Source organism: Dasypus novemcinctus, chromosome 11 (genome assembly GCF_030445035.2).
Source record: "Dasypus novemcinctus isolate mDasNov1 chromosome 11, mDasNov1.1.hap2, whole genome shotgun sequence".
NCBI lineage: Eukaryota > Metazoa > Chordata > Mammalia > Cingulata > Dasypodidae > Dasypus > Dasypus novemcinctus.
The window spans coordinates 68,806,858-68,951,036 of record NC_080683.1 but is presented as its reverse complement, the minus strand read 5'-3'; the positions used below and the strand labels follow the sequence as shown (position 1 = coordinate 68,951,036).

The 144,179-nt window shown below is 35.2% G+C and overlaps 1 pseudogene; it reads right to left on the bottom strand.

The window, feature by feature from the left end:
* Positions 1-43,253: 43,253 nt before the first annotated feature.
* On the bottom strand, positions 43,254-44,206 carry LOC101447505 (transmembrane protein 185B-like; annotated as a pseudogene).
* Positions 44,207-144,179: the final 99,973 nt, after the last annotated feature.

Sequence of the window (144,179 nt, the reverse complement as noted above, 5' to 3'; positions counted from 1 at the left end):
CATCACTTGTTATGTCTAGAGGGAGAAACAGCTAATGGTTTTACATACCTCTTGCTGTGCTCAGAATCATATGTCTCCTCAATCAAATGATACAGATAATTAGTAATTCTAATAAGGAATCAAGCTTGACAAATTTTACAGAATTGATTTTAATTTGTTTCTAGCATGTTTAAAATCCCCAAAGTTTTGAGACAAACTTTATCAATACATACTCATACTCCAATGGAGAAAAAGATTAAGCCTTGGCGTTGTATATAGACCTTAAAAAAATTGATTCAGGGGCAGATTTCTTACTCTCTCAACTTTATTATCGTATTTTAGAGATATAATGGAGCTTATCCTCCTATATTCTATTTTTCTCACCTATGAAATAGAAGTACTGTATTTACAGTTTAAAGGTTAGTGACTGTAGCAGTTTGATATAGTTATGGATTTCAAAAACAGATATTTGATTATGTTTGTAATCAGGTCTGTATCTAAGCATGATTAAATTATGATTAGTGCTTTGATTATGATTAGTGCCATGTCAATAGGGTGTTGAGTGTCCACCCCTTCATTGGTGGGGACTCACATATAAAAGACATCGCAAAAGAAGAGAGCTGGACTTTTGATGTTGGAGTTTTGATGCTGTACTCCTGAACTGGAACCCCAGGAAGTAAGCACACAGAGAAGTTTGGCTGTGAGGAAAGGGAAGCAATCACTGGGAAGACAGGAACCCAAGAAGCCTGAACCCTGGCAAATGTCGGCAGCCATATTGCTCTAACGTGTGGCAAAAGACTTTGGTGAAGGAAGTAATTTATGCTTTAAGGTCTGCTAACTGTAAGCTTCTACCCCAAATAAATACCCTTTATAAAAACCAACTAATTTCTGGTATTTTGCATCAGCACCCCTTTGGGTGATTAAATTATTATCAATGTTTATTAATATAAATATTTGTAAAATGAGTAAGGATACAACATTATCTAAGTTAATTCTTAAATAACTAAGAATATTTGGTACATATTTAAGAAGTAGTGTTCAAATAAAAATTTGTTTGGCTAGTTTTCTTACATTCCATGGACAATAAAATATTTTTTTCAATGAGTGGTGAGATGGTTTCTGATTAAGTAAATTTCAGAAATACAGCATTGTTTGTGATAATTCAATGACAATTTATTAAATTAAAGCATCTAAGAATTTCTTCAGTAAATATGAAAGTTAATTTTTTTAGTTTTAAAATTTTTTCCCAAAACATATTTCATCGTGACATATATTCAGAGAACATCTGTTAACATCTTATGCATCATCCCTTCAGCAGGACATACTATGGCATACAGTAGTAAAACTATGATTGCTTATTTGACTTATTTTAGATATAATACTATGACGTTTACCACAGAAATCTTTTACCATTCTTTCATTGTGATGAGAGAAAATTGAAGTGTAATTTTTAAAGCAAGTAAAGTTTATTTAACCCATGTAAATTTCAATACATATTCTGTAATCTTTCATATATTTGTAGAGTTGTTTCATTCTTATCAGTGATTTACCATAGTTTGAAACATGATGAAAATTAGAAGCTCAGTATAAACCCACTATCTCACCCTCCACCACTAAGTATGCACTAATAATTTGAGGCAGCTCTTAGTAATCAGCATCCTATATGTGAGAGTAAATTGATTGTATTCGTAGGCTAATTTTGGATGGCTTGGGATTTATAAAAACTAATCATATATAGGATGAACAGAGTGGGTGAACATCATACAACATGCACAATTTAAACCAACCTATGTGTTTAAAATATTTTTTTCTGGATCGTTCCTCTGGTAATTCTATATTTCTTATCATTTTGCAATTGCCAATTAATTATTGAATCCTAATTTGAATTCTCAAATTGTGTTCTTTTTATTGATTGTTCTTTTCTTTAGTACATTGTTTGTTAACACAATAAAAAGGAGCTGTCTAAATTAATATTAAGGAAAAGTGACTAATCATAAAAGAGACAATGCATTTATCTTTTCCTTCAAGAAGGTGGAGGCAAGATATTTTTAAAGGCATACTAAATTTGTTATGGTAGGTGTTTGAGGATCTGTTCTAAGATCATTGGCTCTTTCTGGCCATGAAGTCGTATTATGTGATAAAAGTTGTGAGTTTAGGGCTTTTGTCTACAGGAAGCTAGTGAAATTGTGGACAAAAATCAAATGAAGAAGTGGCTGGAAGTAGAAGGTATTGCAATATTGGCTCCTAGATCCAAGACTGTCTATTTGGAGTGAGGTCCCTTAGATGGTCCTTTAACAGTTCTGTGGCTTGGAGAAGGCCAGTTTACCATCAGAAATATCTCAATGTGTGGCAGCCTATAAAGTGCATGTTGACATGTATGAGTGCAATACTTCCTGTCTAACTCTAAGAACGGCCATAACAGGGACCATTGCCCAGCTTATATATTCCCTTGCTCAGACCTCCAGACTATTTCAGCATATTAGAATCATTGAACACCAAACAGAATGGGAAAGGAACGTACCTCTCTAATTTTTGATGCTATACCAAGATATTTGTGCATGTGGACTGGAAAGGTAAAGGTGTTGATATTACCATCACTTGATATTTTCAAGTATTGAAGCTCAGCTTCACCCATTTTAAAATTGACATATTTTATTGATGTATGACAAGAAATTTAAATTCATGTATGCTATTTTCTTTTTGATATTTTACTTTTTTTACAACTTCGTTTAGATGATTTGATTATGACCTTTTCTGAATGGCATGGTCAAAAGGACAAAGACTATTTTGTGTTCTAAAGAGTAGTAGATAGCACAAGTATAAGTATTTCAGACTGCTGACTTCCCTGTAATTTAGTCTTGAATTTAAAGTTCAAAATAATTCAAAGTTGTCAGTATTAGCTGGTTATGTTAGTTCATATAGAATCTTATGGGAGGACCCGCAGCATACACATCTCTTGATTTCTAACAAAATGTAGGGTATTTGGATACTTTTCTGGATTTCTCAGTTAAATAAAGGTGATCTTGAGAGGACTGTAGGCAAGATGGTGGCTGAGTGAGTTAACCTGATTGTCTCTCCTACAAAGAAGCAGCTGGGCAGTGTTGGAGGTTCTTCAGGACCAGGCTGTTTTGGGATTTTTGTAGGGCAGGAGGTGTCTGGACATCGATTTGGTGGGAAGGTAACGGAGAGGATTCATCTGTAAGATACAATTGAGACTCTATTGCACGGAGGTGAGAGCTGCTCACGGGATGCTCCCTCCTGGGGTGGGTAGAGCCGTGGAACCGGCCCTGTGGTGGCGATTTTTGGAGGCTCTGCGGTACTGGGGAATTCGTGAGCCCTGAGTGGGCTGTTGGGGGGTTGACAGGACGGGAGGCCTTTGCAGACCAATTTGGGGAGACAAACGGAGCTTTTGTTGCAAGGCGGGGAATTTTTGATTATGGACACAATTAATAGTGCTTCCGCCTGGAGCCCCGCACCCCCAAGCCTGGCTGCCCATCTGCAGCGGACTTAGACTGCTGGCAATAAAGGGACATAATCAGGAGGCTGTTACAGGGTCTGGCGGGGTGGGAGACATCTGGAAGACGATTGGGAGAATATTTTGCAAAGCGTGGGAATTTCGGTTTTTCACTCTGTTGTCAGCGTTTGGGGCTGGAGCCCCACCCCCAGGCCTGGCTTCTATCTGTGTCATTAAATTGGCTGCAGTGTAGAGGCGCCCCCAGGTGGCCATTCTGGGGGCTTACAGGGTGGGAGGTGTCCTGAAGTCGAATTGATGATACATCCACAGAATAGACCCCAGTGAGTGAGTGAATTGCGGGGTTCACACACATAAGATAGAGTTTGCGGATCTGACCTCACCCATAGGGCTGGCACTCAGCTGCAGGGATCCCTGAAGGCTGTGTTACACTGCAGTGCTCCCAGGCTCCCTGTTAACCAGATGTGAGGTTGCCAGGTCTGAGTTCCTTAAACCCTGGTGGCCCACACCACAGAGATTCACACCTCTTGAGTCTTTAATATCTCAGACTTTCCATCCCTGAATCCATCATGCCGTGAGGTCCATCTGAGGTCCTTGAATGTCCTAGCCCTCAACGTTTGTGTTTTTTCTTTTTTGCTTTGTTTTTATTTTTTATTTTATTTTATTTTTTATTCTTTTTAATGTCCTGATTGCTAACATTGCAGTATCTCCTAGTCTTTTCTCCCAGCGTATCCACCAAAGTCTTTTTTTGTTTTTTTCTTTTTCAGTTATTTAGGGTTTTTTGTTGTTGTTGTTGTTGTTGTTGTTGCTGTTGTGGTTGTTCTATATCTTTTTTTTCTTTTCGCTGCTTGTTCCCCTCCCTTTATCCACCCCCTTTTTCTTTCTTCCTTTCTTCTCTTTTTCTTTTTTTTTTTCTTCTCTCTCTTGTCCCTCATTTTCTTCTTATTTTATTTTATCTTAATTATACAATAGGTGCTGCAGGGAACACCTCACGTTTGCTGGGTTTCCTCACCCTCTGCTGCCTCATTTCTGTGTGAATTGATTTTGGCTACCTACACTATCCCCTTTCACCTACATTTTGATATCCCCCATCATCTACTGTCACTCCTATATCCCACCTCCCTTTCTTTGATCCCCAAGTGTCTAACTCTTAATTTCTAAAACCTTTGTTTTGTTTTCTGTCTTTTATCCAGTCTTGAAACTATTGCCTTTCTTTTCTCTTTCCCTCTCTCATGAAAACAATTGCTTTTTAATTCATACCATATTCCTCCCATATTCAGTTGACTACCTCATTATAGGTACTCTACCTACTGCTATAACTCTACACAACTTACATGAATCTAACATCTACCCTCCCAGATCTCATATTGTTCCTCTGTTAACATATATCACCAATACTACTTTACACTTTTTCCTTATTACACAATTGCCTTTCCCTGGCCCTAATACTTTCCTTTAAAGTGAACTCAACCAGCAATAAGAAATTAGAATAAGAAGAAGAAAGTGACAAAGAGAAGATATAACAGTTACACAAAAACAACAGCTAATTAATCCCCAAGATTAGACAAAGAAGCTAAGGAACTGATTAAACCCATCAAGATAAAATGATGACCAGACAGCAACAAAAATCTACAAACCAAACCAGTAATCAGGAATGCATGGTGGAATCCAATGAACAAACTAAAAATCAGGAAGGGGAGCAGAACTTCGCACAAGTAATGAAAGATTACAGAACATTTATCGCCAACAAATTTAATGAAGTAAAGGAAGAGGTTAACAACATGAAGACAACACTTGGAGGAGAAATTGCAGACATACGTAAAAAGATAACAGATATGATGGGAATGAACACCACAGTTCAAGAAATCAAAAATACACTTGCAGCAAATATCAGCAGACTAGAAGAGGCAGAGCAGAGAATTAGTGATGTGGAAGACAGTACATTGGAAATCAAACAGATAGCAGAATTGGTCAATAAAAAGATAGAAAAAAATCCAGCTAGGACTTAGGAACCTGAATGACAATGCAAAATGCTCAAACATACATATTATAAGCATCCCAGAAGGAGAAGAGAAGGGAAAGGGGTCAGAAGGAGTGTTGCAGGAAATAATGGCTGAAAACCTCCCAAATCTACTGAAAGAGACAGATGTACATATCCAAGAAGCACAGCGCACCCCAATCATCATAAACCCCAACAGGCCCACCCCAATACATATACTTGTCAAATTATCCAACACTCAAGACAAAGAGAAAAATCTAAAAGCAGCAAGAGAAAAGAAAACCATCACATACAAGGGAAGCTCCATAAGATTAAGTGCTGATTTCTCATCTGAAACCATGGAGGAAAGAAGGCAGTGGTATGATATAGTCAAGGTATTAAAAGAAAAAAATTTCCAACCAAGAATACTCTATCCAGCTAAACTAGCATTCAAAAGTGATGGAGAGTTCAAAATATTCACAGATAAACAGAAACTGAAAGAGTATGCCAACAAGAAACCTCTCCTTCAAGAAATTCTAAAGGGAGTTTTGCAGGAAGAAAGGAAAAAACAGGACAGGCAGAATTGGAGGAGAGTGTAAGAGCAACAAAAAAAGGCAAAAAGAGATGTGAAAAAAAATATGACAATCACAAGCCCAATCAAAATATGGCTAACACAAATAATTCCTTGAAAGTAATAACACTGAATGTCAATGGATTAAACTCACCTATCAAAAGATTCAGACTGGGACATTGGATAAGGAAATATGACCCATCTATATGCTGTCTATAAGAGGCACATCTTAGACCCAGAGACTCATGGAGGCTGAAAATGAATGGTTGGCAAACAATCATACAAGCAAACAATAACCAAAAAAAGGCAGGAGTAGCTATATTAATATCAGACAAAATAGACTTTAAATGTGAAACAATTGTGAGAGACGAAGAAGGATACTACATATTAGTGAAAGGGACGATACATCAAGAATATTGAAGAAACATAAATATTTATGCTCCTGACAAGGGCGCCTCTAAATATGCGAGGCAAACATTGGAAATACTAAGTGAAAGAATAGATGCATCTACAATTATACTGGGGGATTTTAATACACCACTATCAACTCTGGACAGAACATCTCAAAAGAGAATCACTAAAGAAACAAAACATTTGAACAGTATATTAGAGGAGCTGGATCTAATAGACATATATAGATCATTACACCCAAACACAGCAGGATATACATTTTTCTCAAGTGCACATGGATCATTCTCCAAGATAGACCATATGCTAGGCCACAAAGAAAGGCTTAATGAATTCAGAAGGATCGAAATGATACAAAATAATATCTCTGACCACAGTGGAGTGAAGCTGGAAATTTGCAAAGGCCAGAGGCCCAGATTTCACACCATGATTTGGAAATTAAACAGCACACTCTTAGAAAAACAGTGGGTCAAAGAGGAAATCTCAAAAGAAATCAATGACTACCTTGACTACAATGACTACAATGACTACAATGACTATCTTGAAACAAATGATAATGATAACACAACATACCAAAATTTATGGGATGCAGCAAAAGCAGTACTGAGAAGGAAAGTTATAGCCATGAATTGATATATCAAAAAAGAAGAAAGAGCAAAAATTGAAGAAATAACTGCACATTTGGAGGAATTAGAAAAAAAACAAAAAAGTAATCCAACAGGAAGAAGAAGGAAGGAAATAACAAAGATAAGAGCAGAACTAAATGAAATAGAAAATAAGAAAGCACTTGAAAAGATAAACAAGACCAAGAGCTGGTTTTTTGAGAAGATCAACAAAATTGACAAACCTTTAGCGAGACTAACAAAGAAAAAAAAGAGAGAAGATGCAAATACACAAAATAAGAAATGAGAAAGGCGATATCACCACTGACCCCACAGAAATAAAGACTATCATAAGAGGATACTTTGAAAAACTATATTCCAACAAAAATGACAATTCAGAGGAAATGGACAAATTCCTAGAAATACATGAGCAGCCCACATTGACGAAAGAAGAAATTGATGAACTCAACAAACCAATCACAAGTAAAGAGATAGAATCAGTCATTAAAAATCTCCCAACTAAGAAGAGCCCAGGGCCAGATGGCTTCACAGGTGAATTCTACAAAACATTCCGGAAAGAACTGACACCAATCCTGCTGAAACTCTTCCAAAGAATCAAAACAGAAGGAACATTGCCTAACTCCTTCTATGATGCCAACATTACCCTAGTACCAAAACCAAACAAAGACACCACAAGAAAGGAAAATTACAGACCAATTTCTCTAATGAACCTAGACACAAAAATACTTAACAAAATACTTGCTAATCGTATTCAACAACACATTAAACAAATTATACACCATGACCAAGTGGGATTCATTCCAGGTATGCAAGCATGGTTCAACATAAGAAAATCAATCAATGTAATACACCATATAAACAGATTGAAGGAAAAAAATCACATGATTATACCTATAGATGCAGAAAAAGCATTTGACAAAATACAGCACACTTTCTTGATAAAAGAACTCCAAAAGATTGGAATACAAGGAAATTTTTTGAACATGATAAAGAGTATATATGAAAAACCTACAGCCAACATTGTTTACAATGGAGAAATCCTAAAATCCTTCCCTCTAAATTCAGGAACAAGACAATGATGCCCACTGTCTCCCCTTCTATTTAACATTGTCTTAGAAGTACTTGCACAAGCACTGAGGCAAGAACCAGATACAAAAGGCATTCAAATTGAAAAGGAAGAAGTCAAAATTTCATTATTTGCAGATGACATGATTCTATACATAGAAAACCCTGAGAGATCTACAACAAAGCTTCTAGAACTCATAAATGAGTTTAGTAAAGTCACAGGTTATAAGATCAATGCACAAAAATCAGTCGCATTTCTGTACACCAATAATCAGCAAGATCAGGAGGAAATCAAGAAACAAATACCATTTACAATAGTAAATAAAAAATCAAATATTTAGGAATAAATTTAACTAAAGATGTAAAAAACTTATACACTGAGAACTAAACAAGACTGTTCGAGGAAATAAAAAAAGACCTAAATAAATGGAAAAATATTCCCTGTTCATGGATAGGAAGACTAAATATTATTAAGATATCTATCCTACCAAAACTGATCTACACATTCAATGCAATCCCAATAAAAATCAACACAGCCTTCTTTAAGGAACTAGAAAAACTAACTATGAAATTTATTTGGAAAGGAAAGAGGCCCCAATTAGGCAAAGACATATTGAAAAAGAAAAATGAATAGGAGGAATCATACTATCTGACTTCAAAACATACTACAAAGCTACAGTAGTGAAAACAGCATGGTATTGGCATGAGGAGAGACACACAGACCAATGGAATCGAATTGAAAGTTCTGATATAGAACCTCATATATATAGCCATATAATATTCGATAAAGCCACCAAGCCCTCTCAACTGGGAGAGAATGGCCTGTTCAACAAATGGCGCCTGGAGAACTGGATATCCATATGTAGAAGAATGAAAGAGGATTACCATCTCACACCTTATACAAAAATCAACTCAAGATGGATCAAAGACCTAAACATAAGAGCCAAGACCATAAAGACCTTGGAAAGCAGTGTAGGCAAACATCTACAGGACCTTGAAATAGGAAATGGCTTCATGAATATCACACCAAAAGCACGAGCAGCAAAAGAACAAATAGATAAATGGGACTTCCTCAAAATTAAAACCTTTTGCACCTCAAAGGAGTTTGTCAAGAAAGTAAAAAGGGAATCCACACAATGGGAGAAAATATTTGGCAACCATATATCTGATAAGAGACATAACTTGCATATATAAAGAACTCATATATCTTGAAAATAAAAAGATTAACAACCCATTTAAAAAATGAGAAAAAGATTTAAACAGACACTTCTCCAAAGAAGAAATACAAATGGCTAAAAACACATGAAAAAATGCTCCAAATCTCTAGCTATCAGGGAAATGTAAATCAAAACTACAATGAGATACTATCTTACTCCTATAAGATTGGCAGCTATGAAAAAAACAGAAGAATACAAATGCTGGAGAGGATGTGAAGAAAAGGGAACATTCATCCACTGCTGGTGGGAATGCAGAATGATCCAACCATTCTGGAGGACAGTTTTGTGATTTCTCAAAAAACTAACCATTTGCCATATGACCCAGCAATACCTCTGCTGGGTATATACCCAGCAGAACTGAAAACAAGGACACAAACCGATATATGTACAACAATGTTCATAGCAGCACTGTTCACTATCGCCAAAAGTTGGAATCAACCCAAATGTCCATCAACACATGAGTGGATCAATAAAATGTGGTATATACATACAATGGAATACTACTCAACTTTAAGAACAAATACACTACAAACACATATGATAACATGGATGAATTTTGAGAACCTTATTTTGAGTGAAGCAACCTAGGCATTGAAGGACAAATACTACATGACCTCAATGATATGAAATAAGCAAGCTGCCTCAGAGAGCTAGAGATTGGAAGATAGGCTTAAAGGAAATTGGGGGGTGGAGGAAGGATGTGAGCTGACGTCTGCAGGGGTGGAATCTATGATGACCTGGTGGTAAGTATGGGCACAAAGAAGAGATAAAATGGGGGCAAGGGGTTGCCTTTGGGTGGGGTTTTGCGGGTTTGACGGGGGCTCGGAATGGGCGGAGGGGTAATATTCCCCAAAAAATTGGGAGGAGGGAGGGGCAACGTACAAACATAGGAGAGTGTCAGGTGTTAGTTGAGAGTAAAATGCTGAGAAAACTGTATCAAAATATGATTAGGAAGGTTACCTGTTTAGGATGCTCAGAGGGGATGGTCTGACGTGGGATGCACTCCTGGGGCATGTCTGAATGCTCATTTTGCCAGGGTGGGTTGTACCATTGCGTAGAGACTCAAGTAGTGAGAGTGGGGGTGGACCCACATCCTGGGGAGGACTAATGCCATCAAATAGAGGGAACTGTATCTCTCGAGAGAAAGGGTGGCTCCCAGGTTATTAGGGCAGTTGAGCAAGTCAGGCCCTGAACACTGTTGCAAGTATCTCTGGACGTGGCTCCTCGAGAAATGGAGATTGGCTGTCACTGTGGGCTCCAAGGGGAGGGGAAAATGGATGTTGAATGGATGGAACCAAGGTAAATGTGGGGGCAAGAGAGGAGTTTTGCGAGAGTACACAAGGATGAATATAAAACATGTAATATTACACCAAAAACATATAGGGGACGACAGACCAATAATGTAAACCATAATGTAAAACATAGGATAACTAAAAAATTTAGAAAACTGTATAGCCTAAAGTATGGACCACATTGTAAGCACAGATGTCACCTTGTTTGAAAGCTATTGTTTCGGAGTCTGTACATCAGTTTCAGGAAATATGATATGAATAAGTTAAAAGATTATCGCCGTGGAAGAGAAAAGGTTTTATGTGGATGTGTGGGAGTACTGTATATTTTATATATGAATTACTGTGATCTAGGGCTCCTGTGAAGAGAAGCTCAATAATTAGGAAAAAAGAAAAGAAAAAGATAGTATGAAGAATTTTTCCAAATCAATATGTATTCTATATCTAACCTTTAAACTCATCGCTATATTCCATTTTACTAGTAAGGGAACCTGACATTATATTGGGCTTCACTTTTCAGGAAGTTTTGGATCACAGAGTGGTTCAACAATGGCAGCAGAGGAATACTGGTATGGGATGTTATTGACAGGTGATATATGGTTGACAGGGAGTTATACAGGACATATGTCCAGGGGGCATGGAAATGTTTGGATATACTCATAGTGGAAACAATTAAAAACAACAGCTGCGGGGGTACTGGGTTACTGGCAGGGGGGGTGGTCTCTGTCGTGGTCCCTACGGGAGCAGCGGCAGTCATCCAGGTGCAACGGTAAGGATCAGGAAGGAATGAGGGTCCAACAGTGAGCCCCTGATACTAATGACTATGCTTGTGAGCCTATACACCTGAAATAAGAACAAGGCTTAGAGCAGCACTGTGCCTAAGAGTCAGTAGACACCCTCCGTGTTACTCAAATATGGCCAGTCTTGAAGCCAAACTCAGCATGTAAATGCAATGCCTTCCCCCCAGCGTGGGACATAACACCCGGGGATGAGCCTCCCTGGCACCGAGGGATCACTACCAAGTACCAGCTGATGATGCAACTAGAAAATGACCTTAAATTAAAGGTTCAATGTGGACCAGCAGAATATTCCTGTCTACATATAAAAACAGGAATTAAAAATGCTGTTTGACCTAAAGTAAGGGGGAAATGGAAAGGACAAATGAGTTTATATGGCTATGAGTCTCTAAAAGAGTCTGGAGGTTGTCAGAAGGATTGCCCTTATGCACACCTGAGCAGAGTCTCAGAGACAGATAAAGTAGATACAACCCCAGGTATTGGTTCTTTTGAGGGCTAAAAAGACCCACAGGTTCTATGGTCATGGCAGATGGGGTTCACTGCCATGTCAGTTGGCCCTTCTTTGGAGTTGGTGTTTATGCGTGATGGAGCTGGACTCAGATGGGATCTCTTTTCACAAGCCTTTCATGCTACTTTACTGGAATTGTAGTTGGTGCTGGGGCTTAAGATATATCTAGGGGATTTGAATCTCTGGACTGACAATATGATAGCCAGGCCCTGACCTCAACAGACTACAGCTCCTACACTCTGATTTATTGGACTTACTCCACTCAGCTAATATGGAGTGGAAGAATGACAACCACCACACCATGGAGCCTAGAGTGCCTTCAACTGAAAGCAGGAGGATTGCATCCAATATCCACGTGGAATCTAAACCCCATCCTGACATAGATGTGGAATGGACACAACCAAGCCAAGGTCCACAGGAAGAAGGAATACAGTAAGGATCACAGTGGACTTAATGATATTCTATTCATGAACTATTGTGGCTAATAATCGAGAAAATGTGGCATTGATGTGGAAAAAGTGGCCTTGGTGGCTGCTGGGTGCAAGGAAGGGGAGGAAGAGAAGAGATGTCGAGGCATTCTCGGGACTTGGAGTTGTCCTGGGTGATTCCCCAGGGACAATTGCCAGATGTTGTATGTCCTCCCATGGCCCACTGGATGGAACGTGGGAAAGTGTGGGCTATGGTGTGGAACACGGGACATGGGGTACAGTGATTCCCGGAGATGTATTCACCAGATGCAATGGATGTGACATGATGATGGGGGAGAGTGTTATTGGGGGTGGGGGGTGGGGGCGGTGGGGGCGAATGGGAACCTCATATTTTTTTAATGTAATATCTTTTTTAAAAAATGAATAAATTGAGTAGAATTTGAAAAAAAAGGTGATCTTGAATTAAAGTGAGAGGAAATTTGAGAAATAAATTTAAAATAAAGGCAAAATCAAGTAATGTCTTAAAAAGAAAGGACAAAAGATGTGAGGATATGGAACAACTTTAAACACAACTATACTTGAATGGTAAACAGAGACTGATAGGAAAGGCTGAAAAACAGTGTACTGTATTGAAAAAACAAACAAGGAAGAGTAGTGGATGGAGGTTTGAAATCACACACATGAAACTGGCAAGTAAATTAACATATTGAGATATGATGAAAAGGAGAAAATGGCATGAAAGACAGTAGGAAATGAAGAAAAGAAAATAAATTATTCTTTAACTTAAAAATTTTGATCATTTAAAAACTTTCATATGCCCCTGCTTTTCCCAGAATCAGTCACAACCTCATATAATACATTTGTCTTCAAAGTGGAAGTGGTTTTGAAGGGGATGCAAAATGGCAGCAGAGTAAGGAGCTCTAAAAGTCAACTCATCCTACAAGATAGCTAATAATCACCCAGAGCTATCTAAAGCACATGACTTTTGGTCCAAGGAGACCAGAAAAGCATCCTGCAACTTTCCTGAAATAATGGAAGGAGGAAACTGCCCATCTGTAGGGAGATTCATGAGTAGAACACTCCACACTATGGAAGCCAGTGCATAACTTCCAAGCTAGCAGTGTAAGCTTGCCTGGAGTTGGAAGCTCCATTTCCCAAAAACAGAGGAGGAAGAGAAGGTTGGCCACCAAATTCAGCTACATGTTAGTAAATTGAACTAGTGAAAGCATTATTCTAAGAACAGCCAAAGTTTGAACCTGGTCAGAAAGAGGCCAGTAGCCACTATTTTACCTCTGTCCCTGGCATGAGGGGAAGCAGGATTGCTTGAAAATCACAATGTTGGCAGGGACCGGCTTCTTTCCATCCAGATTGGACTGCAACTGTAGCCTAGGCTCCAGTCCTGTCTCCTGCAGGGAGGAGGCTGACAGGACCTGCATGAGCCACTCCTGGCAACTGCGGACACTTTCAGCCAGCACAGACTGGACACTCAGATACCTGCAGCTCCATACCCAGCAAGATAGGAGGGGAGCTGTGTTTCCTTGGCCTTCCTGGGAAAACTGCAGGTGCAGTTGAGTGCCTTCAATACAACACTAACACGCACACACCCATAGGATAGGAAGGGACTGGTGTTTCTTCAGGCTCTCAGGGCAACTGCAGGTGCTTTCAGTCAACATGGGTTAGATCATTGGGCACTCCAATTGGCCCATCCCTACCCCTGGCAGGGGAGGAGGAGTGGGTGGTGCTATGTCAATCTACTTGGGTAACTCTGGTCAGGTGTGACCTGTAAGGTTTATTTTGCTGCCCACACCTGCAGGTTTGTCCCCACCCCAGGTAGGGGAGGAAGACTTCATAAGTCTCTCTAGGCACCTCTAGATGTTCCTGGACTGATGGATTAGATTATTACACATAGCTGCAAATCCATACCCCTGGTAGAAGAGAAAGGCAGAAGAAGCTTCATTGGTTCCTGAGTCAATGTGGGCAGTATCAGCCTCCAGAACTTACAGTACCAACTGCATCTGACTACACAACCAGCAAGAAGAACAGGCAAGAAAACACTAAACTAAAGAGAGAAACTGTTCCCACAATAAATAGTAAGCCAGATGCCAAGACACCAACAAAAATTTTCAATCCATACTAAGAAAGAGGAAGATAAGGCCTAGTCAAACAACACGATAAGCCCCCAGATGACATAAAGGAGTTGATACAACTAAGATTTGATGTTCAGAGAAATTTCCTTAATAAATTCAGAGAGATGGCTACAGAGATTAAGGATATAAAGAGTACACTGGGTGAGCATGAGGAAGAATTTGAAAGCATTCACAGAAAAATAGTAGATCCTATGGGAATGAAAAGCACAATAAATTAAATTAAAACACATATAACAGCAGATTTGAGAAGGCAGAAAAAGGATCAGTATGCTTGAAAATATAGCTTCCAAAATCAAATATATAAAAGAGTGAATAAAGAAAAGAATGGAAAAAGTTAAAGGGTCTCAGGGAACTAATGACACCAAGACATGTGCAAATATATGTGCCATAGTTGTCCAAGAAGGAGAAGAGAAGAGAAAGGGGACATAAAGAATATTTGAAGAAATAATGGTAGAAAATTACTAAACCATATTGAAGGACATAGATATCTGTGTCCAAGAAGGACAACATACTCCATCCAAATAAATCTGGATAAACCTACTCTAAGACACTTACTAATCAGAATGTCAAATGGCAAAGACAACAAGAGAATTCTGAGAGTAACAAGTGGAAAGTGATTCATCACATACAAGGGGTATCCAAAGTAATTAGTGCTGATCTCATTACAAACCATGAGGCAAGAGGGGGGTGGTGTGATATATTTAGAATATTGCAAGAGAAAAACTACCTGCCAATGATTTTATATCTGGCAAGATTTTCTTTCAAAATGAGGGTGGGTTTAGAATATTCACATATAACCAGTAAAAGAGAGTTTGTAACTAAGAGATCAGCTTTGCAGAAATTTTAAAGGGAATGCTACAGCCTGTAAAGAAAAGACAGAAGAAAGAGGCTTAGAAGACAGGTTAGAAATGAAGACTATATCAGCAGAAGTAATTAAAAGTGTAAAAAGAGTGGTGAAAATAAAATCTGACAGATAAAACTCAAAGATCAAAATGAGTGAAATAAGAACTGCCTTTACAGTAATAACATTGAAGTTAATGGATTAAATTCCCCAAACAAAAGACACAGAATTGCAGAATGGATAAGAAAATATGAGCCATCTATATGTTGTCTACAGAAAACTCACCTTAAACCCAAGGATACCAATGGATTGAAAATGAAAGACTGGAAAAAGATATGCCATGCATGCAGTAACCAAAGCAAAACAAAACAAAACAAAACTGGAGTATGTAGACTTATATCAATGAAATAGACTTTAAATCAAAACTGTTATTAGAGACAAGGAAAGAAATTATGTATTAATAAAATGGCAATTCACCAGGAAGAAATAACAACCATAAATATATATGCACTAACCAGGATGCCCCAATTTACATAAGGCAAACACTAGTAAAACTGAAAAGAGAAATAGATGTCTCTACAAAAGCTTTTGGGGACTTCAATACACCACTCCTAGCATTGGATAAAACATCTTGGCAGAGTATCAATAAAGAAACGAGAGGATGAATAATATGATAAATGAACAAAACTTAATAGATGTAAGCCAAATAGCACTCCAAAACAGCAGGATATGCATTCTTCTCAAGTACTCATGAGTCTTTCACCAGAATAAGCCATATGTTTGATCACAAAACAGATCTCAATAAATTCAGCAAGATTGAAATTATACAAAAAACTGTCTCTGAACATAATGGAATAAAGCTGCAAATCAACAAGAGATGGAAAAAGGGAAAATTCACAAATATATGGAGATTAAACAACACACTCTTAAAAACCAAGAATCAGTGGGACTAAGAAGAAATTTTAAAAGAAATCAATAAATATATCAAGATGAATGAAAACTAGAATGTGACATATCAAAACTTATGGAATGGGGAAGCAGATTTGACTCAATGGATAGAGCGTCTGCCTACATATGGGAGGTCCAAGGTTCAAGGTCAGGGCCTCCTGATCAATGTGATGAGCTGGCCCATGCACAGTGCTGATGTGTGCAAGGAGTGCATGCCATGCAGGGGTGTCCCTTCCATAGGGGAGCCCCATGCACAAGGAGTGCACCCCATAAAGAGAGCCACTCAGCCTGAAAAAAGTGCACCCTGCCCAGGGTGGCACTGCACACACAGAACTGACGCAGCAAGATGACCCAACTAGAAGAAATACAGATTGCCACTGCCACTGACAAGAATACAAGTGGACACAGAAGAAGACACAGAGAGTAGACAACTGGGGGGAGGCAGGGAAAGGGAGAGAAATAAATAAAAAATAAATCTTAAAAAAAAAAAAAAACTTATGGGATGCAGTGAAGGGGTGCTGAGAGGGAAATTTATAGCCCTTGAGGCTTAAATTTAAAAAGATGAAAGAACAAAAATCAATGACCTAACTATACAGCTGGAGGAACTAGGAAAAGAACAGCAAAACTAACCCTAAAACAAACAGAAGGAAAGAAAGAACAGAGACAAAGTAGAAATAAAAGACATTGACAACAACAACAATAACAAATAGAATTACAAAAAGAAAAAGTTGGTTCTTTGAGAAGATTAACAAAATTGACAAATACTTAGCTAAATTGACAAAGGAAAAAAGGGAGAAGATGCAAATGAAGTAAAAGTAAAAATGGGGATATTACTGATTGACCCCACAGAAATAAAAGAGATCATAAGGTATACTATAATCAACAATATGACAACAAACTAGTCAATGTAGATGAAAAGGAAAAATTCCTAGGAACATACCAACAACCTACACTGACCGTAGAAGAAATAGAAAACCTCAACAAACCAATCACAAATAAAGAAATTGACACAGTCATCAAACAACTCCACAAAATGAAATGCTCAGGGCCAGATGGTTTCCCAGGTGAGTTCTATCAAGCACTCAAAGAAAACTGAATACCAATCTTACTCAAACTCCTCCAAAAAATTGAACAAGAAATAATGCTGCAAAATTTATTCTATGAAGCTAGTATTATCCTAATACCAAAAAGGAAGTTAAAGATCCATTTCCCTAATAAATACTGATGCAAAAATCCTCAAGAAAATACTTGCTAATCAAATCCAACCACACATAAAATAATTATTTATCATGATTAAGTATGTTTTATAACAGGCTTGCAAGGATGGTTCAACACAAGAAAATCTATAGTGTAATACACATTAATAAATCAAAGAAGAAAATCACATGGTCCTCTTGAGATGCAGAAAAGGCATTCGACAAAATACAACATCATTTCTTGATAAAAATACTACATAAGATAGGAATTGAAGGAAACTTTCTCAACAAGATAAAGACAATATATGAAAAAATCATGTGCAACATACTCAATTGTGAAAGACTGAAAGCTTTCCTGTTGAGACTGGGGACAAAACAAGGATGTTGCCTTAGTCCCTGTTGCTGAATACAGTGCTAGATGCTCCGGCAAGAACAATAAGGCAAGGAAAATAAATAAAAGTCACCCAAAGCAAAAAAGAAATAAAAACATATGCTTTTCACAGAAGATATGAACCTATGCCTAAAATGTCCCTCAAAATCTATAGCAAAGCTGCTAGATCTAATAAACAATTTCAGCAGAGTAGCAGTATTCAAGATTAATATGCAAAAATCAGTAGTGTTACAATACACTAATAATGTGCAATCTGAGGAGGAAGTCAGCAAATAAAAAATCCATTTACAACAGTGACTAAAAGAATCAAATATTTAGGAATAAACTTAAGCAAGGACCTAAAGCCCTTGTTTTCATAAAACTACAATGCATTGCTAGAAGAAATAAAAAGTAAGCTAAATAATTGGAAGAAAAGTCCTTGCTCATAGATTGAAAGACTAAATATCAGTAAGATGTCAATCCTACTGAAATTGATATACTGATTCAATGCCATCCTTATAAAATTCCATGAGCATTTTTTTGAAGAAATGGAAAACTCAATTATCAAATTATTTGAAAGAATGAGAGTCCCTGAATGGCCAGAAACATTTTATAAAGGAAGAGTGAGGTTGAAGGACTCTTACTTCCATACTTTAAATCATATTTCATAGCTACAATGGTAAAAAACATCATGTTACTGGTTTAAAGATAGACACCAACCAAAGCAAGCAACTTGATGGCTCAGAAACAGACCCTAGCATGTATAATCAAGTGATTTTTTACAAAGCTATCAAACCCACCTAGCTGGGGAAGAATAGTCTATTCAACAAATGGTGCTGGAAGAACTAGATATCTATAGCAAAAGAAGAAAAGAGGACCCCTATCTCACACCTTATACAAAAATTAACTCAAAATGGATCAAAGACCTAAATATAAAATCTACAACCATAAAGCTTTTAGAAAAAAATGCAGAGAAACATCTTAAAGACCTGGTGGTAGGTGGTGGATTCCTACCTTCCACCTAAAACACAAGCAGTGAAGGAAAATATGGATAAATGTGACCTCCTCAAACTTAAACAGTTTTGTGATTCAAAAGACCTTGCAAAGAGGGTATAAAGGCAGTCCACTCAATTGGAAAAATATTTGGAAACCACCTATCTAATAAGGGTTTGATTTCCATTCTATATACAGAGATCATACAACTCAACAATAAAGAGCAAGCAATCCAATTCAAAAATGGGGCAAATACTTAGATATTTCTCCAAAGGGGAAATATAAATGGCCAAAAAGCACATGAAAAAATATTGAATACCACTCGCTGTTTGGGAACCACAAATGAAAATGACAGTGAGATATCATCTCATTACCACTATGGACTATTGTTAACAGCAAAGCTTTGATATTCTTGCATCAATGCCAAAGATGTACTATTCTAATAATAGGGAGATGTAGCAGTTTGATATAGTTATGAATTCCAAAAATAGATATTGGATTTGTTTGTAATCTGGTCTGTACCTGGGCATGATTAAGTTATGATTAGTGCTTTGATTGGGCCACATCATTAGGGGATTCACAGAGAGAAAGCATGGCAAATGACAGAGTTGAGAGTTTTTGATGTTGGAGTTTGATGCTGATGCCTTAAGCTGGAGCCCTGGGAAGTAAGCACACAGAGGAAAGAGAAGCAAGCCCCAGGAACAGAGGAACCCTGATCCCAGAAAGAAGCAAGACTCTGGAAGAGAGGAACCTAGGAAGCCTGAACCCTTGCATATGTCAGCAACTCCAACATGTGAAAATAGACTTTGGTGAGGGAAGTAACTTATGTTTATGGCCTGGGATTTGTAAGCTCCTACCCCAAATAAATACCCTTTATAAAAACCAACCAACTTCTGGTACTTTGCTTCAGCACCCCTTTGGCTGACAAATACAGGGGATATGGAAAAAATATACCAAATGTACACTATCGATCATAATGTGGTAATAGTCTGATGATATTACATCATAATCTGTAACAAATCTTCCACAACAATATAGTGTTTTGGTGGAGGGCCATTGTATGGAAATACCACATGTATTCATGATTGTTTTGTCAGGTCACAACATATCTAATAAAAATATTTTTTAAAAAATGGATATAGCTTTATAATTGTTTTATTTAAAAAGTACAACTTTCTAATTGTTAAAAAAATCCTTCAAAATAAATAAAGAGGAAAATAAAAATCTCTCTTATTTCCAACATCCAGAAAAAAACTGCTGTTAGCACTTAAAGTGTGTTAAAATTTTTTTGTTATTTTAATCTACATAGGTATATATTTTTAAATATAAGTCAATCTTAAGTCCATACATAAAAAGTGGAAAAATCTGTATTGTATAATATTTTGCATGTGAAATTTGCCTTGTCTATTTTTACATGTCAAATCAAATTAATCTTTTGAATTTTTTCATTTAATGGATTTCAATATATTTAATCCATTTAGGTTGTCAAAAAATTTTGTCTGTAAACAGTGTTACAATTAATATAATTGTATGAGCATGTCTCTATAGGTATTAAGTTATTCCCTTAGGATAAATTCCCAGATGTAGAACTGGTGGGTCAATGGTTAAACACTTTATGTACCTTTATGCATATTTACCAAGTGACTTCCTGAAATTTTATAGCAAGTTCTTTTCTGCAACCTGTTAGATTATGTTTCTTCATAATCTCAACAATGCAAGTATATGTATGTTTGTGAGTGTGTTATTATATGTTATAAGATACTTATCCCTTCTTATTGTTTTCCAAATTTTTAATAAGGTGTCCCAAGAAATATTACTCAATAATCATTATTTTCCACTAAATATCATGGTTACTTTATACTTAATATAATTAGTTTAAGTATGATAAAGTTTATGAAATTTTTATTTTCCCCTATTGCCTACAGTTCTGAGCTAGAACGACATGTTTTTAATTTTTGAAAGGACTTTCCATTCTCAAACTTTTACAGAAACATTTTAGAGCCCAAACTTCTCCACATCCATCAATACTGAATCTTGATAGAATTATATTTTTTTGGTTAGATTTATACATTATTTTGAGAAATTGGTTTCTTTGTGAAATTGATTGCTTATATAAGTATGTCCATGATACTTGTCTTTCTTTACAATTTAAAAATAATTCCTTTGTTGCTTTTAATGAGCATCATGATTTTCTTCACATGGTACTTTTCATTTTGATGTTACTATCCCAGGGCATTTCACAATTTTAAAAGTTATTATAAATGCAAAACTACTTTGACTACCATTTTAAGTGGATTTAACTTTAATATAGAATAATCCTTTTTTTCTTCTCTTTACAGTATTAATTGAAGTTTGTGTATTATATTTTAACAGTTTTATTGAAATATAATACACTTGCCATTACTTCAACCATTTAAATTGTATAATTCTATGATTGTTAGCATACTTACGGAGCTATACAAACATCATCACTATCTACTTTTATGTGAGCAGCACCTTCACTTCACATAATGTTTTCAAGTTCCATCCATGTTGTACCATGTATCATTACCTCATTCCTTTTTATTGCCACATAATATTCCGTAGCATAGAGAGACCACATTTTGTTTATCCATTCCTCAGCTGATGTACATTTGGGTTGTTTAAAGTTTTTGGCTATTGAACAATACTGTTATAAACAGTGTACAAGCTTTTGTGCAGGCATGTGTTTTCATTTTTCATCAATAAATACTATTAGTGGAATTAATAGCCATATGCTAACTATGTGATCTTTTGAAGAACTGCCAAACTTTTCAAAAGGGGTTGAGCATTTGAATTCCTATCAGCAATATAGGAGGGTTTTAATTCCTCCACATCCTCATCAACATTTTTAAACTGTCTTTCATGTTAATTATATTCAATCTACTCAGTGTAAAGTAATATCACCTTGTGTTCTTGATTTGCATTTCCTGATTGACTAATGATGTGTTCTTTTTCATGTTATACGTATTGGCCATCTGTACATCTTTAGAAAAATGTATGCTTAAATCCTTTGTCCATGTTTTTTTTGAATTTTATTATTGAAAATATTTTCTCTCATTTTATGTGAAGCCTTTCACTTAATTGTTATATCATTGTAACAGAAGGGTTTTCAATTTTGATGATATACAATTAATCTATTTTTTCTTTCATATGTGGTTATATTATATCTAAGAAACCATTGGCAAACTCAAGGTCACAAAGATTTACTCTTATGTTTTGTTCAAAGAGTTTTATCATTTTAGCTCTTATACCTAGGTCTATCATCCATTTCAAGTTAATTTTTACATGTGGTATTTGGTAGGATTTCATTTATATTATTTGACCCATAGACAGTCAATTGTCCCAAAATATTTGTTCCAAGACAATTCTTTTCTGATTGAATTGTTTTGATTCACTTGCAAAAACCATTTGACTATAAATGAAAAGGTTTATTTTTGAACTCTCAATTCTATTCCAGATTACTCTAGCTTTGTGAAAAAGTTTTGAAGTTTGGAAGCTGTTCTTCTCTTTCGTGATTGCATTGGGCATTTTGGTTTCCTTGAATTTCCATATGAACGGTACCATCAACTTGTCAGTTTCTGGAGAGAAAAAAAAGCTGTTTGTGATTTTGATAGTGATTATGTTAGTTGACTCTTTAGATCAACTGGAGATTATTATTATTTTAACAATATTAAACCTTCTAATGTGTGAATATTGTGATGGTTTGAAGCTGTTAAGTACTCTAGAAAAACATATCCTTATATCTAATCCATTCCTGTGGCTATGAATCCATTTTAAGTGGAAACTTTTGAAGAGGTTACTTCAGTTAAGGTATGGCCCACCTCAGTCAGAATGGGTCTTAATCCTACTACTGGAGTCCATTATAAGGTGAATAAAATTCAGAGAGAGAGAAAAAGAAAGCCAGAACCTGAAGGTCAATGGAACCCAGAAGAGAAGGAAAAGATGAGCAAATGCCACCATGTTCATTGCCATGTGGAAAGCTAAATACCAAGTGTTACCAACAGTTTTTAAAGAGAAAGCATCTGCTTGACTTCAGACTTTACATGACCCCAAAACCATGAGCAAATAAATTCCCCTTGTTTAATCCACCTGTTTCATATTGGCTTGAACAGCCCAGGAAACTAGAACAAATATAAAATGTCCTTCATTTCTTTAGTTCTTTTTAATTCCTTTCAACAATGTTTTGTACAAGTCTTAAACTTCTTTTGTTAAATTTATTCTGAAGTATTCTATTCTTTTTCATGTTTTTGTAAATGCAATATTTATTAACTTTATTTTCAGGTTTGTTATATAGATATACAATTAGTTTTTATTTAGATCTCATATTCTTCAACACTGTGATCTCAATTCTTAATTCTAATAATTATTTAGTGACTTTCTTAGGATTTCCCATATATAGAAACTATAAATCTATAAATAAATCTATAAAGATAGTGTTATTTATTCATTTCCAATCTGGATTTCTTTCACTTCTTTTTCTTGCCTAATATCCTGTCCAGAATCTTTAGTAAAATGTTAAATAAGAGTCATGAGAGTGGGCAGCCTTGTCTTATTTCTGATCTTGTGGAGAAAGAAATCAATCTTTTATGGACAGGTATATTAGCCATGACTTTTTGTAAATGTCCTTTGACAGACTGGGGAAATTCCCTTCTATTCCTACTATAATGATGAGTGTTTAACATTGTAAAATGCATTTTCTCTATGTATAGAGTTGACTACATGGATTTTGACTTTTATTTTTTAATATGATGCATTACATTGATTATTTTTTAAATATTTAACAAACTTTACATTCCTGGAATGGATATTACTGAGTCATGGTGTATGTGGCAATTTAGATTATTTTATGAATCCCTGAAAGAGAAAGATTATGTTTATAAACTAATCTATTCCTTTGCCTCTGTCACCCTTTGATTGCATTAGATTCAGTTGAATTTCCTTTGATTAGATTACTTGATAAGATTGTTTTGAGACTTCTGATTGGACGGTGAGGTGTAACTGAGGTTGAGTCTCTGCCCCCTTGCTGGGTCTAATATAAACCCAGAGACACAGGAAGACACAGGCAGACAGAGGAAAAGGAGGCTGGCATGTTTGATTCTGCAATTTGAGAGCAAGAACTGCAGGAAAACAGAAGCCTCTGAGAGGCTGAAAGAGGCTGGACCCACAGGGTAGCTGAAGAGGTGATAAGCCTTATTAAATGCATGATTGCCTTCACCTAAGCTCAAACCTCAGGAAGACATGAGAACAGCTGACACTGACATCGGAGGGCCAAAAAGAGACAAGCTCTGTGCCTGGTTGACCTCAGCTGAGTTCAAACCTCAGCGATTGATGGCCATCTTGGTTTGCCATGTGCTCAGACAACAGAATCAATAGTAGCTGACGTTGGTGTAAAAGCACCTCTTATGGTGCCTAGGTTTGGACTTTTCAGGCCTGGGAACTGTAAGTCTTTACATCAATAAATCCCCTTTATATAAGCCAACCCATTTTTGGTACTTCACATTGGTAGCCGTTTGGCAAACTAGAATAGTGTATAATCCTTAAATGAATTCAATTGGCTAGTACTTTTCTTTGGGGACTTTCATGTTTATAATCATTAGGAATATTGTTCTGCAGTTTTCTATTCTTATGATACCTATGACTATTTCTGGTATCAGGGTACTACTGGCCTTACAGAATGATTTGGAAAGTGGTCCCTCCCCTCTAATTTTTAGAAGATTTTGTGAAGAATTGGTGTTAATTCTTTTTTTAATTGTTTGGTACAATTTACTAGTGAAGCCATATGGATCTGGGATTTCCTTTATGGAATATGTTTTGATAGTTAATTGAATCTATATACTTAGTCTATTCAGAAATACTATTCTTCTTAAGTTAGTTTTCATATTTTGTGTCATTTTAGGAATGTGTCCATTTCACCGATATTATCTAATTTGTTGGCATGCAACTGTTCACAGTATTCCCTTATAAATGGCATAAAACCTGATGTTCTTAGCAGGCTCAGCAGGTTTGCTTGAATCAATGCTCCTCAGATTGTTGCAAGCCTTTTGTTAATTTTCATCTCTAAAAATGCTGATTTTGACAATGTTTACCAGTGCTTTGTTTGCTTTTTTGTAGAATTGGATTTATGAAATAATTCACTCTTCTGTTCCAGAAAACACTGTGGTTTATATTTAATTATTTAAATCCCTGTTCTTTATGTCATACTATTGTTTTTCAAGTTCTTATTTTTTCTTTTTTTATAGTTGTTAATTTTACAATATATTACTAAGAACATTTTCAAAGCAATTGAAATATATTTGGGGACAGTAATGAACACCAGCTTATTTACTTCCAGGGGTTCGAAGACCACGGAGGTTCCACGTTTCACTAGGAGCATCCACAGGATTTAGCATACAGTCATACTAAGGACTAACATTTATTATAAGAAAGGGACATAGAACATAATCAGTAAAGGGAAAAGATACATTGAATGTTGTCTGGGGGGAAACAGGTGCAAGTTTTCTTTTCTCAGTGGAATCACACAGATCATACTTAAATTTCCCAGCAATGAGGTATGACAACATGTGTGAAACATTGTCTACAAGGGAAACTTATTAGAAATTCGGTACCCAGAGTTTTTATTGAGGGTTAGTTACGTAAGCATCCTCTGTCTGGCATGTACCAAACTCAGTGAAAAATGCAGTGTTCTGCATAAACGTCATTGTTTGTATAAACAGTTAAGGCATTATCCCAGGAATGGCAGTGCCAATACCAAAATGAAAAAGATGTTGGAATTAGACTGGCCCCTAGTAAAAACAATGGGACCTGAAAAAATTTTTTTCAACTATTTTCACTCTTTTACTGTGTTTTTCAAGTGAATAATTTCTTTGTCTCCTTATTTTTTCCTCTATCATACCACTCTTTCTTTTGCTTTCTCCATTCTGATGTTATTCTTAGTTAGTGAACATATTATTTCAGATACTTTTATTCTAGAATTTTCATTTTCTTTTTTGTAGGTTTTTCTATTTGTCACATTCTGTGACTGGCCTGTTCCCAAATTCCAGATTTCAATAAAAAAAACAGGTGTTCTGCATGAATTGTTGTACATTGTAGGTACAAGGAGCCAGTCTTAGTTGATAGGGGGCAGTGTTTGTTGAGATGTCTTGTCTTATCACTCATGAGAATATTTTCCTTTATAGATTTAAGCATAAATAAGTAGGTGTTGGCTCTGACATTGTCTTTTCTTTTGAGAATGGAACATGTTTTCCTGTATTTTTGTATGTTATATAAGTTTGGATTGTATCCTGAATATTACTAATGATGTAGGAAATTTACTTTCTGATATATTTAACTTTGTAGGATTCAAGTGACAAACTCTGTCCAGGTTATGATAGGCAGAAACTCAAATATCAGCTGTTCCTTTAGTCTTAGCTGGACTGCTTGACATCTACTTATCACATACACATGCATAGTTCAGGGAGCAGTCAGAGATTTAGACATCATATATATTAAAAATACAGGACTCTCTCTCCCCTTCCCTTCCCTTCCCTTCACATACCATCTAATATTTCTGGATTTAATTGGAAATGGTCCAGTGTATTAGAATTTCAAAAGTCACTTGATACCTCTGATATTTCATTTAGGATGTTTCATTTATATTCTTATTTGAATTATTAATCCATATTTTTTCTTCTGTGATAATTTTATATAAGGTTGTATTTTTACAGTTTGTTATGTTAAAAAGTAAATTAGGAGGCTTCCCACATAGTTCTGTGCTATGTAACAGTTTGGTTTTGTATGTTACTAAAGGGGTTGATTTTTATGAAAAATATAGCAGTACCCTTGTATGGAAGATGTATATGAATAAAACCAGAATAGGTAAATAAAAATGTATGAATATAAAATATTATTTACAAGTTACTCTCAATGATATTATAGTTGAATTCTATCAATCCTTTGAAGAATATAAAATTCATATGAAATAAACTGTCTTAAAGTATTTAATCTCTTATTTTGATAAACGTTTCTCTACAGAATGTAAATATTTTTTATTCAAATTTTACATAAATAATCAACCACACTTCATACACATTGTGTGACAATTTGAAGCTTGGTGAATCCTAGAAAATCATGTCATTAGAACTGACCCATTTCTATGCATATAAACCTATTATAGATGTGACCTTTTGATTAGATTCAGTTTTAGGGATTTTCCTTTTGATTAGATGCTTCAGTAGGGCATGACCCAGGATGGGTCTTAATCCTTTTACTGGAATGCTTTATAAATGGGTGAATAAAAGCCACAGACACAGAAAGAAGCCCACAGAGATGGATAGAAGGAAACCAGGAACTCAGAGAGGAAGCCACAGATGGAGTAGCCAGAATCTGAATTGATACTTATAAGAAAAGCAAATGCCTCCATGTGTCTTGCCATGTGGGAGAGGACTCTAGGATCAGAGCTGGTCTCCTGATGATGCCTTGATTTGGACACTTTCTCCACCTCAGAACTGTAAGCTGTAAACCTAATAAACACCCATGATAAAAGCCAACCCATTTCTGATAGATTGCATTGGCAGCCTTTAGCAAACTAAAACACAAATGGACATATTATTTAAGTAAACAAATATTTTACTTAGTGTGCGGAGAGTAATGTAATCTTAAAAAAATAAAGACAAAAAAGAGTATGATTAAGTTTTCCAGTAAAAAAAAAAACTGGTGTATTGCCTGATGCATAGTAAACACTGTGAAATATAATAATTATTATATTCAATTTAGAATATTTATGTATGTAGAAAATTCAATATCTTTACCTTTTATAACTATATATAGTTTATAACTGGGGATTCTGTCTCTGAGTGTTTACTCTAGGCTTTTTCATTATAGTATATATATCATGCTGGTTTTTTTTTTAGTTTAGTGCTTACTAGTAACAGAAATTCAATAACAGAAATTTATTAGCTATGTAACTGTGAAGGTTAGTTCTAGAATTATCTTCAGACAAGCAATATGCAAAGGGTCAAAAATGCCATCAGAGTTCTTGTTCTCATTCTCCATCTCATTTTTGTTTATCCTTGCTTTTTGTACACTGGTTTCTTTGTGTGTGTGTGTGTCTTTATTTTTTTTAATGTTATATTCAAACATATACCCCCCACCCCCCTCACCCCACTCCCCTACCCATAACAACAACCTCCTCCATTATCATGAGACATTCATTGCACTTGGTGACATCTCTGAGTACCGCTGCACCTCATGGTCAATGGTCCACACCACAGCCCACACTCTCCCACAGTTCACCCAGTGGGCCATGGGAGGACATACAATGTCTGGTGACTATCCCTGCAGCACCACCCAGGACAATTCCAACCCCCCAAAGTGCCCCCACATCACATCTCTTCCTCCCACTCCCTACCCCCAGCAGTCACCATGGCCTCTTTCTCCACACCAATGCCACATTTTCTTCGATTACTAATCACAATAGTTCATGAATAGAATATCAGTAAGTCCACTCTAATCCATACTCTATTCCTCCATCCTGTGGACCTTAGAATGGTTGTGTCCCCTCCACATCTACATCCAGAGAATGCTTAGATTCCACATGGATGCTGGATGCAATTCTCCTGCTTTCTGTTGTAGGCACTCTTGGCTCTCTAGTGTGGTGGTTGACCTTCTTCACCTCCACGTTAGCTGAGTGGGTTAAGTCCAATAAACCACAGTGTAGAAGTTGCAAGTCTGTTGAGGCTCAGGTCCTGGCTATCACATGGTCAGTCCAGAGATTCAGGTCCCCTGGATATACGCTAAACCCCAGCACCAACTACTCATCTGGTAAAAGTAATAGGAGAGGCTTGTGGACAAAGATCACATCTGAGTCCAGCTCCATGACACAGAAACACAAACTCCAAAGCAGGGCCAACTGACATGGCACTGAACTCCATCTGCCATGACCATAGAACCTGTGGGTCTCTGTAGCCCTCAGAAGAACCAAAACCTGGGGTTGTGTCTACTTTATCTGTCTCTGGGACTCTGCTAAGGTGTGCATAAGGGCAACCCCTCTTATAACCTCTCATAGTCATATAACCTCATTTATCCTTTCCATTTCCCCCTTTGATTCAGGTCAAAAAGCATTTTTAACTCCTGGTATTATATGTAGACTGAGATATTCTGCTGGTCTGAGTTGACCCTTTTATTTAAGGTCATTTTCTAGTTACATCATCAGCTGGTACTTGGTAGTAATCCCTCGGCACCAGGGAGGTTCATATCCAGGAGTCATGCCCCACGCTGGGGGTTGGTAACACATTTACATGCTGAGTTTGGCTTCGAGACTGGCCACATTTGAGCAACACAGAGGCTCTCAGGAGGTAACTCTTTGGCACCCTGCAGCTCTAGGCCTTGTTCTTATTTCAGGTGCACAGGCTCACAAGCATAGTCATTAGTATCAAGGGCTCATTGTTGGACCTTCCTTCTTTTTTGGTCTTTGACGTTGCACTTGGAGGATTGTTGCTGTTCCTTTAGGGACTGTGATAGAGCTCCCTGGCTAGGAACTCAGTTGTTTTTAATTGTAACCTCTATGAAAATATCCAAACATTTTTATGTACCCTGGATATATGCCCTGGAAAACTCCCTGCCAACCATGTGTCCCCTGTCATTAGCATCCCATACCAGTATTCCTCCCCTGCCATTGTTGACCCTCTCTGTGATCCAAAACTTCTTCAAAAATGAAGCCCAATATATTGCCAGGTTCCATTAACAGTAAAATGGAACATAGTGATGAGTTTAAAGGTTAGTATAAATACATATTAATTTAGAAAAATTAAGGTGAAAATAAATTGGGGTATCAAAAATTTAAAAATGCAAAAGCTTTGTTTTTGATGTTTTGCCTTCCATCACTGCAATAAGTGTTGCCCTGTATGCAAATTGGCAAGGCTACTTCTTCCATCTTTTCCTACGTCCTTTCTTTTTTTTTTTCCCCTAATTTTTAAGCTTATCTTTACAAAAGTTTTAGATCACAGTAATTCATATATATAATATACAGTACTCCCACATATCCAACATAAAACCCTTTTCCCTTCCACAGCAATAATCTTTTTACATATTCATACTATATTTACTGAAACTGATGTACAGATATTGAGACAAAATAGCTTTCAAACAAGGTAACATTTGGGTTTACATTGTGATTTATATTTTAGACTATACAATTTTCTAAATTTTTAGTTACTTTACACTAAAAGCACGAGCAGCAAAAGAACAAATAGATAAATGGAACTTCCTCAAAATTAAAGCTTTCTGCACCTCAAAGGAGTTTGTCAAGAAAGTGAAAAGACAGCCTACACAATGGGAGAAAATGTTTGGTAAACATATATCTGACAGGAGACTTATAACCTGCATATATAAAGAACTCCTCTATCTTGAAAATAAAAAGACAAACAACCCATTTAAAAAATGGGAAAAAAATTTTAAATAGACACTTCTCCAAAGAAGAAATACAAATGGCTAAAAAGCACATGAAAAAATGCTACAGTGGTTTCTTATTCTTTTGCAGCCAACTTCTTTCAAAGTGGTGTGAGACATGGCTTATCATAGTCCCACATAATGTTACCCAACCATAATAAACCAGGAGAATAGAAAGTGTCTGTTTTTTCAAACCAGGGGAAATTTTTAGATCACTTTTCCTTCTCCTCTTCTTCAAACAAATCACCTTCACCAAGAAATAGTGTGTTTTGGTTGATCAAGTTCATTCACGTGGCCATCCCTATACCCGGGCAAGGAGCATACTATGATTGTCTGTCTTCTCAGAGCAATGAGAAAGAGTAGGGATGGCTCACAAATGAAAACATACTGCGTGAAACAATGTTTATGCTCTGAAAAGAATATAAAAATTTATGAAATCATTTTCACTAGACTGCCTTCAATATGTCATTGTTTCATTGCTTTTTTTGTGTGTGTGGTTAGACTTGCTACCTGAGAAGATAATGTAACAATTCCAACTATATTACCTCTGGAAATAAATACAGTAAAACAAGTAAGGCGTAAAGAAAACAAAAAGAAATGAACATTTTATAATCATTTTTACAACCGAAGACTGACATTATGAAAGGTAGTCAATACCATCAAAAATATAAATATTGTCTTTATACATGCTACTATTACTTATTCAATCTTTTTATGTATACATTAGAAGTAGTGACAATTTAAATTTAAAAATGACAGTTGAGTATTTCTAGTATTAGTAATCAATAATAGTATTAAATATTTAAAAATTAATGCACTGCTTTTGATTTTCTAGGTTTATGGTGTCAGATTTCAAATATTCTTATACAAAATAATAAAATTATATAAAATCAATGGGAAATATGTTATCCAGTTTTAGATAAAAAGGATGCATAAAATATTATAAAATTTGTCTTTCTCCATCGTAGACACTAATTACAAACTATTTATTGAGTACTTTTTGTCTTAGTCTCTGGGGTTTGCAGAGCTAGGAAGAAAAAAAAGAGACAAGTTCCAAACCCTAGTCACAAATCTTCACATACTAGCCATTTTATTATTATAAAAAAAAAAAATTCAACAAATATTTTAAAATTTGCATGTTTAAAAATTTTAAAATATTTGCCTTGGCAGAATTTTTTAGGTTATATTAGCTAATATTTCCCTTAACCCTAATTTTAAATGAAGTAATCAAGCTAGAGAGAGTTTCAGTCCCTTGTTTCTGGTCAAATTATGTTAAAAACATTGTGAGGAAGTAGGCCTTAAAATGTTTCTGCAAGACAAGCGGATGATAAAATTTTAGGACTTAGCAGAGCAAATAAATAACTAAAAGATTCTCTTTTTCTATCTAAGATAATTCCATAAATAATGAAATTGGTATTTCTGGTTCCCTGATTCTCAGAAGGTTATAGAAATGGGCCCTAGTGAGTGAGATTGTTTTAATCTTTGACCATGCTCAATTAGACCACACACATTTGGATATTTCCAATGATAGAAGTTATTGACATTCTCATGATTAGTGTGTTGCCTACCCATTAATGTGATAGCTACAATAGGCTATTCTAAAACACCCACTGAACTTTCATTTAGTCTGATTGAAGCTGATATTATAGTTAAGATCCCTGGGTTTCTTCTGAATATAACATTTTATCTCAGTATTATCTTTAAAAAATTAAAGAAAATTTTAGTTTAATATAATTAAAATACGAATATTTGGTAAGAATAAAGAACTTAATATTTCTATAGCACTAAGAATAAAAAAGTAAGCAATCTATAATTAGACAATGATTTAATCTTAAAAATCATACTTGCTCAGTGACAAGGACATTATGAATCATAGTTTATCAAACTGAATAGCATTTGAATAAACTAAAATATGAACAGATACCATGTTTGAAACAGGCATAAGGAGAATTTCAGGTACCATACAAATTGCACATAGAATAAGTTAAAATAAGAAAATCTCAGGCAAGTCTCTAAGTAAAGCCAAGAGAGAGAAATAATGGCAATGGAAACGTTGTGAAGATGGTGTAAAACACATAAAAATCTACTAGGGCTCATGCCATTTGACATATTTTGGTGTAGAAAGATAAATATGCAATAATATATTTTCCAGAGTTTTATAAATAAAATTCATTAATCACCTGGAAAATTGTAAACATTAAATATATAGGCAAGAAAGGAAATTATACTGCTCAAAATGAAGAGGAATTGAATCCATGCTGCTGTATCTCAAAGCTGCTACAAAAACAGAGATGCTGTTTTCCCCACTTTCTTTTGCTGGTACTAGCAACAGTAGCCAGAAGTGGTAGTAAGTGAGATTAAGAAAAATCTAGCCTATCAACTCAAATTTACCTGTGTACTCTGATGCTAAAAGGGTGAAATAGTGCTAGTGTAGGCATTCTGCAATCTATTCATCTCTTAATGGCCCCTGCTCCTTAATTTTGCAATATAAGCTACATTTCCCAGAACATAAATAAAATTGACCCCTTCCTTCAGTGCTTTGTAATGCCTCTTGAGTTGAGAAGTAACTCATTGTCTCCAAATCTATATGTGAAGTGGCCCATGTGAATAGACAAATATTTATATACTAGGAAGGAAAGATTGGTAATGAATGTAAACATAGCTGACATCCTTTTTTATTACTTCAGTAAACCTTTTTTTAGACAATATGTTTTGGGAACTGTGTAAATTTATAAAAATAGAAAAATATGCCTTCTATGATCCTTCACTTCTGGTATAAAAATAGATGTACAAGAAATAAACAAATGCAGTAAAATTGACTAGCACATAATTGAGAAAGACCAATATAGAGGAAAGGAATTGTGCTTTGATTTCAAGCAAATATTTGCTTCAATTTTGACTAACTTTGGGAAGATAAATTTACTCAGGACCTCTCTGCCTTTACTAGTGGAATGAGCATAAGAATATCTGACTCACAGATTCTCAGATTTTTCAGCTCAACATTTAAAATATATTTTGGCCATTATTATTTTGTACTTTGAATTTCTCTAGAAAATCTATCAGAGCATACTCAGGGGAAATTATAGAGATATTAATATTGAAGTTGATTTCAGTGATTAGCTAGTTCCCATTCAAATAATGATTTGATGGTATTTATTGTAGACCAAGCGATAGTGATAATATTTAAGTCATAGGTAAAGGTGAAATTATATGCTTTCAGTAGTGAAAGTGCTTATTGTGCTCAGAGGATGGTTTGGTTTAACCATAGTATATATAGAGCGAGGTATTATCTGCATATGGGTTTCAGGACAAGGATAACATCTTATTTAAGGTCCCTTAAGGTATTATACTTAAATAACTGCAGTCTTCACAACATACTGTAATTAAGTATCTACCCAGCATTTCGCCATTCCTTGAGGGCAGGGAGCACCCTCTTTATTTCAGTGACCCTACATTAACAAATAAATGATTTTTTACCACAGGAGTTGGCAAACTATACAGCCCTTAAGGAAAGTCCAGTCTCCAATCTGTTTTTGTAAATAAAGTTTAATTGGAACACCTTCATACCCAGTCATTTACTTGTCTATAGTAGCTTAGCTTTCATGCAAATAACCAGAGATTTGAGTAGGTGAGACAAAGCCTTACTACTAACAAAGTTGAAAATATTTACAAACTGCCCCTTTACATAAAAATAATTTAAAAAACCCCAAACTTGCCAACCTCTGTTCTACAACTTTTGGGAGGATGGAATGGAAGGAAAGGGGGGAAAGTGTAGATAGTGAGTCACTGTTTCAGTCTGAGCAAAGGGGGAGAATGATTGTACTAGAGGTATAATCATGAAATAGTAAGGTAGAAAATCCAATAAGCAGACATACCTGAGCCCAGTACTTTGATGTTAAATTACAAACAATAGTGCAAATGGAATGAATCCTGCCTCCCAAAAAAAGATATATTCAAGCCCTAACATCCAGTGCAGCAAATTCTTTATCCTATATGAAGACAGGGTCTTTGAAGATGTCATTATTTGAGATGGGCCAAACTGGATTACGGTGGGCCGTAATGGAATATGATGGTGTTCTTATAAGAAGGGAATAACTGGACACACATAGACAGAGGGGAGAACCCTGTACAACAACTTAGACAGAGAAGGCCAGGGATTGTCTGCAAGCTACCGCCAGAAGCCAGAAGAGAAGCATTGGACAGATACTCCTCTACATGTTTAGAAGGAAGCATAGCCCTTATGATACCTTGATTTCAGAATTCTATCCTCCAGAACTCCCACTGTTTTAAACCACCCAGTCTCTGGTATTTCATTATGGTAGCCCCAGGAAGCTAAAACATAGTGGTACTAACATTACTCCCAGAAAAATGCTGGCAATAAAGAATTTTTAGTTGCTCTAATTTTCTTTGTTTTATGCCAATGAAAAAAGTTAACCAATTGTTGCAAAATTTTGTGAAATGATTAGACTAAAATCATACACCCCGTGGAACAGTGGCCCTACTATTAAGTGTTAGTTTTTGTTGCTGTATTATTATTATGATTACTACTATTATTAAGATTATATTCCCAAGCAAAGACCAGTACACTTTTTTATACTATATATAGTGTACTGAGCCTTTGGGAAAAATTTCCCTCATTTCTCCCTTCCTTTCCTCTATGAATGTGAGGTTTTAATGAGAAATTTAAGAGTAATGGTGCAATATTTTAGGAACAGCATTAGCTGAAAATGCATTAAATCATATTATTGGTATCTTGTTTTGCAAACTCCTAATTCCTTCCATTAGCATTATTAGAAGAGCTTTATATAATATATTGGGAAGTTCTTGGTTTTTTTAGATGCTTTTCTAGGTAAGGAAGCAACTTGGTACATTGCTCCAGGAGACTTCTTCTTGCCACACAAATATAGAAAATAAATATAAAAAAAGAAAATTACAAACCCATTTCTTTAATGAATACTGAGCAAAAATCCTCAGCAAAATGCTTGTTAACCGAATCCAACAACACATCAATAGAATTATTAATCATGATCAAGTAGGTTTTATACCAGGCATGCAAGGGTGATTCAACAAAAGAAAATTAATCACCATAATATACCATATTAATAAATCAAAGAAGAAAAATCATATGATCTTACCAATTGATGCACAAAAGGCATTTGACAAAATACAGCAACCTTTCTTAACAAAAACACTGCAAATGACAGGACTTGAAGGTAAATTTCTTAACATTATAAAGGCCATGTATGAAAAATCCATAGCTAACTTTGTACTCAATGGGGAAAGACTGAAAGCTCTCCTGTTAAGATCAGGGACAAGACAAGGTTACCCACTGTCACCACTGTTGTTCAATATGGGGCTAGAGATTCTAGCAAGGAAAGAAATAAAGGGCAAGAAAAGAAATAAAGGCATCCAAATCAGAAAGAAAGCAAAACTTTTGCTATTCCCAGCTGATATGATCCTATATCTAGAAAGTCCTGAAAAATCTACACCAAAGTTTCTAGAGCTAATAAATGATTGAAATAGAGTGTCAGGATACAAGATCAATATGCAAAAATCAGTAGTGTTTCTAAATAGTAGTAATGAATAATCTGAAGAGGGAGTTAGGAAGAAAATTCCATTTACACTAGTGACTAAAAGAATCAAATATTTGGGAATGAACTTAACCGTATTAGTCAACTAAAGGGGTGCTAATGCAAAGTACCAAAAATTTGTTGGCTTTGATAAAGGGTATTTATTTGGGGTAGAAGCTTACAGTCACAAGGCCATAAAGGGCAAGTTACTTCCCTCACCAAAGTTTGTTTCCATGTATTGGAGTAAGATGACTGCCAGTCTCTGTGAGGATTCAGGCTTTCTCTTCCTCTTAAGGCTCCATGGTCCCAACTTCTTCTGATCTTAGCTGTTGGCTGGCATAAGGCTCTTCTCTCTTCCTGGGTCTTATCTCTTTCTGGGCTCAGTTGCTCTGCTCTCTTCACAAGGCCAGCTATAAATTACCAGATGAATGGCTCAATTCTCTCCCCAGGGCTCTGGCTTTAAAACTCACCTCTCTGTGTTCTCCTTCTCCCTGTGTTTACTTCCTCTCTTGGACTGAGTATCCATTTATATAGTCCACAGCTGTAAGCTAGCTATAGGTGGGGAATCAAACTGAGTCACCCTAATGATGTGGTCAAATAAAAGCCTTAATCTTGATTTAATAAAGTAAAAGTGAAACCTCTAAATCTAATACAATCTAATATGTCTAGAGGAATAGACCAGTTTGCAAACACAATCCAATATATAGTTTTGGAAATCATAAACTATACCAAACTGCCACATTAAACAAGGTTGTAAAACATTTGTATTTATGGGAAACGGACTTGGCCCAGTGGTTAGGGCGTCCGTCTACCACATGGGAGGTCTGCAGTTCAAACCCCGGGCCTCCTTGACCCGTGTGGAGCTGGCCCATGCACAGTGCTGATGCGCACAAGGAGTGCACCCCATAAGGAGAGCCGCCCAGGGCGAAACAAAGTGCAGCCTGCCCAGGAATGGCACCGCACACACGGAGAGCTGACGCAACAAAAAGAGACACAGATTCCCGTTCCGCTGACAACAGAAGCCGGCAAAGAAACAAGACACAGCAAATAGACACAGAGAACAGCCGGGACGGGGAGTGGGGGGAGGCGGGGAGAGAAATAAATAAATAAATCTTTAAAAAAAAAACATTTGTATTTAAAAAGCTACAGTGCTAATAGAAATCTTAAAAAAACCTGAATAATTGAAAAAACATCCCATGCTCATTAATTGGAAGAGTGAATTTCATTGTCAATTCTACCAAAATTGAAATATATATATATATTTATTCAATGCAATCTGATAAAAATTCTATCATTTTAAACAAATAGAAAACACAATAATCAAATTTATTTGGAAAGGTAAAGCTCCCCAAATAGCCAGAAACATCTTAAATTTGGAGGACTTTCACTTCTGGACTTTAAATCATATTACCTAGCTATAGTGGTAAAAACAGCATGGTATTCGCATAGAGTTAGACACATAAACCAATGCAACCAAACTCATGGTTCAGAACAGACCCTCACATGTATGGCCAAGTGATTTTTGACAAACCTGTTAAACATACCTGGCTGGGTAAAAACAGTCTATTCAACAAATGGTGCTGGGAGAACTGGATATCCATAACAAAAAGAATAAAAAGAGGACCCCTATTCCATATCTTATACAAAAATTAACTCAAAATGATCAAATATCTAAATATAAAAGCTAGAACTGTAAAGCTCCTTGAAGAAAATATTGGAAAACATCTTAAAATCTGGTGGTAGGTAGTGTATTCTTAAACATTACAACAAAGGCATGATCGACAAACGAAAACATGGATAAATGTGACCTTCTCAAACTTAAACACTTTTGTGATTCAAAAGGCTTTGTCAAGAAGGTGAAAAGGCAGCCCAGTATATGGGCAAAATGTTTGGTAACTATATATCCAATAATGGTTTAATTTCTATTCTATATAAAGAGATCATACAGCTCATCTTCTTCTTTTCCCTTATTTAAAAATATATTTTTATTAAGAAACCACAAACCCACAAAACAATCACACACATGTGCAGAACACAGACACAACAACCCCCCCCACAAACATACCACATAGCTGCAGAACACCTGCCACAGATAAGAGACAACATCATCAGACCAGCAACAGCTATGGTCCATGGCACACACCTGGCACACTATTTACCTATCCTCCCCGTTACCAACACAGCACATCTTAGGCAATGGTACAAGAATACCACCATACAGCTGCAAACTACAGTCCATAAACCACGTTAGCTGCATTCCTTCCATGCTTCTCCACATTCCCACCACTCTACAGTAGTGATGAGCTAATGGCTTCAAATTTGTAACTTAAACACCACATAAATGATGTGGATATTAAGGGATAGGATAATGGTAGAAGTTAGATCAGACTGAATTTATTGATATGGGTCTACTAAGCAGAGCTTCTGTATTCACTGCTATAGCTTGTGGGGTTAGAAAGAATTTGCTCAGGTGGCTTGCTGAGGGTAAGAGGAACATGGAGCAGATAATGGAAAAAGGTAGTGATAAATATGAACTTCGACCACATGACCAGTTATGGAAATGGGGACTGTAGTGGCCATGAATATTTTTCCCTTGTTTTGTTGTGAGTACATACAACAAATATCTTCATTTTCTAAGTCTTTTCCTTTATCATGTGACATAAGTTGTATTAGTTCCATGTTGTAGTATTTAAGGATGTCAAGATTAAGAGTGAATATTACCCAAGGACTTGCACCCCATTCTGAAGAGAATTAGTGCATTTCTGGTTTTACAAGCACTGGGCTAATAAACACTGGGCTAATTGTAATACAAGGGTATTTCATGGACTTCAATCACCAGTGAGCTGATTGCATAGATCTACAATCAACTAAGGAGAATGCTGTCAGCAATAAGTATGTCTCATCCAATCAGGTGAAGACCTTAAAAGAGGAAGTGATTTCAGCATTCAGAGAAAGAATTCCCACCTTTACTTTAGACAACAAGCTTCTCTTGGGAACTCATCATGTATCTTCATCAGAGACCCTAGTTTTCAGTCTGCCCTGAGTTATTTGGACTTGTGCATCCCAGAGATTCTGTGAGATAATTTTATGAAATCTCATACTATTTGCAGATATCTCTCATTGGTTCCATTTCCAGAGAGAACTATTGCTAATATACTAGATAAAACCCTTCATCTAAATAAAAAGCTCCAGGTTGCTTTAAGTCAGAGTGGTTTCTCTTTTTTTGCTAAAATCCTGGGTACTTATTTAATGAGTTATTTTTAAAATAATGTTTTATTTTTAAATGTTTTTAACAAAATTTGTCAGTTAACTTTACATTTAGAAACATGTTAAAAATCATTTCTTACAAGCAGTTGACATCTACTCTGTTTTCTACAAAAGCTGTGATCTTGTAAAACAATCATGCAAAATGTGCAAAATTCCTGTACATCACCTTTCCGTCAATTCTTTACTGTGTTGTGGAATATTTGCTACAGATTATGAAAGAACATCATTAGACTATTATCACTAACTGTGGTCCAAAGGTTATATCTGGAATATTTTTCCATATACCTGCTCTTATTAACACCATGTATTTGTATTGGGCATTTGCTATAGTTCATAAGAAAACACTCTCATATTTGTACTGTTAACCAAAATCCATCTTCCATGCCATGGTTCACTGTGTTATACAGTCACATACCGTATATGTTCTATCCAAAATGTCCACTTTAGGGGCCCACATTCTCATCAAAGAGTTGTGCAGTCATTACCTCAGTAAATTTTGGAACGTTTTCCTTAATGCAAAAGAAAAAAGTCCCATATGCCCCCTTTTTTTGACCCTTAGGATTGATATAGTATCTTCTTTGACATTGATGAAAGGATATTATGGTATTGCCATTAACTATAGTCCACAATTACATTAATTGTATTTTTCCCATGCAGCATTACCATATTCTTACCACCTTGTAATAGTGATGTAAATTTGCTGTAGTTCATAGAACATTCTTGTGTTTGTATTATTACCCCAAATCCTCATCCAACTCCAGTTCCATTGTGTTATTGAGTCCCTAAATTATTCTCTAGCTTTTTTTCAATTGAAATTTGCATCCCAAAACTTCCCCTTGCATCCACAATACCATTTATAAACCAGTCATGTTCATTTTATTCACTACACTGTGTTGCTATTAATTCTATTCATTTATACACTTTTAAAAAATCTAATTTACACACTCCAGATTTATTTTATTATTATGCCTTGGGATATATTTTCCATCTTTTTATTCTTAAAATATCTGTACCTTTATATTTAAAGTGGGTGCAGTTGGTTATTGTATTCTCTTTTGAAAATTTAATGAGCAAATCTCTTTTTTAATTCATTGGGTTAGGCTAACTTCAATGAAATTATTCATATATTTGGTTAATATCATCCTGTTTGTTGTTTTGCCATCTGTTGTACATACTTTTTGTTTCTTTTTTGTTTCTCTTAGTCTGCTTTTTTTGGATTGGATATTTATGATGATTCTATTTTATGTCCTCTATTATCTTATTCTTTTAACCATATTTATATATAAATTTTATTATATATATATATATTGTTTTTAAAGAAGCTTTAGATTACATAAATGTTACATAAAAAATATAGGGGATTCCTACATACCCTACCCTATCCCCCTCCCACACTTACCCCCATTAACAACATCTGTTTTTAGTATGGTACATTTGTTACAACTGATGAACAAATGTAGAAACATTGCTACTAACCATGGTCTAAAGTTTACATTATAGTTTACACTTTGCACCCATAATTTTGTAGGTTTTGGTAAAATAGATAAAGACTGTATCTGTCATTGCAATGTCAGGCAGGACAATTCCAAGGTCCCCAAAATGCAGGTGTATGGAAAAATATTCCAAATGTAACCTATGGACCACAGTTAGTGGTAATAGTCTAATGATGTTCTTTCATAATCTGTAGCAAATATTCAACAACAATGTAAGGTATTAGGGGAAAGGTGATGTATGGGAATTCTGCACATTTTGCATGATTGTTTTACAAGATCACAACTTCTCTAACAAAAAGATAAACTTAAAAATGTATAGAAAGCAGACTAGACGTCAAGTGCTTGCAAGAAATGATTTTTAAAATGTTTTTAAATGTAAAATTAACTGACAAATTTTGTTAAAACATTTAAAAATAAAACATTATTTTAAAAAATAACTCATTAAACAAGGACTTATTATTGAGTTGTATGTTCTCTTTATATATCATGTATATTAAACACGTAACAGATACGATTGCCAAATAGTTTCTCTGAATGGGCTGCCTTTTTAGCCCTTTACAAAGTCCTTTGAGGTTCAAAAGTGTTTAATTATGACGGGGTTCCATTTTTCTATTTTTTTCTTTTGTTTCTTGTGCTTTGAGTGTAAGGGTTAAGAAACTATTACCTACCACAAGATCTTAAAACTATTTTCCTATATTTTCTTCTAGGAGTTTCATGGTTGTTGGTTTTATGTTTAAGTCCTTGATGCATTTTGAGTTAATTTTTGTATAAGGTGTGAGATAAGGGTGTTTTTATCTCTGGGATATGGCTTTCTCGCTCTCCTGGCACCAGCTGTTCAATAGACTGTTCTGGCCCAGCTGGGTGGACTTAACGGCCTTGTCAAAAATCATTTGACAGAAGACGTGAAAGTCTATTTCTGAGTTCTTGATTTGGACCCATTGCTCAATTTTCTGTCTTTACGACAGTATCATGCTGTTTTTGCCACTGAAGGTAAGTAATGACCCAGGCTCAATGTTGAACCTCCCTGAAATGTGAGCCAAGGTGGCTGAGATGTTCCTTGGGGGTGGAGGGCAGACAGGAGGCTCCTGAGAACAAAGATAGGTGTGGACTTCCAGGTGAGGGTCATGAGGCCAGCTGAATCCCTCCATGCCTTTAGCAATGGCCTGCTCTTGGTAGGGTCCATCCTACAGGTAGGCAGCTGCCTTTGAGTGCAGTCTTCTGGCTGTCGGAAAGAAGCATGGCTCCCACCTTTAACCATAAGCTCAGGTGGGTAGGGGCCATGTGGGGCTCCTTCTCCACAGCACACCCCGGCCCAGCATCACTTCAGCTCACAGGAAGGGCTCAGCAGCCAGTTGCATGAGCGAATGAACGAATTCTTCCTGATAAAATGTTACATCCACTGGCCCACTCAAGTGATTTCAAGTTTATCTTTTCCTTTCTGTTCAACTGATCAGGTTTGTCCCATGCAGGGCAAAGGGTGTACTTACTTATTTCACACAGATTCATCTCAATTTCAAGAATTTCTGAAAAGTTGCTTATAACCCAAATTGTCTGCCCTCCAGTCTTCTCCCAATACTACCAATTGTCCTTTTGATGTCAACCTGTTAGAGTCTATTTGGTCTCAGTCAGAACATTTCTCTTGAAGTCTGTCTTCTCCCTTCTGAGTCTACCACCAGTCTAAAAACACTGTGCTTCCTTTAAAAACAACCTGAACCATTCTGTTTTCCTGTTGCTGACAGATTGACTGGTACCACTTTTATTGTGGCCACCTGCTACTGTAAGGTTCTTAGAAACAGACAATCCACTTGCTACTCATTTTGATTGTTCCTGAAGGGAGGCTACCACCTGTGTGGAAAAAGCCAATGTGCTAAATAAGTGTCACCTAGTGCCCAGGGATGGTACGCACCTGTTCCCAAAGGGCAGCGGTCCCTCTCTCCACTGATGGCACTCTGCATCTATGAGCCACCCTACCCTTTCTGCTGAGGTCCACAGGGTTTCCCTAAATTCATACTGGCTACCTTGAAAAGACCCCACACTGGGTACCTAGGGCGGTTTTAAACAATCTTTAAGGACATCTGCAAGAGACATATACCTTCACATATAAATTAAAAAAAATAACTGCATTTTACTTTATAGAACTAGAGCTCAACTACTATATTACATTGCTAAAATATTCATATAAATACTCTATATGCATGGATTCGCTCCATTAGAAAGATATACCTATTTGTATATTAAAGACCAGTGTCAGTAAAGCCTAAGGAAAAAAACCACTTTAATAGTCAGTGCACTAACAGGAACCACTATGAGGTCTATAAACAAGTGGTGGCAAACAGAGTTCTTTACATTTGCTATGGGTTGAGTCAAAATAGGAGCAATCTAAAATACAATTTTAAGACTAGTAGTGTATTAAAATACTCTTTTAAGCAATACTTTTGATAGATACATTAGCAATTTTAAAAAATAAAACAAAAAATAAAAATAAAAATAAAATAAAGCAGCTGTGTAGTTATTCCTTTGCAGACCTACTAAAACAATTCAAGTTAATGCTCCCAGTTAGCTCTTGAAGCATAGGCCTGGAGAGCTGAGTTCTCTCATGCACGTGTACACACCACACACACCTCAGCCGTATATTCAAACAATCTACATCATCTATGGTGCTCTGGAACCGCTGTGTCATCAGTATCTTCACTAGCTTCCTGATGCAGATTGTATGAAATGTTTCCATGTTCTCACACAATAACTGGCAGAAGTCTCTGCGAATGTCAAACCACCAATGATTGTCGCCCTTCTACCTGAACATCGTGGCTATCAAAGTTGCCAGGGACAGCCAGAGCGGAACGAAGACAGACGTTAGGAGAACACTCTGTGGCAGTCCAGTCTGTGCACCAGCAGGACCTCGTAGATGAGGAGCAGGAGCGGCACCCAAGATAGAGACCCAGCTCAGGGCCATAGTCACATACGCCCTGCATTGCTTGCTCCCCTTGTCCAAGGAGCGCAGGCACAGCAGGGACCAGACAACGTAGTAAAGGACCACCAGGCAGAGGATCGACGAGAATCAGATCCACAGGGGCACGCACATCACCAGCCAGGACCAGTGCACGATCCTGTCCAGCCTAAGGGCAATGAAGGTGATCTGCAGGATGTTGATGGAGCACAGCAGCTCCAGCTCCAGCGACCGGTAGCGCTGGGAGCCGCAGATGGAGGCGGCCACCGCCAGGGGCGACAAGTAGAGCGGCAGGAAGACCAGCAGCCAGAAGTGGGAACCCCGTTCCACCTGGTCGCAGACTAGCACCTCCAACAAGAGCAGCAGCAGGTGGATACCCTGGGCGATCAGCATGACCTTGACCTCCACTGCAGGCCTCACTCTCCGTGTGGTAGCGTGGGTTGCGGACCTAGACGCCGGCGCCCCTCGAGGCGCAGGTGCCACCCACCCACCCCCCGCCCCCATGAGCTTCTACAGCCACGAGGGCGGCGAAGACGGCCCAGCAGCTCCATTGGATGACAAGCACAGGAGCAGCAGCAGGGAGAAGAGCAGCAGGCAGGCGTAGGTGAGGAACTTACTGGGGTTGAAGTCCTGGAATAGGCCCCCGGAGTTCATGGCGGAGGCCTCCGACGCACCCCAAATATTGTGATTATAGGTTTTTCCATTTCAGAAAAAGAAAAAAGCCTGTTTGGATTTTTATGGAATCGCATTGAATTTGTAAATCAATTTGGATAGAGTTGGCATTTTAACGATGTTTGTCTTCCAATCCATCAACACGGAATATCTTTCCATTTATTTAATTCTTCTTCAGTTTCTTTTAGCAATGTTAAGTAGTTTTCTGAATACAGGTCATTTACATCCTTCGTTAAATTTATTCCTAAATATTTCATTGTTTTAGTTGTTATAATAAACGAAAAAATTTTTTTTCTGATTTCTTCCTCATATTGCATATCAATAGTGGAAAGAAACGCTATTGATTTTTGTGTATTAATTTTGTATTCTGACACTTTGCTGAACTCATCTGTTAATTCTAGCAACTTTGTTGTTGGTTTTTCAGGATTTTCTAGATATAGGATCATATCATCAGTGATTAGTGAAAGTTTTACTTTTTATTTTGGTGCCTTTTATTTCTTTATCTAACCTAGTTGCTCTAGCTAGAACTTCTAGCAAAATATTGAATAACAGTGGTGACTTTCGGTATCCTTGTCTTGTTCCTGATCTCAGCGGGAAAGCTTTCAGTCTTTCACCAATGAGTACAATGCACTTTATCATATTGAGAAAGCGTCCATCTATTCTTATCTTTTGGAATATTTTTATCAAGAAAGTGTGCTTTACTTTGTCAAATGCCTTTTCTGCATCAATTGAGAAGACCATGTGATTTTTCTTCTTCAATTTATCCATGTTGTTTATTACACTGATTTTCTTGTGTTGGACCACCTTTGCATACCTGGTATAAAAACCTACTTAATCATGGTGAATAATTTTTTTAATGTGCTTTTTGGGTTCGGTTTGCAAGGGTTTTGACAAAGATTTTGCATCTTTGTTCATTATAAGTATTGGTCTGTAATTTTCTTTTTTCATAGTATCCTTATCTGGTTTTGGTATTGGGGAGATGTTGCCCTCGCAGAATGTTTTTTCCTGTTCAATTTTTTTTGAAGATGTTGACCAAGATTGTTATTCATCTTTGAATGATTGGTAGAATTCATTTGTGAAGAAATCTGGTCTTGGGGTGTTTCATCTTTGGAAGATTTTTGATAACTGTTTCAATCTCTTCACTTGTGATTGGTTTATTGTGGTCTTTTTTTCCCCCTATGGTCAGTGTAGGCAGTTTGTGCATTTCTAGGAATTTGTCCATCTCATCTACATTGATTAGATATTTGGCATACAATTATTCACAGTATCCTGTTATGACCTCTCTTATTTCTGTGGTGCCATGTCTAATTTCATTTATTTGCATCTTTACTATTTTTTAATTTTTATTATAGCTAAGGATTTGTCAGTTTTGTTGACCAAAGATTAAACTTTTGGTTTTATTAATTCTCACTATAGAATTTTTTTTGTTCTTAATGCTGTTTATTTCTGCTCAAATCTTTACTATTTCTTTCCTTTGACTCAGTTTATGTTTATTTGCTCTTCTTTTCCTCGTTCCTCCAGGTGGGTAGTTAAATTTTCAATTTTAACTCTTTCTTCTTTTTAATGTAAGCAATGAGGGCTATGTATTTCCCTCTCAGCCCTGTCTTTGCAGTGTGCCATAGGTTTTGATATGCTGTATTCTCATTTTTATTCATCTCAAGATATTTGCTGAATTCTCTTTCACTTTCTTCTTTGACACATTGATTATTTCAAAGCATGTTGTTTTTATCAATATATTCATGGATTTTCCCTTTTCCCATCCATTATCGACTCCCAGTATCATTCCATTATGATCAGAGATACTGTTTTGTATAATTTCAATATTTTAAAATTTATTGAGAATTGTGTTTTGACTCAGATATGGTCTATCTTGGAGAAGGATCCACGGGCACTTGAAGAGAATGGATATCCTGCTGTTTTGGAGTGCTATGCTCTATAGATGTCTGGTAGTTCTTGTTTCATATTGTTCAAGATCTCTGTTTCTTTATTTATCCTCTGTCCAGATGTTCAGTCCAATACTGAGAGTGCTATATTGAAGTCTGTAACTATTATTGTAGAGATATCTATTTCTCCCTTCAGCTTTGCCAGTGTGTACCTCATTGGACATTCTGGTCAGGGGCATAAATATTTAGTTAGTAACTTCTTGGTAAATTGCCCCTTTTATTAATATATAATGACCTTCTTCATCCCTTATGACATTTTTGCATTTAAAATCTATTTTGTCCAATATTAATACAGCTACTGCATGGAATATTTTTCTCCAGCCTTCCACTTTTAACCTGGCTGTGTCCTCATGTCTGAGGTGAGTCTCTTATAGAAAGCATATAATCTGTTGAGATTCAGGGCCCAACTGGTGCAAGGAAAGCCCAAGATTTAAGTATCTTGGACATAAACCTATCAACTCTAGTACTAACTAAAGTTCAAATATAAGGGGCAGAAGAGTCATGTGTAGGAATACCACAACTGAGTCCAAATCAGTCACACTGGGGAGCATAAATTCCAAATTATGGCCCACTGGCAGGGCACCAGACTCCTGAGCTGTCAACCTTGTCTGTGATGCTTTGCTTTTTTCCTTGTTGCTTCTCCTTCTGTGAAACTGAAAATGCCTTTTTTTTTTTTTTTTTTGCATTTCACATCATCATTCAATCCCTGAGACCCTGTTCCACTTCTTCCATTCCCTTCTCTTTCTGTTCTCCTGTGTTTTCAAGTTCAGGTGTTCTGTCTTCAAAATCACTAATTCTGTCCTTAAACAATTCATTTGCTCTTATGTGTTTCTATGTATTTTTAATCTCATCCATTGCATCTTTCATTCCCATAAGCTCTGTTACTTTTCATTGCAGGCTTTAAAATTGTTCTTCATGTTCACCCATTGTATTCTTAATATCCTTTCTTTAGCTCTTTAATCATATTTTCTTTCAATTCATAGATTCGATTTAGGAAAGTTGCATGATTATGATTGATTAATTATCTTAAATCCTGTATCTCTTCAGGATATTTGGTTTGTTCCTTTGGTTGTGCCATTTCTTTCTGTTTCCTAACATGGCTTGTAATTTTTTGCTGACGTTTAGGCATCTGAATATGTTGGTGAATTTACTCTGATAGCAAATTTCTCTCCTTTGCTTATTTTTTTTCACAGCTCTTCTTTGATATTTGGTTCAATTTATTCTAAGTCTTTAAAGTTGTCAAGCTTAAGTATTCAAAATTGGGTCAGAGATTTACTGATGAGGCACAGATTTTCTCTCAGGAATTGGGGTGGAGAGGGTACCAAAAGCAGTTTTTGTCCATGCAACTTCTAGACTGGCCCACAGGTGGCACTTGTCATTGCACCTTTCCATCAAGAGGAAATCTCTGCTTTCCTGTGTTTTGGTCAAGCCAGATCCAGGATTCAAAGTAGGCTCTGCTGGCTGAGTTCACTGAGGAAAAGCCCCACTCTCCCCCTCTCCTTTATCTTCTAGCTGACAGGGAAGAAGATGTTCCCTTCTCAGTGAGTTGCAGTGAGCCAGGGGTTTGGTCCAGCTTAATATCTTGGGAATGGGGCTGTAGAGCCCTTCCTGGCCATTGTGGAGACTTGGTTACTCACATTTGTTGTTTCAGGTTCATTATCTCTCTGTCCTTCACCCTCCTGGGAGCTGTATAGCACTTTACTGGTCTGCTGACCTCCAAAGCAAAGGACACTTCAGACAGCTTTTGGTTCTTTCTCCATTATATTTGTGGGAGAGTTGAGCCCTGCCTCCCTAGACTGATGCCACCTTCCCACAATTCCTTCCATTGTGTTTTTAATTTCATTTACTGTGCTTTCAATTCTCAAAAAATCTGCTATTTTCTCTGCATTTCCTTTCAAAATCTTCTTGTCCCTCATCCACTGCCTTCTTAACAAACTAAATCTCTTTGAATTTATTAAGGATATTTGTTTGAACATCTATGTTTATTTGCCTCAATTCACATATGTCTCAGGTAGTGGGGTAGCAAATAAAGCCAGGCAGAGCCAAAATGACCACAGTTGCCCACATAAATTGATGCAGCATTGTCTCCCTTCTTCCTATGTCAGGGGCAGAGCTTCAGCCCAGGTGTGTTCAATGATCTTGTCCATGCAGGCCAAAGTGCCTGAAGTTGCCAGGAGAGGCTGAGGGAGCACTGTGCCTCCTGCTGCTCTGTCAGGCATGGGGATGGAACTACAAGTGATCCCCAAAATCTATTCCACATGGGCCAAAAGTGATGGCGGGTGTCCAAAGTGCCTAAGGAAACACTATTACTCCTCCTCTCCTGTCAGGGGTGGGAATGGAGCCTCAGATGTGTCTAACAGTCTAGTTCATGTGAACCAAAAGCAACTGCAGCTACCTGGAGGGGCTGAAGAAATACCATGCCCCATCTTGGACTATTGGGGGTAGGGATACAGCTAAGGGTTTGTACAAAAATCTGTTCTGTGAGAGCTGAAAGTGACTCTAGTTGTTCAAAGAGGTTGAGGGAGAACTATCCCTCTCTTGCCCTGTCAGAGTGTGGATGGAGTCAGAAATGTGTTTAACAGTCTAGTCCATTTGGGTCAAAATTGGCTGCAGCTACCCAGAGAGGCTGAGAGAGTGCTGCTCCTCCTGCCCTGTCAGGGGCAGGGATGGACCAACAAGCATGCTCAACAATTTAGTCCATGCAGGCTGAAAGTGCTTGCAGTGGCCCAAAGAGGCCGAGAAAACACTACCTCCCTCCTGTCTCATTGGGGGCTGAGATATAGCCACATGGGTGCTCAATAATCTTGTGTGTAGAAGCTGAAAATGAATAAAGTTGCCTGGAGAGGCTGGTGCAGGTATCCCCAGCTTCTTCCCTGTTGGAGGAGGGGCTGGAGCTTAGCCTAGGGTAGCAATCCAACTTGTGTGAAAAGAAGCTGGTCCTTACCTTCACTGTGATTTTCAATCAGTCCAGCTTCCCCTCATGCCAGGGGTGGAGTTAAAGTGGAGGCTATCAGCCTCTTTCCAATTTGGACATGTTCCAAACTTTAGCTGTTCTTAGTATTAGACTTTAGCCAGCTGAATTTACCAATCAGTAGCTGAAGCTGATGCCTGACAGTTTCTTCCTCCCCTGTTTTTTGGGTAATGTACCTTCCAACTCCAGCCAGGGAATAGCTCTTGTGGCATCTTTCACCACCAGTGGGGAATAGGCACTGGCATGGCGTGCTCTGCCCATGAATCTTCAGTGCAGATGACCAGTCTCTTCCTCCTCTTCTTCCAAGGATGTTACAGGATGCTCTTCTGGTTGCCTGGGCCCCCCAAATAGGTGATTTAGAAAACTCTAATTGATTACTAACTGTACTGTAGGGCAAGTTGACTCTTGGGGCTCCTTACTTTGTGACCACCTTGCCTCTCTTCTCTCTATGCTTCAATGAGCTATTAATTTTAATCATAACTTACATTTTGGTATTTTTTGTATTTCACTAAGAAAATAGTTTGTTAAACCCTTGTAATGTCTTTTGCTTTCTATGTGTATTTCTCCAGGCATATTACATGCTCTTAATGTAATGGACTATATTATATCTTCTTCTTAAGACTTTTTCTATGAGTGATACTTTCTCTATCCTCAATTTTTATCATTTTCCTCTTATTTTAATTATATTGCTGTAGGTATTTTTTGCTAGGAGATATAACACAACCTATCACTTCTAAATGTCATTCATTCTTCAGTCAGAAAATATAAATAAAGAAGAAATGAATAACTTTCTCTCAATATGAAGAGGCTATAGTATGGCCAATATCATAATAGTATCAACATTTGAGAGAGAAGAAAATACTTTACCTTTTAATAGTGTTCGTGAACACGCAATTTCTAAGGCTTAATGAGAAATATTATTGAGAAAACAATCAAGAACATCTTGTATATCACCTGACATATAGTAAGTATTCAACAAAGGCTACTAACTGCCAGTTCTTCCTCTGGAACAGCAGTCCCAGTCTTATTTTGAAAGTGCTAATTTTGAGAGGTTGGAAACTCTATGTTATGCATGACATATATACACATTTCTCCAGTAAAATTATTAATTGCAAATTTTTGCTTCAATGAGTTTTTATGAAATATACATGCATATTAATTTCCAAATATATTGTAGAGTGCAAACTTTTGACTTTAAAGGATATACAAATAACAACATATTTCTCCAGGCTTGACAGGCAAAGCATGATTTAAAAATATGATTGTATCGTCTGCTAAAACCAGAAAATTTGTTACGTATAATAGATTCATTGAATTGCTTTAGATTATTTGCTTTTGTCATGCAAATGATTAATCAGTTCATCTAAAAACAATATCTGCAAGATTCTCACACCCAAAAATGGTAAATTTAAACAGTACCTGAGGTGAACACTGAGAAGTACATCTATATCCACCCTCATGAATGAAGGAATTATCCTCCTTGTTCCTGGAATCACTACCAGTAAATGCTTTTCAGCTGCCAGACTACTTTGTGGCTTTCCTTGATTGAAAAAAAAACTGCCTTTCTCAGGGTCACATGTAGCAACTGATAAAAGTGTCTTAATACAATTTTGGGCCCATCACTCCAACTCAGGTCAAATATCTTTCCCATCTCCAGCATTCTCACTAAGTTGGCTCAGGCCTTTGTTAGGATTGTGTAGTGGCTCAACTTCTCCTTCTTGCCAATCCTGTTTGCTTCCTTGCACATTGTTTATATCAGGAGTGTTCCATGTGAATATCCTACATGCTAATGCACATCTCAGAATCTTATTGCAGGGAAACCTGATTTAAGAGAGTACTAAATAAATCGTTAATGTTCTTAATTCATAAAGATTTCCCTAATCTAGAGCATTCTGACTTTAAAATGTCAAAAGTGAAAAGCAAAGTGTTTATGACATTGTGGTTTTTATTTGAAATATAATATATACTCAGAAGTAGGGGAAATAGATGCAATATTAGATCATGATCTGTTTCTCATTTCTAAAATTAAATTTTCAGATTGGTTCAACATTCAAAATGAGAGAAATGTTTACTTCTACATAAAAATTCTAATGGAAAAACAAATGAAATCATTGGGTAAAGAATAAAAATGTAGCTCAGGATTTAAGGACTTGGCAAAATAATTTAAAAGGCCACCTGGAAGAAAACTCATGACAAAACGTATTTGACAGGTAACAATTAAGTAAAAAAGGAAGGAAGGAAGGGAGGGAGGGAGATGGAAAGAGGAAGAAAGGAAGGAAGGAAAGAGAGAAGGATGTAAAAATTTGAAGGGAAAGATTTTTGCACAAAAATTACAATGTTGCATATAATTTTTAAGTATTTCTATTTGTTTAGGACCAAATAGAAATGTTAATGGAAGTCAATAAATAGATGCTATACTATTTATGATAATTTTCTATATAAATTATGTGATATATTGCAGCAATATAGTGAATAAAGATTCATTAAATATTGTTTTGGAAACTTGGCAGTTTTTAGTTATTAAGTTATATCCCTGTATCAATAATTATACCCAAAATAATTTCAAATACATTAAATTTTGAATTGTAGAAACTTAGGAGATGAAGACCATACTTGTAGCATGTACGTGCATATACACACAGAACCATAAACTAAGTATTTTGGTTATATAACTGTAAAGACTTTTTGAGCAACACTGTTGCATAAATAAAGTCAAAATCTGCAAAAATTACTCATAAAATGATGTTTAACCATAGATAGTGATGCCCTACTTTAGTGTGATACTGAAAAATTACATTGAACCAGAAGATTGATAAATTGAAAATAACAAAATCTGGATTTCATAAAATGGTAACAGCACAGAAACTCTCAGACATTGATGTGATATATTTTGCTGCTGTTGTTGTTTTAATTATTTTTTTTAAAGAAGCTTTAGATTACATAAAATTTACATAAAAAATATGTTTCCCATATGCCCCACACCCTCCTCCTCCCACACTTTCCTACAGTAACAACATCCTTCATTAGTGTGGTACATTTGTTACAATTGATGAATATATATTGAAGAATTGCTACTAGCAAACGACTAAAGTTTGTTATAGTTTACACTCGGTTCCACACAATTTTTAGGTTATGATGGAATATACAATGCCTTGTATCCATCACTACAATATCTTGCAAGACAACTCCAATGTCCTAATAATTCCCCCATATCTCTCTCCCACCTGCAGAGAATACTTGTAACTAGAGTACTCCATGCATTGGAGGCCAGTGCCCATCCTTCACTGGTGGCACAAGCCACAATGGAAGCTGTTCTATGGTTGGAATTGGGCCCCATTTCCCAAAAATGGGAGAGAAAGAGATGGCTGGGCACCAACCTCAGCTGGGAACATGGCAGGGAGGAATCAGGGGGACCTGTGCCAGCTTCTCCTGGAAAATACAGGCTGCACCACAGAGATTGATGATTATCTTAATCCGAATGCACAGGCTGCCTCAGGGGCTATTCTGTGCCTGGAGTTGAAAACTCCATTTCCCAAAAATGGGGGAGAAGAAATGGTTGGCCACTGAATTCAGTTACAGATTGGAGAATTTGACTGGCTAAGATAAAACCCTAAGAGCAGCTAAAGTTTAAACCTGTCCAAATCAGAATGAGAACAGTACCATCATTTTGACTCTGTGCCCAGCATGAGGGGAAGGAGAGCTGATTGAACATCATAGTCATTGTAGGGACTGGTTTCTTTCCACCCAGATCAGACTGCAGGGAAATAAACAACAGCAAATGATGTAAAGAACATACATGTCATGGGTGTCCCAGAAGGAGAAGAGAAGGGAAAGGGGGCAGAGGGAATATTTGAAGAAATAATGGTAGAAAATTTCCCAACTCTATTGAAGGACATAGATACTCATGTCCAAGATGCACAACATACTTCCATCTGAATAAATCTGAATAGGCCAACTCCAGAGACACATACTAATCAGAATGTCAAATGATTAAGACAAAGAGAATTCTGAGAGCAGCAAGAGAAAAGCAACGCATAACATATAAGGGATATCCAATAAAAATAAGTGCCAATTCCTCATCTGAAACCATGAAGGAAAGAAGACAGTGGTATGACATATTTTAAGATACCCCAAGAGAAAAACTTCCCACCAAGAATCTTATATCCAGCAAGACTGTCTTTCAAAAATGAAGGTGAATTCAGAATATTCACAAATAAATAGGAACTGAGAGCATTTGTAATCAAGAGACTGGTTTTACAGGAATTATAAAGGGTGTGCTACAGTCTGTAAAGAAAAGACAGGAGAGAGAGAGGCTTGGAAGAGAGTATAGAAATGAAGGTTATATCAGTAAAAGTAAGAAAAAGTCTCAAAAGAGTGGCAAAACTAAATAAGACAGATAAAACCCAAAGGTCAAAATGGATGAAATAAAAGTTACATTTAAGTGATAACACAATGTTAATGGATTAAACTCCTCAATCAAAAGACACAGACTGGCGAATGGAAAACAAAATATGAGCCACCTATATGCTGTCTGCAAGAGACTCACCCTAGTCCCAAGGATACTAATAGATTGAAAGTGAAATGCTGGAAAAAGATACCTCACATATTCAGTAACAAAAACAAACAACAACAACAACAACAAAACAGAGTAGCTATATTTATAGAGATGAAATAGACTTTAAAAGACACTAGTAATGTGCAGTCTGAGGAAGAAGTCAGGAAAAAATTTCCATTTACAATAGTGACTAAAAGAATTAAATATCTAAGAATAAACTGAACCAATGGTGTAAAGCATTTGTATTCAGAAAACTACAATGCACTATTAAAACAAATCAAAAAGACCTAAATAATTGGAAGAACATTCCATTCTCACAGATTGGAAGACTAAATATCATTAAGATATCAATTCTACCCAAATTGATATACAGATTCAATGTGATCCCAATGAAAAATTATCAGCATATTTAAAGTAAATGGAAAACACTATTATCAAATTTACTTGGAAGGGTAAGTTTTCCTGAATAGCCAGAAACATCTTAAAAAGGAAGAGTGAAGTTGGAGGACTCTCACTTCTGGTTTTTAAATCATATTACTTAGCTACAGTTGTAAAAATAGCATGGTACTGGCATAAAGACAGACACATAGACCAATGAAACTGAATTGATGGTTCAGAAACAGACCCTCACACCCATGGTCAAATGATTTTTGACAAGTCTGTCAAACACATCCAGCTTTGGCTGAACAGTCCATTCAACAAATGATACTGGGAGAACAGGATATCCATAGCCCAAAAAAAGAGGATTCCTATCTCACACCTTATACAAACCAAACATTAACTCTAAGTGGATCAAAACCCTAAATACAAATGCAAGAACCATAAAGTTTCTGGAAGGTAAGAAGATATCTTCAAGGCCTGGTGGTAGGTGGTGAATTCTTAAAGGAGATAAGAGGAGGACTGAGATGAACTACTGATGTTTAATGTACATAGAAGTTTTAATTAACTTTACTATGAAAGTGTGGAAATGTATAGACTTGATAACATATTATTGTAACAATAATAGGAATGTAGCTGGAAAGGGTGGTCTAGGAATGCAAATGTCAATTGAAAGAGAGCTAGAGAAAATCTAGGGTCTGAATAACTCAGTAAACCCAGAGGTGAATTAGAATTGTGATTGATGGTACAAATGAAAGAATGTCCTTTGTGAGCTAGAGAGGAGGTACACCACTATTGTAGGGTGGGGGAATGTAGAGAAGCATGGGAAAACTACAACTGTAGTGACCTATGGACTGTGGTTAACAGCAATACTGTAATATTCCTGCATTTATGCCAAAGATATACTGTGTTGATAATAAGGAAGCATAGAATAGATATGCCAAATATATGCTATGGATCATGGTCAGTGGTAACAGTCTGATGGTATTATCTTATAATCTATAACAAATATTCTGCCACTGTGTGGTGTGTTGATAGAGTGCTGTTTTATGGGAATTCTGCACATGTGTATGATTGTTTTGTAAGTTCACAACTTCTGTACTAAAAATATTTAAAAATAATAATAATAGGGTCGGTTGGGGGAAAATATGCCAACCTACAATGCACTGTGGGTTGCAATGGACTATAGTTAATAGTAAGATTTTTAACATATTCTTTCATAATTTGTAACAGATGTCTAACAACATTGTGGGGCATTCATGGTGGGTTGATGTATGGGAACACTGTATGATGTTATGCCTGTTTGCTTTGTAAGTTCACAACTTTTACTATACACTTATTGTTTATGTATGTTCACATATAAATGATATAAAAATAATAATACATGGGTTGGGAGGAAAATATACCAAATGTAAATATTTTGGTTACTAGTAATATTTTGAAGATGCTCTTACATCACTAGTCAATTGTTTCACAACAATGCCAAGTGTTGGTGGTAGGGTAAGGTATGACAGCCTTGTATGCTGTTATGTATGTTTGTTTTGTAAGTTCACAATGATTCTATACACTTATTGTTTAAGTATTTTAGGTATGAGTAAGATACTTCAATAATTTTTAAAAATGTGTGTACACTTTAGTCAGCAGTTAGAAATTTAATGTATCCAGTAATATATAAAAGTGTATAAACCAGTTGAGATGCAAAGGTATTCACCATAGTCGTTTGTCTTATTGAAAACTAAGAAAGAAGCACATTATATCTCTATTGGAGAGGATTTATATAAAATTTGACTCACTGATATAGTTCTACATGATTCATCAGTGAAAGATATCCATGGCATGCTAATGAGTAAAAGTAATTTATAAAAATATTTATAAGCAAACTCTCATTTGCTATTAATAATTTTAATGTTGTGAAGCTGTATGTACACAAGAAAAACATTCTTAAAGCTAATCCATTGCTATAGGTGTGATCTCACGGTAAATAAGATCTTTTGAGGAGGCCACTTCAGTTTATGTGTGGCCCAATCCAATCAAGATGGATCTTAATTCTATTACTGAAGTCCTTTATAAGTGAAATTAAATTCAGAGAGAGAGAGAGAGAAAGTCACAGGAAGAAAAAACTGAATATCAGTGAAATCCAGAAGAGAAGGGAGAGACCAGAAAATGCTGTCATATGACAAACTTGCCATGTGACAAACCAAGGATTGCCAGCAGCCAGTCCAGAATGCCACAGTATTTGGGAAGAAAGCATAGCCTTGATGACGCTTGGATTTGGGCTTTCTCCCAAACTCAAACCATGAACAGATTAATTCTCATTGTTTAACCTGATCAACTTCATGGTACTTGCTTGAGCAACCTAGGAAACTAAAAAAAAAAAAAAAAGCATTAGAAATTGAAGCATTTAATGAGAAAAAGGGTGAGAAAATGTTTTAGAACAATATTTGCTAATGTTAATAATGACTGTCTTTGGGGAACACATTTAAAATAAATTAAGAATTTTCAATTTGTTTAAACACATTCCATACAATTTCCAGTACTTTCACTGGTAGGAAGGGTTACTTCTGAAGATGATCTAGTTCACTCTTCTGACTCATATCATTCGTCTACCTTACTGTAAATATCATTCATATTAATTTGTCCATAGAATTATCTGGATCCAATTTGATAGCTCTCTTGCAGAGATTCTCTGCATCATTACATTGCAATCTCTTTGTGATGATTTTGTGCAATGGTTTGACCAAATCTTTACCCATAGATCAACAGGTTTGAAAATCAAGCATTTCTGAATATGTTTTTACCATAGATAGCTTTCAGAAATAAAGGGGGAAATATATTCTTAAACATATCTTTTACTGCAGTCGAAAAGTGCTAAAATACCGACCAAGAGATAAGTATGGAGACAATTTTACAAAGTTAATTTAAGAGAAGAAGTAGAATTGAATTTATGATATTTTTCTTTGGTATCTCCACTTACATACATTTATTCACTTGCAAGAATTAGTTCTTACTTGAACCTCATTTGCTTCCTCCTTAATTTTGACCAAGCCACAACAGAATCAGTAAATGGTTAACAAAATAAATTAATCTCAAATTATAATAAGAGCCCACAAATGAAAATGTGGAAGAAAATTTTCTGATTATTCAAAAAAGAGTAAACCAGAACAAGCTTGAAAAGCATCACGTTAACAGAAAAGGCAAAGTTTATCATAAGAAAGAAATAACATCCTCAGGATATTCTCAAACACAGAAAATATATATATTAACAATCTATGTTTTAGAATAAGAACATTACCAAAAATGTTTTCTTCAAAGAGAAAGCCATTTATCAAAACTACTTTTGTGTTTATTCCATATTTTAATTGAGATTCTCTTATCTGCTCTTTCCATGCACTGTATTTCCTCAAGTAATATGATGTGCTTCTAATTTCTTTTTTCTACTATCCTCAAATTTACTCCATCTATACTCTTAGTAGTTATCTACAATTAGTTGTAGCCAGACTTTTTAAGGCTTAAAATCTATAGTTTATGTACCAGATCTATGGTAACTTCAAAAAATGCAAGACTTTGTTTTAATTTATGAAAGTACCCCCAATAAAATTCATAAAAATGTGATATTTTAAGAAGAAGATTAAATTGTGCTGTGATATTTTCAGATTTTAGTATTCTAGCCACTATCTTGTAACATACTTTATTTAGAAATACTTCTTTTACTATTTCTTTAAATCTAAATAGCTTCTCTTCATAATTTAGCAATGCACTCCTTTTATTTTGTATGCATAGAACATGGTAAAGTGTACTTGCTTCACACCATTTAGACATTATTCATGGGGTAAGACTGTGTGCTTTAGTTTCCTATCTGCAAAAACAAAATATTACACAAAGGGATGGCTTAAACATGAGTGGATTTTGAAAGTAGGAGAAGTCCAAACTTGTGAGATCAACAAGGCAATGTTTTCTCCCTGGGCGCTCAAGATCCTTGGTTTTCTTGGCTGTTTTATCATATGGCAGTGTACATGGTGGCATCTTCTCTTTTTTCTTTTAGGTCCTGTTGATTTCTAGCTTTGGGTGCTCCTGTAGCTTCTCTGTGTCCCTCTTTTCAGCGTTTCCACTAATAACATTAAAACCTATCCTGAGTCACTGGGGCCACACCTTAACTGAAGTAACCCAGTAAAAAAGTTCAGACCTACAGAAATGGGTTAAGATTAAGAACATATTTTTTTTTTGGAATCCATAACTCCAAGTCACAATAAAGTGTTAAAATGATGTGAAAGATTCTTAATCAAAATCAAGCCTGTTCCCCAGTGAGGCTTGGGAAAATGTAGTTGAAATGAACTCAGAAGCAGGACATATATGAGCTTACAATATATTGATGCAATATTATGGAGAATTTAAAATTAAATTTAGCAAGTACACAGTAAGCCACTCAAGATGTGCATTTAATTTTTTTTCTGGTAGCACGTGTACTATGATGGGTTAGAATTTCCCTCACTACAATGGCAATTGTTTATGTTTCTGTTATTCTGCAAACTGTGAACTACTACAGATATTCAACACTTAACACTAGCTTTTCCTATAATATACAAACATTTATTATATGTAGAAAACGTTAGAGATTATGAAATTCGATAATTAATGCAAATGATAAATTGCATATTGACATCTATTTATCTTGCAAAACTGAGTTACAGCCAGTGAATATTGCAGCCCAGGATTTCAAATGTATACTTATTAGAATCAATGTCATTCAAAGTAAACTGAATAACAGCACCATGTTTTTCTATGTTTTACTTTGTTTTACTTATATATTGATATACAGATTTTCAAACTGGAGGGAATTTGAAATATTCAATGAATAGTCTTACATGTTACCAAAATTTTTAAAATGTTAACATTTTGCCATTTTGATTTAGCCCTTGTTGCAATGCACAATTATTTATGAATTCCAAAAATTAGATATTGGATTATGTTTGTAAATTGGTCTGTTCCTCCAGGCATGATTAAATTATGATTAGGGCTTTGATTGGGCCATGTCAGTAGGACGGAGTGGGGGGGGGGGAGTCACAGAGAAAACTACACAGCAGAGAAGAGAGTGAGAATTTTGAGCTGGAACTTGGGACGTAAACTCATGGAAGACAGCAGAGCAGCTGAGCCCAGAGAGAAAGGAGCCCTGGGAGAGAGACAAGACTTATCTCAGTCTACACTTGATACTGGAAGAAGCTGACACCACGGAACCTTAAGAGGAAGAGGAAGACTGAATGTTGGCAGCCATCTTACTCTAACACGTGGCAACAGACTTTGGTGAGGGAAGTAACTTATGCTTTATGGCCTGGTTACTGTAATCTTCTACCCCAAAATAAATACCCTTTATAAAACCAACAGATTTCTAGTATTTTGCATCAGCACCCCTTTGGCTGACTAATACAGCCCTGTTGATGTCTTTGCTATAACATTAGAAAACAAGTTGCAGACTTCATGTCATTTTACTCTAAATATTTCAGCAGAGATCTTATATATGTATTTAATTTTATATAATATTAAAATAATGTTATCTTCATTTTAATTAGGAGAGATTGAGAAAAAGTTTAATTGATATTTTAGTTTCCTGGGCTGCTCAAGAAAGTACCATAAAATAGATTGGTTTAAATAATGGGAATTTATTCACTCTCAGTTTTGAAACAAAGAGAAAGCACAAATCATTTCCAGACAGACTACTGGCAATATTTGGTCCTCAGTTTGAGTTTGCAACATGAAAAGACACATGGTTTCTCTCTTCTTTCTGAGTCCCATCAATGTTGACCTTCTTGCTCCGGCTTTTGCCCCTTCTAAATATCACTTACAAAGGACTTCAGTAATAAGATTAAGACCCATCCTCATTGAGGTGGGCCACACCTTAACTGAAGAAATCTCATCCAAAAATTCTACTTACAATGGGTTCACACCCACAGGAATGAATTGTGTTTAAGAATATGTTTTTCTGAGGTACATATGGCTCTAAACTACCATAACTGACTTTTCATTTTACCATAATAAAAGTTAGATTAATATTTTGAATTGAGGACTAATATTCTCTTAAATCAATTCCTTGATATTTGGGTCTCCTAGCATCAGGAGTCAGCAAACTATAGTCCACAAGTGGGCTGTCTGTTTTTATAAAGTTTTATTAGAACACACCTACATCTATTTGTTTACTTATTGTCTAAGCCTGCTTTTGTCTTTAGTGATAAGTTTGATCAGTTGTGACAGAGAGGTTATGGCCCATAAGCCTAAATGATTGCCTATCTAGTTCTATATCAAAGAATTTTCCAACCCCTGCTGTAGATCATACTAGTCTTTCAACAAAGCTTCTTCTATTGAACTTGGACTGGATAAGGGATTTCTGTTGCCCCAGGGCCTACTAAAAGCTGATAGCCTTTGGATCATCTGGTCAATTTGTCAGCACCCTTAACTATGTCATAAGATACCTTTTCAAATATAAAGGCAGTATTCTCCATCACAAATAATGGCATAAGCTTTAGAAAAGCGTCCTTCATTTTGAAGGAGATATCCCAACATGCTCCAGATTCCCTTTTCTCCAGATGATTTACTGAGGTGTCAAACCACTGCATAGTATGGGACTTATCTCTTACCCTCAAAAGAATGTGATTTATCTATGAATGTCTTTTCCACTTTTTTTAATATATTTAATTTATGGAACAATGTGAAGTCTTTATGGAATGGGGATATGAGTGAAATCTTTGCAATCCAAATTATGGCACAGGATATAAGAATTCCCCTTATCTGTAGGGGGAATAGGGAAGATGTGCTAATATCCTTTGCAGGTAAAAACTATTTCTGCTATCTGTTTATTAACTAGATAGAGAAAATGAGAATTTTCTTTGGCAACAGATGGATACCAGTTGTCTTCTCCATTTCTGCAGTGGTATCAATATGTAATATTCTGGTTTATCTTAGTTGGAACAATAAAAACTGATTCTGAATTAGTTAAGTAGAAAATGGATTTCTTGAAAGATATTAGGAAGATCACAGAAAAACTGCAAAGACTAAGAACCAGATTCTAAAATCAGGCAAGAATAAAGAATGAATCCAGAGCAACAGACAAAATCACACATGGGGTTGGTCTCTTTGGAATACTATTACTGCTAACTAGTAAGCATTAGATGTAACAACTTGCCATAAAAGGATCTCTGACATTGGATACTGTCCCTGTTACTCTTTGTAGAAATGAAATATTGTTGCTAACACTTCTGTCAACACAAGCATGAATTATTCACTCCTTTGCTTTTTGACACCTTTAACTTCAATTCAAAATTCAGATAAAGTATATCTTTCTATTCCTAGATCACTCTTGTCTTCTAATTGTGTGGAAAACAAGTTATGAATGACGGATCCTTTTTGTTTTCAGTAACGTGACAACCTCTTGCCTCCACCAATGTTCATCAATTATTAGAAAAGATTTCATATGTTAAAAAGAGCAGCAAAAAATGGTCTCTCCAAGTAGTTAAAATTTTAAAAAATGGTGCTTAGGGAAAAGGGTATTCCAGGAAGAAAAAGAAAAGAGAAAGTAAACATGTTTAGGGAGATGAGTGTAAGGCATATTTGAAACATCTAATAGAACACTTTAGAGGTTCAGGTTCATTGTGCTTATACTGTATATAGAGATATAAAGCAAGAATAACTTTCCTGAACAAAATTTGGGCATTCATGGTCTTAAATGCTAAGAGAAGAAATCATGAAGAGTCTTTCATTCATGACTATTCTAACCTTGTTTGGAATTGCAAAAACACATCTACTGAGGAGAGAGTGTTAATAGGTAAAGTGTTATGAACAGAGTAACAGTTTAAATAACAGAACCAATATCAAAAACCAAACCTACCAACAACACCAATTTGATTCATAAATAATTTTCTAGTAATACCATATATTAATAACTATGTTATTAAAATTTAGCTTAATTTTGTGACAATCCCCCCATTTTGCTCAGTTTCTACATTATCTTTGAGGACAAAGAGTAAGCAAAATTTCTAAAGCCTAGAATTGATAAAATAAAAGTTAAAATACTTTCTAGCCCATATCTTCCTTTCTCACATGCTTAATAATATAGTCATACAAAAATGTAAAGAGGTTTTTTTTCTATTTGTTTGAAGAAATGTCCATCATGGTGTAGAGAAATGAACTTAATATATAGAAAATATGCTAAAATAGTAAGTTAGATGACTGGCTACAATGAAAGATTAAAATGCAGTCTTTGTTGTTACTGCCTAAAATGCAATAAGTATTATTATCTATTAAACTCACAATTTGGCATAACATTTTAGTTTTTTTCTTTTTTCTTTTTAATTGAGCAATTCAAGGGAAATCATGACCTCATTGCAATAACTATAGAATTCAAATTAATGGCATCATCAAGATCTGAACTTTTCTTGAAATTAAGAAGTAATTTGATATATTCCATTACACAGCAACTTTGGCACTGTATATTGTCAAAATTAAGAGTCTCTTGCTCAACTTCTCTTACGGCAAATGGATTTTAAAAATTTCAATAGAATGTTTAAATTAGAAGTTATAATCAAATACTTTAATTCTCCACTGCTTCATGAGTATTCAAAAAGCACAAAGGATGTTTGGCAATCATAGTGAAACAAACTCTTAACTGATATACAATGAGAAACATAATAAAAGTAATTCTTACTCTTCATAATTACTTTAAAGACTACTGCCGGCGGGTGGAGAGGAGCCGCTGGAGGCCTCTGCGACTTCTCTCGGTGGCTCCGAGGCGTGGAGGGCGCGCGAGATTCCGGAAAGAAACTCGCGGAGACAGGCTAGTGGCACAAGTCTGGTTTATTCCGGAAGGGTACACACTTTCATAGGGTTTAGGGTGGCGTAGAGGGTTCTGATTGGCTTAAGCTAAAGGCGACTTGTGGTTGGTTGCCATAAGCAGTTACTAGGGGCGGGGGCAGATATCAGATTAGCTCTGCTATCTATAGGGATGGGGATTGGTTGGGGACTGCATGGAGAGATTTGATAGGTGCAGGCGGGTACTGCTTTCTGATAGGTGGTTGTAGGCAGTTGCTAGGCAGAGGGCAGGCGGAGAGGTTTGGAATGGGGGAGGGGAAAGGGGAAATGAGAGCCGACCAGATGTTAGGCTAGGCGGGAGATAGTGGGAGGCGACCGTTATTGATGTATCTTGCCCGGGTAGGCTGAGGCCGTGGTCGCCCATTCCATCCACCCTGCTTGCCCGGGTAGGCTGAGGGCGCTTCACCTGTACCAGGCTGAGGGCGTGGTCGCCCGTTCCAGCCACCCTGAACTGCGGCTTCAGGCTGTGCACACGCCTGTTGCCGGGTCGGCTTAGCAACGGTGGCTCGCACTCCCACAGACTACTACATGAAGTATTATATATATATATATATAAATTTATGAAAGAATTATGCTCCATTAAAAGGACTTTACTTGGCAGCAAGTTTTTCCATATAGTTGTAAACAGTTACAGTTACAAACAGTCACAGAAATGAATGAAATTCGTTTCTTCTTGAAAAATTTAAAGACCAGGAAAACTAGGCCTAAATTTGCACCTTAAGATAGTCAATTAAAGCACTGAAGCTTAATAGTAGGGACTCTTCTTGGAGTACATTCAGTTTATCACACCCCACTCCAACCTTACCATGAAGATAAGTGTTAACCGTCATTTACTAACTCATTCCACCTCACTGTTTTGCTTCCACCTCACCTGCTTGGCCCTGTAGGCACAGGTGCCTTTGATGCATGCACTACTACATGAATAATAGGGATTCTGCTTCTCAGAAGTTGCAGTGGGGCACTGTGTCTGTATTAGAGGAATTTACTCCCATCGGATAGTCTTTTCAGGAGAAGATATAACAGCCAGAGTCAGCCAGAGAGATTTAAGCTTTGGGAAGTGAGCAAAGAAGTATGATCCCTGTTGATTGGGTAAAGAATGAACTGGAATGCTTTTAAGGTACTCTATTCTGTGCATGAAAGACTACAAGTGACCTGGAGGATGGTATTATTAGGTGCTGTGAATAAAAGCCCTCCAGAATCTTCCTTATCAATTTATCTTTAGACAGTTTCTTCTCTCTTGCCTCAGTATGAAGTGTGAATTCTGGTATTTTTAGAATTTTTCTTTCCGTGAATGGTTACTCCAACAGGCGCTTTTGAAAAAATAGTACATTTAAAAGTTTTATGTAATTACAACCTGAGGTCCACTAGCACTGAGAGAAACTTTATAGTTAGAATGCCTTGCTGTTTGCACAGAAAAGCCCTGTGGTTCACTGCTTGTCTGATACTTCAATTATTCGGTTGTAATCACATACTAAAGCAGATATTGATTTCCTAGGTATTCAAATTATATCCCTAACTCCAGGGACCAGTAAAAGGGTTTTTATCATTTTAAATGATATACAATTTGATGTAATGGGCTTGTTCTCATATATGGGTGTATATTCATGTATTTTTAAAAGTTATATTATAAAATCCTATCATAGGGATAACTTTTAAGACATATTTAGACTTTTTCTTGCAGAAGGTGTTCTTCTCACTGGGATATAAAAGAAATGGTACATTTTGAGACATTCATGGAAGTAAACAGTTATTTTTTTCTCTTATAAGCAGTCTATACATATTATTTTTATTTTTGTATTTTATAAAAGGTTTTTGATTATAGAATTCCCAGGCACATATAAAATGTAAAAATAAAGAGTATTAGGAAATGAATAGAGACTTGTCTTACATAATTTTGTTACTGAACTATTTTCTTTGCCAATATACTATGGAAATTGTAGGGGCAGATGTTTAATGCTCCTCTTATTTGAAAATGATCTATTTTATTAGATATCATAATAGCATTTGAATATTCCTCTAAACAGCTCATGAATAGTAACAAAAACATTCTGCCTAACCATTCACAAATTTAGCCCTATTATTTTTTCTATCATCAAAGAGAACGATATCCTTTCCCTACAGTTACAAAAGCTGAGATGTAGAAATAATACTTATTAAATATAGAAGAAAACATTTTCTTATTATTCTCATAGGTAAAGGTAGCTGGTTTGAGTTAGAACACACAAGCTACAACAGAGACAACTGGCACTGATATATGCCTAAATGTTTAAGACAATAATAAATAGAAAAGATAACAATTTAAGTGTGTTGGAGTTTACTGGAATACGCCATTCTTCTCATCTAGGAAGAGTTTCAACTAAATCCTGGTACTTAAATTACTGCAACGTCCAGAAATAAGGGTCTTCTAAAGTTTTGTCCACTTCCACATAATGAAAACCTGTAAGAATTTTGCAATTAGATAATAAAATGTTGCTTTATCTTCTTTAAGTGTCAGAATTCTGAAGACATAAAAGCATACTCAGGTATGAATACTTAATAATTAAATCTTTGTCAATTTTTTTCTTTTCTTAAGGATTTGCTCAATCTATCAGAGTTATTTATTTTAAAATTTCACCATAGTTATTGTGACATTATATTACAAATACAGTAGAAATTATTTCCTTTGATTAAACAATAATAGAAATCAGGATGATAATTTTGATTCTATTTCTGTGCCTTCCATTAAATATTTCATATAGAATCAATATAATTAAAATTATTTTAGGTAGTAGTTTACACAATCTATGAGGGTAGTTAATACCAAATTAAATGTGTCGTCTTGCATTTATGGAAGTAAATGGATGGATGGATAAATAGATAGATAGATAGATAGACAGACAGACAGACATAGATAGAAAGATAGATAAATGTGACATTTATCCCTCCAGAAGAGATATGTTAACTATCATATAGCTTGACCAGGTAGAAATTTTTCCATTAATGCCTCCCATCTCAAGATTTTCTAGTTATATGGAACCATGAATGAAGACCATTTGCCTATAAAACTAATTCTAAGGAATAACATTAAGAAATAATTCTACAATCAGTTTTATAGTGCAACAAAAATAAAATTATTAAAAAAAACTATGCACATGAGTTGATTAAACATAGGATTTTCATACACAACACAAAAACACAAAATCAAGTGGACAATGAAGTGAGCAGCGATATCCTACTGATCAAGCCTAATTAAAACTCAAGCTATCTCCTTCTTTCATTTTGTTTACAAATTTTATTTTTTAAATGTGTGATGTGAAGAAAAACAAAACATTTGCAGTATGTTAAGCTGTCTTGGAATCTAGTTCCAACCCTCCTGTTGTATGACCCTTAAAAATATTTGACTTTTACAATAGCTGAGTTTCATCATCAATAAGATAATGATGATCATTAAGCACATTCCCCAGCAGTTCCCAACATTTGTTAACTGACACTTACTGCAGGTTTCAAAATTATTTTCAAAACACTGATCAGATTATTAGAGTTTGCTTAGTAAATACTTGTCAAAGGACCAAATAAGTTTTTAAAAAGTCATACTTTGTTGCAATGTTATTTCAAACTCATAAAACAAATACAAAGTTCTTAAATTATGCCAGGTGTCATTTAGATTTCTTTGACTTCCAAATTAGAATTTTCTTTTATAATTTACTTATTAATGCACAATTATTTACATTAGATGTATTAAAGTTAACCTTATGATTTATATACAAATTTCTCTATTAATTTATTTAGTTGTCATAGACGTTTAAGGTACATTCTGTGATGTTATCTCTACATACAGTTGAGATAATGTGGTACAGAAAGGTTAAATAATTTGTCTATGGCCTTACAGCCAAAATAACAAGACACAGATTAAGATCACTTATAATAATTAAGAAAGGAAAAATGTTATTTTTACAATTTCAGAAAATGACATAACTTTAAGAGTTTAGAAGTTAAATTGCAATTTAAAATTTTTTGACTTATGTTTTTCTTCCTTTAGTCCCAATGACAAATTGTCACAATTCTCTATTTTCCTGCATATGTTCTTCAATAGAGAGGAAAATCCCATATAACCCCATAATTGATATATTACCCAGAACATTTATTTCTATCCAAGCTGAAGTAGCTGCCTATAGCACTGTAAAGCATACTTGATAATGTCACTCACTTTCCTTCAGAGAACACATTACTATCAAAAATGATCTTCTTGAAGTGCTTTTTAATCTATTTTCTGTTTTTCCCATCAGGATAGTTAGCACCATAACCAGCAGAGGCTTTTTCTCTTTGAGGCCTTGAGTACTGCTTGGCCTAAATAAACCTACATTTCCTATTTACTTCCTTTAAACTATTTTACAGTCATTTGTTGTTGTTTGCTTGTTATTATCATTGACAAGGATATGTATGAATAAAGAATAAAGAAGACCTCATAGTCTGTACCCTTCCCACATTTGACATAAACAATTTATGTAAGGAAAGTATTTGTCTTATCTACCACATATCTCATCAATATCACTGGCAGCAAAATATTGGAAGCAACCAGAACCATCTGGGAAATGTAAGAGCCATTTGGGGTCTACCCTTTTTATAGGCACACACTTATATTATGATCACCATTATTTTCTCACTGCTTAATAACATGTCTGACATATACCTGGCACTCAAATCTCTTTTATCAAGTGATTAGCCAGATTTGATAAGTCCAAAGATGCTATGAGTTTATAAAAAGTAAAATTCTAGTGAGATTCCTGAGGCACAGAAGTCAAATAGATGCAAACCAGGGGAAAGGATCCTAAGAACAAGGTAACCCTGATTTTCTATCTTCATAATATCTTCATTAATTAGCATAGGATATGAATTGCTGTTGTGTTATTAGTAAGGAGATCACACTGGAAAGGGATAGGACAAGATGCGAATTGAAAAGGTTTAATATATTCATAAACATTTTGTTATATCAAATGAATTTGAGGTATTGCATCTCATATTTCAATTCCAAGTTGTTCATGTTAAAAAGATTGCTAAAAATCGGCATGAGTATTGTCCCTTTTTCTCTCTAGTTTAACTGAACAATTCGGTGGGTTAGGTTGACTGGAGAGGGAGTATCCTGAAATATTAGCACCCTGGCCTCAAAATTATTGTTTCTTAGAGAAATATTTCCTGGCTGAAACTTGAAGAACTTCTTTATTTTCGGTTGTTTTAAGGAATGATATTTTGAGTATATTATAGCACTAAACTAACCTGTCACTGTTGATACTGAAAACTTATTTCATTATGGATAACATTGGTAAAACAGAATATGTGCCATTAATATTTACTGACTGTCAACAAATAACTTGAATTTCAGTTTAAACTCATAATCAAGATGATTGATACCTTCAGCAGCACTACTCTTCAACCATCTTACTAGATGATTTATATAAAGTTTAGTAGAATATATCCATAAGGCTCTAAATGTGAAACTCTCTTGCCTTATACATTAGAATTAAAATTAGGCAGAGAGAGGGAGAAAGAAAAAAAAAAAGGAGAAGTGAGAGGAAAAAGCCAATATTAAAACCAAATAAAGGAATTAAAAGAAAACAATAGACTATTATCTCTCATGAACACAGACAAAAATCTTCAGCATAATATTATACAACATGAACAAGTGGGGATTTATTGCAAGTATGCAAAGCTGGTACACCTTTTGAAATCAATCAATAAAATCTACCACATTCAGGGTGATCAAGAAAAATTATATAATCACATCAATTAAAACAGAAATGAGCATTTAACAAAATCCAACACTCTTTAATGGTAAACTGATAAAAACTAGAAGAGAGTTAAACTTCTTCCTCTTAATTAAGAATATCTACAAAAACATTTAGCTCATCTCATACTTAATGATGAGAGACTAAGCTCGTCCGCCCTAAATTAATTCAACACAGTACTGGAAGTTCTAGCTAGTGCAATAAGAAAAATGAAATAAATAAATGGTCTACAGATTAGAAAGGAAGAAATAAAACTTTATTCACAGATGTGTAAATGTCTACATGATGGTCTATGTAGAAAATCTCCTCCTCCTCCCCAAAAAATCCGTCTAAAAGTGCACAGCAATCAAGGCCAGTCTGCAACTTAGTTGCTTTCCAATATACCAGCATTGTGCAAATGGAATCTGAAATTATAAAAGCAATACCATTTGTAATAGTGTCAAAAAACCAAACACTTAGGTAAAAATCTTACAAAATATTTACTATATATGCCTTCTTTCTATATATGGAAAACTAAGAAATACTGATGAAAGTGATCAGATAGCTAAGTAAATGGTTAGATATTGCATGTTCAAGGATTGGAAGACATATTATGGTTATGATGTCAATTTTTCCCAACCTGATTTATAGATTCAACTCAATGCCCATCAAAATTTCAGTGAGGTATTGTCTAGATATTGAAAAATTGATTCTAAATTTTATAAAGAAAACAGATCTAGAATAGACAATAAGAAAGACAAATTTGGGGAACTCAAATTACCTGAATTGAAGACTTAATAAAAAGGTAAAGTAAGTTAGATCGTGAGGAATTGGCAAAATAATAGACACAAAGATCAAATGAAAAGAGCCAAGAACCGAAAAATGACCCACACAAATATAGCCAACTGATTTTTGACAAATACACAAAGGCAATTCAAAGGAGGAAGGATGGTCTTTTCACAAAAGGTTCTGGGACAATTGACCATCCACATGCAAAAAGAAAAATACACCCAGAAATATATCTTACATCTTCAACAAAAATTAACACATAGCCCTAAATATAAAATGCAGAAATAAAAAACTTATAGAAGAAAATCTAAGTAATCATAGATTTTGTGATGAGTTTTTCAATGCAACACCAAAAGTATATTTCATTAAAGGAAAAGAAGACTTTATTAAATGCAAGCACTTCTACTCTATGAAGGACATTGGTAAGGGAATGAAAACATAAGCCACAAATGGAAGAAAATATTTGCAAAATACATATCTGATGAAGGACTTGTGTTCAACAAACTCAAAGAACTCTAACTCTTAAAATACAATAAAAACAAAACTACTAAGGGAAGCAGATTTGATTCAATGGATAGAGCTTCCACCTACCATATATAAGGTCCAGGGCTCAATACCCAGAGCTTCCTGCCCATGTGGTGAGCTGGCCCATGCCGAGTGCTGCCATGCACAAGGAGTGCCATCCAGCACAGGGGTGCCCCCTATGCAAGAAGTGCTCCTCACACAAGGAGTGCTGCCCCAGGCAGGAGTGCAGCTCACCCAGAAGTGATGCTGCCCACATGGAGAGCTGACCCAACAAGATGATATAACAAAAAGAGACACAGAGAAGAGACAATATGAGACACAATAAACTAGGGAGCTGAGGTGGTGCAAGAGAATGATTGCCTCTCTCCCACTCCTGAAGGTGCCAGGAGCCATGGAGCCACCTAAAGAGAATATAACAGATGCAGAAGAAATTACAGTGATTGGACACAGACAGCAGACAAAGGGGGGAGGGGGAAATTTTTTTAAAAAGCATAAAAACTAATAACTAAAAATGGACAAAAGTGCTGAAAAGACATCTCACCAAAAATATTTTATAAAGATGGAAAAATAAGCATATGAAAACATGCCTAACATCATTTTTCATTAAAGCCATGTAAAAATAAAATAAATATTTTTTGGAATGGCTGAAATGAAAATACCAAGTGCTGTCAAAGAGGTGGAGGAACATGAAATTTCATTTATTGCTGTTGAGAATGGTAATGCCATTTTGAAAGTTTGACAGTTTCTTACAAAAGTAAACATAATTGTAGTATACAATAAAGCATCAGTTCCACTCCTAGGTTTTTACTAAACTGATTTGAAATTATATCTCCACATAAAAACCTGCATGTGAATATTTATAACAACTTTATTCATAACCACACCAAAACTAGAAGGAAAAAAGATTATATCTATCTATATCTTTATCTATATCCATATCCATGTCCATATATATATCCATATCCATATCTATCTATAAATCTATATCTCCACATTCAACAGATTTGTATACAAATATATATTTCCTTGCTCCAATGACCTAGAAGCAATATCACAGCAGATGGAATAAGTGTACCTAGCACTCAGATCTTGGTTTCTAATACAGTTCTCCAAGTAGAGGAACTTTGACTCCATAAAGAAATAGTTGATTCTAGGGGTGGGGCAAAAAATATGTGAAATGAACTTGGAACATTTTGTAGGGCAAGAAAATAAGGAAGTACCTAAAAACAATAAAATGATGGGTTTATGTCAAAGGTACATGAGTCAATTAAAAGAATCCCCAGGGAAGCAGATGTGCCTCAAATACCTACCACATGGGAGATCCGGGGCTCTGTTTCTGGTAACTCCTAAAGAAGCAAGCTGGCATGACAGGCAGCCACAGCAAAAAGATAATCCAAAAACAGACACAAGAAGAAAAACATAATGAGAGACAAAACAAAGCAGGGAGCTGCTTAACAGGCAGGCATGGCAAGCTGATGCAATAAGAGACACAAGAAGAAAAAATATGAGAGACATAGCAAGCAAGGAATGGAGGTGGCTCAAGTGATTAGGTGCCTCCCTCCCACATCAGAGGTCCCAGGTTCTGTTCCCTGTACCTCCTGAAGAAACAAAGAAGATGAACTGCCACAGCAAGTACAAACAACAAAGTGTTGGAGAGGAATAAATAAATAAAATAAACCCCTCAAAACTGTCACAGACATAAAAAATAAGGAAAGTCTGAGAAACTATCACTGCCAAGAGGAGCCTAAGGAGAAATAACTACTAAATATATTGTGATATCATGGATTATATTTATGTGGTACCATTGATATTTGAAAAAAACTGTGAAAATCTGTATAAAGTATGGAATTTAGTTAATAACAATATATCAATATGTATTCATTAATTATGCAAAATGTACCGTATTAAGCCTACTCTACAATAATGTAAGAAAAAAAGGCACAGTTATATGCTTGGAGGATAGTGAGCTGGAGGGAGAGTACGGTGAGACACATTCAGTTAGGTGGGCAATGGCAAGTATAGAACACAGGGGTTCTCAATATCAGTGCCCGTTAGCATAGCTTAGGAAGGGGGTTAGTATTGTTATTACCTGGGCCAGCTACTATGCATCTCTGCGTTTCTAATTCAATTGTCTTGTTGGTATGGACTAAGTATCAATACTCTTTAAAATCTTTAAATATGCTTTAAAGCACAACCAAGGTTCAAAACCACTGGTATATACTGCAAGCCATGGTAAAATATTATTTTTGATTGTGGGATCCTCCTTTCTCTGGACATCAGGTGTTCAGGTCCACTTAGCTCAACACCATGCATTCTCCTTTTGGGATCTGTCAGTGTGTAGAAATCATGCATCCTCTGCTTTTTCATATTGTGGATTTAATAGGGCAGGCTTCCACTAAGGGAGAGAAAGTTCAGTTAAGGGGAATATTAAAATTAAAAGCCCTTTTGCCAAGCCATGTTCTTCTATAACCACTTTATCAGTAATAGAAATGATATTTTGACAAATGGAAAAGAGAAAATAGTGTTGAAAGTAAGATTGGAAAAGTTCCTAGAAATGTAAAATTTACTAAACTTGATTCAGAATAGAGTAGGAAATATGAATAATTCTGTAATGATTAAATCAATTAAATTTGTAGTTTAAATATTTCTCACTTGTAAACACCTCCCTCTGTTAGTTTTCCAAATGAGTTTAACCAAACTTTTATTGAACAGATAATTCCGTTTTTATGTAGGCCCTTTCAGAGAATAATTTTAAAAAGAACCTAATTCAAACAAAAACAGTATGAGAAAGGAATTATATGACAATTTTCTTCATAAGGAAAGATGCAGAAATCCTAAACAAAATGCTGGCAATCCAAATTCAGTAATACATATGATATAAGATACATTATTACCAAGTATACTATATTTCATATAATTTATGAGTAATTTAAAATTAGGAAATTTGTTGATGTGGGTAATTAATATTAACTAAAGTTCATTTGATTTGATTATGTCAATAGGTGGCAAGAAAGCATTATAAATCCAACAGCTATGATAAAAATTCTCAGCAATCTCTGAAAATGGAATTTTCATAACCTAATAGAAGTCCCCTACTAAAAATCTAAAGAAAACACGAAATGTATTAGTTAACTACAAAAAGGATTACATTTAAATCAATCTTAAGACAAAAATATTTGTACCAGGCACTTTATTTTCCTTCTTTTAGTGGCCCTGGATAGCACCGTATGCAAGATAGTCACTTTTGATTAATGGAATTATGGTCTACATGGAAATTATAGAATAGTACCGCAAGCATTCTAGGTACAACATAAATAACCACAATTTTTCCTCTTTGCAAGTAAAGTAATTTCATTTCTAGCAATGGCAACAGCATCAAGTCCATTTTTGTGTTTATAAAAGCAAAAAGCATGAAATAATCCCAATTTTCACTACCAAAGGGCTGAATTAATAAACTGTGGTATAGACACAGGTTGGAATACTATACAACAGTAAAAATGAACAAACTACTGCAGAACATACCAATATGGACAGACAAAATATATCGGGTGTAATGAAGTAGACACAGTGCTTTTAATTTATATAGATATTGTTTCTCCATAAGAAATATCTTGTTAGTAACTCACCTATGTATATTTAATTTTTTTTACTTCTTTTTTGTAGATAGCTCTGCTGATATTTAAGCTTTAACAAATTTTCATGACCTGTGCACTTCACTGATTTGCTTCATTATACAGGAAAACATCCACGTGAAGTGTTCATAGACAGCAGCAGTCACCCTGATTCTTTCTTTTCAGAAAGGACAAACAATGAATGCACAAAAAAGAGGAGCCACTCAAAGTCTCTCCCCCCATTCCTCCCGCCTCTCTCTCTCTCTGCCTCCCTTACTCTCTTTCTTTCTTTCTCTTTTCTTCCTCCTTCTCTCCCTTTCCTTCTTCCCTTCCCCTTCCTTCCTTCCTTCCTTCCTTCCTCCCTCCCTCCCTCTCCCTTCTTTGTAAATCTGAAGAAACTATGCCTGACAAGTACAAAGATGTTCACAACAATATATTTTTGTATTAGAAATAGCTTAAATCTCCTACATTAAGTTAATGTTAACTAAGCAATGAATCATTTACTTAAGGGAAAATTATGTATCATATTTTAACATATCAAAATAATTATTAAATAATTGGTAAACACATTTTGTAATAGTGTGTAATCTAAAGAAAATTATTTTTATGTTGTGTGGTTATAAATATGTAAATTTTAAATTGCAAAATAGACCAAAATATTTGCAACAAATTTTAATAATTGTACATTAAATAGAAAATTAAGAATAATATATTATTGAGTTTCAGAAAACTTTTATCTACTCTTCTTAGTTCTCTTCCCTTTCTCTAAAGAAACATATTGTAGCAATTTAATATCATTGATGAATTCCAAAAAGAAATATTGGATTATGTTTGTAATCTAATCTGTACCTGGTCATGATTGAGTTATAATTAGGTGTTGATAAAAGACATGGCAAAGAACAGAGTTGAGGGTTTCTGATGTTGGAGTTTGATGCTGAACATTTAAGTTGGAGCCCTGCACACAGAGGAAAGAGAAGCCAGCCCCAGGAAGAAAGAAACCTTGGACCCAGAGAAAAGCAAGCCCTAGGACCATAGGAACCTAGGAAGCCTGAATTCTCTCAGACATCGGCATCCATCTTGCTCCAAATAGACTTTGGTGAAGGAAGTAAATTATGCTTTATGGCCTGGTAACTGTAAACTACTACCCCAAATAAACACCCATTATAAAAACCAATCAATTTCTGGTATTTTGCATCAGCACCCTTTTGGCTGACTAATACACATATCTATTTGTTTCAGTTGAATAATGGATTACTCTAAATAATCTGGAAAACAATATATTCTCCCTCTTTCTTAATATTGAATATCATTCTTGCCTAAGTACTTAGTCCTAAACAATACAAAACTGCACTTTTTAATTAGTTCTCACCTCATTAAACTTCAGAAAATCCATGTAATTTTAAGAAAACAACATGGAACTTTATTGTACAATATAGAGACAATTTTATTTTACATTGAGGTGACTAGATTTTATTTATAATACCATGCATATTGCATTCTGGTTTCAAATCATCCCAAAGATAAATATCCTCATAATTAAATAAATAAAAAATTTTAACATAGATTTAGATTAATAGAAAAGTTACAAAGATTGTAGAGAGAGTTCACATATAATTGGCACCAAGTTTCCTCTGTTATTAATGTCTTATATTAGTATGGTACATTTTTTGCAATTAATGATATATTATTATTAACTAAAGTCCATGCTTCTTTCAAATTTCCTTAGTTTTTGCCTAGTGACCTTCTCATCTTCCATAATTCCATTTGGGGATACTACATTGGATTCTTTTGTCATACCTCCTTAGGTTCCTTTTATCGGTGATAGTACCTTATACATTCCTTATTTTTTATGACCTTGAAAGTTTTGAGGAGTCCAGGTCAGGTGTTTTGAAATATCCTTAACTGCAATATGCTCTTCATGATTAGACTGACATTTAATAATGAGATTTGGTCACATAGTGAAGCATTTATGGAAATATTTACACTTATTTAGTATCAGAACTTGTGACAAATGCATTTACAATCAGATAATTGTCTATAAGTACCAGAAAGTATTTATTATTAAATTGTTAACAATGGACTAAAAATTCTACTATGGTTTAGAAAAGTCTAAGCCTGAATTTTGAAAATAATCTGAATTGATGACTAACTGCTCTTCAGTACAAATTTTAAAAAAGAAGTACTCAAAGATAAATTACTAATATGTTAGTTATTAAGTGTGCAAAAATATCATAGAAAATAAAAGGTTTCGGGAAAGGTCATGCCTGCAAACCAAAATATAGCATAATAGCACCCCTGGCATAGTCTAGACAAACTACTGACATCTGAAATCTAAGAGACACAAGGTTGCTCATTCAGGGAATACAAGCAGGTCAGCTTTAAATGCACAATTACATAGGTCATCCACATCTGGAGTTGTCTGTGCCCTGATTCCTTATCTGGAGCTAAGAGTCCTGGCTTAATAAAGAGATCAATTATAGAGATAAGACAGAATGGATTTTTGTTTCAGGAAATGTTGAAGAAAGGTATTATTTGATGAAATTTAGGCTATACTATTATGAACATAATAAACATTCTTTTTTAATTAATTTTTTTATTTTTAAAGAAGTTTTAGATTACATAAATGTTACATAAAATATATAAGGGATTCCCATACACTCCACTTCCTTGCCATCCCATACTTTCCCATATAAACAAGACCCTTCATTAGTGTGGTACATTTATTATAACTGATGAACATATATTGAAACATTGCTACTAAACATGGACTACAGTTTATATTATAGTTTACAAGCTGTTCTGCACAATTTTGTAGGTTATCACAAAATATACAAAGGCCTGTATCCATCATTGCAATGCCATGCAGGACAACTCCAGTGTCCTGAAATTGCTCCCATACTACACCCATTCTCCCCTTACCCATCCCTCAGAACATTTGGTGACCACTGCGTTTATATTAATGATAAAAGTTCTTCCGTTGTTAGAATAATAATGTCTATAGAAGAATAATAAATATACTTTAGTCCATTGTTCGTTCCCCAGTCTTGAGGATTTTGGGATAGTGATGTCCATTCTGTTTCTAATAGAAAGGGAGCTTAGAACCCATGGGGCAGATGGATGAATCTATCTTGCTTGCAGTTGCAGACAGTCTCTGTTCCTTGGGATGGGTGTTGCCCATAATCATTTCCTTGTTACTTGCCCTGGGTAAGTCCAATGCACTGTAAAGTAGGTGTTGCAGTTCAGTTGAATTTTGGGGCTCAACTGGCACATGGATAGACCAAAGATTTAAGTCTCTAGGACATCAAATTTTTTAAATATATTTTGGTAGTTTATTGTTTTTTTAATTATTACTTCATTTTCTTATTAATTTTATTTGGTTATCTTTAGGCTTCATTTTTGGAGAGATTTTGGATTATAGAAGGGTCATAATAGTGGCAGAGGAGGGTCACTGGTGCATGGTGTCAGTGATGAGGGGACACATGGGAAGGGGTTCACCTGGGGCATACTTCCAAGACATATAAATATGTTCAAGTGTTAATGGGGAAGTGTCTCAGTGGGTGGAGATCCACACAATAACTGAAAGAACAATAAACTCCAATGCTGGGGAGTTCTGCTATTGTCTCTAATAGGACAGCAAGAATTCCCCAAGTGCAAGGGTAATGCCTAGTAAAGGAAGACAGACCGTTACTACAGGCTCATGATGTTGATGATTTTACTTATGAACTTCTCCTTGTGAAACTGAAACATAACCTATTATTAATTGCCTAAGCGTTACCTCCTGAAAACATCTTTGTTGCTCCAATGTGGCCTCTCTCTCAGCATATAAATGCAGTACCTCCCCTCCAAGTGTGGGACATGACTCCTGGGGATGAACCTCCCTAGCACTGAGGGATACCAAACACCAACTAACAATGCATCTGTAAAAAAACTTTGACCAAAAGAGGGAAATGGTAAATACAAATGAGTTTTCATGGCTAAGAAATTTCACAGTGAGTTGGGAGGTCATTCCAGAGGTTACTCTTATGCATGTCTCAGCAGGATCTCATTGACTGCCACAGTAAACAGTGCTTCAAATACTGGGGCTCCTGAGGTCATTAGAGATATCCAGAAACTATAAGTAGGGCACATGGCTCAGGAATTTGGCACCCTATCAGTGGGTATAATTTATGCTCCCCAGTGTAACAGAGTTAGATTCATTTATAGGTCCTCTGTCACTCTTATTTGAACCTATAATTTGCACTAAAATGTTCTTCTAAAATAAAACAAATGAACAAAACCTGAACATGTTATAATATTAATTAACCTTATTTTCTAAAGCATTATTATCTTTATAGATTAATATATCTTTCTATTTTACATGAAATCATTCTATCATTATAGAATTAAAAGTTTATATATTTTATTTTTGAAGGTTTTTCATTTCTTTTAAATTTATTTTTATACCTTTAAAAATATTTAATTCCCTCTGGTGTTCATTTAATGATTTACATAGAAGGCATGCTGTGCAGATAGAACAAGTTGTATTACAATTTTCATTTCTCTCTAATTAATTTTAAAACTTGAGACAGCAGCAAATTCATCAATCAAGATGCTGGAATGATTTTTCAGGCTTCCATAGGCACATAAGGATATCATTATGGAGGTTTGAATAATTTCCCTTCAGTATAAAAACTGATGCAAATCATTGGTTTGCCATATTTTAACACAGAGTTAGACAAGAACGGAAGTATTAAAAAGTAGAAATGTTTATTTCTCTTAAACACTTATTAAACTACCTTGTTAAACTAGTACCTTGTTATTACTAGTTAGACTATTAATATACATTAATTTAATATGCTAATTATATATATTTCTATAAATAAGAGTGGGCCTGAACATTGTTTTACTCTTCGAGAAGAGGAAGGGATAGAACTGTTGGGAGTCTTCCTTGCCACATAGTGTCTTCTTTATGATGGTTCACTATAGACTGGTGAAATCCTTATATCATATTCTCCTCCAGCTACTGCTGAATTGTTCATTGAGCATGGGACACCAAGCTTCTGACACTGGCTGCTTTCACAGTATTGAACAAACAAACCAAACGAACCAAACTGGACTGGTTTCTTTCAATCATATAGTTAATAATCAATCAATGTAATATTTAATGGAAAATTTATTTGAAGAGCTATGTAAAATTGTTTTTGTATTTGAGAAGGAGAGAAAACTCCTCTGCAGAAAGAAATACATATGATATCAATCCAACAATAGAAGTAGAAACAAGAAATAATATGCCCTTAGGTAAAGTGACCTGAGCTTCTTATTTCCCTCAGCTCATGCATGTCTAGTTCCTTGAAAATTTCAAATTTTCTTACAGCACCTGGCCTCTATGAGATGTCATTTTTATCCTTCCAATTAATTTAACCAGAAAAAATATTCAATTTCCTCATTAAATAATTAGTGACCAAATAATTGAAGGACTCTTTTATATACTTTTGCTCAAATTTTGACACATGAAATAAGATAATTTATTTTACTAAAATCATTCTTGACTAGAATTCCAAAGGTGTACAAGACTGTCAGTTGGTCATGGGATCACATTAAGAGCAGGGCATGAAGGTTCGGGCCTACAGTAACCTGTTCCTTAGCTCTTAAGAGTTGTTCCAGTGCCACACACTCCCTTTGGCTCAGATACAGTTCAAAAAAATATCCCAATTTCTTTTCATTTAAGCTATTCTGCATAATTTATTTTGCTTCCAAACAAAGGTGGCCTAAGACAACAGTCTAAGAAGTGTTGTTTTCTTTTTATCTATGTAATCATAGGGAAGATTTAAACTTTATTCTTAACCTCAATTTTTTGACAAAATGCAGATACAGCGTTGCATGAGTATTAAATGAGGTATTGTTGTTAAAGCACATAGTAAAGTATCTGGTCCTTATGACTTCTAAAATAGCATAGTTGTTATAATTATTGATTATGACCCAAAATTATGATCTTATATGGAACCTATTGTCAACTTTTGATCCGAGTAAATCAGTTAAGGGCCAGTAGGGCACAGCCTAAGGTGGGCCTTAATCTACTTACTGGAGTCCTTTATAAATGGAGGACTAAAAAGCTAGACATTGAAGAAACAGCAGTGAGAGAGAGAAACATTTATTAGTTGATGAACCCAGGAGAGAGAAGGATTGCAGATGGAGCAGAGCTGAGGCAAAGAGGCTGGGAGGAGAAGGCAGAGACTGGCAGAGTCACCATTGCACCTTGCCACATGTCAGAAGTCCCAAGTTGCAGGCAACCAAACTTTGTGGAGAGAACTTCTTCTGAGGCCTTGATTTAGACATTTTCACAGCCTCAGAATTGTAAGTTTTAGCCTAATAACTTACCATTATTAAAGACAACTCATTTCTGCCTTATTGCTTCCAGGAGCTTTTAGCAAAATAAAACATATAGTTACACAGACACCAAGATAGAATTTACTTCTATTAATGAGTATGTATCTTTTCTTTTAAAATACCATTATATTGCGTTATTTGATGACTGTTTTACTCCAAAGTATTGTCTCAACTCTGTCATTAAACTCCACCAATGCATCAATTGCACTGCAACCAGTTCATTTACCAAAAAAAATTTGTATTTTAATTAATGGACCTTCTACTGTTTTCCAAGAGCAATGTTTCTGAAATTGTAGGGTGCAAGCAACTGATGGAAGGCTTTTTTCAGATTACAAAACTTGAGTATAGCTTTATGGATTATTAGAATTTTTATTTTAATAGACAAATAGTCATTTCTAATTATTTACAATTAGTATAAAGTAAACTCCTGGTGGTATATGTTCCCCAAACTCTACCAAAACCTAATAATCAGAAAGTGAAGGTGAAGACAAGTCTCTATTTGTAACAAGTTTCTCAGTGCATTTTATGATCAGGGCGCTTTAAGAGACTGAACTGTTGGGACCCATTATTTCTCTAGCAATTGAACCTACAATGTAGATACATAATTTCTACCTCAAATATCAGTCACCCTCCTCAAGAGCCATACAAACTGAAAACATGGAACATTTTCCAAACTTGAAATTTGTAAAGTAAATAGAAGGAAGCATTATTATTTATTTTTCTGTTTCCCATTTTGAAAATAAAATTTTGATTATAATAATCTCTTCATAGCAAAGTAAAATGAGAAAATATTTTGCAGATTGGAGGGCTCAAACAAATTTTGATTAATCTTACTCAAGTTATGATGTATTCATTCATTAATAGTTATAATGATGTGTCAAATGTTGTGATTTGGCACATCAATGTGGTTAATGTGTCAACTCAGGCAGCTAATTGTGCCCAGTTGTTTGGTCAAACAAGCAATGGGTTAATTATAACACAGGAACAGGTATGGATTTTAATCATTAGTGAGTTTACTGCATAGATGACTGATTATATCTACAATCAATCAAGGAAAATCCTGTCAGCAATGTTTTATCTAATCAGTGGAATGTCTTTAAAGGGGAAGTGATTTCAGATTCAGAGATAATTTTCCAGCTCAACTTCCAACAGCCAGCATCTCCTGGGAACTTATTAAGGAACTTCACCTGAGCCCCTGGCTTGCAACCTGTCTTCAGACTTGTGCATCCCATGGTCAAGTGAGAAAAGTTTATAAAATTTCATACTATTTACATATATCTCCTGTTGATTCTGTTTCCCTAGAGAACCCTGACTAATACAGCTTGGTACCAAGAGCGAGATTCTTGAGAAATGGAATCTTAAACATGGGATTTCTGAAGAGTTTTGCAATTGGTTTCCTAATTGGACTCAAGTGTACTAATGACTCCCTTTCCAATAATCAAGAGAATAATAACAGCCCGTGGCATGAGTTAACATGGAGATACACAAAAGGTCACCACTGGATTTCCCTACTTCCATGCTTATAACAGGCAAGGATCTGAGTGAGATTATTTTCAACACTTTAAGAGAGTTTTGTGGAATCAAAAGGTACAATGATGTTGACTGGCTCCTCTTAGCTACTCTCAATGCAGTTACAAAAGAAAGAGGTGAGCTAAATTCTTCAAATTTGCAACTTAAATGCTGCATGAATGGTGTGAAAGTTTCTATGTGTGCTCTGAAAGAAAATCTTGTTTCATGTAGTCACAGGCTTGAGCTCTCTGAAAACCAGACTCAGAATCTCATTACACAGTTAGCAGAGTTACAAAGGAAACTAAAATCTCAACATCATAAGGTGTCTGCTGTTAATGTGATGGCATTGATTGGAAAGGAGTGGAACTCTAAGAAATGGGATGTAGACATAGGAGATGATGATGATATCAATGGGGAGTTGGAACCTAAATTCTGCTGAGACTTTGCCACTGTGATGGTATGCCCTGTGGAGACCACTCAAAATCAGGCTTGCATTACGCAACCTCCAGCCTGCCCAAGGGAGTCCATACCTCCTTTCAGCCCTGAGATGGATACCAGCCAAACCAAATCCTGCACTCTTCAGCCTCTGGCTTGCTCCAGGATTTTTGGACCTTCTCCCAACCCTGAGGCAGTTACCAGCCAAACTCCAGCATACACTGCCCAACCAACACCCAGCCCTGAGGAATCTGTCTTCCAAGCCCTGCCTAAAGAGATTAATCCTGTCTTACCAGATGAAAATGCAAAGGAATGTCCTTAATTCAGTAGATTGCAAGGGATTTCTAATTATACTTCTTACTTAACCCCACTACCTCTCTTGTCTTTGAGACCTATTACTAGACTAAAATCACAACAAGACCCCAAAGGTAAGTACAAAGTGTGACCCATGAGAAAGTATGCTATACTCTATAACACCTGTATTAGTTTTCCAACTTATATAGGCAGAAATCAAGGGAATATGTGTGGAAATGGATACTAAGGGTATGGGATAATGGTGGAAGGAATATAAAGTTGGATCAGGCTGAGCTTATGGACCACCTAAGTAGAAATTCTGGATTTAATGCTGTGGCTCGAGGGGTTAGAAAGGATTCTAACTCTTTGGGTGGCTGACTGAAACATGGACCAAAAGATGGCTTAGAATGTCTGAAGTTGAGATGCCCAATTTACTGTGGTAAACAGTGGAAGAAAGAATCTGACATTTAGAGAGATTGGAATGCTAGAATGGATTTACTATTTAAGACCTGCCCATCAATCCCAGGAATGCCCAGAGGACACACTTTTAACCAGGAGTGTGAGGAATAAATTTGTAAGAATAACTTCATCTTCCCTGAAGACCTCTGTGGTTGCTCTTCTCTGTAGGGCAGATAATACCATAGGAACTGCTATAATAGAACTAGAATCCTTAAACATTATGAGAATGATAGAATCTTGGGCAAGTAAAAGTCAAGTATCAGTAGTTACTCACCAAAGACAAGTTGGGCATAGCTACCACAATAAAAGGCAGACTCAAAGCAACAATCAAAAAGTCTGAGTCACATAGAGCTATGGTGTTGGCTAATAGATCATGGGGTACTTAGCAGTCATACACATGGGCAGCCTACTAAATTCCTTCTTGATCTGTATAAGCAGAAGAGTTCTAGTTTGAGTGAACAAAACCCTAACTTGAATTACAGACACAGAGAATCACAGCCTCTTAATCAATTCCCAGATTTGAAACAGTTTACAGATCCAGAGCCCCTTAAATGAGAAGAAGACCAGGTGCCCTAGGGGAAGGATGCTGTTAAACTGCCAAAAATGTATACTGTTAATCTTCCTTCCAGCTTTCTACAAGGAAGACCTATGGTCTTCTACAAGGAGACCTATGGCCTTTTACCATAGTAACTGTGCATTGGGGAAAAGGAAGTGATCAGACATTTCAGGGATTACTAGACACTAGCTCAGAAGTGACATTAATTCCAAGAAACCCAAAATGTCACTGTGATCCAACAGTCAGAGCCAGGGCTTTTAGAGGTCAGGTGATTGATGGAGTTTTAGCTCAGATCTGACTCAGTGAGTCCATTGGGTCCCTGGACCCACTCAGTGGTAATTTCTCCAGTTCCATAATGCTTAATTGGAATAGACCTACTCAGTCACTGGAAGAATCCCCAAACTGGATCACTGATTTATGGAGTCAGTGCTATTATGGTAGGAAAAACCAAGTGGAAGCCATTAGTTTACTATTTTAGTATCTAGCAAACTAGTAAACCAAAAGCAATACTGGATTACCAGAGGGATTTCAGAGATTAGGGCCAAAATCAAGGATTTGAAGAATGCAGAGTTGATGATATCCACCACATCCCCATTCAACTCTCATATTTGGCCTATGCAGAAAACAGATGAATCTTGGGGTATGACAATATATTATTGTAAACTTAACCAGATGGTGACTCCAATCACAGCTGCCATCCCAGATCTTGTATCTTTGCTTGAGAGAATCAATACATAGCCTGGTATCTGGTATGTGGCTACTGCTCTGGGAAATGCTTTTTTCTCAATTGTCATTAGTAAGGACCACCAGCTTTCAGCTGGCAAGGTCAGCAGTATACCTTTACTGTCCTGCCTTATGGATATATGTCCTCTCAGCCTTATGTCATAATATTTTCTGCAGTGACCTTGATTGCCCCTCCCTCCCACAAAACATCATGCTGGTCCATGATGATATCATGTTGATAGGACCTAGTGAGCAAGAAGCAATTCCCTTAGATTCATTGATAAGGCACTTGTGTGAGAAAGGATGGGAAATAAATCCAACCAAAATAAGGGGTGGGAAGCAGCTGTGGCTCAATCAGTTTGGCTCCAGTCTACCATATAGGAAGCCCTGGGTTCACATCCCAGGGCCTCCTTGTGAAGGCAGGCTCACCTGCATGCCAAAGATAGCTGCTGGCCCACAAGCACTGCGGAGTGCCACCTGGCACACAAGTGCCTTGGAGAGCCAATTCAGCAAGGTGATACAACAAAAAAAAAGGGAGACAAAGTAAAAAAAACACAGAAGAAAGCACAGTGAATGAACACAGAGAGAAAAAACAAGCAAGCCACAAGAGGGGGTAATAAAATAAAAATAAATACAGACACACAGAAGAATGCACAGCGAATGGACACAGAGAGCAGATAGCAAGCAAAAAGTCGCAAGGGGGGGAATATAAAAAAATACAGAAGCCTTCCGCTTTGGTGAAATATCTAGGTCCAGTTGTGTGGTTATGTTGAAATATCCTTTCTAAAGTGAAAGCTAAACTATTGCATCTTGTCCTTATAGCCAAAATGAGGCACAATGCTTAGTTGGTCTCTTCAGATTTTGAGTGTGCTACTCTGGCCCATTTACCAAGTGACCAGAAAAGGTGCTAGTTTTGAGGGGGAACTGGATAAGAGGAGAAACTGAGACAGGGCCAGACTTCTGTGTAAATGGCACTGCCACTTGGGCCATATGGTACAGCAGATCCAATGGTGCTGGAAGTGCCATTGACAAAAAGAGGTGTTGTCTGGAGGCCTTGGCAGGCCCATTTAGAAGGCTGTGTGTGCTCTAAGTCAGTGTCCACTCTAAGGTACTATTTCTCCCATACACAGGATTCATGAACTCAGAAATCAGGGGATGGAAATGGTCATTGTAGCACTCACTATTACCCCTAGTGATCTGTAGGAAAATTTTTGCTTCCTGTCTCTGCAACCTTAAGCTCTGCTGGCCTACAGGCCTTAGTTCCAAAAGGATGAGTGCTCCCTCTAGGGAACACAACAGCAATCCCATTGAATTGGAAGTTAAGACTATTACCTGGCCACTTAAGGCCCCTCATGCCTCTGAATCAAAAGGCATAGAAGGGAATTACTGCACTGAATGGGGTGATTAAGTATGACTATTAAGGGGAAATAGGACTGCAACTGTGCTATAGAGGTAAAGAAGAGCTTGCTTGGAATACAGGAAATCCTCCAGGGCATCTCATTATTGCCATGCCCCATGATTAAAGTCAATGGATAATTGCAGCAACCCAATCCAAGCAGGACTAATAATGGCCAGAATCTTCAGGAATGAAAGTTAGGGTCACCCCACCAGGCGAAGAACCATGGCCAATTAAAGTGAGTGCTGAGGGTAACAGGAACTTGGAACAGGTAGTGGAAGAAGGTAGTAATAAATATGAACTTTGACTATGTGACCAGTTACAGAAATGAGGACTGTAACGGTCATCAATATTTCTTCCTTGTTTTGTTTTGATTATGATTGTGTATGTACATAAAATTAATATCTTTGTTTTCTTCCCTAACTTTTTCCTTTATCATATGACATAAGTTGTATTAGTTTCATGTCATAACATTTAAGGATGTCAAGTTTTAAGAGTGAATATTTCTCAAGGACTTGCACTCTATTCTGCAAGGAATTAATGTGTTTCTGATTGTACACAGGACAGTTGAATATTGTTAGTGGGAATATATATATATTTTGTATGTATGTATCTGTTTCTATTTAGAGAGTAAGTATGGTTTAAGGTGATGTGTACAGCTGCCAAGTTGACAAGGGGTGGACTGTGATGGTTAGGCTAATGTGTCAACTCTGCCTAGTTGTTGGTCAAGCAAGCCCTGGGCTAACTGTAATATAAGAAAAGGTATGGATTTTAGTCATAAGTAAGTTTACTGTGTAGATGGATGATTACATGTACAATCCACCAAGGAGATTACTGTCATCAATCAGTGATATTTTATCCAATTAGTTGAATGCCTTAAAAGGGGAAGTGATTTTAATGTGGGCTATGGGTGAAAGGCTCTTTGTCTCTTCAGAGATAACTAAGTTGTTTGACTTGTGAGTGTAAAACGGTAAGAGGCTGCAGTCCTGCTCTTAAAGACCAGCAGGCTCCAGTCCCAAGAAATGTTTAACAAAGCAAAGGCTATAAACTTTAAGTATTTAAAAGAAATGCAAAAACCAAGGCTTATCTAAAATGTCTAGAGTCCTTGCTAAAAGCTTACCTAAAATGTGAAAAAGATATATGCTAATTAAAGCCTATTAAAAACTAAAACAAAGGGACCATTTGGCCTTTCCTCTCTGTATAAAAGACGTTTAAAAATCTTGTTCCGGGCTCGGGATTCAAACAAAAAGCTCCCGAGTCCGGCCGGCCGTCAATAAACCATTTTTCCTTCTCAAAATCATTCCTGAGTCCTGGCCTCTCTATACTCAAATAATTGAACTTCTCTTAAATTCCACAACAATTTCAGCGTTGAGAGAAAAATTTCTAGCTCGACTTTATACAGCTGACATCTCCTGGGAACTCATCAAGGACCTTCATCTGAGCCCCTGGTTTGCAGCCTGCCCACAGAATTTGGATTTGTGCATCCCCATGATCATGAGAAGAATTTTATACAATCCCATACTATATATAGAAATTTCCTGTCAATTCTGTTTCCCTAGACAACCTTGAATAATACAAATATGAATAAAGCCAGTGAGGCATGGCATGTCACCTCCAACGAACATTTTAATGCACAGTGTTATTAACTGAAAAATTTTCAAGGAATATGAAGATTTTGAAAAGGTAAGCATGTTTTTCTCTTTTAATTAGATAAAGTGCTCAGCATATTTCAAATGCATTGCATTTTAAAACTTGCAATACTTAGTTTTTTTCTTTTTTAAATTAAGTACAACTTTCCTCTTTTGCTGCAATAGTAATACAGTGCCATTGTTGAGAATGAGGAATGTATTCCCATATAAAAAATCTGATATGAATCAGGTTTATAAGGTTTTATTAGGCGTCTCCATAAAAGATTACTGATATGAAATGTGAAAGTAATCAAAAACATATTTTCAAATAACAAATTTAATTAAAACTGAAAATCTGCTGATGAACTAGTTTTTCACCCTTATCATGAATGTTGATACTAGAGGAAAAGCAATTTTAATTAGGAGAGGATAAGATGCAGGATGAAGATTTTAAAGGTGACTTCTGGACATTTTCAGTGACTTTAGAAGTTGATTGCTCTGGTATTTTTAATTCCTAATTTCATTTCTAGATTTTGAATAGCTTTTCTTTATGTAGTACTTCCCACATTCTTTTCAACAATAAGTGATGAGAAAAAGATAAGGAGGACTGCTTGAGTGCATGGTAATTTTATTGAAAAAGAAAAAGAAAACCAAGGATTCCTTTTTATTATGCAAATACCAGGATCACTCTATTGCAATAGTTTGACTTGATCCCATTTGAAAAAAAAAAGAGACAACAAAATTGTCTTCCCCTGATGTTTGTTTCTTCCTTCTTTCTTTGCTTCTTCTGTTTTCTTTCTTTCATTATTTTGTCCTATATTGACTGATTGCATTGTTTTGCTTTCTGTGTATTAAAAAATAAACATGTTTTTAAACTGACAGAACAGGGTTCTGCTATTCATTAGCTGTACATGTTTTGAAAAAGTTACATAATGTCTCAGAATCAGGTTCCTCATATTTTAAATGGAGAAGTAAAAGCTGTATTTGAGTGTTTGTATGTAGATTAAATAAGGTAATAACCTAATAGATGATAGTTGGGCACATAGATTCATCCAAACAAATTTAGTATTTATTAATATGACTACCCTATTAATATCCACCTCTGAGATAGTCTTTGCTTTCTCCTTGTGTTTCTCCAGCACACCAAACTGAAATAAGTGGCATTTCACCAAGCTTCTTAAAAATGCAGAAAATTGGGTGTTCTATATAAACCAATAATGGCCCTAACAATTATTTTCCACCATAAACATTGATTTTCAAAGATTCCTCACCCAGGGCCCTGTAGAGTGAAAAAAAAAAAAACAAACAAAAAACACTTTTTAGAATCTTCTTTCTCTGTTGTAAATGCCCACTCTCCACAATTTTTAAGTAGATCAATTTGGGATATAAGCATGCTTACAAATGAAATATTCTTTAAGATTTCCCTGCATTGGTGGACAATGCAGCAAGTAATTCAAGAACAGACATTTTATGATATTTTGACTACCTCCTATTCACCTAATGGTGAGGGAGGGATTGCTGTACTAGGGTTATGGAGAATGACTGAACATGTGACCCTCAATACTAGACAAATGAGATCCACAGCAGTTTGTCACACATATTCACAGCAGCAATGGGGAAGATACCACCCAAGATGCAGGACAATTGGAGATTGCTTGCACTCAGGAAAAGAATGAACAAGCAGGGACTGAGGGTGGCAGGCATTGGAGTTTCAGGAAGAGAGAGTGCCGCCTAATTCCCAGGGCAAAAATGTAATAGACTTCTTTGAATAATTACTTGGGCTGGCAAGGAACTGAAACCTACTACTCAATGCTACTCAAGGTTACGGAAGAACTGGATTTGGTTTGATAAATGGGATTTTAGCCAGAGCAGAAGCAGAATGGAGGGGAGAACCTATCATTAATCTATTTGAAGCCCTCTGATGTTAACCAGATGTCCAGGCAACACATAATATTGGACCTCAGTTTTAGGCCTTACACCATATGAAAGGGAAAATGTCCCAGGATTTATATGGTGAATTTCTATCAACCTAAAAGTCCAAAACAAGATTGCATAAGGAGTCATCAGAGCGGGCATCTCTAATCTATATAACAATGGAGACATTTCCTCAGACATAAAGCTGAAACCTATATGCCTAATGATATTTCCTAAATTCAATTCACTCCAGTTAATTTTGTGTGCAATTACTTTTAGTTTTTAAAATATTGGGATTGCATTATTCTTAGAATAAAATTATTTTAAACTCAAAATAAATGATAAAGTTATACTCTTCTAACTCATTCTCACATTAAAGAGTGGTCTCACTAGTTTGAAAAGAATAACTGTATCAAAATGATCATTTTGTTCATTGTTCCTTCTATTGCTAAAAAATTAACAAAGCCTTTCAGTAAATTTCCGTCAATCATCTAACATTTTAAATAGATTATTTAAATAAAAAAGACTTTTTTTGTTGTTTTAATTAGATGATTTAGATATACCTCTAGTGATTTGGGATTAGCATCAACCTCTCTGTACTTTCTCCTTCCAAAAACTTATGCTAATAAGTTCCCAGCAATATTGTAAAGATAAACGGAAGGACTTTACATAAATGAAATGGAATATAAATGCAAATTAATAGCACTAATGTATGTTATAATTATATATAGATGACTTCATTGTGAAGCACTGTCTTAAGTTTGGATACATCACTGGGGAAAGATAAGGATGAAAGGGCTGACAGAAGGACACCTATGATGGCTAAAGTAGAGGGAAACTTAACGCATGCACAAAAGGAAAGTAGAGAAGCTAAGATTATTTAGCCTAGAAGAGATAGAGTGAATATAATTGAGTTATTTAAGCTCATGAAGGGTAGAGTAAAAATTGATAAGCTCCTTTTTTATATGCTGTTCCATAATACAAGAAGGAGAGATCACTCAAAACTAATGGAAGGTTAATTTAAAAGGAACAAAGGGAAATACTTAATCTACACACAATATAAAGTCAAACCACGTAATTCAATACCATACCATAGGAGATTATAGAATAAAATACAGTAGCTACATTTCAAAAATGGGGAAAAAAATGGACACTTTCTAACCAAAGCAAATTTCTATATTAAAGGGAGAAAAATAAAAATTTTATATCCTACGGAGTTAGATAATGGTCATCAGTATTTGTACTGTGGTTAATCCATGTCTCAATTTAGGTATAGAATTAGAAACCTGCCAAAGAGACTGCTGAATTTTCCACATTCTTAAATCACATGCATCCTTTATTTTCAAGGAGGAAAGCAATGGACCTGTATACATATGTACATCTTATCAAAACCGTACCTCCTATTCATTTCATACTCTTTCATTTTTCACCCTGGATTCTTTGTATTTCTTTACTAATCTTATCTATGTACATGACATATGCTTTCATTGAATTACTGGAAACTGATTTAGAAATAAAATATTGTATATCAAAGCTTTACATCAGTGAACTTACTTTATATTGAAGTGTTGTGGGAATGATTTCAGCAAGTAAAATTCTGATCCTATATTTTGTGCTGTTTAAACATTATTATGTTTAAAATTATAAAAAATAATTGAGTCATTTCAACATGAATTTTTGGAAAAAGAGGATGCATTTCAATCATTATTGATGCAATTTTATGGAAAAATTTTTCCATGTAAAGTCTGAAGACGTTAAAATTGGAGGGATCAATGAAAATATATGAAGCTGTATATAAGAAGGTTTTTCTAGACTACAGACATGAAGGATATATATATCTTGTTTTATTTACATTTAACACTTGTAAAATTAGTTATTTTTATTAGTGAATATTGCTTCTATTAATAAAATGGTTTGAAAACATAAGCTTCTCATCTTTTGAGAAAAATAAGAGTGTGGTTTTATTAAACAAATATTTGCTTTGGGAAAAAACAATTAACGACAACACTTATTTTTGTTTTTCCTACTAATGAGACTGATAGGACAATGATCAGTCCTTTTTTATTTGATTCTCTGCTACTTTCCTGGGCAGCCCCTGGTGTTAGAAATTATAGGTTCCTGGAATAATCCAGTAGATCTGTTTTAATTGAAAGTGGATATCATTTTAACAGCTCAAGATTTAGTGACCAAGGAATTTGCTTAAATGGAAACTTGAATATTTTTTCTATTGAGCAGATATTTTAGGACTTTCAAACTGTTAGAAATTTCAAATCCAAGTATCTGATAGCTGTGCCTTTAAGTCACATCTTCCAATAACTAAAGCCAAGAAATAAGGAATAAGTATGGTTACATATTTATTGAATCCTAAGTGTAGGAAATGTGAGAGTGTGATAGAATAAGCTGAGCAAAGTGGTATGCAATATGGAAGTGAGGGTATGTCTTGTTTTTATTTATATTTCAGTTAAGAGGTTTGAATGCAATAAGAATAGCCTTTAATCATTACTACATAGTTGAAGCAAATTGTTTTTCATGATAGAAAATAAAATAAGTCTCATGGGAGGAATTTATAAAAGAAATGTTATATAATCCATTTTTCAAAAATCAAACAATTTTCTAGTGTAGATTAAGGATTCCCTAAACTATGAATATGTGTTTCAGCTATATAGCTAAATTTTAATATAATGAAGTTATAAAAGAAATTTAAATTTCCAAGAGCATGCCCTTACATATTGATGTTTATTTGCTCCTCCTATAAAATCGTTAAGGCCATAGTATTATATGTCAACTTATGGTTGTCTTTGTCTTGTAAGGTTCACAATGTATTCAAATATATTAATAAAACTGTGAGAAGTTATTCTTCAGAAAGAAATTATTTTAATTTTAGTAATCCTCATACAGGACACTTTCTTTTAAGAATATTATGATCAATTCTAGAGAAAATTAAAAGTGATTTAATTGTTGAGGACTTAAAGTTAGGGCACATTCAACACATAATCTTTTGGTAAAATAAATTGACTTTTACATTTTCTGCATAGACATATTTTAAAGTTAGAAATCCACATTTTAAAAAGAAGGTATGAAGAATTGCTTCAACACATTAAACAGAGAAAGATCACTTATATATCAAGAAATTGAGGTTGAGATAAGAATAATGATTGTCTACTCTTCCAAAGAAACCTTGATCAATTTCATTTTCCACATGTCTTTATTTGAATTAGGTAGCAATATCAACACCAGAGTCAAGATATAGAAAGAGATCATTGATGGAGATTTTTATGGCACACTGGGACTATGAAGAGAAGTTAAAGTGACACATCAATATCAACTGCTACTTATAATGAGAGAATCACTAGCAATTATAAACCTAATTAAGCAGCAATTGATTAACCAGATATCCTGGAGCTAAAGCTTTTTCTGATATCACCCATTGTAAGTTTCTAAATTTTTAGTTTTTATTGGTAATAAAAGAGTTTTATTTGTAATATTAAGGAAAAGAAGTATTAATGAATTTTTCTGTTAGTTTACTTTATATTTTAGCAAATGATGGAGACTATAGGAATACACATTTATAGGAAAATTGTTATAGCAATTGCAGTATCACAGTACATGGGGCATAAGCAGGTTTGGAAGATCTGAATCCAATTTCTCAAAGGCTCCCTGGGTCACAGGTAATCTTGACAGAGGAATGTCAGAAACTTTGATAAGACAGATCTTGAATATGACTAAGAAAAAAAAATGAACTGGCAATGTAAAATTCATGATAATAACTAGAAAATCCATTATTACTTATAGAAGCACTATTAAATATTATTGATAGCCTTTCTATATATCATTAATATTTTGCATGTTAGATTTGTAAGTATGTTCATAGATTCATTCATGTTATTGATCCTCTTAAATTAATTTTTACACCAGGAATGTTTCACAACCAAAAGTTTTCTATAGAAAAATTCTAAGCATCAGACTGGGGCAGCACTACTATAATTCCAGTTCATGTTGATTTCTCTATTCTTGATCCCTTGTGATAATAATGTACCTCCTTACACTTAGAAAAACATAATTTACCAAATGGCTGATTAGCATATAGCTTTGTTTTCAAAGATTAGCTGAGGTATCTTTCTCTTACAGTCTCAGAGGATCCCTAAGTATTGTGCAATGGCCATCTTTATTACAATCATCAAAGGTCTTTGCTAAAAATTAATTTCCTTGAAAATCTATCCAACCACACTGACTCAGGGAAAATAGCACAGGGATCTGTAGAGCTCCCTGAGAGGAAGTTTGAGGACTGTAAACAAACAATAACTTAAATACAGATGTAAAATGAGAAAGTGGAGAGGAAAAAAATATACAGGGTAGGAAATTTACATAATAATGACAGTACTACAAAAGTACAAGTAAATAATGAAAGATTTATTTATACATGCATATATAGAGAGAGAAAGACTAAATAGAGTGCCATATTAGAATAGTACAGCATTTAAAAATGTTATTTCTTAAAAGTTGAATTTATTTCAGGATATTACAGTTAAATGAATATGTCTTGCATAAGTAGGGAATAGGAGAACATTCCTTTCATTTACAACAACTTCTTGCCAGTGTTGTCCAAATTGCCACCAAAATTGATGAATATTTTACTTTTCAATTTATTTTAATATACATATATATGTATGTATTTATTTATTTATTTATACCAAACCATGATGTATTTGCTTAGCAGAGGCTCATATGGGGAAAGTTTTGGCATTTTAACTTGTTCCAGTCACCTGGATTGCAGGTCTGGTACTGAGGCTTGCCTTTGCAGTTTCAAAGCTATAGCAAGAGTAATGTCATCAACATGGTGATGTAAGATATCTTGTGAAAAAAATCTCCCATCAACAAATAAAAGGACAAATCTCACTTGCTTGCAACTCTGGAGGATGACAGAGACTGGAGAAGGACTCCACAAATGCTGAATTGAAGAAAAAGAAAAAATCTCCAAAATCAAGTAAGTGATTTCCGTCTGCAACATGCCAGTTTGCACCTCTCCTCCACACTACAGCCCACAAAGCTTAGGTGTTGCACAGCCACTAACAAAAGTGAATTAGAACTACATGCACATCCAGGCACAGGGAACTAAGTGCACAGAAACCCAGGGAAAAAATAAGGGGCTAAGGAGTGCCACATACAAAAGGGCTCCCAGGGTGGGGGAGAGAGACATGGCAGAACTTTTGGCAAGAAATGTACACACTCAATCTAATCTCTCGTTGCTGGATCACCTCAAAGCAAAATGGACTTTTCTGGATTGACTTCATCTGCCTACTTGGGTGGGATACTTTAAAAAGGAAGAAACTGGAGAAAGAAAAGCCTCACAGAGAAAAAAGGGAAAACTGAAATGCTGTAAGAGAGAACAGATCCAGCAACTGAAAAGTGTGTAAGAAAAATGGGGCACTGAGTGAGGGAGAGAAGTTAAACAAATCACAGGTCTAGGGAGAATATTCTGAAAACAGAACAGGTCCAGATTTCCACAAAAGGAGCAGAAGAAAGGAAGCTTTCTTCTAGAGGCGAAACAATTGCACAAAAAGTGCAAACTTAAAAATCGTACCACATATCCAGGGCAAGAATCATTTGATAAAGAGTTGAGAAAATGTGAACAGTTAAACATGGGTATAAAATTAGTTGGACAAAACATTAAAGAAGAACCTTAACAGAAGACCAAACAACAATAAAATCATAGACACGAAGTAGAAACTGACCTTCAGAGTTAACTCATCATGAGTTAACTCTCATGCAAAAAATTACATACCCAAGAAACAGGAAGATATGACCTAGTCAAGGGAACAAATTAAAACTTCAGAGAAGACATAGAATTTGGAGACATTAATCAAAGAATTTCAAACAAATCTAATTCAATTCAAACAGATGAAGGAAAATATGGATATAAAACTACAGGGTATTAAGAATACAATGTGTGATCACAAAGAAGAGTTTGAAATTATAAAAAAGAAACAAAACAGAAATTATGGGGATGAGAGACACAATAAAGAGATTAAAAACATACTGGACATTCTGGGAAAATGCTACAGAGTAGGTAGGCAGAGAAAGACCCTCTCATAAAAAAAAGTGGAAAGAAGGCAGGTATCTATCTAAAGGAGGTGATTTGGATATATATATAGAACAGGAAAGTGGTCTGAGTCATCTAGGAGGATGCTGGAAAGATAAAGAAGAAAAAAACCTGAGTTGTTCACCTCTGTTGCTGGAAATGGCACATATACCCTGACCTCATGGCAAGCAGCCTCAGTGCAAGAAGCCTCAGTGGCTGGGGATCGCTGCTACCAAGGGAAAGGGAGAGGATATTCCCTGAGAGGAAGAGGGGTCTGGCAGAGGATGGAGAGTGGTTTCTTTGTTGTGAGTTTGGTCAGCCAAGCCCCCTTTGAATTTCCGAAGAGACGCAGGCCCAATGGGAAGAGGGGTGGGGGGATTAGGCAGACTGTCATGCCCAGCTGCCCGCCCAGAGAGAGAAAGCAATTAGATTAGAGAGGGGGTGTGGACAGGTGCCTAGTAAGCAGGGCTCTAGCAAACTATAGAAATCTAAAAAATACCTGGGGGAAATGTGATAGATAGTTCTCTGAAGACAAGTTATCCTAAGGGGACAATGTGGCTTAGTGGGAGAGTTCTTGCCTTATAACTATAAGGTCCCTTGTTCTATTCCCAGGTTAACCAGGAGAATGATCCACCGAGTTATCAGGCATCCAGCTAGTACTTATAGGTGTTCTTTTTGTTTTTAGCTTTCTTGGATTCATTATTTTTTTAATTTTTAAAAAGTTTAATCACTAAAATCTGAGTCAACGCAGACCAGCAGAATATCTCAGCCTTCATGTAATATCAGGTGTTAAAAACTGCTTCTTGACCTTGAATAAAAGGGGGAAATGGAAAGCAAAAATGAGTCAGGAGGTCATCAGAGGGGTCACGCTTCCACATGCCTCAGCAGGGTCCCAGAGACAGCAAAAGTAGATACAACCCCAGGTACTAGTTCTCTTGAGAGTTTCAGAGACCCACAGGTTCTATGGTCATGGCAGATGGCTCTGGAGTTCAGTGCCATGTCATTTGGCCCTCTTTGGAGTTTGTGTCCCTGAGTGTGATGGAGTTGGGCTCAGATGTAACCTTTTTACATATGCCTCTTCTGTCACTTTTACTGGACCTGTGGTTGGCACTGGGGTTGATGGATACTCAGGAGACCTGAACCTCTGGACTGTCCATGTGACAGCCAGGCCCTGGGCCTCAGCAGACTTACAACTCGTATCCTCTGGCTTATTGTACTAATTCCAGCCAGTGAACAGGGAGATGAAGGAGGTCAACCACCACATCAGGGTATCAAGTGTGCCTACAACTGCAAGTAGGAGAATTGCATCCATCATCCATGTGGAATCTAAGCCCCCTCTCGATATAGAGGTGGAGTGGACATAACCATTCCACAGTTCACAGGATGGAGGAATAGAGTATGGATTATAGTGGACTTACTCATATTCTACTAAGGAACTATTGTAATTAGTAATGGAAGAAATTGTAGCATTGATGTGGAGAAAGTGACCATGTAGCTGCTGAGGCTAAGGAGAGGGAAGAAGAGATATGATGTGGGGGCATTTGCAGGACTTGGAGTTGTCCTGGGTGGTACTGCAGGGACAGAAGCTGGACAATGTATGTCCTGCCATGGCCCACTGTGTGGACTGCAGGAGAGTATAAACTACAATGTAAACCATTATCCATGTGGGCAGCAGTGCTCCAAAATGTATTCACCAAATGCAATGAATGTCCCATGATGATGAAAGAGGTTGTTGATTTGGGAGGAGTGGGGTGAGGGGTACATTATATGTAGCATTTAAACAAAAATAAAGAGACAGAAAAAAAAAAAGGGGGGGACAAAAAAAAAAACCCAAAAACCAGAAAAACCAGGTACATCACCTGTTGTTGTTGTTGCTTCTGCTGTTTTGTTTTTTGTTTGTTATATTTCCCCTTTCTTTGCCCCCCCCTTTTTTCTTTTACCAATTTTTTCCTACCTACGTTATTGCTTTTCTTTCCTTCATTTTTCTATCTTCTGTTTTCTGTTGTTTTTCATTCATTCCACCTCTTTTGGTTTGGTCTTCAATTCTTTTAAAAGTTTTATTTTCCCTCACTTTTTTTCTGTTTTCTTTCCTTTTTTACTTTTTTTTCTTTTCTTTTTTCTTTTCCTCTTTTCTCATTATTCTGGTCTTTTTTTTTTCATTAAAAATTTTTTATTGTCTTCTTTTAAAAGATACACTGTTCACAAAAAATGTTACATTAAAAAATATAAGCAGTTCCCATATACCCCACCCCCTACCCCATTCCCACTTCTCCTACATCAACAACCTCTTTCATCATTATGGAACATTCATTGCATTTGGTGAATACATTTTGGAGAACTGCCTTACTGCATGGATTATAGTTCACATTATAGCTTACACTCTTACCCAGCCCATTCAGTGGGTTATGGCAGGATATATAATGTCTAGCATCTGTCCCTGCAATATCATTTAGGACAACTCCAAGTCCTGAAAATGCCCCCACTTAACATCTCTTCTTCCGCCTCCCTCCCCTCAGCAACTACTGTGTCCACTGTCTCCATATCAATGCTACAGTTTTTTCCATTGCTAGAGGCACAATAGTCCTATAGTAGAATACCTATAAATCCACTCTAATCCATATTTTATTCCACCATCCTGTGGCCATGTGCCAACTGGGCCCTGAGCCTCAGCAGAGTTGGAACACCTACTTACTGGTTCATTAGAATTACCCAGGTCAGGTAACAGGGATGTGAAGATGGTCAACCACCACACCAGGAACTGAGAGTGCCTACAACTATAAGCAGGAGAATTGCATCCATCCATGTGGGATCTAAGCTCCTTCTCAGTTTAGAGGTGAAGTGGACATCACCATCCCAAGGTCCAGAGGATGGAGGAATAAAATATGTATTCTGGCCTTTTAATTCATTCTATATATTTTTCTCTATTTTGTTTCACATTTCATTTTTTCTATTCTACTTTTTAAATCTTATTCTTCTGCATTTCTTATCATTTTTACTGATGTTAATTATTTATTTTCTTAGTTCTTGCATGGCACCTCTTCTACTTTTTTTAGTATTATGACTATTATTCTTTTTCTCTGCTTGTCTCTTTCCTTTCCTCTGACCCTATTTTTATTCCTCCAAGGGAATATATACAACCACAAGGAAAGAGAATAAGAAGGATGAAGTGTCAAAGTGAAACTTTACAACATACAAAAACAAAAATAAAATAAAATAAAACATACAAAAACAAAAATAAAACCCTAGAATAGAAAGAGAAGCTAACCAAATAAATAAACCTATCAAGATAAACATATAGACCCCAACAAAAAATTTCAAGCCAAACTAAGAAACAGGAAGACATGACCCAGTCTAACAAACTAAAAAACAGGAGGAGATGAAGAACATGGAACAACTAATCAAAGATGTCCAAATAAATATCATGAATCAGCTTAATGAAATGAAGAGATTAAGAATATTAAATCTTTGAGAATATACTGAAGAAATTGTAAACAAAAAAAAATGGATATGATGGTGATGAATGGCACAGTGCAAGAAATCAAAAATACACTGGAAGCATATAACAGATTTGAACAGTCAGAGGAAAGAATCAGAAATGTGGAAGACAATACAATGGAAATCAGACAGCAGAATAGATAGATAAAAAGGTAGAAAACATACAACAGGGACTTAGGGACTTGAATGATAACATGAAATGCACAAATATAAACATTATAGGCATACCAAAGGGAGAAGAGTAGGGAAAGGGAGCAGAAGGAGTGTTGAAAGGAATAATGGCTGAAAATTTCCCAACTCTATTGAGCGATATAGACATACATGTTCAGGAAGCACAGCATACCCCAAACATTATAAATCCTAACAAGCCTGCCCCAAGACATATACATATCATATTGCCCAATTTTCAAAACAAAGAGAGAATACTGAAAGCAGCAAAAGAGGAGATCCATTGCATACAAGGGAAGCTTGATAAGATTAAGTGCTGCATGGCTCTTCTGTCCTTCTATTTGAACCTATAATTAGTACTAGAGTTGGCATGTGTACATCAAAGAGACTTAAATATTTGAGATGTCTATGTGACAGCTGGACCCTGAATCTCAATAGAATTGTAATGCATAATTTCAGTTCTGTGGTCTCAACCAGGACAACTAACAAGGAGGTGATAATAGACAACCACCATATGAAGAAACTGAGAGTCTAAAGTTGCAAGCAAGAGAATCCAATCAATCCATCAGCCCCATAGGATTACAATCCCCTCTCAATTAGAGGAGAGTGGGCATCACCATCCCAGAATCCTCAGGATTGGGAAATGAACTATGGACTAAACTAGACTTATTGGTATACTACAATAGATTTATTGTGATTCTAGCAAAGGAAGAAATTATACCATTGATGTGAAGGCAGTAGCCACTTGAGAGTCTGAGGGCAGGGAGAGGGAAAAACATATATAATACAGGAGCAATTTTGGAACTTGAGAATTGTCCTAAACAACATTGCAATGGCAGATGCAGGCCATTATAAATCTTGCCATAACTTACAGAATTGGGTGGGAGAGAGAGTAAACTACAATGTGAACTTTAATCCATGCTTAGTGGCAATGCTCCAAAATGTGTTCAACAACTACAATGAATGAACCACACTTATGAAGGATGCTATTAATGTGGGAAAATGTGGAAGGTGTGGGGAGCAGGGCATATGGGAATCCCCTATATTTTTTATGTAACATTTGTGTAATCTAATTATTTTTAAAAATTCCATCAGAGAAAAATGTGACAGATTATATCATTCTGTTCTTAAATATGTACCAAGTAAAATTACATGCATGTATCTCTATAGCTATATTTTATCTTTATAGAGGTATAGTTATGAAAAAGTTCTGCTAATATAAACAACTATATCATTCTGAATATTAATTATGTAACATGTACTAAAGATAGATATAACCCCCATCCCTATTACCACCAATATGGATTAATTGGGTAAACTTTGGTCTCACGAGTAATAAACTGTCATATTGTAATTTAAAAGTCATATGCCAGGAGAAACTGAAACTACCTTTGCAATTAGAAAGTTTCTTGTAACGGGGATAGTCAAACAAAGATTGGATAAGCTTTTGTAAAGAATAACAAGAAAATGAAGATAATATCTGAAGGATGAGATGGGCCTACATGAACTTTAAGGTCCTTCAAATGCCAGGGACCATAATTGTTAAGCAAGGTATACTAAATTTTCTGGTACTGGATTTGTGGTTCCTCTGTTTTCAATATCTTCTTTATTATGCATTATTCCCCCATTTTCTACCATGCATGTTTCTTTTCTTTTAAATGTGTACCAGATGAATATAATTACTCATAATGTTCAATTTTAAGTTTTGAACTTGGTAATTTTTTCCCTGAAAAGTTTCATAGTATCAAGTGAGTATAACATAAATTAATTATTAACATTTAATAAATTAATACTAAACTTAAAAAACATTAAGTGCTGATTTCTCATGTGAAAGCATGCAGGCAAGAAGGCAGGGGTATGACATAGTTAAGGTGCTAAAAGAAAATCTTTCAGTGAAGAATTCACTATCAAACAAATCTGACATTTAAAAATGAGGGAGAGATCAAAATATTCACAGATACACCAAAATTAAGAGAGTGTGTCAATAAGAAACCTACCCTTTAAGAAATTCTAGAGTTAAGCAGTTTGAAAGGAAAAATGAGGAGAGAAAGAGTTGGAGAAGACTTTAAGAACAACTAAAAGATAAAAAAGATAAATAAAAACAATATATGGCTTACATAAACCTAAAGAAAATATGGCTAATATATGTAATTCCTTGACAATAGTAACACTGAATTGTAATGGCTTAAACTCTCCAATCAAGAGACACAGACAGGCAGAATGGATAAGGAAATATGACTATCTATATGCTATCTACAACAAATTCACTTTAGACCCAGGAACACAAGAGGGCCAAAAGTGAGTGGTTGGAAAACAATTTTACATGGAAACAATAAGCAAAAAAGAGTGTAAGTAGCTATACTAATATCAGACAAAATCAGGTTTAAATGCAAAATCAGGTTTAAAGACAAAGAAGGATGCAATATATTAATAGAAGAGGAAATCTGTCAAGAAGAAAGAACAATCATAAACAATTATGCATCTAACCAGCATGCCTCAAAATATATGAGGCAAATATTGGAAAAAGTGGAGAAACAGATGTCTCTGCATTTACAGTGGGGGACTTTAATACACCATTATCACAGTTAGACAGAACATCTTGACAGAGAATTAATAAAGAAACAAAGACCTGAAATATTACGTTAGAGGATCCAGACCTAATGGGCATACACAGAACATTACACACAAATATGTAGGATATACATTTTTCTTGAGTGCACATGGATCATTCTCTAGAATAGATTACATGCTAGGCCACAGAAAAACTCTCAATGAATTCAGAAAGATAGAAATTATATAAATTAATTTCCCTAACTACAATGGAATGAAGCTGGAAATCAGTAAGGGGCAGAGAATCAGTTTAGGAACAAAGTTATGGAAGTTAAACAATACACTCTTTGACAATCAGTGGGTCAAGGAGGAAATAAAAAAAGAAATCAGTAACTATCTTGAAATGAATGAAAGTGACAACACAATGTATCCAAACCTATTGAATGCAACAAAAGCTGTACTGAGAGGGATTTTTATAGCCATAAATATCTAAATTCAAAAAGAAGAGCTAAAATCCAAGACTAAGAGAACACCTGAAGGAACTAGAAAAAACAACGACCAACTAACCCCAAAACAAATAAAAAGAAGAAAATAGCAAAGATTAGGGCAGAATTAAAGGAAATTAAAAATAAGAAAGCACTAGAAAAAATAAAATCAATAGCTGGTTCTTCTAGAAGATTAATAAAATGGACAAACTCTTAGCTGGACTAGCAAAGAAAAAGAAAGAGGATGCAAATACATAAAATAAGAAATAAGGAAGGGGATATCATCACTGACCCCACTGAAATAAAGAGTATTATAAGAGGATAGTTTGCAAAATTGTATTCCAACAAATGGATAATTTGGAGAAAATGGACAAATTCCTAGAAATACACAAGTAGCCTACACTGATGAAAGAATAAATTGATGAACTCAACAGACCAATCACAATTAGCAAGATTGAATTAGTCATCAAATACCTCTAAACTAAGAAGAGCACAGGTCCAGATGGCTTCACAATTGAATTCTATCAAACATTCCAGAAAGAACACCAATCTGGCACAAAATCTTCCAAAAATCAGAAGTGGAGGGAAAATTACCTTCTTTATTATATGATGCCAACATCACCCTAACACCACAGCCAAAAAAAGATGCCATGAGAAAAGAAAACTCTACACCAATCTCTCTAATAAACAAAGATTTTAAAATCCTCAACAAATAGTTTCCAATTGTGTTCAACAGTGCATTAAATGAATTATACACCATGACCAAGTGGGCTTCAGAACAGTATGCAAGGATGGTTCAACATGAGAAAACTAATCAATGTAATACATGACATAAACAGATTGAAATTTTTTAAAATCCCATGATTATCTCTATAGATGCAGAAAAAAATATTCAACAAAATGCAGTAATCTTTCCTGATAAAAACACTTCAAAATAGGAAACTTCCTCAACATGATAAACGGTATATATGAAAAGCCCACAACTAACTTCATGTTCAATGGTGAAATCCTAAAAGCTTTCTCTCTAAGATCAGGAAGAAGACAAGGATTCTCACTGTCACCTCTTTTATTTAACATTGTGTTAGAAGTGCTTGCTCAAGCACTTGCACAAGAAAAAGATATAAAAGGCATCCAAATTGGAAAGGAAGTAATAAAAATTTCACAGTTTGCAGATGACATGATCCTATACCTTGAAAGCCCTGAGAAATCTATAGCAAAGTTTCTAGAGCTTATAAATAATTTCAATAATGTGGCAGGTTATAAATTTAATGTGCAAAAATCAGTAGCATTTCTGTATACCCAATAATGAGCAATCTGAGGAGGAAATCAGGGTAAAAAATTTCCCTTTACAATAGCAACTACAAGAATCAAATACCTTGGAATAAGTTTAACTAAAGATGTAAATGACTTCTACACGGAAAACTGCACAACACTGTTAAAGGAAATCAGTGAAGACTTAAATAAATGGAAGAATATTCCTTGTTCATGAATAGGAAGACTAAACATCATTAAGATGTCTAGTCTACCCAAACTGATCACAAATTTAACAGATGAGCACAATAAAAATTACCACAACATTTATTACTGAATTGGAAATGTTAACAATGAAATTTATTTGGAAGGACAAGTGGCCCCAAATAGCCAAGGACATATTAATAAAGAAAAACAAAATCAAAGGAATCACACTACCTAACTTTAAAACATACCACAAAGCTACATTAGTGATAACTGCATGGTACTGGCACAAGGATAGACATACTGACCAATGGAACTGAATTGAGAGTTCTAATATAGATCCTTGCATATTCAGTCAACTGATACTCAAGAAGGCCACCAAGCCCATTCAACTGGAGAGAATGGCCTCTTCAGCAAATGGTGCTTGGAGAACTGAATATCCATATCCAAAAGAATGAGAGGAACAACTTCTCATACCTTATACAAAAATTAACTCAAGATAGATCAAAGATCTAAATATAAGAACCAAGACCATAGAGATATTGGTAGATTATGCAGGGAAGCACCCACAGGATCTTGTTTTAGGAAATGCTTTCATGAACTGTACATGCAAAGCCCAAGCAATTAAAAAAAAATTAGGTAAACGAGACCTCCTCAAAATTAACAACTTTGCACCTCAAAGGATTTTGTCAAGAAAGTGAAAAGGCAGCCTACTCAATTGGAGAAAGTATTTGGTAAACATATATCATATAGGGGCCTAATATTCAGCACATATAAAGAAATCCTACACATCAAAAATAAAAAGACAAACAACCCATTTAAGAAATGGGTATGTGACTTGAATAGACACTTCTCCAAAGAAGAAATACAAATGGCTAAAAAGCATGTGAAAAGATGCTCAACATCACTAGCTATTAGAGAAATGCAAATCAAAACAAGAGAATAAAGTTAGACTGGCATCTATTTAAAAAAAAATAAAAACAGAGAAACACAAGTATTGGAGAAGATGTGGAAGAATGAGAACCCTTACCCATTGCTGGTGAGAATGTAGAATAGTCCATACATTGTGGAGGACAGTTGGCAGTATCAGGAAGCTAGCTATAGAACTGCTGTATATCCAGGAATCCTGCTACTGTGTGTAGACCCAAAGTAATTGAAAGCAGGGACATGAACAGATATATGTGCACCAATGTTCATAGCAGAATTATTCACAATTGCCAAAAGTTGGAAAAAACCCAAATGTCCATCAACAGATGAATGGATAAATTGTGGTATATATATACAAAGGAATATTACTCAACTGTAAGAAGGAATGCAGTATTAACATACAGATGACATGGATGTATCTTGAAGACTTTATATTGAGTGAAGCAAGCCAGGCACTGAAGGACAAATATTACATGACATCACTGATATGAATTAAGCAAACTGAGCAGATTCACAGAGCTAGAATCTGGAAGCTAGGTTTACAGGAGACAGAAAGGGAGAAGAAATTTGTTAGCCAATACCAATATGAGCAAAACCTATGATAAGGTGGAAGTGTGTAGTTGTGCAGTGGATGGGCATGGCATTGGTGCAGTGATACTATTGCATTGGGCAGTGCTAGTTTGTGAGGGGAGTAAGGTGGAAATGGTGGGTTGGACTGTCCTTGGGACTGGTGGTAGGGTTGGGAGAGGACCAGATGAAGACTGGAGAATTGTGGGTATGTGGTTGTAACTACAACGTTGGGAATGTTCTTTTGGAAATATGGCAGGGAGGGTTACTGATTTAGCATGTTGGATGTACATGCATTTGGGACAGGGCACACCTGGGACAGGCCTCCAGGGAATGTGTGAGTGTTCACCTTGTCATAGTTGTTGTATCAGTGGGTCAAGACCCATATAATTAGCTGAAAGTTGTTGTGCTCCCATCCTGGAGAGTCTGGCTATGTTATCAAATAGAGGGGTGGGAGTCTCTCATGAGCACAGGCAGTGGCTAATAGAGGAGGACAGGCCAGTATGTCAAACCCTCACTGTTATTGCAAGTAACTATGAATCTTGTTCTTCAAAGAGTGAAACTTGGTGGTTGATATGGGTTCTAAGGGTAGGGACAAGGAGGAATAGAATAAATGGAACATTGGAAATTTTGGGGGTGGTGGAAGTGTTCTACATGATCTTGCAATGATAGATGCAAACCATGCTAAATTTCATCAAAATGTACAAATGTTTATGGTGCAAAATGTAAACCATAACATAAATCATTGACTATAGTTAGCAACAATGTTTCAAAATATATACACCCATTGTGACAAAGATACCATCCACATGTAAAATATTATTATTAAGGGAAGGAGGGAAAGTGGGAGGATGTTGGGTATATGGGAATCTCCTATATTTTATGCCTAACTTTTCTGTAACCTAAAGCTTCTTTGAAGACAAAATGAAAAAAATAAGACATAGGGAAACAAACAGAAGAAAATTTCACTGTACATAAAAGATAACAGATGTTCAAGTGATGAAAGACATAATGCCAAATTTTTTTTACATTTTCTATTTATAACTATTTTTTATTATTCCAAATTTTTTTTTAATTTTGGTACTTTGTTAATTTAAAAACTATCACTATTATTTCATTTTCTTCTTAATATAGTTGGTTATTTTCTTATCTTCATTTTTTAAGAGTTTTGGATCATAGAAGGGTTACTACCATGGCAGGGGAGGATCATTGGTGTGGGGTGTTATTGAGGGGGATGTATGGGAGGAGGTTCTCCTGAGGCGTATCTATAAGGCATATAAATGTGTTCAAGTGTTCATGGGACATTGTCACAGTGGGTGAAGATTCACACAATAACGGAAAGAATATCAAATTCTCTTCCTGGGGCATTCCTCCACATTCTCTAGTGAGACAACAAGTGAGACAACAAGAATCCCCTAGTAGAGGAGCAGGGACTAGTGAAGAGGAATTGTCCAGTAATGGGCCCACAATATTGATGAATGCACATATGAACCTTTACTTTTGAAATTGAAACTTAGCCTAGTATTATATGGTGCATAAGTGTTACCTCCTGACAGCTTCCTTGTTGGTCAAATAGAGCCTTTCTATAAGCCAAATTCAGTACATAAATGCATTACCTTCCCCCCAGTGAGGGACATGGATCCTGAGAATGAGCCTTCCTGGCACTGAGGGATTACTACCAAGCATCAACTAACAATGCAACTAGAAAAAGATGTTGACCAAAAGGGAGAAATGGTAAAGACAAATGAGTTTATATGGTTAAGAGACTTCAAACTGCATCAGGAGATCATTCCAGAGTTTACTCATATGCACAACTCAGCAGGATCTCATTGACTGCCAAAGTAAATATCGCCTCAAATACAGAGACATCCAGACCCTATAGGCATGGCAGAGAGTTCAGGAGTTTGGTGTGCTTCCAGTGGGCCCTACTTGGGAATTTATGCTCCCCAGTGTGACAGAATTCACTCAGTTCCATTTTCCCTACACATGGCTTTTCTGCCCCTTCTATTTGAACTTATAGTTAGCACAAATTTGATAGATATATGTCCAAGATACTTAAATCTTTGGGCTCTCCATGTACCAGCTGAGCCCTGAATCTCAACAGAGTTGCAACACCTACTCTACAGCTCAATGAACTCATTCAGGACAACTAACAAGGACATGATAATGGACAGTGAACTTGCCAAGGAACAGAGACAGTCTGCAGCTGCAAGCAAGATAGTCCCATCCATCTGCCCAATGGGAACAAAGCCCCCTCTCAATTAGAGGTGGAATGGGCATCACCATCCCAGTATCCTCAGGATTAGGGAATGAACGATGGATTAGAGTAGACTTACTGTGAGTCTAGAAATGGAAGAACTTTTATCATTCATTCAGAGGCACTGGCCACTGGAGGTTCTGAGGAGAGGGAGAGGAAAAACATATTTAATACAGGGATATTTTTGGGTCTTGGGAATTGTCTTGAATGACATTGCAATTATAGATAAAAGCCATTATATATCTTGTTCAGGAAAGAGTGTAAATTACAAGGTAAACTCTAATCCACACTTAGTGGCAATGCTTCAAAATGTGTTCACCAATCATAATAAATGTACCACACTAATGAAGGATGTTGTTAATGCGGGAAATTGTGGGGGAGGTTGGGAGCAGGGCATATGAGAATCACCTATATTTTTTATGTAACATTTATGTAATCTAAATAGCTTTAAAAGAGTAAAAATGTATACTAAAAAAAAACTACACTGGAAACATAAACAGCAGATTTGAATAGGCAGATGTAAGAACCAGTGACCTAGAAGAAAAGACAATAAAAAATGTACAATCAGGTCAAGTTGGTGTCAGACTAACAGTCAGAGCTCAATACTCTCACAAAAACAATGAAGAAAGAGCCAAAAGCTGGTGGAGGGACCAGCATTGCAGGTCAGCAGACCAGGACAATGCTACACAACTTACAGGAGAGTGACGGAAATAGAGATGAAGAAGCTGAAGTGACAAATGTGAGTTACCAAATGCTTGCAGTAGCCAGAAAGGGCTCCCCTCCCCCAACCTCAAGCTATTAAGCTGGGATAAGACCCCTGGCTCATTGCAGCCTTCTGAGAAGTTAACAGACATCCTCCTCAATGTCAGCTGTTTCAAGAGAAAAGGAAAGGAGAGTCGGGGGTATTTTCTTCAGTGAATTTGGCCCTCAGAACCTGTTTTGAATCTCTACTCTGAAGATTCAACACAGGAACACAGGGAAAGCCCAGACTGAAACCCCCCATGAAGAGTGGCATCTGCTGGCCTTGTCTGGAAAATGCGTGGAAAACACTGTTCTTAGTTCTTCTGTATCGTTAACCCTGGGAGAAAATCTGTGCCCCACTAGTGAGTCCCAGGCTAATTTTGATACCTTAAGCCAGGGAATTCCAAATAATTATAATAAGTCAAACTATCAAAAGAGCTGTGAAACAAATAAACAAATTAAAAAAAAAAAAACAAGACAAAAAAATACTAGGCAAGGGAAGGAGATTTGTTATCAGAGTAAATTCACAAATTCTGATACCTGGACATCAGCAAAAAACACAATCCATACTAGGAAACAGGAAGAGATGACCCATCATAGGAACTGAACAAAATTCTGAAGAGATAAAAGATTTAAGACAATTATTCAGTGATAATTACACAACTCTCCTAAATCACTTTAAAGAATTTAAAGAAAATATGACTAAAGAAATAGAGGATACAAAGAAGATACTGAGAGAGTATAAAGAACAATTTGAAAGCCTGCGAAGAAAAGTAACATACATTCTGGGAATGAAAGACATGATGGATCAGATTAAAAATACATTAGTGGGGAAGCAGCTATGGCTCAATAAGTTGGGCTCCTGTCTACTATGTGAGAGATCCTGGGTTTGCATCCAGAGTCTTCTGTAAAGACAGATTCACCCACATGCTACAGAGAGCCACCCAGCCCGCAGGCACCATGGAGGGCTGACTCAGCGGGGTGATGCAACAACAAAAAAGGGAGACAGGCAAGAAACACAGAGAAAAATGCAGCGAGTGGACACAGAGAGGGGACAGCATGCAAAAAGCCATAAAAGGTGGGGGTGGGGGGAGTAGAAAAATTACATTAGGGGCACATAAAAGCAGATCGGAATGGCTTAAAGACAGAATTAGTGATTAGTGATTTCAGAGAGAAAAATCTGAACTGGAAATGAGAGGTAAAAAGAAAGATAAGAAAAATGTAAAAAATGGAACAGTTTCAGGGAAATGAATGACAATATGAAAGACACAAACATTCACATTATCAGTGTCCCAGAAAGAATATTTGAGGAAACAATGAATGAAAACTTCCCAATACTTTGGAAAGACATAAATAGCAATATCCAAGAAATCCAATGCACCCCAAAAAGAATAAATCCAAATCCAAATCCAAATAGACATCTACTATTCACAATGACAAATATCAGATATAAAGAAGATTCCGAATGCAAAATCAAAACATCACACACAAGGGAAACTCAATAAGATTAAGTGCCAACCTCCCATCAGAGACCATGGAAATGAGAAATAAATGTTATGATGTATTAAAGGTACTGAAAGAGAAAGATTTCCAGACAAGAATTCTGTATCCAGTAAAACTGTCCTTCAAAAATTAGGGTGATTTCAAAGTCTTCACAGACAAACTAAAACTGATAGAATATGTTACCAAAAGAACAGATATATAAGAGTATGAGAGGGGGTTCTGCAGCCTGAAATGAAAAAATACAATGGTGAGAGATTTGAAGAAAAGTTTAGAAATGAAGAATATCAAGAAGCATAAAATAAGGGATAAAAAACAGACAATAAAACAATACAACAACAGCTAACTGAAGAACAAAATGGATGAAGTAAGTAATGCCTTTACAGTAAGAATATTGAATGATAATGGATTGAACTCCCCAATTAAAAGATATAGGCTGATAAAATGGATTTAAAAAATATTATGTTTTCTAAAAGAGACCCACCTCAGACATAAGGACACAACCAGGTTAAAACTAAAAAGACAGTAAAAGGTATTCCATGCAAATAGTAACCAAGAAAGAGCTGGAGTAGTGATACTAAAATTGAAAAAATATAGATTTCAAATGCAAAATTGTTATAAGGGATGAAGAAGTTCATTGTTTATTAATAAAAGGGACAATTCACTGAGAAGAAATGACTATACTAAATACTTATGCACCTAACTTGAATGCCCCAAGGTACATGAGGCAAATACTGACAAAACTGAAGGAAGAAATAGATGTCTGTAAAATAATAATTGGAGACTTCAATAAAGCACTCTCAATAATGGACAAAACATCTGGACAGAGGATAAATAAAGAAAGAGGACTTGAATAATATGATAAATAAATTAGATCTAGCAGATATCTATAGAGCATTTCAGCCCTGAACAGCAGTTTTGGGTACATTAGGTGATGGACACATGGGTTGTTGCCAAAAGTTGGAAACAGCCCAGGTGTCCATCGACTGATGAATAAACAAATTGTGGTATATACACATGATGAAATATTATGCAGAACTTAGAAGAAATGAGTCATGAAGCACATAACAACATGGATGAACCTGGAGGACATTATGCTGAGTGAAACAAGTCAGATACTAAAGGACAAATACTGTATGATCATGCTATTATGAACTGTGTGTACTGTGCTAGTATACTGTGCAAACTCATGGAATTAATAACTATAATATGGGTCACCAGAAAATAGAAGGAGGGTGAAGAATGGAAAGTTGAGGTTTAATCTGTGCACAATTTCTAAAAACTTGTTTGGAAATCTTTAAGAATGCATAGAAATAGTTAAAGTCTATCATGGTACTTGTAACTAGAAGTGTTAATGTATGGGTAGAACAGTATTTGAAAAGTGAAGTCTATGGTCATGTATATTACTAGAAGGAAATTTAAAACTGTAACTGGAAATGTATAAGATAGTAAAATGTCACATAAAACATAATATAGGTAATATTGCATATATGACTTTTTACAAAACATAAATGCAAATATACTAGAGAGAAGGAAAAATATAGTAGTTTTGTACCCCAGGTGAGGCACAAGGAGATTGAGAGTGATGAGTTTTGTTTCATTTTTTGTTTATTATTATTATTGGAATAATGAAAATGCTCTGGGAGTGATTAGGATGATGAAAGTACAAACGTGATTAAACTGAATACCATTATTTGTACTCTTTGGATGGATTATTGTTTTATTAATATGTGTCAATAAATTTGAAAAAAAAATTTAAAAAGACCTCCCAAAGATGAAAAGTCCAAGGCCAGATGGCTTCACAGGTGAATTTTACCAATCATTCAAAGAAAATCTAACTACAATCCTGCTCAAGCTCTTCCAAAAAATTGAAAAGGAAGAATACTACCAAATTCATTCTATGAAACCAACAACACCCTAATACTAAAATGAAATAAAAATACTTCAAAAAAGGAAAATTACAGACTACTATCTCTAATGAATATATAAGCAAAAATCCTCAAAAAATACTTGCAGACAGAATCCAAAAGCACATTAAAATAATAATACACCATAATCAAGTGGGTTTCATCTTAGGTATGCAAGGGTGGTTCAACACAAGAAAATCTATGAGTTTAATGAGCTACATTGAAGAAGAAAAATCAAATGATCTTCTCAATTGATGCAGAAAAGGAATTTGATAAATGCAGCACCCTTTCCTGATAATAATTAAAAAAAAAAACAAACACTCCATACTGTAGGAATAGAAGGAAGCTTTCTCAGCATGGTAAAGTGCATATATGAAAATCATAAAGTTAGCATTGTACTCAATAGTGAAAGACTGAAAGCTTTCCAACTGAGATCAGGAAAATGGCAAGAATGCCCACTGTCACCACTGTTGTTCAATATTGTGCTAGCTGTTTTAGTTAGAGTAATTAGGCTAGATAAAGAAATACAAGACACCTGAATTGGAAAGGAAGTAGTAAAACTTTAACTATTTGCTGATGACTTGACCTTATATCTAGAATCTACTGAAAAATCAACAAAAAGCCACTAGAATTAATAGACAAGTTCAGCAAAGTGGCAAGATACAAGATTAATATGCAAAAATCAATAGCATTCCAAACGCTACTGATGGACAATCTGAGAAAGAAATCAGAAAAAAAAAATTCCATTTATACTAGAAACTAAAACAATCAAATGTATAGGAATAAACTTAACCAAGGACATAACCTGTATTCACAAAACAATAAAACATTGCTAAAAGAAATTGAAGACTTAAATAAATGTTCATGGATTGGAAGACAAAATATTAATATCACTAAGATATTAATTCTACCCATTAAAAATCCCAACAGCATCATTGCAGAAATGGAAAACCAATTATCAACTTTATTTGGAAGGGTAAGGGGCTTGGAATAGCCAAAAGACCTTAAATAAAAGATGAACAAATTTGGAAGATTCTCACTTCAGAACTTCATATTATTTAGTTTCAGTGTTCAAAACAGCATGGTACTGGCATAAAGACAGACACACTGACCAATGGAACCGAATTGAGAACTCAGAAATAAACCCTAACATCTACAGTCAAGTGATTTTTGACAAGGTGGTCAAGTCGTCCCAGCAGGGCCAGAGCAGCCTAATTAACAAATACTGTTGCAAGAACTGGATAGTCGTATCCAAAAACAAGAAAGAAAACTCCTAATTCACACCTGATACAAAAATAACTCAAAATGGATCAAGGATCTAAATATAAAAGTGGCAACCATGAAACACCAAGAAGAAAATGTAGCAAAACATCCCCAAGATCTTGTGGTAGGTGGTAGTTTCTTAAACCTTATACCTGAAGCACAATCAACAAAAGGAAAAATAGATAAATGGGACCTCCTCAAAATTCAACACTTTTGCACCTCGAAAAACTTTGTAAAAGGGGTGAAAAGACATCCAAATCAATGGGAGAAAATATTTGGCAATCACAAATCCAGTAAGAGTTTAATATCCATGATATGCAAAGAGATCATTAAATTCATTAATAAAAAGACAAAATAATTGACTGAAAAATTGGCAAAAGACTTGAAAAGACAATTGTTCAAAGAAGAAATATCCAAGGCAAAGAAACACATGAAAAAAGTGTTCAACATCATTAGCAATTAGGGAAATACAAATCAAAAACTACAATGAGATATCATTTCAAACCTATTAGACTGACCACTATTAAAAAGTTGGAAAACTGTAAATGTTGGAAAGGATGTAGAGAGATAGGAACACTTATTCACTTTTTGTGAGGATGTAGAATGGTATAGTCATTGTGGAGCACTGTTTGGCAGTTCCTGAGGAAGTAAAACACAGTCTTGCCATGTGATCCGGCAATACCATTACTAGGTATATGCCCAGAAGAACTGAAAGCAGACACATGAACAGATATCTGCACACCAGTGTTCATAGTGGAATTATTCATGATTGCCAAATATTGGAAACAATCCTAGTGTCCATCAACTGTTGAATAGATAAGCAAATTGTGATGTATACACACAGTTGAATATTATGCACCACCAAGAAGTAATGAACCTGGAAGACATTATGTTGAGTGAAACAAGCCAGACACAAAAGGACAAATACTGGATGATTGCCTTATTACAAACTAAATATATTGTGCAATAGCATGGAGTTAATAATTAGAATATAGGTCACCAGAAAATAGAAGGATAGTAGAGAATGGAAAGCCAAGGGTTAATCTGTTCAGAATTGGTAAAACTGTTGTTGGTAAATCTTTGGAAATGAATAGAAATGGTTAAAGCGTATCATGGTGTTAGTAACTAGTAATACAGTTGTATGGGTATGAATAGTGGTTAAAAGAGGAAGTCTAAGGTTTTGTAAATTACTACAAGGAAAGCTGAAAACTGTAACATGGGGCTGTATAAGAATATAAAGCCTTAAGTAAAACACAACAGAATCAACCCTAATAGATGTAATGAGACACATACTCATCGGAATGTCAAATTGTAAAGAGAGAGAATACTGAAAGCAGCAAAAGAAAACTGTTTCATTGCATAGAAGAGATCCTTGAGAAGATTTAATGCTGATTTCTCTTCAGAAATCATGGAGGCAAGAAGGCTGTGGCATATTTAAGACACTGAAAGGAAAAAACTGCCAGACCAAAATTCTTTATCAGCAAAACTTCTTCAAAAATTAAGGAGAATTTTAAATATTCATAGCTGGACAAACTGAGAAAGCTTATCAATAAAGGACCTACATTACATGAATTACTAAAGAAAATTCTGTTGGTTGAAAGGAAAAAACAGCACAGAATGGCTTGAAGTAGTGTGAAGAATGAAGATCTTCAATAAATGAAATTAAAAGATTAAATTAAAAGCACAATTGTACTACATATTTAATGTGCCACTCTTCTCTTTAATTCCTATGTGAGTGAGAACACAGTTGAACAAGAAAAGTCATGTTTTTTAGTAATGGACACACAGAATATAAAGAAGGAATAAGGGACAAAAACAACATAAAAAGCAGAACCAGAAGGATATGGTAACAGAAAACATGTATGCTATTGAATCTAAGTTCATATCTTTTCAAATTAGTACAAATAGATATAGGTTTTTGTAATACAAACCTCAGGGAATATACAAAGAAAATATTTTAAAAATATACAGGAATATGAATGAGAAAGGTATTAGTCAGATACATCACAAAAGTTCAACTATACAGAAAAAGGAAGAGAGAGGGGGAAAAAAAGTGATATTACATGTCAAAACCAAAGGACAAAATGACTAAAGTACTGCCTTTACAGTAGCAATACTGAATATTAATAGATTAAAATCCCCAATCAAATGACAAAGATTGGCAGAATGGATTAAAATGTGATACATATATTCATTGATTTCAAGTGACTTATCTTAGACATGAAGACACAAATAGGTTGACAGTGAAAGGGTGGAAAATGGTATTCCATTCAAATAGTAATCAAAAAGGAGATTTGGTAGCTATGTTAATATCAGACAAAATAGACTTTAAGTCAAAAGCTGTTACCAGTGAAAAGGAAGGTCTCTATGTATTGATAAAAAGGATAATCCACCATGAAGATATAACAATCACAAATACGTATGCACCTAACAACGGTGTACCAGAAGACATGAGGCAGACACTGACACAACTGATGGTAGAGTGTGAAAGGGACAGAAGGAATATTAAAAGAAATGATGAAGTAGAACTCTCCAAACTTAGCAAAATATGTGAATATGCACATGCAAGATGTCCAGAGAAAACCAAACAGAGTAAAGATGAAGAAAAATTCACCCATCATATAATGATGACAGTATTAAATGCAAAGGACAAAGAACGAGCTTTGAAAGCTGCAAGAGAAAACCTTTTTACATACAAGGGAAGCCAATTTAGATTGACTGCCAATTTCTGATTACAAATGTTAAGAGGAATAAAGGCAGTGGGTTGAAATACTTAAAGTGCTGAAAGAAAACAGCTGTCAATCAAGAGTTTTGTATCCAGCAAGACTTTCTTTTTAAAATGAAGGAGATATTAAGGCATTATAAACAAAAGCTGAGAGAGTTCAACAACACTAGGACCTACCTGACAAGCAATGCTAAAGGGAATTTTTCAGATTCAAATGAAAGGATTCTAGATAGTGGTTCAAAGTGACATAAAGAAATAAATTCCTGTGGAATATGTAGCCATCTGTGTAACTGTAAGTACCAATATTATTGTAGGATATTCTTTTGTATGTAATTCCGAGTCTTACTTCCTCCAGGTGCTAAAATGCAAATGCATAATAAGTAATGATTGGTCTATGTTATTTTACATATAATGTACAAATATATAAATGGTAATAAGTACAAAAATAAGGTGGGGGACAGCAGGGTGTAGGAAATGTATATTTGCATGCTATTAAAGTTAATTTGGTATGAAGCCAAATATGATTTTTACATATTTAGAATATTAAACTTTTACCCATGGTAGCCACAAGAATAAATGGAAAAAATATTCAGATAGAAATGAGAAGGCATTCAACATGGTTCAACACAAAATATCAGGTAAATATAAATTAAGCATTAATGAAAGTGAGGGACAGAAAAAGGCCTAAGACTTACAAAGGTTAAACAGGAAAATGGAAGAAAGTCCCATAATATCAGTAGTGACTTTAAATGTAAATTGATTAAAGTATCCAATCCAAAGACAGAGATTATCAGGATGGATTAAAAAAAATTATGGCCCAACAATATGCTATCTATTCCATATGCAAATTCAAGGGACTTGCCTTAAATTCAAAGGTACAAGTAGGATGAAAGTGAAATGATGGAGAAATTATACCATACAAGCATGAACTGAAAGAGAGCTGAGGTAGTCATTCTAATATCAGACAAAATAGACTCTAAGTTAAAACAGTTATGAGGGACAAAGGTGGTCATTATATAATATAAAGGGACAACTCAACAAGAAAACGTAACACATAAATACAAATACACCTAATAGCAGATCCTCAAAATATGTGAACTAAACACTGACAAATATGAAAGGAGAAATTGACAGTTTTACTTTATTTTTTATTATTTATTTGTTCCCCCCTCCCTTGCTACCTGTGCTCCCTGTCTGTTCTCTGTGTCCATTTGCTGCATGTTCTTCTGTGTCTGCTTGTCTTCTCTTCTAGTTTTCTCTTTAGGAATCACCAGGAACTGATCCTGGGACCTCCAACCTGGGAAAAAGACACTCAATTGCTTGAGCCTCAGCTCCCTGGGGTTTGTTGTGTCTCTTTGCTTTCCTCTGTGTTTCTTTTTTGTTCCATTATCTTTTACACCAGCTCTCCACATAGGTCACTTTCCATGTGAGTCAGCTCTGCATATGGGTCAACGCACATTCCAAGAGACCCTGGGAATCAGACCTGTGACCTCCCATATGGTAGACAGGAGTCTAATCATTTAAGACACATCTGCTTCCTAAGTTCTACTTTAATAGCAGGATAATTTAATACTCTACTCTCAATAATGGACAGAATATTTGGTCAGAAGATTAATATAGCAATGCAAGCCTTGAATGATATTCTAAACCAACTAGACCTAACAGGCAGATATAGAAGAATTTACCCAACTATTAAAGAATACATATTATTTCTATTGCCCATGGATCATACTCGAGGACAGACCATATGCTAGGTCACAAAACAAGTCTCAATAAATTAAAAAATACTGAAGTCACACAATGTATATTTTCTGACCACAACAGAATAAAGATAGAAATCAATAACAGAGGGAGAAATAGAAAATTCACAAATATGTGAAAATTAGGCAAAGTATTATTAGACAACCAATGGGTTAAGGAGAAAATCATAAGGAGAATTAGGAAATATCTTGAGGCAAATTAAAATGAAAAACAATATATCAAAACATGGAATCAGCAAAGGCATTCCTGAAAAACAAATTTATAGCTCTAAGATGTGAATCCTACCTAAAGCCATTTATAAATTTAATGCAATATTAATCATAATTCCTACAAATTTCTTCACAGAAATGGAAAAGTCTATCATCAAACTTATATGAAAGGGTAGGGGCACACAATACCTTAAGACATCTTGAAAAAGAAGGATGAAGTTGGAGGACTCACATTACCTGATCTTAAAACTTATTATAAAGTCACAGTAATCAAAACAGCATGGTACTTCAAAGTGTACAATCAATAATATTTAGTATAATTACATAGTTTTGTATTAATCACTTTAATCATTATTACAGCAATTTCCTTATTTCAATAATAATAATAAATAAAAAATAGGTAAGAAAATTCATCACCATTTAATCTTTCTGTTATCCTGTTGTATATACCTGCTATTTTTGGCTTATTTGCTTATTAAACAGTTTTCTTAAGATATATTCACATGCCATACCATCTATCCAAAGTGTATAAGCAATAATTTTAGTATAATCACAATGTTATAGATTCATGACCTCAAAAAATTTAGAACAATTTCATCACTCCAAAACGAAAGTCTGAATACCCATTAGCATTTCTCCCCCAGCTGTACATAACCCCTAATCTAATTTTACCTTTATAAATTGATTTATATTTACATTTGATATAAATGGAATCATACAATATGTAGTACTCGATGTCTGGTCTCCTTCACTTAGGGTGTTTTATTTGTTTCTCATACTGACATTTTATACTATTAACCCACATTTGTTCATATTCAAAGAAAAATGGTCTAATATGCTATTTTACCCATATTCATAGTTCATGTAATATATTTATATTTTACATAATATATTTAGTTCATAATGGTGCAATCATAAAGTATTTGTCCTTTTGTGTCAGGCTTGCTTCACTCAATGTAATGTCCTCCAGGTTCACCCAAGTTGTCATATGTTTCATGACTTCATTTCCTTTTGCTGTTGCATAATATTCCATCATGTGCATACACCACAATTTGTGTATCCATTCATCAGTTGTTCATCATTTCCTTCTAAGCCTTTATCAAAAGTCTCCTTAGTGTCCACATTCCTACTAACAGCCTCTTCAAAGAAATTTAGGCCTTTTCTATCATGCATCTCACAGTTCCTCCAAAAACTTACCCATTAGCCTTTTATAAAACCTTTCCAGCATTTTTGGTAATTGCAAAAGCGTTTCCTCACTCCCAGTACCAAATTCTATATCAGTCAGCCAAAGAAGTGCTGATGTAAACTACCAAAAATCTGTTGGCTTATATAAAGGGTATTTATATGGGGTAAGAGCTTATAGTTACAAGGTCCTAAAGAGCCAAACTCAAGGTTGCTTTTTCACCAAAGTCAGTTGCCACATGTTGAAGCAAGATGGTGGGCAATCTCTCTATTATCTGTTTGGCCTTCTCAGATGCTTAGATGCACTGTTCTCTTCAAGTGCAAACTATCAGGCAAATTGCTCATCTCTCTTACCAGGACGTTAGCTGTTTGAGTCTTCTCCTTTCTGTCACACTATAGGACTGAAATGACAAAGTTCTCTTCTCTTCCATGTCTATGGATTTCTCTCTCTTCCCTTCTCTTCTTCTGTGAGTGTCCATTTATATCAGCCTACCAAGGGCGTGGGGACTCAACCCTGAATCACACCTACTGACATAGTTCAATCAAAGGCCTTAAATTGACTTTATAAAGTAAACTTAAAACCTTAGAATTCAATACAATCAAAGGGTATCACACCCAGAGGAACAGACCAGTTTTACAACAATAATCCTTCTCTCTTTTGGGGGGTGGAGGGATTCACAAGAATAATTTCAAAACTGCCACACTGAGATATCATTTCACAAGCACTATAATGGAAAATATTAGAAAAACATAAAATTACAAGTGTTGGAAAGAATGTGAAGGAATAGGAACACTCATTCATTTTTGGTTGGAATGTAAAATGGTGCAGTCACTGTGGAAGACAGTCTGGAAGTTCCTCGGAAAGCTAATTATAGACTATCAGCAATCCCACTAGTAGGAATATACTAAGAAGTATTGGGGGATACGGACTTGGCCTAGTGGTTAGGGCGTCTGTCTACCACATGGGAGGTCCGCGGTTCAAACCCCGGGCCTCCTTGACCCGTGTGGAGCTGGCCCATGCGCAGTGCTGATGCGCGCGAGGAGTGCCCTGCCATGCAGGTGTATCCCCTGCGTAGGGGAGCCCCACGCACAAGGAGTGTGACCCGTAAGGAGAGCCACCCAGCGCGAATGAGGATGCAGCCTGCCCAGGAATGGAGCCGCCCACACTTCCCGTGCCGCTGATGACAACAGAAGCGGACAAAGAAACAAGACGCAGCAAATAGACACAGAGAACTGACAACTGGGGGAGGGGGGGAATTAAATAAATAAATAAATAAATCTTTTGAAAAAAAAAAAAGACTTGACTATGTCTTAAAAAAAATAAAAGAAGTATTGGAAGTAGGGACTTGAACAGATATTTACACACTGGTCTTTATAGCAGCATTATTCTGAATTGCCAAAAAATGGAAGCAAGGCAAGTGAACATCAATAGATGAATGGATAAACAAAATGTGATATATGCATAAAGTGGAACATTATTCAGTATTAAAAATGAAATTTGATTCATGCAAAAACATGGATGAAACTTGAAGACATTGAATGAAATAAGTTATAGAAGGACATATATTGTATGATTTCACGATATATAATTTAAATAAGCAGATTCATAGAGTTGGAATCTACAATATAGGTAACCAGGGGTGGGGTTGGGTGTAGGTCAGGGGGCTTAATGCTTCAATTTTATAACATTTTCATTTGGATTGATAATAAAGTTTTGGAAATGACTGATGATGATGGTAACACAACATGGTGATTGTAATTAACAGCACTGAATTATATATGTGAATCAGGTTTGCAGATGAAATTTTAGGTCATATATACGTTACTGAATAAATTTTTAAAAAATGGAAGCAGTCATGGTTATTAAGATATAGAAATGTAAACTCAAATTATTTGTTTTGATTTTTTAAATCAGTAAAACAGAATTAAAATTAATATGCTCAGGGAAACAACCAGCAAGATGGTAGGAGAGTAAGAAGTTGCTAGAGTTAGTTCTTGCTAAAGGGCAATTAGTAAACACCCACTGCTATCTGGAGCTAGCTGAAGCACCTATTTGCGGGCTCCAGGAGACCAGAAGAGCATCCTGAAACATCCTTGGAGGAATAGAAGGAGGAAACTGCCCATCTGTAGAGAAGACTCTTAAGAAGAGGACTCCATACCATGGAGGCTGGTGCCCATTCTCCATTGGAGGCACAAGCTACCTTGGGAGCTATTCTGTGGCTGTAATTGAAAGCTCCACTTCCCCAAAAAAGGGAGCAAGAGATGGTTGGGCATTAACTTCAGTTAATGATGAGTAAATTCAGTAAGCTAAAGTATAATTCTAAGAACAGCTAATATTTGAAGCTGTCCAAGTCAGAAATAGCCTGAGAGCTGCCATCTTCACTCCATGTCTGGCATAAGAGGAAGTGGGATGGACTGAAAATCACAGTGCTGGTAGGGACTGGCTTCTTTCCTTCCAGATCAGAATGCTGCTCTAGCATAGGCCCCAGCCCCACCTCCAGCAGGAGGAAGCTGGGGTAACTGTACCAGACTATCCAGATAACTACAGGTACATTTGGCTGGCACAGACTGAATAATCAGAAGTTTACCAGGGCAACTGCAGCATGGACCCATACTGCATAGACTGCTGCCCACATCTGCAACTCCATCCCTGCCCCAGGAAGGGGAAAAAGGAGTGTGAAGCTTCATCAGTCTCTCTGGGCAACTACAGTCTAGGCCTGCATGACTTGGAGTATTTCATACAGCTGTGACTCTGTCCCTACACCTGGCAAAGAGGAAACAGGAGAAGCTTCATCAGTCCCTGGGGTAATGAGGACAACTTAAGCCTCCACAGCTTACAGCACCAACTACATCCTTGGCTCCTACTGCACAACTAGCAAGAGAGAAAGTGTAGGATAGGAAGCCCTAAACTAAGAATAAAACCTGCACCTAGAATAAATACTCTAGTAAGCCAGACACCAAGACACCAACAAAAAATTACAATCCATACAAGAAACAGGAAGCTATGGCCCAGTTAAAGGAACAAGATAAGCCTCTACTTGACATAAAGGAGTTGAGACAACTAGTCATAGATGTTCAAACAAATCTCCTTAATAAACTCAATGAGATGGCTAAAGAGATTAAGGATATTAAGAAGACATTGGATGAGCACAAAGAAAAATTTGAAAGAATGCATGGAAAAACAGCAGTTCTTATGAGAATGAAAGGTGCAATAAATGAAATAAAAAAGACATTAGAATTCATATAATAGCAGATTTGAGGATGCCGAAGATAGGATTGGTGAGTTTGAAGAAATGGCCTCTGAAAGTAAAGATACAAAAGGACAGATGAAGAAAAGAATGGAAAAAATTGAACAAGGTCTCAGGGAATGAAATGACAGTAAAAGACGTGCAAACATATATGCCATGGGTGTCCCAGAAGGAGAAGAGAAGGGAAAGGGGCAGAAGGAATATTTAAAGATAAAGGTAGAAAATTTCCCAACCCTACTGAAGGACATATATATCCATATCCTAGAAGCACAATGTATTCCCATCAGAAAAAATCTGAATAGACCAACTCCAAGACACATACTAATCAGAATGTCAAATGCCAAAGACAAATAGAGAATTCTGAGGATAGCAAGAGAAAGTAATACATAACATATAAGGGATTCCCAATACTATTAAGTGCTGATTTTTCACCAGAAACTGTGAATGCCAGAAGACAGTTAAGGTGATGTACTTAAGATACTACAAGAGAAAAACTACCGGCCACAATCTTATATCCAGCAAGACTGTCTTTCAAAAATGAGGGTGAGTTTAAAATATTCACAAATAAAGAGAAACTGAGAGAATTTCTAACCAAAAGACCAGATTTTAAGGAAATTCTAAAGGGTGTGCTAGAGCCTGAAAAGAAAAGACAGGAAAGAGAGGCCTAGAAGAGAGTTTAGAAATGAAAGTTATATCAATAAATGTAACTAAAAATGTCAAAAGAGTGGTGAAAATAAAATATCACAGATAAAACTCAAATAGTCATTAACCAATGACATAAAACACTTGTATTCAGAAAACTTCAACTCAGTGTTAAAGAAAATCAAAAAGACCTAAATAATTGGAAGAACATTCCATGTTCATGGATTGGAAGACTAAATATCATTAAGATGTCAATTCTACTCAAATTAATATACAGTTTCAATGCAATCCTGATAAAAATTCCACCAGCATTTTTTTTAATTGAAAATATGTTTATCAAATTTATTTGGAAGGGTAATGGGTCCTGAATAGGCAGAAACATCTTTAAAAGGAAAAGTAAACTTTCACCTCTGGACTTTAAATTATATTACCTAGCTATAGTGGTAAAAACAGTATGATACTGGCATAAAGACAGACACATAGACCAAACAGATGCTTCAGAAACAGACCCTAATATGTATGGTCAAGTGATTTTTGACTAGCCTGTCAAAAGCACACAGCTCAGACAAAACAGTCCATTCAATAAATTGTGCTAAAAGAACTGAATATCCACAGCCAAAAGAAGGGAAGAGGACCTCTATCTCACACCTCATTGAAAAATTAACTCAAAATGGATCAAAAACCTAAAAATAAAAACAAGAACCATAAAGCTTCTAGAAGAAAGTGTAGGAAAATTTCTTCAAGACCTGGTGGTTAGTGGTGGATTCTTAAAGGAGATAAAAGGGGGACTGAGATGGACTACTGATGTTTAATGTATGTAGAAGTTTTAATTTGTTTTACTGTAAAAGTGTGGAAGTGTATAGAGTAGATGGTAACATATATTAACAGTTAGTTTATAAATGGCGATGTGGCTGAAAATGGTTTGTCTAGGTATGTAAATGCCAACTGACAGAATGCTAGAGAATAATCTAGGAACTGAATAGCACAGTAAAACAAGAGGTGGATGAGAATTGTGGTTGATGGTACAGATGTAAGAGTGTCCTTCGTTAGCTAGAGCAAATTTACATCATTATTGCAGGGTGGTGGAAATGTGGAGAAGCATGGGAAAGATACAACTGGAGTGATGTAGGGACTGTGGTTAGCAGTAATAATATAATATTTCATCAATGCCAAATATGTACTGTGTTAATAATGGGGCAGTATGGAAAATATGTGCTAAGTGTATATTATGGATATGATAACAATCAAATGATGTTATCTTATCTCTAATGTGTTCCACCACAGTGTGGTATGTTGATAGAGGAGTGTTGTTTGGGAATTCTGAACATGCGCATGATTGTATTGCAAGTTTACAAATTATGTCATAAAAATATATTTAAAAAATAATAGTAGGGTGGGTTGGGGGAAAATACACCAAATATAAGGTAAGGACTATAATTAGTAACAATATTTTGACAACATTCTTTCATAATTTGTAACAAACATCTCACAACAATGCAAGGTGTTGGCAGAGGATTGATGTATGGGACCCAGAATGATGTTAGGCATGTTTGCTTTGTAAGTTCATAGCTTTTACTATACACTTATTGTTTATGTATGTTCATGTATAAATGATATAAAGATAATAATAATAATAAGGTGGGTTGGGGGAGATACTTTGGTTTGTAGTGATGGTTTGACAAATATCTTTAATCATTAGTTAAAAATTTTCAACAACAATGCAAGGTGTTGGTGGTAGGTTGAGGTATGAGAGTCCTGTATGAGTTTATATATGTTTGTTTTGTAAGTTCACGACTATTACTGTACACTTGTTTATGTATGAGTTATATGCTTCAATAATTTATTTTTAAATGGGGAAAAATTAATATGCTTGGGGATTGTGGGAAAATGGAGTCAGACTAAGAGACAATGCTCAATGCTCTCAAAAAAACAAAGGAGAAAGAGCCAAAAGCTGTCTGGGGGACATGCTTTGGGAGTCAGCAGACCAGGACAGTGTTACACAACTCACATGACAGTGAGGGACAGAGAGATGAAGAGCCTAAAAACCCAAAGTCAGTTACCAGGAAGGGCTCCCTTCCTTCACTCCCATGATATTAAACTGGGGTAAAACTCTGGCTCACTGCAGTCACCTGAGAGGGGAACAGACATCTTCCTCACTGTCAGCTGTTTCAATGGAGAAGGGAGATGGAGTCAGGGAGGTTTTCTAAAGTGAATTCAGCAGCAGAGCCCACTTTGAATTTCTGCTCTGGAGATTCAACAAAGGAACATAGGAAAGGAGAGACTGAAACACCTCTGCAGAATGGTGCACTGATGAGCACCATGTGCTGGCCAGTATGGAAATTGGATGGACAAAAACTATTTTTGGTTCTCTCTGTGTCCTAACCCCTGGGAGAAAATTCTGCAACACATTAGTGAGTCTCTGGCACAGTTTTGATAACTGAAGCCAGACAATTTTAAAGACTTAGAATATATTTGTTGCAGTTTGGCATTGTTTATGAATTCTAAAAATAGTTATTGGATTATGTTTGTAAACTGACCTGTCATATGAATCACTTTTAATTGATTAAATTATGATTAGGACTTTGGGCCACATCAGTAGGGCATTGACTCCAAGAAGCAGAGACTCACAGGGAAAAGACATGGAAAAGGACAAAGTTGGGAGTTTTGAGCTGGGATCTCAGGAAGTGAACCCAGAGGAAAAGAGCACAGAGGAATAGGGATGACTCCCTAGACACAGCAGAAGCCCCAGGGAGAGAGACAGAGCCTTTTGCCTGGTAGTCTATAGCTGGTCTTGTGGAGACAGCAAAGCAGCTGAGCCTGGAGAGAAACAGAACCCTGGGGAGCAAGGAACCCAAGAAGCCTGTCTCTTGACAGACATGGGCAGCCATCTCGCCCTAACACATGGCAATAGATTTTGGTGAGGAAAGTAACTTAAGCTTTATGGCCTGCTAACTGTAAGCTACTACCCAAACAAACACCCATTATAAAAGCCAACTTATTTCTGATATTTTGCAACACCACCTTTTTGGCTGACTAATACACAAGATTAAACCAAATATCAAAGAAGATCTATGAAAACGAAAATAGATAAGAGAGAGAAATTGTTTATCAGAATAAATTCACCAACATTTTCAGATGCCCAATATCAGCAAAAAATTACAAGCCATACTAGGAAACAGGAAGACATAGCCCAGGCAAAGGAACAAACCAAATATCCTGAAGAGATAAAGGATTTAAGACTATCAATTGGTGATAACCACACAACTCTCCTAAATTAATTCAAAGAGTTTGAAGAAAATATAACTAAAGAAATAAAGGATATGAAGAAGACACAGGTGAGCATAAAGAACAATTAGAAAGCCTGCAAAGAAAAGCAACAGAGCTTATGGGAATGACAGACATGATTAGTGTATTAAAGGCATATAAAAGCAGATTTGAATTGCTAGAAGACAGAATTACTGATTTTGAAGATAGAACATCTGAACTGGAAAAGACAGAAGAAAAGAAAAAGAAGAGAATGGCAAAAAAGAAATAGAGTCTCAGGGAATTGAACAATGCAAAATGCATAAATATTCACATTATTGGTGTCTCAGAAAGAGAAAAAAAATGGAAAAGGGGCAGAAAGAATGTTTGAGGAAATAATGAATGAAAACTTCCCAACCCTTATTAAATACATAAATATCAATATCCAAGAAGGACAATTCACCACAAACAGAATAAATATGAATAGACCTACTCTGAGACACCTACTTTCCAGAATGCCAAATATCAGAGAAGGAGTGGATCCTGAAAGCAGCAAGAGAAAAGCAGAACATAGAATATAAGGAAACCTCAATAAAGTTAAGTTCCAATCTCTTATCAGAAACCATGGAAATGAAAAGAAAGTAGTATGATGTATTTAATGTAACAAAAGAGAAAAACTACTAGCTAAGAACTCTGGAATTCTGTATCTGGCAAAATCTCCTTCAAAAATGAGGGTGAGTTCAAGTCTTCACAGGCAAACAAAAACTTAAAAAATATGTCACCAAAAGACCAAAGTTACAAGAGACACTAAAGGGGGCTGCAAACTGAAAGAAAAAAATAAAAAATAAAAAAAGAGAGGTTTGAAGAAGAGCATAGAAATGAAGATTACTAGGAAACACAAACTAAAGGATATGATGCACAATAGAGTGATATGACAACAGAAAGCCAAAGGACAAAATGGATGAAGTAAGTAATGCCTTTATAGAAATAACATTGAATGTTAATGGCTTGAATTTCCCAATCAAAAGACACAGAATGATAGAACAGTTTTTTTTTTGTTTTTTTTTTAAAGTGAGTCATCTATATGTTGTCTAAGGGAGACCCACGTCAGGCTTAAGAACAACATGGTTAAATGTGAAAGGTTGAAAAAAAGAGATGAAGTAGTGATACTAATAACTGAAAAACCAAGTTCAAGTGGAAAACTCTAATAAGGAATGAAGAAGGTCATTATATATTAATAAAAGAGGCAATTCACCAAGAAAAAATAATTATACTAAATATTTATGCACCTAACCTGAATGCCCAAAGATACATGAGGCATACACTGGCAAAACTAAAGGGAGAAATAGATGTCTTTACAATAATAGGTGGTGACTTCAATGCACCACTCCCAATATTGGATAGACTATCTGGATAGAGAGTAAAGAAACAAAGAACTCAAATAATATGGTAAATGAACTAAACCTAACAGACATCTTTTGAGCATTGCACTCCAAAGCAGCAGGATATACATTCTTTTCAAGCACTCATGAACACTTCTCTGAAATAGACTATATTTTGTGTCACAAGATAATTATCAATAAATTTAAAGAGATTGAAATTATATGAAACACTATCCAATCATAATGGAATGAAGCTGGAAAATTCATAAATATATGGCGATTAAACAACACATTCTTAAATAATCAATGGGTCAAAGAAAAAATTGCAAGAGAATTCAGCAATTATCTTGAGATGAATAAAAATGAGAGTACAATATATCAAAACCTACCTATGTGACAATGCAAAGGTAGTGATGAGATGGAAATTTAATGACCTCAATTTTTACTTTAAGAAAGAAGAAGGAGCTAAAATTGAAGATCTAACTGCACACTTGGAGGAACTAAAAAAATAAATAAATAAATAACAGCAAACTAATCCCAAACTGAGCTGAAGGAAAGAAATAGTAAAGATCAGAGCAGAAATAAATGACATCAATAACAAAAATATCTATAGTGAGAATCAACAAAACCAAATGTTTGTTCTTTGAGAAGGGCAGCAAAATCAACAAACCCTTAGCTAGACTGACAAAGAAAAAATAAAATCAGAAATGAGAGGGGGGATATTACCTTTGACTCCACAGAAATAAGAGAGATCATAAGATATACTTTTAACAACTGTATGCCAAAAAAAAAAAAAAAGATAATGTGGAGAAGATGATGGACAAATTCCAAGAAACACATGAACCACCTACACTCACCCTAGAAGAAAGAGAAGACCTCAACAAAACAATGACAAGTGAAGATTGAAACAGGCATCAAAAACTTCTAAACAAAAAACATCAAAAACAAAAAAAGAAAATTACAGACTGAAAAATTCTAATGCATATAGATGCAAAAATTCTCAACAAAATAATTTCAAACAGAACCCAAAGGCATGTTAAAAGAATTCTACACCATGATAAAGTGGGTTTTATCCCATTTATGCAAGAGTGGTTCAATACAAGAAAATCAATGAGTGTAATAAACCATACTGATAAATTGAAGAAGAAAAATCCCATAATCCTCTCAATTGATCAGAAAAGGCATCTGCCAAAATACAGAACATTTTCTTGATAAAACCACTCCAAAATATAGGATTAGAAGAAAGCCTTCTCAATATGGTAAAGTGCATACATGAAAAACCTACAGCTAGCATTGTATTCAATGGTGAAAGATTGAAAGCTTCCCCACTAAGATCAGAAAAAAAAAAAAAAGCCCACTATCAGCATTGCTATTTGATAATGTGCTAGAGCTTCTAGCTAGAGCAACAGACTAGAAAAAGAAATAAAATGAGCCAAAATAGGAAAGGATGATGTAGAACTTTCAGTATTTGCTGATGATATGATCCTATATCAAGCATCTCCTGAAAAATCCACAACAAAACTGTTAGAACTAATAGATGCATTCAACAAAGTGGCTCAAAAATCAATCACTTTTTATACCCTACTGATATGCAATCTGAGGTAGAAATCAGAAAAAAAAATCCATTTATCATAACAACAAAACCAATCAAATATTTAGGAATGAACTTAACCAAGGGCATAAAGGACCTGTATTCAGAAAACTACAAACATTGGTAAAAGGGGCAAAAGTCAAGGACAAATGAATTTGTGTGACTAAGAGACGTCAAAGTGAGTCAGGAGGCCTTCTTGGAGGTAGCGCTTAGGCACATCTCAACAGGATCTCATTGACAGCCAAAGTAGATACTATACCAATTAGTGAAGCTCCTCAGAGATATGGAGACATCCAGACACTATCGTCAGGGCAGATGGCTCAGGAATTTGGCCTCTTGCCAATGGGTCCCAATCTGGTATTTAGGCTCCCCGGTGTGACAGAGTTAGACTCAGCAGTGGTTTCCCTATGCATGACTCTTCTGTCCTTCTATTCGAACCTATAATTAGTATTAAAATTGCTAGGTGTACATCCAAGAGACTTAAATTTTTGGGCTGTCCATGTGCCAACTGAGCCCTGAATCTCAATGAAGTTGCATCACCTTCTCTCCAGTTCAATGGACTCACCCAGGACAACTAATGGGGAGGAGATGATGGACAAACAATATACCAAGGAACCAAAAGTGCCTACAACTGCAATTAAGAGTGTCCCATCTATTGGATGTATGGAATCGAAACCCCCCTCAATTAATGATGGAGTGAGCATCACCATCCCAGAGTCTTCAGGATTGGAAAACAAACTATGAACTAAAATAAACTCACTAATATTCTAAAAAAGAAAAAAAACAAAACCAGAAACTGAAGAAGACTTAAATAAACATAAGGACATTCCATGTTCATGATTTGGAAGACTAAATATCATTAAGATGTCAATTCTACCCAAATTTTTTTATGAATTCAACACAATCCCAATGAAACTCCCAACAACATTTTTTGCATAAATGAAAAAACGAATTATCACATTTATTTGGAAGGGTAGGGGACCCTGAAAAGCCAAAATCTTACAAAAAAAGAACAAAGTTGGAGGACTCTTCCTTCCAGTTTTTAAAGCATACTTCATTACAGTTTTTAAAACAACATGGTACGGGCATAAAGACAGACACATTGACCAATGGAACCAAATCAAGAACTCAGAAATAGACCCTCACATCTACAGTTAAGTGATTTTTGATAAGGCAGTCAGGTCCTCCCAGCTGGGCCAGAACAGTCTATTGAACAAATAGCGTTGTGGGAACTGGACATCCATGTCCAAAAGAAAGTAAGGGAACCCTTATCTCACATCTTATACAAAAATTAAATCAAAATGGATCTAGGATCTAAATATAAAAGTGACAACCATAAAACACCTAGAAGAAATGTAGGAAAATATCAAGATCGTGTGGTAGGTGGTAGTTTCTTAAACCTTACACTCAAAGCATGATCAACAGAAGGAAAAATAGGTAAATGGGACCTCCTCAAAATTAAACACCTTTGCACCTCAGAGAACTTTGTCAAAAGAGTGAAAAGACAGCCAACTCAATGGGAGAAAATATTGGCAATCACATATCCAATAAGGGTGTAATATCCATGATATACAAAGAAAACAAACAACTCAACAATAAAAAGACATACTACCAAATTTAAAAATGGATGGAAGACTTGAAAAGACAATTGTCCAAAGAAGAAATATAAATGGTGAAGAAACATGAAAAATGTTCAACATCACTAGTGATTAGGGAAATGCAAATCAACACTACAATGAGATATCATTTCACACCTATTAGATTGGGCACTATTAAATAGTTGGAGAACTGTAAATATTGGAGAGGATATGGAGAGATAGGAATGCTTATTCATTTTTGGTGGGAATGCAGAATGATACAGCCTCTGTGAAGGACTTTTGGCAGTCTATAAGGAAGTAAAATATAGACTTGCCATGTGACCCAGCAATACCATTCCTAGGTATACACCTAGAAGAACTGAGAGCAGAGAAATGAACAGACATCTGCACACCAATGTTCATAGTGGTATTATTCTCTATTACCAAAAATTGGAAGAGAACTTGGTGTCCATCAACTCTGGAATGGATAAGCAAATTGTGCTGTATACACACAATGGAATATTATGCAGCAGTAAGAAGAAATGAAGTCATGGAGCATAAGACAACATGGGTGAACCTGGAGGACATTATGTTGAGCAAAACAAACTAGACACAAAAGGACAAATACTGCATGAATGCCCTATTATGAACTAAATATAGTTCACTGAGTTAATAATTAGAATATAGGTAACCAGAAAATAGAATGAGAGTGAAAATGGAAGCTGAGGATTAATCTTGGTAAATAGGTTGTTCTTAAATCTTTGGAAATGAATAGAAATGGTGAAACCATACTATGGTGTTTGTAACTAGCAGAGCTATTATATGGGTAAGACAGTGGTTGAAAGAGAAAGTCTAAGGCCATGTATATTAGTAGAAGAAAGGCTAAAAACTGTAACATTTCACTGTATAAGATATTAAGACCTCATGAAAATCATAAGTATGTTGATATTGCACATATAAGAATATTTACAAAAAGAAATACCACTATACTAGAGAGAATGAAAGAGAATAGTAGCTTTCTATGGCAATGGAAGCATAGCGAGATTGAGAGGTGATGAGTTTTGTTTGTTTTTTGTATATGATTATTATTATTATTATTTGAATAATGAAAGTACTGTAAGGATGAAGTGATGAATGCACAAATATGTGATTACAGGAAATATTGATTATACACTTTGGGTGGATTTATGCTTTATTAGTATGTATTAGTAAAATTGATTTGTTAAAAAAATCAACATGCTTGATTACTTTTATTAGAATTTAATGGTTTATCAAGATAAATACAAAATTTTGACCTTAAAACAAAACAAAGTAAAACTGTAGCATTTAGTTCTTCAGAAATCTTGCTAGTAGAGAAAACAAGGGTGGCTCAATTATATATGTGTCTCTGAGTTTCTATCCATATAGTTTGATATTTTGCATCATGTATTGAACTAGGGTTTCTAGTGCTCTACAGACATGGCAATGAACAGCAGAAGCAGAAATTTTGGAAAGACTGCATTCCACATCTAGTAGATATCTATCATAAGTAATCTGGTCAAAACTCTCAACAAAAAAGATTGCATGATAGTTTAGCAATTTTAAATATTATGCACTATGAACTCTAGTTTTATTGGGCAAGAAATCTTAATAAGCTAGAAAAACTTTTTCCCGTAACATTGAATGAAAACGAAAAGTTTATTCAAGTTCAACATACAGAAATATGCAAATGATTATCCTTCAGTTAGAATGTACTATTTGAGAATAAAATGATTCAGTGTGAGGGGTTATTTGAAAAACACTTGGGAACTGATTTACTTCTTTATCCCTAAAACCCTAGGAGCAAAAGTGGAATTTAAAAAGTGACATTTTAAGTGATATGCCAACCCAACTGAAAAAGTGGTGCAGGAATTCTGGCAGCTAAAAGAACCTTAGATGGAGATTAATCATAGATGAATATGAAAGCAGAGCATCTCTGACAGCTTTGTGCAGAATTATGGATTTCTGTGTGATCCTACAATGTTGGAAAGAAGTTGAGAGAAAAGTAAGACTTTTTTGGAAGTTGGGAGACAGTCTTAAGTAATTAGCTAACTGAGTTAAAGTAAATTAAAGCAGCAATATATAAAGTAAAATAACAGTATCAAGTAATGCCATGGGCTAATTTATTGAAAAACTCCCAGCGTAAAACAGTGTTGCACCAAGTAATTTTTCCTTGCTTATAAATATTTATATACTTTTGTGAAATGATGTCTTGAAAACAAATATTTAAGGTAATTTTGCAAAACTGAACAGCTAATTGTTTTAGTTGTATCAGTAATTAAAATTAAATGTGCCTTTTCATATCTATAAAAAGTAAATCCTGTAAAAGCATCATAAAAATTGTAATTATTTTATTTTGCATCAACAATTCTTTGAATGCTGAAGCATGAGATATGAAAATTCTTCTAGTAGTTTGCATAACTATAAATATGACAGTGGGTTCATAAAATTAAACAGCAATTTTAAACATACTCATTTTGAAAATACCCACATTATGTGTTTAACTATATGCACCCTCATAGCTATTAATATTACTTTTATATTATGTCTATATAAAACTTAATTACTAAAAGTTTAATTTTAAAAATCCATAAAGGCAAATAAAATTGGGTTTAACTCTCATTAAACAATGTAGTTAATGTGTTGAGCTGAAAAAAAAATTCTGCCACCTAGTGGATAATTACCATTAGATTTTGACATACTGTCTTCCATTCCATAATCTTTTGCAAATACCCGTATTAGTGAACTGTGCGCAGAATATAATCCAAATACATATAAATAGGACATTGAATACATATTATGATCTAATATGGATATATTCATATAGTTTTCAATGAAATCTTAAAGTTTTGTAATTTTTTATTCCTTTTATAATTTAACATGATTTTTGCACTATTATTAGATAGAAATCAATCAGAGTGATGCATTTAAATGCAATACAGGGCTCTTCAAACTTGTTTGATATAAAATACATTTTCCTTTGTTTAAGTATTTATATTTAAAATACTAAGGAGCTTTTGGGATATGTATTAAAAGTATTTTTTTTGTTAAACATATTAAATTTGAATAGTTTTGAAGACAGTCTAGGTTGACCAAGAGCAAGGTGCCATTGTCTGCCTTTACTGGGGGGTTGGGTGGGAAAGGAGTATCTCCACATATTTTCTTTTTTTAACTTTGCACTTTCATTATATAATAGTTCACATTTTGGTTTTTAGCTACCCTGGATACTTTCAGAAATAATGGATTAATTAAATTCAGGATTGAGTGAGTTGGGTACAAGATCTGAAATTTTCAGCTATGAAAACAGGAAAAATACATAACGTTTTCACTTGACTATGGAAGATGATGGACGCATGTTTCTGATTTGTATGGAAATCTTTGTAATAAGATGCTTTAATAAATATCTTAAATATTAAATAAATAAATGCAAAACATATCTTTTGAGAAATTCATCATGATTATTAAAATTCACAGAAGTAAAAATGAAAGAAAGTGTGCAAACATATATATATATATGTTTGCATTTGTATGTAACACCTGTCACACACATATATTTTTGGATTACCAGGGATGAATATAGTAATGTATCATTACACTTTTTACCTCTGCTCTTTACACTAGCCTTTAGTCTTTGAATCACTGTATGTAAAGAAGAATGCCAGTTTGCCATTATAACAGCTGGCATGCAGATTGTAGAATTTACACAGGGCTTGCATTTTGGGGAAGATTATATAATGACAGAGAGACGAAAAAATGGAAAACTTCAGAGGTAAAGTGAGCATATAAATTTTAAAGAATTAAGCAAATAAACTTAGCATTTAATACAATATCTTCACATATAGTAAGAATAAATATTACACTTAAAAAAATCAAGTTCACTCATCTGATCTGTCATCATGCAAATATGCTTTGAAGTAGGAAATTAAATCTCTGTGCCAGATTGTGTTATTTATACTAGAGAATGGTCTATAAAAGAAAGTAGAATGAAACGAAACTGAAAATACCAAGTGTTGGCATGGGTGCAGTTACTGGAGATCCCATTGCTAGTGGGGATGCAAAATAGTTTGACTACTTTGGAAAAAAAATTTTGGCAATTTCTTATAAAGCTGAACAGATACCGATTATATGATACAAAGAAATGAAAATTTGTGTTTCTGCAAAAGTGTGTATAAATACTTACAGTAACTTTATTTATGATTTTCAAAAACTAGAAAACTATGTCTTTTCATTTGGTTAATGGATAATAAGATGTGGCACATCAGATAATAGGATAATGCTTAAAAATAATAAGGAACAAACTGTTAATATATATAATAGCATAGATGAATCTGAAGAGCAATATAAGTGAAAGTAGCCAGAATAATAGTGCTACATAGTGTATGATTCTATTTATAGAACTTTCCAAGAAAGGTAAAATTGTGTGTCAGAAAGACAATGGCTTCTTGTTGTTTGGGAATTGGAGGATTTATTATAAAATTGCATCGTAAGTAAATTTCTTGGGGTGATGGAACTTAATTGTTTTGATAGATACATGCATCTATGCATTTGTCAAAATTCATAGGACAACACACTAAAAATTGTGAATTTTTGTGTGTGTAAATTAAATAAACAAATAAATGAATGACTTAAAAAGACACAGATACTAAGACAGTGATCCCATATAGCCTTATTCACAGTACCTACAATTCAAATTACATTATTCTTGATAATATAAATTGGTAAATGAGTGTTCATAGCATAATAGAATGAGTTCAGTTTGTGAAAACAGAAATTGGAATCTCCACTTTGGTATTATAAATATGCAACCCTGAAAAACTAATTATGCTTTCTCAAAGTTAGTTAATACAAGTAAATAAGTTAATTGAAATTGATAATTCCTACCATCAGACTTTTAAAGACTAAAATAATTTTGCATGCCTAGTAAATACCAGGAACTCATGAATATTGCATATTTATTTAAATTACTATATTACTATTACTGGTAACAATAACCATATTAGTATTATTTTAATTTCAATGCCAAATTGAAGATATTAACATGAGCCAAAATTAAATTCCCTTTTGATAAAGAACAGGAAATTATCACACAGGAACATTTAGCAGTTTTTAGGATTTTGTAGTACAAGCTCTAACAGACTTCTCAATGCTCCGTGCAAAACAGAAAATTATTAAAGTCATTTTATAGACATATATGTGATACCTGTTATTTGTAATATTTAAAACCCAGGTCGATTTAAATGGATTCTTTTAAGGCCACAATCTATGCCAACTAACCTAAAATATTAAGTTCTTCTATAGTAAAATATCTGTTGTCTTAGTATACTTTTGGGGTTTTACTATTTTTTTCTCTACATTTTTAATCACTATTATTTAAAGTAATTTTTGGCCAGTTTTTATCTAAAGACCAGAAAATATGGCATTTGTTAAAGAATCTGAAAACATAGTTAATGTGTATTTACCAACAATTTATCATTTGTGCTTAAAAATTAATTCAACTACTGTAATGCCATATATATAATTATAAATGGATAAATCTCTATTTTATAAATATATTTTTAAACTCTCCCTTATTTTTTTTTAACTTAAAAAAACCTATCTTTTTTAGTCCTGTTGCCCTTCTGATGCTCTATCATTTAGGATACATATCTTAATCTAAAAGAACAGTGGATTTTTCAAGTCAGTAGGGATACTCAACAATCCGCAAGGTTTTATTGCCTAGTAAATTATGAATTCCATTTATGGAGTGCATTGCTATATGGGTCATCATGGAAACACAGGTTCAGGCACAATAGAGATTCTAAAAAAATGACCATTTTATTATTTACACAGCACAAAATGGTCCAAAAGAGTGGGGAAAGAGGTTTTATCATGGCCAGTCTCGGGGGTGAGCAATTGCTTGGATCAGGGTCAGTGGGCGGTGGCTCTGCACATCCTCCTTCAGAAGTGAGGCAGCCACTCATTTGCTGCCCGAGGATGGGTATTTATATACTGTCCATGGAGGGAGCCCTTCAGGAGCAAAGAGCATGTGTCAAGTAACTTTTGTGCAGAGTACACACCCTAATGAGCAGCTAGGGCTTCTTGTTCTAGGTTCTAGGTCCATGTTACAGTTAGGGGTTCAAGGTAGAGTTAAGCCATTCCATTAGACCTACTGTCTCCCCAGCCTGGTAAATGGAAAACAGTGAAACATTTTCATACGAAGAAAAGAAGGGGGTCAGCAAGGTCTGGGAGATGGCCCTTCAGTACTTCAGTGAATTTCCCAGCACCATTCACCATTTTTCTTTCTTATATAATTATGGTATAACATAAACTCTACCCTACTATGTGTGCTCTAATGAAATTTATGTTTTGGTGGTCTTTCTGCAATATTCTCAATATCTTGGAGTTTCCTTTACAAATTTTGCTCTTTGGGTCTTTCACTTCTTTCCCAACCTGCAACCTTATGTTACCAAGAAGGAAACTGAAGTTAAATAGACAGCATCTGCCCTTTGATATAGTGAAAATATTACTAAATAACCTACAATTTCCTAAAATCAGAAAATTGGATGATTCACAGGAAATGGTTAGGAAAATTTCTAGCTTAAATCCCTGTACTTATTTCTTCCTGGCTATTACTCCTGTATGACTGCTTTTGTTTTACTCAGTTACTTCTCTTTCCTTTTCTAGTTATTTGCATCAGGAAAAAAGTAACATGTTTACATATGTGTATGGTTACAAATAAGTGTTTTTCTCTTTTCTTCACTTTTCTTATATATTTTTCATTGGTTTTATATTGTTGTATTGCCTGCATTTTGATCACTGCCTTAATTTGGGGGAAGCTTTATTTAAATAAATCATTGAATAAAGTCAAGTAAATGCCTTTTACTAAAAGTTGTATTTTAACAAATTTTTAATTGTTCTCTGGACTACCATTATTATTAATGGTATGATATATTGTGAGAAGAGACATAAGGCATTTCATACATGTTATATTCTTTATATTCATTATTTGTTTTTAAAAACAACCTCCAGAATAAATTGGAATTATATATACATATACCTATTCATACAGAGGGAGTGATGACAGAGCTTTCCAATCATGGCAAAATTTGTATTTCCTGAAGAAGATGTTTTCCAATTGCAAGGCCTTTGAAATGTTTACTGAAATGTTTGTAATAAAATGTAAGTAAACAATAAAAATGCCAAATGCTCATTGATTAATATTTATTATTGTTTAGATAGCTGTAATATTTATGAATTATATTACCTTTTACAATGTTATACATAATTTTATTTAATTAATTATTCCAAATCTTCTCCTAATGTAGTTTAAATATCATGGATTATACATTTCTATAGGGAAACATATTAGCAAGTTTTTCAGTGTTTAAACATAAGTCTTGTTATGTGTTAAGAAATGCCACAGAAGTCAAGATGACTCTATTTTGCAAATATAATTCCAAATGCTTCTCCAAGCATGAATCACTCCAATATTTTTTTAATTTCCAGTTTTAGAGGTAGCTCAAACTAAAATAGGAGAATTAAAATAAAGACAAAATATCCTTCTTTAATACCTTAATCCAACTTGTATGATTGTAATACATATAAAAATAAGAAAAGGACTTCGCTTCTCTTTTTTTAATTATTAGTAAAAAACATTATTCTAGAATTTTCAATAATTTTAGGGTTTTCAGGTTTTCTAACTTTCAGATAGTCTTAAAGCCGAATATTTTACCCAAATGCTTAGGAATCAGATTGATATGGCCATTCATGCCTATATTTTCAAATGAGGAAAGTGAAAAAATAAAATGCTATTTGGAATAGTTCACAGACAATTAGTCACTCAAAGAGAAAGATTTACCTCATTACTTTGTAAGATGATATTATGGTTTAACTAAAATGTGTGTCATATCATGTCTTTCAAGAATTATTTTATACCAGACCCTGATGATCTTGAAGGTGGAGACTCCAACTCCAGAGAGTAATGAGGTGCCTGCAGAAATATAAATATTGGAAATATAAATATTGGCTGAGTTGGACTGACATGAATGATAGTTTTTTCCAACATGTTCACTGGATAATCATCCAGTAAGAGGATGTAGAACTAGAAAATTCTTCTCAATTCTTAAAGTGTTTCCCATTTTAAGTAGGTCAGCACTATCATGTTATTCCTTAATATGTGGTTTCCTAGAATATACATGTTCATTTTCTTTAGGCCTGCTTATAAAATATAGTTCCAAGATTAGCAACATTGGTGCTGGCTTGTTTTTTATAAGCTTCAGTATGTCAATGCTCATTGCAATTTTTTTTCACATATAACAAATTATCTTATTTTATCACATAAAAAATGGTATCAAACATCAGGTGCTGGGGAAAGTTTTCTTTTCCCAGGCCCCTCAAGCAAATAAAATGAAATGGGTTGGCTTAAACAATAGGAATTCATTCACTCATAGTTTGAGGCTGGGAAAAAGTCCAAATCAAAGTGGCATCAAAGTGATGACTAGATGATATGCTCCAAACATTTCACCTCTCGAGATCAGCAGATAGACCCCTCTATCATTTATAATTTATAATCTGCTACTTACTGAGAGACGAAATAATTATGATTCCTGAGTTGATTTCCACCCCTTAGGTCTAAATTTCACGTTCAACTCCTTTAACATCTTGCCTGAATTTCTCCTATTTTGTTCAAGTGTTTTGCTCTTATTATTTGAATATTTATTTGCCTTTGGGTTTCTCCTATGATCTACACTGGATGATTGACAGATTTTATTATATACAAATTAAAATTTTTAAAGAGAATGCTACTATTTTTTACCTCAATTTTTCCCTGATTTTAATATAGTACCATTTACTATGTACTTCTGTAAATAGTACCATGTCCAATAAAAGTTTTAGAATCTTTAGCATCATATTCTAAACCACTTTATACTTTAATACTGGGTGAAAACAGCATTATATAAAGAGTATAAGTAAAAACTAAATTTCATATTATATTATCTGTTAAATGAACAAGAGAGATGAGAGTAGCTAGAAAATCTCTACTTATCTGAAAAAAGTATGATTGATAATCATAATATCTAGGTTATTCCCAGGTAAAATACAATTATGTTTTAAAATGCAATGGTTTTGGCTAAAGATATTGCCATTAGATCAATACTTTTTAATTAGAGCTGCAAGAAGACAGACTTTATTTTTATCTAATTACATATGAACATAAATACCTGGCTAAATAAGCAAAGTAATTAATTAATTAATTAACAAACAAACAAATAAATAAATGTGCTGGTAAATAAATATAGGACTTTGATTTTTATGTGTTTTCATTAATGAAAAGTAATATTTATAACAATTGCCAATAAAAATAATAATTGTTGAATAATCTCTACAATACTATTGGATTTCCTTCCACATAAATGTAAACTAACGTTCTCTGAAAGCACATTCAACAAATAAGAAAAAACACAATATTGTTTTTGGCTGTGTTATTTGTGGTTGTTTAAGAAAGCAAGCAAGTTGGTCATGTGGACAATTTGCTCAACTTTGCTTCAAATTGGTCAACAAGATGAATAATACATACCAATTTGGAGGAAAAAATAACTGGTGGTATACTGAAATTCAGATATAATTTATCTTTACGTATGCATTACATAAATAATTTGTAAGAAATTTGACACAATTACCCAAAAACATCACATTCAGAACCTTTCTTTTTGTTCTGAAATACATTAAAATAAATAATTCAGGAAAATGACTAATGTATTTTCCATCTTCCCATTTCTATGGATATTATTGATTAATTTCTTTACTTTTAGAAGGACCATTCATGTTAAAATGAAATATATTTACAGGTTTTAGCAAACATGAAGTATATGCCCTATTGTATTGTCTCATAACTTGATTTCCTCCTCTTTGTCATGAATGATTCTAACTTTTACCTGAGGCATCATAATCTGTCATCATGGAAATAGCCACATATGCCAGCATCCCACTGCTTGTGTTCAATTTGCAAACAGTATGTGAAAGTTTGTCAAATTCATGTGTTTCAGCATGCTACTTTGTCACCATCTTGCAGGTTAAAAAGCCACCATACCTACTGCTGCATTTTTCCCAGCAGAAAACAGGTGTGTATTGATTACACGGTCAGCAGGGAAACAGCATTTTTGTCTCCTCCTTACCATGTCATTATAATGTAAAATAGCAACTAAAAAATGGCAACAAGCTGATAGGTAGTGAACTGGAGGTAAAGTTTCCAGGTGTTTGGGAAGTTCTCAAAGTGATTTGGCACAAAGGTTTGATTTTCTTCATTTAATGATAGCATTTTGTTTATTGCTTTTTTTAGGGGTGTCTACATTTTTTTTTACGAATGTATCCTGTTCTGGCATATTCTCTACCTTTCTCTGTCTCCGTCTCTCTGTCATAGTCACCCATTCTCACTCCCTCTCCCTCACTACCTCTCTACTCTGTCTTCTCTATATTTAAATATATACAGAAAAGCTGCTTGCCAACATTTAGCAGGGGTTCGAAATCATGCTTACAGCCAATCTTTTCCCCTATATATTTATTTCTTTTCATTTAGAGATTTTTCTTTACTAAACAGATATTTGATTTGCAATTTTTAAAAGTGGATTAATAAGATTATATGGTTTATAAACTTGGATATTTAAAATACATCCTAAAAGTAATAGAATTACGTATCGTTGAAAAATATATTATTTTAAAATTATGTCAATTATTTTATTTCCTTATAAAATGTAATACATATTAAGGATATAAAATAAAATACTTTACCAATGTGAATATATGATTTTATCACATTATTGATTATAACTACCATTGTTTAAGTAATACCTACTGTTACGGTTCACCAGAAAATTCAATTTCTTGCAAAAGGTTTATTTGGAAGATGATAATTTAGGACATTACTACATATTTTAAAAAGATATCAGGATTTGGAACAATTTACATAAGTAGTCTACAGAAAGAGAAAATAAATTTTAAAAGTCTGTGAACCTCAACCTATCAATAAAATGGAGAAGAAAAATTTAAAAAAAAAACAAGAAAATGAAGAATAAGAGAAAGATGGATAGGCTGACTATAAATTAGCATACTCAGGTTCTGTTCTAATTTGTGGTGTTATTTTATTTTATTTTTTAGAAAGATCAAATGTCCTTTTTGATGTTTACACAGGCATTTGTGTCTAGGGATAAGGTCAAAATTTATTAAAACAGCCATATAGCTGGTAAAACATCTTACACATGGATTAATATTTGCTTAAATTGTATTTCTTGAGCACCTATTAAATTGTAGGCAGTGTTTGCAACATGAATGTAAAAATAAATAAAGACAAATACCTTTTCTCTCCACAAGTCATTGGCTGTCTAAAGACAAAGACACAAGTAACCACAAAATTGAATATTAAGTGCTTGAATGGAGGTAAGCATAAAGTGATATAGAATCACACAGGGCAGTCTAGAACTCTCTGAAACTACCCTAGGCTTTCTATCTTTGCCACTCCCATCACCTAGTCCTGACCTTCAGCTGCCTGAAATCCTAAAACTAGCTTCTATGACACATATCAATCAAGTTTTTTCACTCTTTATATTTAAAAATTGTTTAAGCTTTATGCCTACCATGGAGACTGATAAAGTAAATTGTTTTAAATTTTTTAAAAAATGAGAACCTTAGCAGCAGCAACAGTAAAAACAATAGTAGCAGCGGAAATAATATGTGAGGTGTGTATGAGTTACTATATCCCAGATACTTGCAGGCTACACACAGGCATCACCAGACTTGATCCTCATTCAAACTTATATAATTGCACAGAAATGGGATCTAAAACTCAGAGAAGTTTAGCACTATGCTCCAGTAGTAAACCAAATATCCATGGTAATATTTGTAGAGCCTAAGTTGTTATTATACAGATGCTTGTATATTTGTATAATATTTTAAAGTATCAAAATCACCTTTTTATAAATTATCTCTTATTGTTCATAGACATTTTGAGAAGAGAACCTGATCAGTATTATATTTTTAACACCATACTTTAGTATTAATAGTCATACAGTAAATTTATCTCTTTTCACTTGTATAGTTCTTTGAATTTTCACAAAGTTATACCATCATGTAAACGCAGCTTCAATCAAGTAGCAAAACATTTCCCTCATACCAAAATGTTCCATCATTTATCTTCTAAATCAACACCCAGCCCCACCCCATCTTTAGTCACAGTCAACCAGCAGTCTGTTTACTGTTATAATTACAATTTTCTAGAAAGGCATCTAAATATACTTATTCAGTCTGTAGTCCTCTTAGTCTGGTTGATTTCACATGTATCAGTCATCGCTTCCTTTTATTGCTGAACAGTATTCCATTGTATTGGCTGTATGGATATATGTAGAAAAGGTTATTCGTCTGTCCAACAGATGGGTATTTGGTTTATTTCTAGTTTTTGCAATTATGAATACATTCACTGTAAACATTTTTGTACAGATTTTTGTGTGATAATTTAATATTATTTCTATTGACTAAATACCTCAGAAACATGTTTAAAATTACAAGAAACTGGCAAACTCTATTACAAAGTGGTTGTACCATTCTGCATTCTCAGTAGCAACATATGTGGTTTCTACATTTAATACTGTCAGACTTATTTAATTTTCAAATTTTAGCTATTTTATTAGATATGTAGTGCTATCTCATTTTGTATTCAATCTGCATTTCTCTAAGAATTGAAAAGGATGAGGAAGGTAAAATTTACATTCAAATCTTCTGCTCGTTTGAATTTTTTACTTTATATTCTACAACAGTTTTAGATTCACAAAAGAATTCTGAAGTTAATACAGAGAGTTCCCATATAATCATTTTCAGTTTCCCCTATCATTAACATCATACATTAATAAGATGTTTGTTAGAATTAATGAACCAATATTGACAACATTATTAACTAAAGTCAATATTTTATTCAGATTTCCTTAATTTTTACATAATATCCTTTTTCTATTCCAATATCCCAGCCAGGATACCATATTATGCTTAAGTTGTTGTGTCTCCTTAGGCTACTCTTGTCTGTGAACATTTCTTAGACTTTCCATTTTTTTCATGAATTTAACTGTTTTGAGAATTAAGGGTCAGATATTTGTAGAATTCGCTCAACTGATATTTTTTTTCAATGAAACCTGAAAGAGAAGGGAGAGATGAGCAGATGCAGCCATGAGCTTTGCCATGTAGCAGAGGACCCAAGTATCGCCAGCAGCTGGTCTCTGGGAAGTGAGCATCACACTGATGATACCTTGATTTAGACATTCTTACAGCCTCAGAACTGTAAGCCTGTAAGCTAATAAATTCCCATTGTTAAAACCAACCCATTTTCTGATATCTGCTTTCAGCAACCTAAAAAACAAAAACATAGTCTTTCCCTGCCCTTTTGTACTGGGTAAGTAATAAAGCACTTATTTACTGAATGTTTATGTTATGCATGAACCTGTGTACCCATGATGCCCTATGTAGCCACTTGCTGCACTGGGAGTTATGCTCCACAAGCTCAAAAGCCAAGTATTTACATAGGCTACTTGGAATTCTTCTGCAAAGAAAATTTGTCTCTTCTTCCTCATTTATTTGTTTATTTATTTATTCAATCACTTATTTATATTAGAAAGGACCCATAGGTATTTGTTTTATTATTTTGGTTATAATGCAATACTACTTTCATTATTTAATTAACTTGTTCTAGCTTTGGCCATTGGGAGCTCTTTCAGGTGACTTCTATATATCTTTGCCATATGCCCATCAATGGGTTTTGTTTATTTTGAGTATTCCCTTACTTTCTGACACTACAATATGCTCCAGTTTCATTTTGTGTATTGTTGGGCCCATTCTAGAATGAATGAATGATTTTCCAAGGATCCTACTCCAATACTGAGAAACAGATTCCACCACTCACTACTCTTTTACTTAATTTTTCAAACAGTATACACATACAGTGATTTCGGAATTGTTTAACTGTACCCTCTTGGGTGCATTGCTTGTGTACAGTTCTTTTGCCTTTAGTCTTAAAGTTTCCAAAGTAACACATTTGCAAAGTTACATCGGTCAGTATCCTTTTACCCAAGTTCCTTCAGTACGGTTTATATATATATTTTATATATGGTTAGTGTGGCAGTTTGATACTGTTTATGAACTCCAAAAACAGATATTGGATTATGTTTGAAAGCTGGCCTGTACTCACAGAGAAAACTACACAGCAAAGAAGAGAGTTGGAGTTTTGAGCTGGAGCCCAGGAAGTAGGCATACAGAGGAGCAGAACAGCTGAGAATCAAGCCTCAGGAAGAGTGACAGAATCGGTTGCCTGAAAATCTATAG